This window comes from Taudactylus pleione, unplaced genomic scaffold, assembly GCF_031769625.1.
Source record: "Taudactylus pleione unplaced genomic scaffold, aTauple2 ptg001812l, whole genome shotgun sequence".
Classification (NCBI taxonomy): Eukaryota; Metazoa; Chordata; class Amphibia; order Anura; family Myobatrachidae; genus Taudactylus; species Taudactylus pleione.
The window spans coordinates 1-144,179 of NW_028286209.1; the positions used below are offsets into that span (position 1 = coordinate 1).

At 50.0% G+C, this 144,179-nt stretch overlaps 1 protein-coding gene across 2 annotated transcripts; it reads right to left on the reverse strand.

Moving 5' to 3' along the window:
• Positions 1–1,888: 1,888 nt before the first annotated feature.
• Positions 1,889–67,313, reverse strand: EFNA3 (ephrin A3). Of its 2 annotated transcripts, none has more exons than XM_088465041.1 (5): positions 67,088–67,313; positions 8,746–9,035; positions 7,665–7,730; positions 7,389–7,466; positions 1,889–2,320 (listed from the first exon to the last, which is right to left on the reverse strand). In XM_088465041.1, the coding sequence occupies exons 1-5, from the start codon at positions 67,180–67,182 to the stop codon at positions 2,202–2,204; spliced, it is 648 nt and encodes a 215-aa protein (XP_088321167.1). In that variant the 5' UTR covers positions 67,183–67,313; the 3' UTR covers positions 1,889–2,201. The 2 variants fall into 2 exon arrangements, with proteins under 2 accessions (XP_088321167.1, XP_088321166.1); XM_088465040.1 differs by having other exon boundaries at positions 2,228–3,608; positions 67,088–67,302.
• Positions 67,314–144,179: the final 76,866 nt, after the last annotated feature.

Here is a 144,179-nt window from a genome sequence, read left to right on the forward strand (position 1 = left end):
GGGGTCAGTGTGGAGCCATACACACAGGGGGGGGGTCAGTGTGGAGCCATACACACAGGGGGGGGGGGGGGTCAGTGTGGAGCCATACACACAGGGGGGGGGGGGGGGGGCAGTGTGGAGCCATACACACAGGGGGGGGGGGGGGGTCAGTGTGGAGCCATACACACAGGGAGGATCAGTGTGGAGCCATACACACAGGGGGGGGGGGGGGGGGGGGTCAGTGTGTGGAGCCATACACACAGGGGGGGGGGGGGGGGTCAGTGTGGAGCCATACACACCGGGGGGGGGGTCAGTGTGGAGCCATACACACAGGGGGTGGTCAGTGTGGAGCCATACACACAGGGGGGTGGTCAGTGTGGAGCCATACACACAGGGGGTGGTCAGTGTGGAGCCATACACACAGGGGGTGGTCAGTGTGGAGCCATACACACAGGGGGGTGGTCAGTGTGGAGCCATATACAGGGGGTGGTCAGTGTGGAGCCATATACAGGGTGGGTGTCAGTGTGGAGCCATATACAGGGAGGTGTCAGTGTGGAGAAGATAAGCCACTTTTGCTGCGACTCTTCTGGGAAGGCTCCTGTAGAATAGATTTTGGGACATGGCTGTGGGGGCTGTGATGGGGCAGGGGTCAGGTTCTTTTTAGAGCAAACCATAGTCTGATGGACCTCGCTGTGTATACGGGGACATTCTCACCCTGATACAGGAGGGGGGCTTTCCCCAAACTGCTGCCAGAGTTAGCAGCACACCATGATACAGCATACTGTGCCCCACCAAACAAATCACAGCCCCAGGCCATTATTCCTTCAGTACCCATACGGGCAGGAAGTGTTCTCCTGACATCCCCCAAACTGCTACCAGAGTTAGCAGCACACCATGATACAGCATACTGTGCCCACCAAACAAATCACAGCCCCAGGCCATTATTCCTTCAGTACCCATATGGGCAGGAAGTGTTCTCCTGGCATCCCCCAAACTGCTGCCAGAGTTACCAGCACACCATGATATAGCATACTGTGCCCACCAAACAAATCACAGCCCCAGGCCATTATTCCTTCAGTACCCATATGGGCAGGAAGGGTTCTCCTGGCATCCCCCCAAACTGCTGCCAGAGTTAGCAGCACACCATGATACAGCATACTGTGCCCACCAAACATATCACAGCCCCAGGCCATTATTCCTTCAGTACCCATATGGGCAGGAAGTGTTCTCCTGGTATCCCCCAAACCCACATGCACCCGTCAGACTGCCGGACGGTAATATGACGATGTCTTTGCTCCTCTCCAGACCAGGTTTTGTATAGCAGATGGTGACCTGAGGCTCAGCCATGGAAACCCAATCTATGAAGCGCCCACTGCTCTTGTGCGAATGTTGCTTCCAGGGGCAGATCATAGCACTGTGGTGAGTACTGTAACTGAAGATTGACACCACGCATTTTACACACTATGCGTTTCAGCACTCAAGTTCTGTGAGCTTGCACGGCCAAGCCCATATAGGGTCATTCTAGCAGGGCAAAAATCAGGGCAGGATTAAGGGGGGGGGTGACCCCTGGGTCCCCACACACAGGCCCGGCAACAGGAGGACATGGGGCACATGTGCCTGCTCTGCTGTAATCAGTTACTGGGACGGGGACAGGAAGCCGCTGTAACTTTATCGCACTTCTGTCATAAGAGGTGACGTATAGATCTGTCCTGGAACGTCCAGCGTCTGTATATAGGGCCTCACTCACAGTTACACGCAGGACGTGCACATTTATTCTCCATCCTGCACCCCTGAATCACACACACCCCACCCCACCCCCCCCCCCATACTAAGAATCCACGGCTGATTGTTCTGGTTTTATTAATTTTATAGATAACAGCATCTTATGAAAATCAGCCAAAGCAGCTCGTTAAAAAGATCAGTCTGATATTTATTCTCTGAAAGTGTCTGTGCATTGCATAGGTGGAGAGACTGCCTTCATAGAAGACAACAGGAACCACATAAATCTATTTACAGCTCGCTCAGAAGGGACAATGGTAGAAAGACTGTATACACACAGCAATAGATATGTATATATACACAAACACCGGCTCCAGGCTCCTACGCTCATTCCTCGCTCACCGGAGGGAACGTCTGCGCTGTGGGTGGGAGGTTTAGGCGATGAATCCAGTTCCTGAACGTTTTAGCGCAGGTCCTCATTGCCGCTGCGCTTGGTAATTGGGTCACTCCAAGCTGAGGGTGATAAATATTTCACTGAAATCATATTGTACCGGGGGGTGGGGGTCTTCCTGTTGTCCCCTGTGCAATGTGACAGCCGCAGGGATGGAAGAGGCTGAGGGACCTGTAAATCAGGATAAAATGGGTCTTTTTATAAATAAAAATAAGTAGAAAATCAGAACAGCTTCCCCGTTATTACAAGTGTAGTGTGTATTATAGACCATATCACCTCCACCCACGTGACACAAGATCGGACCCCTCTATAAACTCATTGGGTAGGTGACTGGGGCAGGGTCCGGTAACAGGGGTACGTAGCCTAGGGCAATTTATAACTAGATTGCACATCTTGGACATAGGATGTCATATTATAGTAGTGTAATGTGTGAGACACAAGCCCCTCCTCGCTGCTTCTAAGGGGTCCCAACAGAAAAGGCCATGGGGCCTGGTTATCAGCAACAGCAGAACAGGGTTATTATATAGTTGTAGGACGTGAATGTGGGATAACTTTGTCAGAGCACCTCCAATGGGTCCGGTATTCCTGGGCTCGAGCCTACACCATGATAGAAGTAGAATTTTGGAGTGAAGGTCCAGTCAAACCCCCACCTTCCACATTTGGAGAGAATGATTCATTAGCACGTGGATGGAGTCCTATCATCCGTTGCACTGGGGGGAGTGTAATAATATATTGGGTTTGTACACAATTGGCACCAGAAGAAGTGGATAAGGTTATGGTGGAGTAACAGCTGCACATTTGGTATTGAAAGGGTTTTGCTACTGTGCCAAAACGCACTTGGGCCTATTAAATCCATGAGTCTCACGGTTCTCCGAGCAAGAGAGCGCGCGGTAATGAGATGCGTAGAGGGACAATGTACCACAGGGCTGAGAAACGTGTCCAGGCAAGTGAGGAACGTCGGGAACAAATTCGGGGACAGTAAGGCCGACAAACAAGATGGTCTGTTGTCACCCCATAGAGGGCGTAGGCACTCAAGAAAAGAAAATAACAGCCCGATTATGGCGGCCACGTCTACATAAGGGCTGTAACTGAGAGGTCCATCTGCTGGGCCAAGAGGTCATCAATCCAGTATGGCTGCCACCTGGACAGTATTGTTGAAATCACTGGTGTCTCTGTAGTGTTCTGGTGCCACAGGAACGTAGAAAACATGGGCGACAAGATGTTGTCCTCCTCAGGCTGTGATGGGACCTGCTCCGCACCGAGTTCCTTCCCGTGGAGCTTGTACCTTCATTTGTAGTCCAGTTACAAGGCCTCCAGACCTTCTGGCCATCGGAAAACTAAGACGCTAAGAGTGTCATTATAAGGAGAGACACGGCCACGGTCAGATGCAAGTGTTCCCGCTTAGGGCTCGTCCCACTAATGCTCTTCTCCAACTTGGGGATCTCCGGGTTAAAGTTACCTGAAATGAAGAGAGAGATGGCGTTAGGACCTAACGTAGTAACAAGTCCGTATCACAGCGATCTCAGGGAACGTCCCTCTCAGCGGGTGGGATAAAGGAGCATTGCGTCTCGTCTGCTAATTCCATCGGATCGGGACAATTGCTGAGGTCATAGAGGTAGTAGGAGAGAATGAAATGGCTGAAACCCAACAAGTCTGACTATGCGCAGTGGGCGGGGTTAGGCAGATCGCTCTGAGCGCCATACATCAGATGCTACGCTGATTACAATACATTGCTTCAGTCTCTGATCCTATACTGCAGCGTATTACACGTGGTCCGCGGCAGCCGTTTCCTCTTGTGGTATAATATGGAGGCTATAGGGGGCTCACGGAAACACCTCCTCATCCTCATCGCTAATACTCTTTCAGGTGGTAAATCATCTCTGTAGACTACATAAGAAACCAGACAGCGTTTTATTACAACACCGGGTTAAAGTCATTTATACACAATATAGTCTTCATTCTAGCACCCTGCACCTGTCACAGTCCGTGCAGTTCCGCTAACCAGCCAGGGGTGTCGCTCTCTGCTCTGGTGCTTCTAGCACACTCAAGTTTTTAAGATACAGACCAGTGAGTTTGGCACAAATGTGATCACATGCGGATACAAAATAACAATTTACTTCATAAATAACCACAATATAATGCTGCAATAGCGCAGGAGGCTTATAAATGTGTATGTGCTGTATATCACTATACTCCCAGTCCTGGGGAAGGAGAACAATATATACAGGAGGCGCCTCCGTATAGCAGGTGCTGGAAGAGTGCGTGAGCTCCTGTATCCGTCCTGTATGCTGGACAAACGCTCACGTAGCTTTTAGGTATCAAACCCGGTGACTCCAGCAATGTACCAGGCCGTTAGTACTGTGGGATCAGCGCTAGCTCTATGCTGTGAAGCCCGGTGAGTCCAGCAATGTGCCAGGCCCGGTGACTCCAGCAATGTACCAGGCCGTTAGTACTGTGGGATCAGCGTTAGCTCGGTGCTGTGAAGCCCGGTGAGTCCAGCAATGTGCCAGGCCGTTAGCACTGTGGGCTCAGCGCTAGCTCTGTGCTGTGAAGCCCGATGAGTCCAGCAATGTACCAGGCCGTTAGCACTGTGGGCTCAGCACTAGCTCTATGCTGTGAAGCCCGGTGAGTCTAGCAATGTGCCAGGCCCGGTGACTCCAGCAATGTACCAGGCCGTTAGTACTGTGGGATCAGCGTTAGCTCGGTGCTGTGAAGCCCGGTGAGTCCAGCAATGTGCCAGGCCGTTAGCACTGTGGGATCAGCGCTAGCTCTGTGCTGTGAAGCCCGATGAATCCAGCAATGTACCAGGCCGTTAGCACTGTGGGCTCAGCACTAGCTCTATGCTGTGAAGCCCGGTGAGTCTAGCAATGTGCCAGGCCGTTAGCACTGTGGGATCAACGCTAGCTCTGTGCTGTGAAGCCCGGTGAGTCCAGCAATGTGCCTGGCCGTTAGCACTGTGGGATCAGCGCTAGCTCTATGCTGTGAAGCCCGGTGAGTCCAGCAATGTGCCAGGCCGTTTACACTGTGGGATCAGCGCTAACTCTGTGCTGTGAAGCCCGGTGTCCATTAATGTGCCAGGCCGTTAGTACTGTGGGATCAGCGCTAGCTCTGTGCCGTGAAGCCCGGTGAGTCCAGCAATGTGCCAGGCCGTTAGTACTGTGGGATCAGCGCTAGCTCTGTGCTGTGAAGCCCGGTGTCCATTAATGTGCCAGGCCGTTAGTACTGTGGGATCAGCGCTAGCTCTGTGCCGTGAAGCCCGGTGAGTCCAGCAATGTGCCAGGCCGTTAGTACTGTGGGATCAGCGCTAGCTCTGTGCTGTGAAGCCCGGTGTCCATTAATGTGCCAGGCCGTTAGTACTGTGGGATCAGCGCTAGCTCTGTGCCGTGAAGCCCGGTGAGTCCAGCAATGTACCAGGCCGTTAGCACTGTGGGATCAGCGCTAGCTCTATGCTGTGAAGCCGGTGAGCTCTGAGTGTGCCAGCATCTGTGGTGAATGTCAGCGGTGAAGTCCATGGCAGAGCTTGCTCAGAGTAGCACGTGGGGCAGAAGCACAGTGGTCGGCACGGGCTGTCTCTGTCTCCACTCTTAGCCGCAGGGACGCGCCGCCTCCAATGCAGCCGTGCACGGCAGACAGAACCCAGGTGGAAAATGGCACAAGCCAAGACGGCCCCAATGGGGCAGCGACTCCGCGTCCTCTGGGGTAAATACACAACGTGTAGCGCAGAGTGGAGTAATGTGATAACAGGCTCCTTCTGTATCCTTCAACGCGTTTCTCCTCCCTAGGAGGCTTCTCCTCATGTTGGATCTCATTTTATCCTTCTCTACTCATTATCCGAAGGAATAATCTGGTAATGTACTTATTATAGAGACCTCCATCGCTCAGTCTGTGCGTGGACGGAAGAACCTCAGCAGGGGGGGATTTTGCTTCTTAAAACTTGAGTTTGTGTTAAACATTCGCTTCTCTCCTGTTGCTGACATCAGAGGAGTGATACCTCCGAGCACTCGTCGCGGGCTCCCCTAATCTGCGCAGTACAGGGCGTATTACCCCATATCCACCAACGCAGCTTCTACTAAGTGACCAGTGTAACCGCCTAGTAGAACCCTAAACACCCCCCTCCCCACCCCCTTTCCCTGTGGCTTTACAGGACGTTCCACGTCTTACTCCCACCACTATCTCATTCCCCTTCCTGTGAGTCAGTCTATAACCTCTCCAGCATCTGCGCCAGTCATCTATAGCGCAAGGAGACCAGCTGGGACCCAACAAGATAACTGCTGTGATTGGCTGCTGCTACAGCTTAAAGCACCTGTCCTCCAAAATGGCCCCCCGCCCCCCTTTACACAGCCCCCATTCAATGATCTCCGAGAGGATGGACAGATCATTGGGTCCTCTCACCCAGACGCTGCTAGATGCACCTTACTAGAGATGTGTCCATCCACGCCAGACAGGGACTAATCCCAAAACCCACTGGTAGGGCCCAGTCAGTCTAACGTCCGGGGAGGAACGAGGAGCCCCCAAAGCTGCTCCCTCGGGTTCAGCCCCCATGAAACTCTTCCTACGCGGGCCCACGTCAGACGCGATGATACATTGGCGGAGGGACAGGATTAGTCCTTATATTAGGGTCTTAGTACACACAATAATGAAAGTCCCTTATCTGGATAATGTTGCTATAATTACTACAGCCCATTACAGATGTATGGTTAATGTTTCATACCCAATACCGCATTATTACACCTTTATCAGCGCAGAGGGTGTAGGAAAAGGCTATAGTACATACGTATAGGCGATGTGATTATTACAGAGAGGATCTTGTCATCCATACTCAATAATCACTAATGGTACCACGTGCAATCCCAGCAATACTACAGCCCTCACATTTCATTACAATGAGGGAAAATCCAGCACAATAACCAACACCCAGCAGGATCATCGGGTCTTACAGTGTTTTCACGGCTTTGTACGCGCTGGCGCTGTGGGGCCTGCAGGGGGCAGTATGGACCGTCCCATTAAACATTTCATAGAAGAAAACATTCTATAGATACCAGAGTAGCTGAATGTAACAGGTGTAACACAATAAATATCATTACACTGTAAATAACCTTTTAATGCAAAAATCTCTTCTCCAGCTACAAATAACCAAAGAAATGAATAATAATAAATATTCTATTCAGAGAGGTCTCATTTCCGGACTGACCAGAGGAGGGCGCCAGATAACCACAAACCTGCGCCTATGTGCCCTTACCTAGATCCTCAATCTTCACTTCGGGTCCTATCGTGAACTGGGGCAGCGTGGGAGACTGTTTCTCTCCTGAATGAGCCGCTGCAGAGAAGACACAAAGACCATTAATGAGAAACCCCCCATGCCGCCTCCCCACCATTTACCAGCACCAAGCATCACAATTACCCCAAAGCTGCCCCAACCGTCTCATATACGGATACTAAACACTAGTATTATTGCCCCATACACTGAAATTACCCCCGTTTACCCCCCCCCTGCCCAGCACGCGGTAATACTCACTGGTCGCACAGCAGACAAACACTTTCATCTTCAGACAGGAGCGTCGGTGGTTGTGCGTCGGTGTGGCTGAAACACAAGAGAGCTCCGTCAGGTCAGGACTCTCACTAACAAATCTCCCACAGTCTCAGACAGTCATCGGAACTACTACACCCAGCCCTCCCGATACAGTCCACACCCCAATATGGGCACAGACCAGTTACACCCAGCCCTCCCGATACAGTCCACACCCCAATATGGGCACAGACCAGTTACACCCAGCCCTCCCGATACAGTCCACACCCCAATATGGGCACAGACCAGCTACACCCAGCCCTCCCGATACAGTCCACACCCCAATATGGGCACAGACCAGCTACACCCAGCCCTCCCGATACAGTCCACAGCCCTCCTGTAATAGAGGGATGGAGGACAAGTAACATCCCAGCAGCTCAAATAACTGTAACCAGCTTTATCCTATACAAGATCAGAACATGGTCACTATCTGCTGCCTGTAATGGAGGGAGAGGAGAACAAGTGACATTCCAGCAGCTCAAATAACTGCAGCCAGCATTATCCTATATAAGATCAGAACACGGTCACTATCTGCTGCCTGTAATGGAGGGAGGGGAGAACAAGTGACATTCCAGCAGCTCAAATATCTGCAGCCAGCATTATCCTATATAAGATCAGAACACGGTCACTATCTGCTGCCTGTAATGGAGGGAGGGGAGAACAAGTGACATTCCAGCAGCTCAAATAACTGCAGCCAGCATTATCCTATATAAGATCAGAACACGGTCACTATCTGCTGCCTGTAATGGAGGGAGGGCAGGAATACTGAGCACCAGAGCAGTATGGGACTGTCAGGTATAACACTCTGTATGGAGGTCTGAGACAAGCTTTGTACATCCTAACTGGTCGCAGTAACATAGGACTCATGTAATCAAATGATGCAGAATGTAGCCCCAACTACAGTTTGGACACTAGGGGGAGCTGTTGTGCAGAATGGCAGCATTTAAATGGGTTGTTTTCTCCTCATATTTAATGTATATTTAACGTAAATGAAAAACTGTACATAACTATCCTCGGCCTACGTACTTACATATATAGTAGTATTCATGTCCAGCGTGGAACTCGTATCCCAGGGAGAAGGCGCTGTAGCGCTGGAACTTCTCGGAAAATTTGATGGGGCTGTGAGGGGAGTGCGGCCGGTTACATTCCCAGCGCTTGAAGCCCTGGCTGATATTGCAGGTCCTGTACCCTTCGTAATTCACCATGTATAGAATGTATTGCTCCATCCTGTGCTCCGCTATCGTCTCGTTGTAATGAGGACAGTAGATGTCTAGGTAATCGTTTACATTCACCTGAACCGTGTAACCATCACGCCGCAAGCTGAAAGACAAAGAGAAGTGAGGCATCAACAGGGGGAACATGGCAGGCGCTGGCCGGGAGAATGGCGGGAAATATAACACTTCATATATAATACCATTTACTATATTAACTATTCACAACACAAGCGGAGCCTGGGCTTCTGTGGAGTCTCTGATATAGAGCTTCTGATTGGCTATGCTTGGTCACATGTGTCAGTCAATACACTGCACGCACGGCTGAGCTGTAATTTGGGTTTTTTCTCTAATCTCTGCACTCGAGGCTGAGAATTAATTAGGAAATATCGAGCTGGCCAAAAGCACTTAGTAATGTTCACGTTTTCCCAGTAACACAGACCCATACTGTGCCAGGATATCCAGGGGATCAAACAACCAAAGGTAACAGAGCACATTTACATGAAGCAGAGACCTGTGAGGGTTATATAGTGCTGGGCACATGAAGAAGAGACCTGTGAGGGTTATATAGTGCTGGGCACATGAAGAAGAGACCTGTGAGGGTTATATAGTGCTGGGTACATGAAGAAGAGACCTGTGAGGGTTATATAGTGCTGGGCACATGAAGAAGAGACCTGTGAGGGTTATATAGTGCTGGGCACATGAAGAAGAGACCTGTGAGGGTTATATAGCGCTGGACACATGAAGAAGAGACCTGTGAGGGTTATATAGTGCTGGGTACATGAAGAAGAGAACTGTGAGGGTTATATAGTGCTGGGTACATGAAGAAGAGACCTGTGAGGGTTATATAGCACTGGACACATGAAGAAGAGACCTGTGAGGGTTATATAGCGCTGGGCACATGAAGAAGAGACCTGTGAGGGTTATATAGCGCTGGACACATGAAGAAGAGACCTGTGAGGGTTATATAGCGCTGGGCACATGAAGAAGAGATCTGTGAGGGTTATATAGCGCTGGGCACATGAAGAAGAGACCTGTGAGGGTTATATAGTGCAGGGCACATGAAGCAGAGACCTGTGAGGGTTATATAGTGCTGGGTACATGAAGAAGAGATCTGTGAGGGTTATATAGTGCTGGGCACATGAAGAAGAGATCTGTGAGGGTTATATAGTGCTGGGTACATGAAGAAGAGACCTGTGAGGGTTATATAGTGCTGGGCACATGAAGAAGAGATCTGTGAGGGTTATATAGCGCTGGGGACATGAAGAGGAGATCTGTGAGTGTTATATAGTGCTGGGCACATGAAGAAGAGACCTGTTAGGGTTACATCATGCTGGACACATGAAGGAGAGACCTGTGAGGGTTATATAGCGCTGGACACTTGAAGAAGAGAACTGTGAGGGTTATATAGCGCTGGGTACATGAAGAAGAGACCTGTGAGGGTTATATAGCGCTGGACACATGAAGAAGAGACCTGTGAGGGTTATATAGTGCTGGACACATGAAGAAGAGACCTGTGAGGGTTATATAGCGCTGGACACATGAAGAAGAGACCTGTGAGGGTTATATAGCGCTGGACACATGAAGAAGAGACCTGTGAGTTTGTACAGAGTACAGGCTGTCTGATCCTGCCCTAATAATGCCCACACAGGAGGGCAGGAGTACGCCATGCCTGTGTTCATGTAGGACAATGTCCTTTATCCCTTGTATTGAACCCTTAGCCTAGCTGGATATGTGATAATGAATGGTCAGCGTTACTATGTAGTGTTCTGTCCTTGTGAAGGACACAGCACATACGTGACAGCATGAAGAAGGAGATCTGGGTACATGAAGAAGAGATCTGTGAGGGTTATATAGTGCTGGGCACATGAAGAAGAGATCTGTGAGGGTTATATAGTGCTGGGTACATGAAGAAGAGACCTGTGAGGGTTATATAGTGCTGGACACATGAAGAAGAGATCTGTGAGGGTTATATAGTGCTGGACACATGAAGAAGAGACCTGTGAGGGTTATATAGTGCTGGGCACATGAAGAAGAGACCTGTGAGGGTTATATAGTGCTGGACACATGAAGAAGAGACCTGTGAGGGTTATATAGCGCTGGGCACATGAAGAGACCTGTGAGGGTTATATAGCGCTGGACACATGAAGAAGAGACCTGTGAGGGTTATATAGTGCTGGACACATGAAGAAGAGACCTGTGAGGGTTATATAGTGCTGGACACATGAAGAAGAGACCTGTGAGGGTTATATAGTGCTGGACACATGAAGAAGAGACCTGTGAGGGTTATATAGCGCTGGACACATGAAGAAAAGACCTGTGAGGGTTATATAGCGCTGGACACATGAAGAAGAGACCTGTGAGGGTTATATAGTGCTGGACACATGAAGAAGAGACCTGTGAGGGTTATATAGCGCTGGGCACATGAAGAAGAGACCTGTGAGGGTTATATAGCGCTGGACACATGAAGAAGAGACCTGTGAGGGTTATATAGTGCTGGGTACATGAAGAAGAGACCTGTGAGGGTTATATAGTGCTGGGTACATGAAGAAAAGACCTGTGAGGGTTATATAGCGCTGGACACATGAAGAAGAGACCTGTGAGGGTTATATAGTGCTGGACACATGAAGAAGAGACCTGTGAGGGTTATATAGCGCTGGGCACATGAAGAAGAGACCTGTGAGGGTTATATAGCGCTGGACACATGAAGAAGAGACCTGTGAGGGTTATATAGTGCTGGGTACATGAAGAAGAGACCTGTGAGGGTTATATAGTGCTGGGTACATGAAGAAGAGACCTGTGAGGGTTATATAGCGCTGGGCACATGAAGAAGAGACCTGTGAGGGTTATATAGCGCTGGACACATGAAGAGGAGACCTGTGAGGGTTATATAGTGCTGGGTACATGAAGAAGAGATCTGTGAGGGTTATATAGTGCTGGGCACATGAAGAAGAGATCTGTGAGGGTTATATAGCGCTGGGTACATAAAGAAGAGACCTGTGAGGGTTATATAGCGCTGGACACATGAAGAAGAGACCTGTGAGGGTTATATAGCGCTGGGCACATGAAGAAGAGACCTGTGAGTTTGTACAGAGTACAGGCTGTCTGATCCTGCCCTAATAATGCCCACACAGGAGGGCAGGAGTACGCCATGCCTGTGTTCATGTAGGACAATGTCCTTTATCCCTTGTATTGAACCCTTAGCCTAGCTGGATATGTGATAATGAATGGTCAGCGTTACTATGTAGTGTTCTGTCCTTGTGAAGGACACAGCACATACGTGACAGCATATGGAAAGCAGGAGGCAGAGATCTGTAATGACTTACTGGCTATTACTCTTCCCTGCAGGCATTACAGACACAGGGCCAGACCCCGCTACAGGCACAGATGTAACACTTGTCAGAGGTCACTATAGCTCCCAGCACTGCCAGACTTTCATGCCAGGTCTGCCCTCCCCTGCCTGCCCGTCACAGCATCCAGCAGTGATGTAGGGGGCACAGGGCCAGGAGGTTGGGGTGACGCTGAGCAGGCCTATAATATATATGGATCTCTGTCTCTGCAGCCCGAGGAAGGGGGATAATGGGAGAAACCATGAAGGTTTAAAAAGAAAACGATTTGGCGCTAGTTTAGAAGGCAACGTCTTGGTGAGATCAAATATAGGTCGTTCTGCGCATCCAAAAAGTTTCGTAAGGCACTCATCTGCCAAGTGACACCTCCTTAAATACGCAACCTCAAACCTCGATGTCAGAGTATCATATCCTGCCTACATAAAGCCTCGTTACTGAATCTGCAGCATAACCGCGTCTCGCCCACATAAGGCCGCGTCCGGACGGAGAATCTCAACAGCAGCATTTTACCCTTGTATGCAACGTCACTGCGGCGCAGTAATCCGTGCAAGTACCGGTATGATCGGAAATGGCGGCAGATCTAGGCGTGGGACATCACAGAATGACCGCCATGTTTATGTAGCACGTGTAAGAGCACGGCCCCTGATCATACAAGGAAAGCTGGGATAACGCAGCGATTGGAGCCCTTGTGAATGGAGACAGCGGCTCTGGCCATACCGACACGCTGCAGAGAGACACACGAGGCAGGTAATACAGAAACAGTGTGTCAGGATTAATGCCAGTCTGCCTGGAGGAATCTCTTTAGCTGGCGAGGGACATTATAGGAACGCAGCTGTCAGAGGCGCCCTGCTCCCAGCCATCGGCTATTTATAGCAAGTGGGTCCCATTTACACTAATTAAGAGGCATCTCTGCACCCCGTGTACAGCACACAAGCAGACAGCTCCTGAGTCACTAGTACGGATCAGGCTGCACGCTCAGACGCGTCACCTTCATACGCTGATCAGTGCTCCTGTCACCAGCTATCACATCCTCTACAGGAGCAGCAGAGTAACCAGCCTATCCTGGAGACTGGGGCACAGCGTACCCTATGTACTCACTATACTCCCCTCCCCCCGTACCACCATCCATACACCCCCCCCTATGTCCTGTACCACTATCCATACATCCCCCCTATGTCCTGTACCACCATCCATACACCCCCCCTAATGTCCTGTACCACCATCCATACACCCCCCCTAATGTCCTGTACCACCATCCATACATCCCCCCCTATGTCCTGTACCACCATCCATACATCCCCCCTATGTCCTGTACCAGCATCCATACATCCCCCCTATGTCCTGTACCAGCATCCATACATCCCCCGTTATGTCCTGTACCACCATCCATACATCCCCCCCGTTATGTCCTGTACCACCATCCATACACCCCCCCCCCATTATGTCCTGTACCACCATCCATACACCCCCCCCCCCCGTTATGTCCTGTACCACCATCCATACACCCCCCCCTTATGTCCTGTACCACCATCCATACATCCCCCCTATGTCCTGTACCAGCATCCATACATCCCCCCTATGTCCTGTACCAGCATCCATACATCCCCCGTTATGTCCTGTACCACCATCCATACATCCCCCCCGTTATGTCCTGTACCACCATCCATACACCCCCCCCCGTTATGTCCTGTACCACCATCCATACACCCCCCCCCCCCGTTATGTCCTGTACCACCATCCATACACCCCCCCTTATGTCCTGTACCACCATCCATACACCCCCCCTTATGTCCTGTACCACCATCCATACACCCCCCCTATGTCCTGTACCACCATCCATACACCCCCACCTTATGTCCTGTACCACCATCCATACACCCACCCGTTATGTCCTGTACCGCCATCCATACACCCCCCCCTTATATCCTGTACCGCCAGCCATACACCCCCCCTATGTCCTGTACCACCATCCATACATCCCCCCCATGTCCTGTACCGCCATCCATACACCCCCCCCCCCATTATGTCCTGTAGTACCGTCCATACACCCCCCCGTTATGTTCTGTACCACCATCCATACACACCCCCCCCCCCATTATGTCCTGTAGTACCGTCCAGAGTGCGCTTACCTGCGTTAATGGAAAAATGGCTACGACAACCATGGTAATTTTACCAACAAAAAGCTTGCAGAAAATTCAATATGCCCCTAAATACTTCCTCATCCACCCTTATCTCAGCGTATTACTCACTAATACTACTGCCTGATACTTCCTCATCCATCCTTATCTCAGCGTATTACTCACTAATACTACTGCCTGATACTTCCTCGTTCATCCTGATCTAGGTGTATTACTCACTAATACTACTGCCTGATACTTCCTCATCCATCCTTATCTCAGCGTATTACTCACTAATACTACTGCCTGATACTTCCTCATCCACCCTTATCTCAGCGTATTACTCACTAATACTACTGCCTGATACTTCCTCATCCATCCTTATCTAGGTGTATTACTCACTAATACTACTGCCTGATACTTCCTCATCCACCCTTATCTCAGCGTATTACTCACTAATACTACTGCCTGATACTTCCTCATCCATCCTTATCTCAGCGTATTACTCACTAATACTACTGCCTGATACTTCCTCATCCATCCTTATCTAGGTGTATTACTCACTAATACTACTGCCTGATACTTCCTCATTCATCCTTATCTCAGCGTATTACTCACTAATACTACTGCCTGATACTTCCTCATCCATCCTTATCAGAATATTACTCACTAATACTACTGCCTGATACTTCCTCATCCACCCTTATCTCAGCGTATTACTCACTAATACTACTGCCTGATACTTCCTCATTCATCCTTATCTCAGCGTATTACTCACTAATACTACTGCCTGATACTTCCTCATTCATCCTTATCTCAGCGTATTACTCACTAATACTACTGCCTGATACTTCCTCATTCATCCTTATCTCAGCGTATTACTCACTAATACTACTGCCTGATACTTCCTTATCTCAGTGTATTACTCACTAATACTACTGCCTGATACTTCCTCATCCATCCTTATCTTAGTGTATTACTCACTAATACTACTGCCTGATACTTCCTCGTCCACCCTTATCTCAGTGTATTACTCACTAATACTACTGCCTGATACTTCCTCATCCATCCTTATCTCAGTGTATTACTCACTAATACTACTGCCTGATACTTCCTCATCCATCCTTATCAGAATATTACTCACTAATACTACTGCCTGATACTTCCTCATCCACCCTTATCTCAGCGTATTACTCACTAATACTACTGCCTGATACTTCCTCATCCATCCTGATCTCAGCGTATTACTCACTAATACTACTGCCTGATACTTCCTCATCCACCCTTATCTCAGCGTATTACTCACTAATACTACTGCCTGATACTTCCTCATCCATCCTTATCTCAGCGTATTACTCACTAATACTACTGCCTGATACTTCCTCATTCATCCTTATCTCAGCGTATTACTCACTAATACTACTGCCTGATACTTCCTCATTCATCCTTATCTAGGTGTATTAATCACTAATACTACTGCCTGATACTTCCTTATCTCAGTGTATTACTCACTAATACTACTGCCTGATACTTCCTCATCCATCCTTATCTCAGCGTATTACTCACTAATACTACTGCCTGATACTTCCTCATCCATCCTTATCTCAGTGTATTACTCACTAATACTACTGCCTGATACTTCCTCATCCATCCTTATCTAGGTGTATTATTCACTAATACTACTGCCTGATACTTCCTTATCCACCCTTATCTCAGTGTATTACTCACTAATACTACTGCCTGATACTTCCTCGTCCATCCTTATCTCAGTGTATTACTCACTAATACTACTGCCTGATACTTCCTCGTCCATCCTTATCTCAGCGTATTACTCACTAATACTACTGCCTGATACTTCCTCATTCATCCTTATCTCAGCGTATTACTCACTAATACTACTGCCTGATACTTCCTCATTCATCCTTCTCAGCGTATTACTCACTAATACTACTGCCTGATACTTCCTCGTTCATCCTTCTCAGCGTATTACTCACTAATACTACTGCCTGATACTTCCTCATCCATCCTTATCTCAGTGTATTACTCACTAATACTACTGCCTGATACTTCCTCGTCCACCCTTATCTCAGTGTATTACTCACTAATACTACTGCCTGATACTTCCTCATCCATCCTTATCTCAGTGTATTACTCACTAATACTACTGCCTGATACTTCCTCATCCACCCTTATCTCAGCGTATTACTCACTAATACTACTGCCTGATACTTCCTCATCCATCCTTATCTAGGTGTATTACTCACTAATACTACTGCCTGATACTTTCTCATCCATCCTTATCTCAGCGTATTACTCACTAATACTACTGCCTGTTACTTCCTCATCCATCCTTATCTAGGTGTATTACTCACTAATACTACTGCCTGATACTTCCTCATCCATCCTTATCTCAGCGTATTACTCACTAATACTACTGCCTGATACTTCCTTATCCACCCTTATCTCAGTGTATTACTCACTAATACTACTGCCTGATACTTCCTCGTCCATCCTTATCTCAGTGTATTACTCACTAATACTACTGCCTGATACTTCCTCGTCCATCCTTATCTCAGTGTATTACTCACTAATACTACTGCCTGATACTTCCTCGTCCATCCTTATCTCAGCGTATTACTCACTAATACTACTGCCTGATACTTCCTCATTCATCCTTATCTCAGCGTATTACTCACTAATACTACTGCCTGATACTTCCTCATTCATCCTTCTCAGCGTATTACTCACTAATACTACTGCCTGATACTTCCTCGTTCATCCTTATCTCAGCGTATTACTCACTAATTCTACTGCCTGATACTTCCTCATCCATCCTTATCTCAGTGTATTACTCACTAATACTACTGCCTGATACTTCCTCATCCATCCTTATCTAGGTGTATTATTCACTAATACTACTGCCTGATACTTCCTTATCCACCCTTATCTCAGTGTATTACTCACTAATACTACTGCCTGATACTTCCTCGTCCATCCTTATCTCAGTGTATTACTCACTAATACTACTGCCTGATACTTCCTCGTCCATCCTTATCTCAGCGTATTATCCTCATCCATCCTTATCTCAGTGTATTACTCACTAATACTACTGCCTGATACTTCCTCGTCCACCCTTATCTCAGTGTATTACTCACTAATACTACTGCCTGATACTTCCTCATCCATCCTTATCTCAGTGTATTACTCACTAATACTACTGCCTGATACTTCCTTATCTCAGTGTATTACTCACTAATACTACTGCCTGATACTTCCTCATCCATCCTTATCTCAGCGTATTACTCACTAATACTACTGCCTGATACTTCCTCATCCATCCTTATCTAGGTGTATTACTCACTAATACTACTGCCTGATACATCCTCCTCAACCACCACTCTGCCCATGACCTCCAGCCCTAGTCCTCTGCAGCCCCATATCCGCCAGGAACATTCCCTTTCCTAGAAAGCAATGGGCAGAAGCAGAGTGTAGCAGAGTAAGTTATTACAAGAGAGGGGAGTAGTAGATACCTGGGGTGGCCTCCCTGCAGTGTTGGGTAAGGGGCTACATGCGGCTGGGGAGGGGAGGGGGGAGAATAGGACTGAACGCGGGAGCGCTGTTATCATCTGGAGTCGGATCAGATTCTACAGTCAGAGAAAACCACTTGTCCCCAAACCCAGCATCTGTCCTACATCAGGAGCCAAGAGAGCGGAGAACAGACGGTCTGCTCAGCTCCCGGCAGCAGCCATCACCGTGACGACAGCGAGCAGCACAAGGAGCACGGCACGAGCTGCGGGCCCTGGGCTATCGGCGTGACATATCTGGGACAGGCTGAGAAAACGCACTACTTATCCTGCACATGGGGGGGCAGGAGCGGGGCCAGACGAGCCGCCCCACAGAAACCTCACCAGCAGCATAGGGCAACCGAGGCGCGATTGTACGACCAGTTTCACCCGGAACACGCACGGCGACACAAGCGCGCTCTGTGTAATCCAGGGAGAAGCCGGCACAGGTCACGCTGGGAGACATCTTAGCTCTGAGCCAGTAACATCTCTCCGCATGTAGCATTAAACATGCATGTCCTCATTACAGACACAAGACACGCTGGCCACAAAGGCTTACAATCTAAACCAGGAGCTTAACGGTCATAGAGGTGGTAACCAGAATGGCCACACACTGGGGTCTCACACTATAACCAGGCCATGCATACTACACCCCCCCCCCCCTTTTGATTTGTCAGAGAGGTTCTGTCTTCCTTCCCAGAGACCAAATCCACGGAGACCGCTCATCGTCGCACTGGCCCCAGCCCCGTCTGCATCTCATCAGCCTCCTCCCAGAGACGCCGGATTTTCAATGGGGCTAATTTGAGGCGTCAGGCGCACACAGCTGTGCGAGGCAGGCTGGAGAGGACACAGAGGGGTCTAATCAGCAGCTATAGAACAGGACGGGTATAATGGATGAGTGGGGGGCACTAAGATATAACGCAGAATAGAAGGACGGAGGGAGGGAGAGAAACGTATCCCACGTTAATGTTCTATACACACGGCTGCAGCGAGGATTTATAGCGCACTTTATTACATAGGAGACCCCCCATTTTATATGGCTGGTAAAAAACAGAATGCTAATTAGGGCACCCCAGGCGGGTGGCATGGGGGTGATATAAAGGGGCGCCACTACACACAGACACACACAATGCCGCACATCTCCTGCGCTCCAGCAAGCACCGTCTCCAGCCCATAAATAATTGAGCGCGCATTAGACGGACTATACATCAGCCAGGCAGCTGTGAGCCTGAATGACGCGCTGAGGAATCGTTCAGGACGGGAGCGTCAGCTGAAGTGGTCCCAACACTGCTGACCCCCTGACGTCTGCGAGGCAGAGCGCGGTGCCCCCCCTCCTGCTGCGGCCCACGTGTCTCCTGGAAACAGCGAGCACTTGCCCAGATAACTCCACATATAGACCATGGGCGCAGCAGGCAGAGGGCATCATCGTACACAGGAAGCCTCTGACCTCACCAACGCCGGGTCACAGTACCCATATCAGCTCAGTAAGAACACATTCCTTATGCTACAGAACAATCCCAGTCACGTGAAGCATCCAAGTACCTAGAAGGTTTGTGTCGTTTCCATAAACTTCTATATAGTCCACAAGAGATGGACACTGATGACCTTGTAAGTCCGTCCTCTGGATATTGGGGAGACCAGGCTGAAGGAAACACTCAGAAGGTCGCACCAACATGGGCCGCGATTATGGATGACAGATTTGCAGCCTTGCCCTGGGCACAGTGTGCCAAGACAGCGTCCGTGCTGGCATGCATCCCATCTTCCCTCCGAGCAGTGACGTATCGCCATGCGCAGGTCACGCGCCACCAGCGAGTCCTCAGCAGGGTACACACTAATGGCTCCATCGTGTAGAACAGCGTGTAACCGGCTCCTGCAGATGAGGGGAATCCATTTTACAGAAAATAACTATTGTCCAACTGTCAGAGGCTATGGATCGGTGCGTCACGTGGCTGCTGGAGGCCAGGGGCTGTGATCAGCATCACAATCAGGGCTCTGGCTCAGCAGGGACCACCCAGGGCAGACCCTCCGCAGCCTATGCACCATGTAGGCCGCTGTTCCAGGGAGGAAGTGGAGATCAGATCAGCTGGTCCTGCAATCTACCCCCTGACTCAGTGAAAGGCGGCATTTATAGCAGGACGCTCGCAGGTCTTCTGGGGCCCGATATACAAAGCGTCAACATGAAAATCACACAGGTCCATGTAAGGGTTAACACGCCGAGGCGAACAGGCACAGCGCAAAATGTTGTGTAGAAGGGAAATCCAGGAGGCAGGGGGAAGGGAAGGGAGAGGCAGGATGGCAGGGGGGAGGGAAGGGAGAGGCAGGGGGGGGGGAAGGGAAGGGGGAGGGAAGGGAGAGGCAGGGGGGGGGGAAGGGAAGGGGGGGAGGGAGAGGCAGGATGGCAGGGGGGATGGAAGGGAGAGGCAGGGGGAGGGGAAGGGAGAGGCAGGATGGCAGGGGGGAGGGAAGGGAGAGGCAGGGGGGGGAAGGGAAGGGAGAGGCAGGGGGGGGAAGGGAAGGGAGAGGCAGGGGGGGGAAGGGAAGGGAGAGGCAGGGGGGGGAAGGGAAGGGAGAGGCAGGGGGGGGAAGGGAAGGGAGAGGCAGGGGGGGGAAGGGAAGGGAGAGGCAGGGGGGGGGAAGGGAAGGGAGAGGCAGGGGGGGGGGAAGGGAAGGGAGAGGCAGGGGGGGGGGGAGGGAAGGGAGAGGCAGGGGGGGGAAGGGAAGGGAGAGGCAGGGGGGGGGAAGGGAAGGGAGAGGCAGGGGGGGGAAGGGAAGGGAGAGGCAGGGGGGGGAAGGGAAGGGAGAGGCAGGGGGGGGAAGGGAAGGGAGAGGCAGGGGGGGGGGGGAAGGGAAGGGAGAGGCAGGGGGGGGGAAGGGAGAGGCAGGGGGGGGGAAGGGAGAGGCAGGGGGGGGAAGGGAAGGGAGAGGCAGGGGGGGGAAGGGAAGGGAGAGGCAGGGGGGGGAAGGGAAGGGAGAGGCAGGGGGGGGAAGGGAAGGGAGAGGCAGGGGGGGGGAAGGGAGAGGCAGGATGGCAGGGGGGAGGGGAAGGGAGAGGCAGGGGGGAGGGAAGGGAGAGGCAGGGGGGAGGGAAGGGAGAGCCGTGAGGCAGTGGGGGAAGGGAAGGGAGAGGCAGGGGGGGAAGGGAAGGGAGAGGCAGGGGGGGAAGGGAAGGGAGAGGCAGGGGGGGAAGGGAAGGGAGAGGCAGGGGGGGAAGGGAAGGGAGAGGCAGGGGGGGAAGGGAAGGGAGAGGCAGGGGGGGAAGGGAAGGGAGAGGCAGGGGGGGAAGGGAAGGGAGAGGCAGGGGGGGAAGGGAAGGGAGAGGCAGGGGGGGAAGGGAAGGGAGAGGCAGGGGGGGAAGGGAAGGGAGAGGCAGGGGGGGAAGGGAAGGGAGAGGCAGGGGGGGAAGGGAAGGGAGAGGCAGGGGGGGAAGGGAAGGGAGAGGGGGAAGGGAAGGGAGAGGGGGAAGGGAAGGGAGAGGGGGAAGGGAGAGGCAGGGGGGGAAGGGAGAGGCAGGGGGGGAAGGGAGAGGCAGGGGGGGGGGAGGGAGAGGCAGGGGGGGGGAAGGGAGAGGCAGGGGGGGGGAAGGGAGAGGCAGGGGGGGGGAAGGGAGAGGCAGGGGGGGGAAGGGAGAGGCAGGGGGGGGGAAGGGAGAGGCAGGGGGGGAAGGGAGAGGCAGGGGGGGGGGAAGGGAGAGGCAGGATGGCAGGGGGGATGGAAGGGAGAGGCGTGAGGCAGGGGGGATGGAAGGGAGAGGCGTGAGGCAGGGGGGAGGGAAGGGAGAGGCGTGAGGCAGGGGGGAGGGAAGGGAGAGGCGTGAGGCAGGGGGGAGGGAAGGGAGAGGCAGGGGGGAGGGGGAAGGGAGAGGCAGGGGGGAGGGGGAAGGGAGAGGCAGGGGGGAGGGGGAAGGGAGAGGCAGGGGGGAGGGGGAAGGGAGAGGCAGGGGGGAGGGGGAAGGGAGAGGCAGGGGGGAGGGGGAAGGGAGAGGCAGGGGGGAGGGGGAAGGGAGAGGCAGGGGGGAGGGGGAAGGGAGAGGCAGGGGGGAGGGGGAAGGGAGAGGCAGGGGGGAGGGGGAAGGGAGAGGCAGGGGGGAGGGGGAAGGGAGAGGCAGGGGGGAGGGGGAAGGGAGAGGCAGGGGGGAGGGGGAAGGGAGAGGCAGGGGGGAGGGAGAGGCAGGGCGGCAGGATAGGGCTGCAGTCAGCAATGGGAGCAGCACAAGGGGAGAAGAACAACATACATGAATGAGGGAAGAACAATGTACTGTATTAGACCATAAAACACTAAGATGTAGGTTTGGCAATTGTTCCGGCGCACAGATCTTATACACCAGTAAGATAAAGGAACATGATGGCTTTATTCTAATTACTTACAGTAGGCCCTGAGGAAAGACCCGTAAAGATGGCGATTGCGAGCGCAGACCGCCGTAATCAGTCACCACATGAATAAAAGCCTGTACGAGGATCAGAGGCTTACATTATAATCTTATATACATAAAGTAATGTCGCTGAAATGAGCACATAGGAAGGCAAAACTGGCGACCGTGACCTTAAAATCTCATCCCTACCACTGCCGGACCCACAGTGACCCTAAAATCTCATTCCTACCACCGCCTGACCCACCGTGACCCTAAAATCTCATTCCTACCACCGCCGGACCCACCGTGACCCTAAAATCTCATTCCTACCACCGCCGGACCCACCGTGACCCTAAAATCTCATTCCTACCACCTTCGGGACCCACAGTGACCCTAAAATCTCATTCCTACCACCTCCAGAACCACCGTGACCCCGAAGTCTCATTCCTACCACCGCTGGACCCACAGTGACAGGGGCACATAGTAATGAGTTTGGTTCCTGCTGCTGTATATTTACATCATCCTATATAACCTTCAATGGGCCTCACGCTTTGCGGTGGAGCCACCAGGGACTGGGGGAAGAAACTGTTCACGGAACGGAGCAGATTCTGCACTTGTAAAGGTTGTTTAGTGTATTATTAAATGGCACCTGACTTTAGGCTGCCCAGGAGCCCCAATACGCCACGCCGAGGCCCTCCTGCCATCATTTCCATATATGATATTAATAACCTGCACGGGATACAAGATCGCCCATGTCAGTAACAGAGGACGGGAGATTCCCTCCCAAGGTGTCAGGGAAACTCTGCTCCCACCCCAACATAAACCATGGCAAATGGCGATCAGGACACGTTTCTGCCGACACTTCTAGAAGTGGGTACGCCTCAATTAATAAGCAATTAGGACAAGACGTGAGAGAAGAATCCATCATCTCCGGAGCAGAAGGTGTAGAGCGCTGGAGGAGGAGTCACCTGGGAAATTCTCCTGCTTAGACGCGCGGCGTAACCTTGCTCAGCACCTTACAGCTCGGCAGCCCTGACAGACATTGTACCAGCCAGATGTGCGCATTTATTTAAGCAAAATGGTCTCCAGAGGAAGAGAGTAGAGAAGTGCAGATTATGCCAATCCCATCAGAGGTCAGCGAGCTCACAGATAATTATATTCAGTTATTCAGCAGCAGCCAGCTCCCCGCATAGCTTCCGTACCATGGCCTAGATCAGGAGAACGGGACCTTCCCGGCAGCCAGCTCCCCGCATAGCATCCGTACCATGGCCTAGATCAGGAGAACGGGACCTTCCCAGCAGCCAGCTCCCCGCATAGCTTCCGTACCATGGCCTAGTTTAGGAGAACGGGACCTTCCCGGCAGCCACAGCCAGCTCCCCGCATAGCTTCCGTACCATGGCCTAGATCAGGAGAACGGGACCTTCCCGGCAGCCAGCTCCCCGCATAGCTTCCGTACCATGGCCTAGATCAGGAGAACGGGACCTTCCCGGCAGCCACAGCCAGCTCCCCGCATAGCTTCCGTACCATGGCCTAGATCAGGAGAACGGGACCTTCCCGGCAGCCACAGCCAGCTCCCCGCATAGCTTCCGTACCATGGCCTAGATCAGGAGAACGGGACCTTCCCAGCAGCCAGCTCCCCGCATAGCTTCCGTACCATGGCCTAGATTAGGAGAATGGGACCTTCCCGGCAGCCACAGCCAGCTCCCCGCATAGCTTCCGTACCATGGCCTAGATCAGGAGAACGGGACCTTCCCGGCAGCCAGCTCCCCGCATAGCTTCCGTACCATGGCCTAGATCAGGAGAACGGGACCTTCCCGGCAGCCACAGCCAGCTCCCCGCATAGCTTCCGTACCATGGCCTAGATCAGGAGAACGGGACCTTCCCGGCAGCCACAGCCAGCTCCCCGCATAGCTTCCGTACCATGGCCTAGATCAGGAGAACGGGACCTTCCCGGCAGCAGCAGCCAGCTCCCAGCATAGCTTCCGTACCATGGCCTAGATCAGGAGAACGGGACCTTCCCGGCAGCAGCAGCCAGCTCCCCGCATAGCTTCCGTACCATGGCCTAGATCAGGAGAACGAAACCTTCCCGGCAGCTGCAGCCAGCTCCCCGCATAGCTTCCGTACCATGGCCTAGATCAGGAGAATGGGACCTTCCCGGCAGCTGCAGCCAGCTCCCCCCATAGCTTCCGTACCATGGCCTAGATCAGGAGAACAAGACCTTCCAGGCAGCCGCAGCCAGCTCCCCCGCATAGCTTCCGTACCATGGCCTAGATCAGGAGAACGGGACCTTCCTGGCAGCTGCAGCCAGCTCCCCGCATAGCTTCCGTACCATGGCCTAGATCAGGAGAATAAAAAACCTTCACGGCAGCTGCAGCCAGCTCCCCGCATAGCTCCCGTACCATGGCCTAGATCAGGAGAACGAAACCTTCCTGGCAGCCGCAGCCAGCTCCCCACATAGCTCCCGTACCATGGCCTAGATCAGAAGAACGGGACCTTCCAGGCAGCCACAGCCAGCTCCCCGCATAGCTTCCGTACCATGGCCTAGATCAGGAGAACGAAACCTTCCCGGCAGCCACAGCCAGCTCCCCGCATAGCTTCAGTTTCATGGCCCAGATCAGGAGAACGGGACCTTCCCGGCAGCCAGCTCCCCGCATAGCTTCCGTACCATGGCCTAGATCAGGAGAACAAAACCTTCCCGGCAGCCACAGCCAGCTCCCCGCATAGCTCCCGTACCATGGCCTAGATCAGGAGAACGGGACCTTCCAGGCAGCCACAGCCAGCTCCCAGCATAGCTTCCGTACCATGGCCTAGATCAGGAGAATGGGACCTTCCCGGCAGCCGCAACCAGCTCCCCGCATAGCTCCTGTACCATGGCCTAGATCAGGAGAACGGGACCTTCCCGGCAACTGCAGCCAGCTCACCGCATAGCTTCCGTACCATGGCCTAGATCAGGAGAAAGGGACCTTCCCGGCAGCTGCAGCCAGCTCCCCGCATAGGTTCCGTACCATGGCCTAGATCAGGAGAACGGGACCTTCCCGGCAGCCACAGCCAGCTCCCCGCATAGCTTCCGTACCATGGCCTAGATCAGGAGAAAGGGACCTTCCCGGCAGCCGCAGCCAGCTCCCCGAATAGCTTCCGTACCATGGCCTAGATCAGGAGAAAGGGACCTTCCCGGCAGCCGCAGCCAGCTCCCCGAATAGCTTCCGTACCATGGCCTAGATCAGGAGAACGAAACCTTCCCGGCAGCCGCAGCCAGCGCCCCGCATAGCTCCCGTACCATGGCCTAGATCAGGAGAACAAAACCTTCCAGGCAGCCACAGCCAGCTCCCCGCATAGCTTCCGTTTCATGGCCTAGATCAGGAGAACAAAACCTTCCAGGCAGCCACAGCCAGCTCCCCGCATAGCTTCCGTTTCATGGCCTAGATTAGGAGATCGGGACTTTCCCGGCAGCCGCAGCCAGCTCCCCGCATAGCTCCCATACCAGGGCCTAGATCAGGAGAACGGGACCTTCCCGGCAGCCAGCTCCCCGCATAGCTTCCGTACCATGGCCTAGATCAGGAGAACAAAACCTTCCCGGCAGCCGCAGCCAGCTGCCCGCATAGCTCCCGTACCATGGCCTAGATCAGGAGAACGGGACCTTCCCGGCAGATGCAGGCACCGTGCACAACGTCCCCAATTCCAATGATAAATTAGCTGGCCGCCAAGCATAAGCAGAGACTGGATCTCAGTGATTAATGGGGGAGATGCTGGCTCGCAGATCAGACATATCCCCCAAGGGATGGCGCTTATTCCCTACTTCCCAATTACACCATCAGTATTCAGCGCAGAGGTGCCGGGGTCATCGGAGGAACCTCCCGTAATTCAATCAATCACAATTCCCAGCAACTCCAGGGCTGTATCAGGAAGACTTCGGTTTGGTTCTCCCCCATTTCCAGCACTTAAACCTAATGAAACAGTTTGTCCCCGTCATGTAGTAGGAACAGCACTCCTGTAGGAAACCGATAACGAGTGTTTTACCTAAGCCCCAGCGCCCGGTACTGGGTGTCCCAATATCACACGGCCGGCTCCCAGCGAGCCTTCCAAACACGCCATCCCCAGGTAGCTGGGAGTCTGGGCTAGCCAATCAGTGCTGGGGAAACAAGCTGTGACCATGTAATCTCTCGGCCAGGGACCACAGGTAGTGCCAGCACCACGGATAGAGAATCCGGAAACAACCACACATTGCAGGCCTGAAAGACAAGAGACAGCCTCCGTATTCTGTGTTTACCATTTCAGCAGTAACACAAGGAAACATCTTCTTAATATTGCTCTGGGTCCCCGGGGGGAGAAACATGCCGCAGGGGAGACGCCTTGTGTCAGGACTCTGCTGTCACCGGGGATTCGGTGCCCTCTGAACAACAAGAGCTGCGCTTGGGAGATGCCAGGAGCAGATGTGACCAGTCTCCGGGGGGAGGGGGGTGTTAGACACAGAAGTCCTGGAGCAGGTAAACACGGAACCGGTGTGAGCTGGGATGGCACGGGCACCCGAGGCCGGTACACCGGGGACAGAATCCTTCACAGCCTGGTCATTGTATAGAAACCTGCAATGCTTTGTCCAGGCAACAGATACAGCGCACACACTGGCACCTGCACCATAACCCGCACGCGGTGCACGCCATCTTCAGCGCTCATTATTACCATGACACGTATTGCATGGAGGACGACGGCTCCTCTGTATATCACAGCTGAGCGATGCTGTTTAGCCCTCTCCCCATCACTTTATCCCCCCACGCCGGAGTTACCTCGGCAGAAATCCGCAGGACTGATCGGATCCCGTTACGCGCCGTGACTCTGGTCTTGTGGCGAATTAGCCGGAGCGAAGTCTCCTGGTTTTCCAGATGCTAATGAGCCTCCGAGTACGGAGCGTACAGAAAGAGGATTTCTCGCCCTGTTAAATTAAATCCCTTTTTATTTTCTTAATGCCGTAAAGGGCGGCCTTCCGGGAGTGCCCGTCATTGATTAAGAGCTGCAATCCCTTGGTATGCACTCAGCAGACAATCCCAGGCCTCCTAATCGGGCGCGAGGCTGAATAGCAGCCTCTGATCACTGCTGCAGCCTGTGACCCTGCGGTCCTGCTCAATTAATTATTAACCTGTCTTTCAAGCCTGCTCGGAGAGGCTCCAACGCTTCTGTTTGACTCTTGAATTAAAAGACAGTTCAATGTTTTGCTAAATAAAGGAGTGTATATTGCACAGATAGAGTCTGAGCCGAGGCTCGGAGAGGGGGCCAGCTGCTGTGCCGGGCTGTTCCTGGGGGCTAGCGAGGGGCTCATGTGTCAGTGCCGCTTCCCCGGATCACTCTGTGTACAATACTTTACATTTAGCTGTAAGATAATACAGCGCAGGTTGTGGTCTCTTTTATTGGATAATTACCGCAGCGACTCGCACAGGGGGTTTAATCCTGTCGCTCTTTGGAATCTGACCCAATTACATGTCAAACAACTCAGGCAGACTTGTCAGGAGATATCGCCCCGCCACCGCAAAGGACGTCTACACGATCGCTATCTACAAGCTCCGTGGCGGCCAGACTGTAGCGGGGGGGAGAGAGAAGTGGCTGCGGATAGCGGATGTGGGTTATCTGGGGGGCTGGATGAGACGCAAACTGCGCAAATAACTTGTGTAGGGGTCACAGCGTCAGAACCGAGCTAGAGGCCGATCACAGACCCATAGCCCCCTGCCGGTCACCAGCGTTCCCGATCACAGACCCATAGCCCCCTGCCGGTCACCAGCGTTCCCGATCACAGACCCAGAGCCCCCTGCCAGTCACCAGCGTTCCAGATCACAGACCCAGAGCCCCCTGCCGGTCACCAGCGTTCCAGATCACAGTCCCAGAGCCCCCTGCCGGTCACCAGCGATCCCGATCACAGACCCAGAGCCCCCTGCCGGTCACCAGCGTTCCCGATCACAGACCCAGAGCCCCCTGCCGGTCACCAGCGTTCCCGATCACAGACCAAGAGCCCCCAGCCGGTCACCAGCGTTCCAGATCCCAGACCCCCCTGCCAGTCACCAGCGTTCCAGATCACAGACCCAGAGCCCCCTGCCGGTCACCAGCGTTCCAGATCACAGTCCCAGAGCCCCCTGCCGGTCACCAGCGTTCCAGATCCCAGACCCCCCTGCCAGTCACCAGCGTTCCAGATCACAGACCCAGAGCCCCCTGCCGGTCACCAGCGTTCCAGATCACAGTCCCAGAGCCCCCTGCCGGTCACCAGCGATCCCGATCACAGACCCAGAGCCCCCTGCCGGTCACCAGCGTTCCCGATCACAGACCCAGAGCCCCCTGCCGGTCACCAGCGTTCCCGATCACAGACCCAGAGCCCCCTGCCGGTCACCAGCGTTCCAGATCCCAGACCCCCCTGCCAGTCACCAGCGTTCCAGATCACAGACCCAGAGCCCCCTGCCGGTCACCAGCGTTCCAGATCACAGTCCCAGAGCCCCCTGCCGGTCACCAGCGTTCCCGATCACAGACCCAGAGCCCCCTGCCGGTCACCAGCGTTCCCGATCACAGACCCAGAGCCCCCTGCCGGTCACCAGCGTTCCCGATCACAGAATCTAGTCTACGTTACAGATAGAGATAGCCATGTAACCATTGTGTGAGGAACTGCCCGGGCGCACACAGAACCTAGCGTACGTACGGCCAATGGGAAGAGAACCGTTTGTCACATGACGGCGTAACCAGAACAGAAACGTCAAAGAAAAGGTCTCATTATACATCAATTACATAAACTGTGCAGCATAAAAACTGCTTTATAATTAGAGACTGGCACAGTATGGGGGTAAGACAGAGCAAATCATTATCTGCAATGTTATGTATGCGCATTTCACCTTTGTAAAAGCCAGAAATTAGCCCGGGGAGCTTACTATCCCCCTTCAGGACACTATCATCAGGGCAGCATCGGTGATACCTGTTTGTATTTAAATTGTTATTATGGGGTAACATGCAGCGATGCGCAGTGTACGCCCCCCCATATCTGGGCACAGGGCACCTGCACACCGGGCATGGGTACCTGTGTGACCACCTCATCCACCCAGATGCTTTGGATCCTTTTAAGCAAATTCCAGACCTGTAGGAAAGTCCTGCATCAGTCACTGCGCTCCTGTCAGTCACAGCCGGATCCGGCTGAGCGAGATTTCCGATTGGATGAACAAATAAGAAGCAGCAGAGGGGACCGGGCGGGATGGGCCATTGTAATGTGCAGTCACCATGTATAGCGTTCCACCGGGCCACCTTCTAAACATGTCACTCTCCTGGCAAACCGAGCAGAGAGCCGGCTGGCAGAGAACGGGTAAGACATCTCCACACGGCTGAGCATGGAAATCAGAACCTGCCAACTGTAAGCAGCCAGCAGCCCCGAGCTCTTCTCCAACCCACCAATATCCATCGCTGCACGCTTCCATATTACACCGCAATCACTGTACAGGGTCTGTGCACAATGTAACCAGCAGCCCCGAGCTCTTCTCCAACCCACCAATATCCATCGCTGCACGCTTCCATATTACACCGCAATCACTGTACAGGGTCTGTGCACAATGTAACCAGCAGCCCCGAGCTCTTCTCCAACCCACCAATATCCATCGCTGCACGCTTCCATATTACACCGCAATCACTGTACAGGGTCTGTGCACAATGTAACCAGCAGCCCCGGGCTCTTCTCCAACCCACCAATATCCATCGCTGCACGCTTCCATATTACACCGCAATCACTGTACAGGGTCTGTGCACAATGTAACCAGCAGCCCCGGGCTCTTCTCCAACCCACCAATATCCATCGCTGCATGCTTCCATATTACACCGCAATCACTGTACAGGGTCTGTGCACAATGTAACCAGCAGCCCCGGGCTCTTCTCCAACCCACCAATATCCATCGCTGCACGCTTCCATATTACACCGCAATCACTGTACAGGGTCTGTGCACAATGTAACCAGCAGCCCCGAGCTCTTCTCCAACCCACCAATATCCATCGCTGCACGCTTCCATATTACACCGCAATCACTGTACAGGGTCTGTGCACAATGTAACCAGCAGCCCCGAGCTCTTCTCCAACCCACCAATATCCATCGCTGCACGCTTCCATATTACACCGCAATCACTGTACAGGGTCTGTGCACAATGTAACCAGCAGCCCCGAGCTCTTCTCCAACCCACCAATATCCATCGCTGCACGCTTCCATATTACACCGCAATCACTGTACAGGGTCTGTGCACAATGTAACCAGCAGCCCCGGGCTCTTCTCCAACCCACCAATATCCATCGCTGCACGCTTCCAAATTACACCGCAATCACTGTACAGGGTCTGTGCACAATGTAACCAGCAGCCCCGAGCTCTTCTCCATCCCACCAATATCCATCGCTGCACGCTTCCATATTACACCGCAATCACTGTACAGGGTCTGTGCACAATGTAACCAACAGCCCCGAGCTCTTCTCCAACCCACCTGAGGGGGCAGCGTCACCACCAATATCCATCGCTGCACGCTTCCATATTACACCGCAATCACTGTACAGGGTCTGCACAATGTAACCAGCAGCCCCGTGCTCTTCTCCAACCCACCTGACGGAGCCGCGTCACCACCAATATCCATAGCTGCACGCTTCCATATTACACTGCAACCACTGTACAGGGTCTGAGCACAATGTAACCAGCAGCCCCGTGCTCTTCTCCAACCCACCTGACGGAGCCGCGTCACCACCAATATCCATAGCTGCACGCTTCCATATTACACTGCAACCACTGTACAGGGTCTGAGCACAATGTAACCAGCAGCCCCGGGCTCTTCTCCAACCTACCAATATCCATCGCTGCACGCTTCCATATTACACCGCAATCACTGTACAGGGTCTGTGCACAATGTAGCCAGCAGCCCCGGGCTCTTCTCCAACGCACCAGTATCCATCGCTGCATGCTTCCATATTACACCACAATCACTGTACAGGGTCTGCACAATGTAACCAGCAGCCCCGGGCTCTTCTCCAACCCACCTGAGGGGGCAGCGTCACCACCAATATCCATCGCTGCACGCTTCCATATTACACAACAATCACTGTACAGGGTCTGTGCACAATGTAACCAGCAGCCCCGAGCTCTTCTCCAACCCACCTGAGGGGGCAGCATCACCACCAATATCCATCACTGCACGCTTCCATATTACACCGCAATCACTGTACAGGGTCTGCACAATGTAACCAGCAGCCCCGTGCTCTTCTCCAACCCACCTGACGGGGCCGCGTCACCACCAATATCCATCGCTGCACGCTTCCATATTACACTGCAACCACTGGGCTCTTCTCCAACCCACCTGAGGGGGCAGCGTCACCACCAATATCAATCGCTGCACGCTTCCATATTACACCGCAATCACTGTACAGGGTCTGTGCACAATGTAACCAGCAGCCCCGGGGCTCTTCTCCAACCCACCTGAGGGGGCAGTGTCACCACCAATATCCATCGCTGCACGCTTCCATATTACACCGCAATCACTGTACAGGGTCTGTGCACAATGTAACCAGCAGCCCCGGGCTCTTCTCCAACCCACCTGAGGGGGCAGCGTCACCACCAATATCCATCGCTGCACGCTTCCATATTACACCGCAATCACTGTACAGGGTCTGTGCACAATGTAACCAGCAGCCCCGGGCTCTTCTCCAACCCACCTGAGGAGGCAGCGTCACCACCAATATCCATCGCTGCACGCTTCCATATTACACCGCAATCACTGTACAGGGTCTGTGCACAATGTAACCAACAGCCCCGGGCTCTTCTCCAACCCACCTGAGGGGGCAGCATCACCACCAATATCCATCGCTGCACGCTTCCATATTACACCGCAATCACTGTACAGGGTCTGTGCACAATGTAACCAGCAGCCCCGGGCTCTTCACCAGCCCCGCTGCTCCCCCCACACGCTATCCACAGCTCCCCCCACACGCTATCCACTGCCCCGCTGCTCAACCCACACGCTATCCACAGTCCCGCTGCTCCCCCCCCACGCTATCCACAGTCCCGCTGCTCCCCCCAACGCTATCCACAGCCCCGCTGCTCCCCACATCTAAGACATCCCCGCTGCTCCCCACACCCAATACATCCCCGCTGCTCCCCACACCCAATACATCCCCGCTGCTCCCCGCACCTAATACATCTCCGCTGCTCCCTACACCTAATACATTACCGCCAGCCTCTGTCCCACCCATGTCCTCTGGCACTAGCCTGTGCCCTGCTCTCACATTATACACAAGCCCGTGTCACCTTCTGTAAAGGTGATAAATGCCGGGTACAGAATGCGGTGCCAGCCTGCAATATAGTGCATAAATGTGACACCTCCACCATCACACTGCCTGGGAGCCAGGACATGTCCATCATCATCAGCCATATACGTGGCCCCTGGACACAGAGGACACGTGGCTCAGTAAGGAAGGGAACGTCCGTCATGTACACATCCCCTGGACACAGAGGACACGTGGCTCAGTAAGGAAGGGAACGTCCGTCATGTACACATCCCCTGGACACAGAGGACATGTGGCTCAGTAAGGAAGGGAACGTCAGTCATGTACACATCCCCTGGACACACAGGACACGTGGCTCAGTAAGGAAGGGAACGTCCGTCATGTACACATCCCCTGGACACAGAGGACACGTGGCTCAGTAAGGAAGGGAACATCAGTCATGCACACCTCCTCTAGAAGTCTGTATCCTACTCACAAGGTCGTCAAGACTCCTGTAATATCCATGCAAATTACCTTGGAGTCATTTAGATTTAACAGCCTAGGACGAGAAGAGCTGGTGCCTTAATTGCAGTGTATGAAGTGCTGATGGTATACTACAGCAACCTGTGCGGCCTCACAGCAACCACACTGGGCAGCAAGCAGAGTGCCAGCATCAGCCCGGGCACCAGACATCAATGTGACCCACGTCCTAACACTCATCTCACATACATAAAGGGAGAGCACGTATGTGTGTGTGGCATGAGGCCCAATATACCTCTGTCCCTGGAGGGCAAGTAACATACATGCCAGACCATAAGGGTCTGCAGTAACATTACAATACGGATATCAGCCAGCACTGCACAGACACTGACTCTCCCCTACCATCACCCTATTACACAGACACTGACTCTCCCCTACCATCACCCTATTACACAGACACTGACTCTCCCCTACCATCACCCTATTACACAGACACTGACTCTCCCCTACCATCACCCTATTACACAGACACTGACTCTCCCCTACCATCACCCTATTACACAGACACTGACGCTCCCCTACCGCCACCCTATTACACAGACACTGACGCTCCCCTACCGTCACCCTATTACACAGACACTGACTCTCCCCTACCGTCACCCTATTACACAGACACTGACTCTCCCCTACCGTCACCCTATTACACAGACACTGACTCTCCCCTACCGTCACCCTATTACACAGACACTGACTCTCCCCTACCATCACCCTATTACACAACAACTGACTCTCCCCTACCATCACCCTATTACACAGACACTGACTCTCCCCTACCATCACCCTATTACACAGACACTGACTCTCCCCATCACCCTATTACACAGACACTGACGCTCCCCTACCGTCACCCTATTACACAGACACTGACTCTCCCCATCACCCTATTACACAGACACTGACTCTCCCCTACCATCACCCTATTACACAGACACTGACTCTCCCCTACCATCACCCTATTACACAGACACTGACTCTCCCCTACCATCACCCTATTACACAGACACTGACTCTCCCCTACCATCACCCTATTACACAGACACTGACTCTCCCCATCACCCTATTACACAGACACTGACGCTCCCCTACCGTCACCCTATTACACAGACACTGACTCTCCCCATCACCCTACTACACAGACACGGACTCTCCCCTACCATCACCCTATTACAGAGACACTGACTCTCCCCTACCATCACCCTATTACACAGACACTGACTCTCCCCTACCATCACCCTATTACACAGACACTGACGCTCCCCATCACCCTATTACACAGACACTGACTCTCCCCTACCGTCACCCTATTACACAGACACTGATTCTCCCCTACAGTCACCCTATTACACAGATACTGACGCTCCCCATCACACTATTACACAGGCACTGACGCTCCCCTACCATCACCCTATTACACAGACACTGATTCTCCCCTACCGTCACCCTATTACACAGACACTGACTCTCCCCTACCATCACCCTGTTACACAGACACTGACTCTCCCCTACCGTCACCCTATTACACAGACACTGACTCTCCCCTACCGTCACCCTATTACACAGACACCGACTCTCCCCTACCGTCACCCTATTACACAGACACCGACTCTCCCCTACCGTCACCCTATTACACAGACACTGACTCTCCCCTACCATCACCCTGTTACACAGACACTGACGCTCCCCATCACCCTATTACACAGACATTGACGCTCCCCTACCATCACCCTATTACACAGACACTGACTCTCCCCATCACCCTATTACACAGACACTAACGCACCCCTACCATCACCCTACACAGACACTGACGCTCCCCATCACCCTATTACAGACACTGACTCTCCCCTACCATCACCCTATTACACAGACACTGACGCTCCCCTACCATCACCCTATTACACAGACACTGACTCTCCCCTACCGTCACCCTATTACACAGACACTGACTCTCCCCTACCATCACCCTATTACACAGACACTGACTCTCCCCTACCATCACCCTACACAGACACTGACGCTCCCCATCACCCTATTACAGACACTGACTCTCCCCTACCGTCACCCTATTACACAGACACTGATTCTCCCCTACAGTCACCCTATTACACAGATACTGACGCTCCCCATCACACTATTACACAGGCACTGACGCTCCCCTACCATCACCCTATTACACAGACACTGATTCTCCCCTACCGTCACCCTATTACACAGACACCGACTCTCCCCTACCGTCACCCTATTACACAGACACCGACTCTCCCCTACCGTCACCCTATTACACAGACACTGACTCTCCCCTACCATCACCCTATTACACAGACACTGACTCTCCCCTACCATCACCCTGTTACACAGACACTGACGCTCCCCATCACCCTATTACACAGACACTGACGCTCCCCTACCATCACCCTATTACACAGACACTGACTCTCCCCTACCGTCACCCTATTACACAGACACTAACGCACCCCTACCATCACCCTACACAGACACTGACGCTCCCCATCACCCTATTACAGACACTGACTCTCACCTACCATCACCCTATTACACAGACACTGACTCTCCCCTACCATCACCCTACACAGACACTGACGCTCCCCATCACCCTATTACAGACACTGACTCTCCCCTACCATCACCCTATTACACAGACACTGACGCTCCCCTACAATCACCCTATTACACAGACACTGACGCTCCCCTACCATCACCCTATTACACAGACACTGACTCTCCCCTACCGTCACCCTATTACACAGACACTGACTCTCCCCATCACCCTATTACACAGACACTGACTCTCCCCATCACCCTATTACACAGACACTGACTCTCCCCTACCGTCACCCTATTACACAGACACTGACTCTCCCCTACCATCACCCTATTACACAGACACTGACTCTCCCCTACCGTCACCCTATTACACAGACACTGACGCTCCCCTACCATCACCCTATTACACAGACACTGACTCTCCCCATCACCCTATTACACAGACACTGACTCTCCCCTACCGTCACCCTATTACACAGACACTGACGCACCCCTACCATCACCCTATTACACAGACACTGACTGTCCCCTACCATCACCCTATTACACAGACACTGACGCTCCCCATCACCCTATTACACAGACACTGACTCTCCCCTACCGTCACCCTATTACACAGACACTGACTCTCCCCTACCGTCACCCTATTACACAGACACTGACGCTCCCCTACCGTCACCCTATTACACAGACACCGACTCTCCCCATCACCCTATTACACAGACACTGACTCTCCCCATCACCCTATTACACAGACACTGACGCTCCCCATCACCCTATTACACAGACACTGACGCTCCCCATCACCCTATTACAGAGAGGCTAGACAGGGACACATTACACAGACGTGCCCAACAAGACACTGCTAATTAACCCCTTCAATCACCATGACTAATGAGATGAAGCTGACTAATGATTAATTAACAAGCAGGCTGCATGTAGCATGGAGCAGCTTATCCCAGGAGAGGAGACAGAAGATGATACAACAGACAACACGCGCGCAGAACCCGCTCGCCTGGGCCCCACGCCACAGGACACCCGCAGGACGGACACCCCAGGGATACGCACTGTATGACTATAGTTAGGATCCATAAGAGGGAAGTTGTGTAGGGTCCAGTATTGTATAAAAAGTTCATTCAGAACCTTCCCCCCTACATGTACAGTTTACAGGCCACCCGTCAGTCCCGCGCACAGGACCCCCCCTAGCCAGTCCCGCACACAGGGCACCCGCCCCCCCCCCCAGCCAGTCCCGCACACAGGGCACCCGCCCCCCCCCAGCCAGTCCCGCACACAGGGCACCCGCCCCACCCCTAGCCAGTCCCGCGCACAGGGCACCCGCCCCACCCCTAGCCAGTCCCACACACAGGGCACCCGCCCCCCACTAGCCAGTCCCACACACAGGGCACCCGCCCCCCCCCTAGCCAGTCCCACACACAGGGCACCCGCCCCCCCTAGCCAGTCCCACACACAGGGCACCCGCCCCCACCAGTCCCGTGCACAGGATCCCCCCCACCTAGCCAGTCCCACACACAGGGCACCCGCCCCCAGCCAGTCCCACACACAGGGCACCTGCCCCACCCCTAGCCAGTCCTGCGCACAGGGCACCCGCCCCCTAGCCAGTCCCACACACCGGGCACCCGCCCCCCTAGCCAGTCCGACTCACCGGGCACCCGCCCCCACTAGCCAGTCCCACACACAGGGCACCCGCCCCCACCAGTCCCATGCACAAGATCCCCCCCACCTAGCCAGTCCCACAAACAGAGCACCCTCCCCCGCCAGTCCTGCCACAAACACTATATAACCATCACCATGCTGTGCGGCGTATAGAGTGGAATCGTTCCAGGTCAGGCACTAAACGCACAGGTCAGCGTGAGGCCTCTTAATCAGCAAATGACCGTCATTAGCGCCAACGCACCTTGCGCACGACTTGAAACTGGAGAAGTATCGCAAAGGACTGGAGGACCGGCCTCTTGTGTTACGTATGACGGTTTCCTGTAGGGGAGCAGCTTAGAAGCAGAGAGCCGAACAACAAATAGATAAATCGTAGCCCAGTAATGACAACGGCACAATCGGACGCCAGCGCTCTGTAAATCACCTTCATGAGGTCATTTAGAAGCTGGCAGAGATTTGCTAATTCAGAGTTATTTGGAGGGAGTTGGGGAATGAGGCCAGATAAAGAGATTTCATTATTATTGGGGAGAAGCATCTGTCACATATCCTGGGGAGAGAGACTGTAAGCTCTGCAGGCTAGGACATCGCTTGCACCATTAATGATGACCACAGACAAACGCGATTACACGACAAACTACAGTAGAAGGGCCGGGCCAGACACAATACTAATATCACACCAATATTATCCCGGCTGCTCATCCACTGGCCAGAACCAGGACCAAGCGCCATTGTACAGGGATAGGCGGAAATCTGGGTTAAAATATTCCATTTCTGGTCTCGGATAATGAATTATTCATTGGGGGACTCGTTTCTGCATTATTCACATACATCAAAGCCGCAAAGTCAAGGTATCAGGAGTCTGCGACCTTTCAAGTACACGGCTTTGATGTGTCGCACAATGCCAGAATTCAAATAAAAATAACATTTGCCCCAAAGACTTGGAATATATGGATTTAGGAAGCTAAAGGTAAAAGTAAAATAGGAAGATACTAATTCTGCAAGAATATCCATTGCGGCAGACGTGAGGGATGTGGCGGGGGGGTGGCGAGAGACGGAGCGCGCTGCACAAGGCCGGTCATACGGAAGTGTAGCGTTGACACTGTTATAATGGGATATAAATGAGGTAGAATAGCTGGACACAGAGGGGGTCTCATGACATGTGCGGACACAATCTACACAACACACACGCCTACGGTACACAAGGTGCGCGACTAGCACAGGATCCATATACAACTCTTCTACAGAGGTGACTGTACGCCGCCGTCTGCACCGTCCTCAGAGAGGTCTCGCTAATAAAGCCTAATCCTCGCAAAGTACAATATTTATGGTAATAAGATGGAGAATTACCGTCATTAAGCCCCATATCAGCGGCTTCCTCAAAACAGTGTAAATAAGGATATTGAGTGGAATTATCCGCTTAGAGAGAGGGACAGGTAATACACAGCAACGCAGGCACCTGGGGAATGGGCAGAGATAGCAGCACTGTAACAAAGGGTCTCCTAACGCCAGCCGTAAGGGTCTCCTAACGCCTCACAACAGGCTGACCCGCGCCGGCGGGCCTCACAACAGGCTGACCCGCGCCGGCGGGCCTCACAACAGGCTGACCCGCGCCGGCGGGCCTCACAACAGGCTGACCCGCGCCGGCGGGCCTCACAACAGGCTGACCCGCGCCTACCAGATTGTAACACGCTTGTAGCAGTTACTGCATTCATATTGTGTGATACTCTCTATATACACTGTGCACCCAGCAGACATACCCCTGGCAGTCACCAGACATACCGTGACACACCGGATGTATATGGCTGAAATATATCACAGCGCCACCTACAGGCTGATAAAAGAAAGGCTGCCTTTGAGGAAACTGCGTACTGCTGGGAAACGCGTCAAGCGATCCCCCCCCCCCCACCCCTGTGACGTCAGCCTAGTACTCACCACGTGCGGCAGCATTGATTCACCTTATCGCTTTGCACTGGTATCCGGGCACCGAGTGTTACACTTTGGAGAAGACACCAACCTGGCGTCCGGCTTACACTCAATTTACTTGGATCCACCTTCCCTCGGACGCTCCTCACCTGTCATCCAGGGTCACTCCAGAGGAGATAGCCTGGACCTGGTCATGAGAGAGATTCCTGACAGGCCACCTGGTAACAAGGTACTTTACCCAGATGTGCTACACCACGGACGGACCAGCCAGTTCCAATCCCTCATTACCAATATCATTATGACTGTAACGAGATGTTCATTAATGATTTGGGAGTTGTAATTACCGGTGTGTCAGTGCAAACGGATACATACATTTCATTTACCACATTCAGTGCCTCGGATTATACCTGGGTATAGCAACAAGTGGTTATATACTCTACAGTATCCATCATATGAGACGCCATGATACATTGTATACACCGATACTCATTGTCTCTTATTGTGGTTACATTTACACATTGCTACTTTGTATCACTTCCTAGGATCTGATCCTTACTGGCTCATTTTCTGACCTCACATTTATTATTGTATATTCATTTTATTATATATTGTTTAATTGTAATCATCATTAAATAGGTTATTATATCATTCTATCCTGCCAGTAGTACTGCGCTTCTTTCTCTCTCCCCATTGGGCTGATAACAGATACTGCGCTCTGGTTACCCAGGGATATGAAGGGGTTATGGAACCTGTGGATTGTATAGAGAAATGTACTATGTTAATGTGCGACTCATCCAAGCGAATACAACGTAGTGCGGCCTGTACTACACCGTGAGCTCCCAATAATATACAATCACAGGGTGATAACACCAGGAGTAATAGGAGGGGGATAGTGTGCCATTATACCAATAGATTGTAAGCTCTTAGGGACAAGGCCCCCTGTTGCATCCATAGAGCTTACTTGGTTTACGGCCTCCCATTGCACCAGCTAATGTTGAGCCCGTGGGGTAAGATTGCTGGTTGGATCTATATTGTGCCCAGTTCCCGGGTGGCATCCCGCCACCATATGAGGACACTGCAGGGCGCAATGTACAGCACTGGTGTGTAAGCTTCCATGCGCAGAGACTGTGGTGGGCACTGAGTGACGCAGCCTTCACCTTACTGCTCACAGGGGGGGGGGGGGCTCACAGTATCCAGGGTAAGCAGCACAGGCGCAGAGCCAGGTACAGCCTGGTCATCGTTACCCGCGAGTGGCACAGTATCTGTCAGGTTGCCGTGCGCTGGTGCTGTTGGGTAATCTCTCCGTACTCCAGAACGTAACCCCCTAAAGATCTGAGAGAAGTAGAAAGCGAATCCCGGAGGCAGCGAGCAGAGCGGACGCACGTGTTCCTGGTCCATTAGACCCATATCCATCAGTCTGCGCCCCCTCCCTCCAGGCTGTCAGAATGGGTTAAAGCTACAGAGCCAGCATCTCCATCTGAGTCCTAAATTAGCAACAAGCTCTCCGCGCCTCACACAAAGCTCTGGCTGATCGGCGTACCAGTTACATTTACCGCATGGCCGGCTCCAGCGGACGCTACTCCCAGCCGCCATGTATTTATACGCAGCTTCCTATAGGTGGGAGTGGGACCTCATCATATCACAGAGCCTAAGGTCTCCCCCCCGAGCGCTCTACATGCTCCCACACATACATTATGTATGTCCTCCGTCCCGGCTGGTTGGCGCCTGGATTATGGCGTCAGTCTCCGAGGCCTGTGTATGAGCCAAGCGTAAATGGGAGGAATTGCGTTTCCATCCTGCGCACTTCAGCTCCACCCTGCTCCCGGTTATCTGCGAAAACACATTGTGTGGAAATGTAAAACGTAGCCTCATTTATTGGGGGACATGGGGCACGCTCCTTGGAGTGCACTCTTCCAAATAGCAGGAAGCCCCCCGAAACCGCGCCCTTGCCAAACCCTTTATGTCCCACATAATTCAGTCCCGTAAAACAAAATCTAAATATTGCATGTTAGTGGGAGAACCCTAATCGGCATTTCTACAATACGCCCCTAAGCCTCCCCTGCCACCGGCTGGTGTACACTACCCGCATAGAGGCAGCTTTGCTCACAAATCCATGCGCTTTCCTGGTACGGAGGATACAATCCCAGAGAAGTGGGCACGTGATGTCACATGACAGCGGCAGGTTGGCGCTTAGCGTAAATGACTCCCCTGTAGGAGCTCAGTAAGAAGAAGGCGCCTGTACGGCAGCGTACACGGCGCGGAGGGAACGTTATAACCATACACACTGCACCCAATTGAAACGTCACAAACTCCAACACAAAGTGATGCTTAAAGACCTCTACAGCCAGACGACAAGAGGGGTCTCCAGACTGGGAGCGGCCACAGATAGAAAACATACGTGTCAGACAGACGTTACGCCCACCGAACATTCACGCCTGCGCCACCAGCGGCGCAAAATCAGCGTTTACATGCGGCTGCAAAACAGCCATTTCTAAGATCAGAAACACAAATACATCACTACTAGCGGATTTATTACTTATTAACCCTTGTATAGCGCCAGCAGGCCCCTTTACTCTATACAGTAATAAGAGACAGCCCGGAAGGTACGAGGGCCCTGCTCACAGGCTCACACTATATCTCATCCTTCCCGGAAACACAGGCGCAGGGTATTAATCTTTCCCAACATGGAGAAAGCAGAGCGTCCCCCCCAAAGCACACCCCGTAACCAGACAGGATGTGTTCCCACACTGCGAATACGCCCCATCTGGGCGCAAATACAGGATCACAATGCCAGGACTGTGGTGTCTAATGCCCTGTCTCAGAGCTGGTGTGCATCCATATTGTAGGGCTGGCAGGGAGTCAGAGGACGGGACTGAGCAGGAAGGACAGAGAGAAGACTTCATATCTTCTGCATGGCTGGTTATGTAGGACAGGTTCTGCCATGTCACACCTCAGCAACTATAACTGCAGAGCCTGCTCCTTACACAGCCAAAACCAGCCCTATAGACTGAACGGCCTGCGGAAGAGCCACTAACAGCCCCGCTAATAACCCAGCAGCCATACTGCCCAACAAGGAACCCTCAACATCCAACAAATGTCATTTACTTCTGGGCCTCAGACATTAGTGATCTCCACCCTCTCTACGGAGCCATCCAGTCCACATTAGACCTGAAGTCTAGCAGCAAAGAGGTTACACTAATAACTATACAGAATCACTAATCCCCACATCTAATGAGATGGTTTCTTCTGTCACAGGACACGTACACACAAGGCGTAATCTCTGGTAGGGCCACACTGCTTCCTATAGAACAGTCTGCGGAGCAATCACTTTAGACATAAAACATGTATCTACCCTACAAGACAGAGCTGCCCCCGATCCACCAACTGTCACTCCCTACATTACAGCACTAGGCAGAGTCCCCGATATCCTCCAACAAGACAGAGGTGCCCCCGATCCACCAGCTGTCACTGCCCACATTGCAGCACTAGGCAGAGCCCCCGATATCCTCCAACAAGACAGAGGTGCCCCCGATCCACCAGCTGTCACTCCCCACAGTGCAGCACTAGGCAGAGCCCCCGATATCCTCCGCCAACAAGACAGAGGTGCCCCCGATCCACCAGCTGTCACTCCCCACAGTGCAGCACTAGGCAGAGTCCCCGATATCCTCCGCCAACAAGACACAGGTGCCCCGACCCACCAGCTGTCACTACCCACATTACAGCACTAGGCAGGGCCCCCGATATCCTCCACCAACAAGACAGAGGTACCCCCGATCCACCAGCTGTCACTACCCACATTACAGCACTAGCAGAGCCCCCAATATCCTCCACCAACAAGACACAGGTGCCCCCGATCCACCAGCTGTCACTACCCACATTACAGCACTAGGCAGGGCCCCCGATATCCTCCGCCAATAAGACAGAGGTGCCCCCGATCCACCAGCTGTCACTCCCTACATTACAGCACTAGGCAGAGCCCCCAATATCCTCCACCAACAAAACAGAGGTGCCCCCGATACACCAGCTGTCACTACCCACATTACAGCACTAGGCAGAGTCCCCGATATCCTCCGCCAACAAGACAGAGGTGCCCCCGATCCACCAGCTGTCACTACCCACATTACAGCACTAGGCAGGACAGGAATACAGGACCATAGCTGTAAGTGTATCCCTAATTCAGCAACCAGAGCACGGACACCCCTCCCTACATATACCCGGGGACGCCAGTCCTCAGTACTCGGCTATTGCTTCACCCCCTGGAGAAACCGTCCTGACCATTATTACTATTCCGTATTTATGTATTACCATCATACTATGCTGCGCTTGGCAGAGAACAGTCGATCACTGGCTGTCCCGGGGAGCTCACACTCTGATTACACGCGGGGCAGCTCCATCAGAGGACAGATAATCTACCATTAGGTTCTCTCTCATTACTCTGTGTTACCTGGATGGAGAAAGTTGTTGCGCTCACGTTATTGACACTTTCCTGGCCGGGTGTAATCTCTGTAAGAGGCGACCATTGGGGATCTGCTAACGAGATCAATGCTATTCTAAATTGGGCTTTAATTAAACAATCAATCTACGTACGTTTACTCAATTAGTCGCCCCGACGATACTCTAACGTCACAAAAACACTTACTGCTTCCTAAAGAGCAACCTGCGGCGCGGCCAGACCTGAGCGTCAGATACGGTACCAGCTGAACCCCAGACCCCCCCTCACAATGGAAAGTACAGGGTCTCCATGTCCAAGTTCCAATTATTCCCCAGGAGACACAGTCCCTCTCTGGCTGCATTATGGGTAAATATATAAGGAATAACCCATGGTTGTAAGTGTAGGGGAATCCTATTCATCATTAAATATATGCCGATAATTTGCTGATAAACCAGTTTCCAGGGGGGGGGGGCGTAGGGGCTTCTCTGGGGGATGCTAGATTTACGAACTTCTGGAACGTGGGCGCCGCAGCTAACGCCATCTGCAGACAGCAGTTGCACACTAACTTATGGGCTACACATCGCAAAATTAGTTGGCAGAGAGTTCACCAGAACCCACGCCGGCGACGGCAGCTGCACATGGCAGGGACGGGCACCTTTTGGAGCCTCTGTCTCCGCGGGTGGCAGATGATGCATTCCAGCGAACATTAATAAATGGGACCCTAGATCACAGGACTAGAACCAAAGAATAAGGCCCCTTAGACTGACCCCCAAACACCTGGATGCTGATATTATTGTGCCGCTATGTTGGGGATATATTAGTGGTATAACCGGTGGTAAGGCATCATGCCCATCCCGGTGTACTTAACAGACCAGATTAAATGGTCCCAATAGATAAAACACACTGCGTGTATGGCTACATCTGCACCAATAAAAGCAGTAACAATGAGTGCGTCAGCTTAAATACAATATAAAATACACTGAAAAGCCAGAAGTCATGGGATAGAGGCCTCGTATCACGTAGGACCCTGTCTAGCCCGGCAACGTGCAGCAACTGGACGTGGCACAGGTTCCACAAGTGGAAGGAAGACCTCTGGGGAGATGGTGGCCCATGCAGTCTGTATAGCTTCCCTCAGCTCCCTGATATTTGTAGGTGCAGGACCTTGGGTGTGACTGGACCTCTCCACCACGTCCCATAAATGCTGGATTGGGGGGTCGTGTTGGGTGAATGTGGTGGCCAATCATGGGAACTCTCCACAACGCTCCTCCAACCAATTCTGGACAACTTATGACCGATGGCACGGTGCATTAACCTTCTGGAATATTCCATCGTTGTGGGAGTACAGGAAGTCCACAAAGGGCTGCAACTGGTCACTATAGCCGTTACCGGTCAATGACACATTCAGACAGACCACCGAATCTAACCTGCACGGTGCCTTGACGACAACCGTGACTCATTGGACGACGCCACATGTTGCCAGTTCCCTCAGGGTCCAATTAGCGATGTCACAAGCCCAGGTGAGGTGCTGTGCCCGGTGTGGTAGTGGTAACAGGAGCACTGTGGTGGGTCTTCTGCTCCTATATCCCATGGAAGATAGAGAACACTGCACTGACCGGCTGTATATACGTCTGGTGCCTCCTGCATTGTATGTGGATGTGATATGAGCCGATGTCTAGTACCACGGACAGTTCTGGCCAGACGCCGCTGGTCACCATCAATAAGCACCTGTGGTCGGTCACTGCGCTGTCCATGGTGGGTGGTAATGCCTTCCATGGTATTCCCGGTACACACGTGACGCCGTACATCGAGGTATGTGGAATGTCCGCACAACTTTGGAAACGGAATGTCCCATCCATCGGGCACCCGCTCTCATGCCCCGTTCCATCTCCGATAAGTCACATTGCCTTACCATGTGCAACCCAGCCGGTGATCATGTCCGATTACTACTGATTCAGGTCTGGGCATTTCCAAGATGTCACAGTACGGCAATGCCACCTACATTACCTTTACATACTGCTATACCATGACATTTGGCACTTCAATGTCCCATAGCTGTAACCTGTATAGGCCCAGAGTAACAGCGTTACACCCACCATAACACAAGCATCAGCACTGTATAGTATCTAGTGACCATTACATGGAACAAGTCTATAGATCAGGACTGACCTGACGTACGGGACCTCTCACCCTCGGGTCACGCAATACAAAGCACAAATAACCAGCCGTGCAGTACTCAGACTAATACAGCCAGAAGGTGACATACAGGGGAGAACGTCACAGAACACATCATAAATATGGACGAAAATTAGACACTAAACATCTGCTGAAGATCATATTCCAGAGGCCTGAACTCACATGAGCCACGGTCAGAGATCCCACGTAATGGGGGACACGGAGCAGATAGGGTCCCTGGTCTTACAAGTGTTCTGCGCAGAAGCCACAGATGATCTATTACTACAGATAATAAACTCAGTCATAGGCTTTATCTTCACACAACAGTTGTAACTAGCAGCCAACTCCCAATAAATCACCGGGGTGCGGAGCAGGACGCCTAAGCGCCATTATATCCTGAACACAGGCCTTCCAGGAGTCTACCAAACACCAGAAACGAACGCCGCAGACATCGGCCCATGGCGCAGCCAGTGGTTGTACCGATGTTGTCTATACACTGTATTGGTCACCGGAGAACGGGCCGATGAGGACGCAGGACCAAGACACGGTCACAGCTCAATGGCGCCATTTTACCTTAGGCGTCCTACCTAGATGGTGGCAGAAGCTCAGGAGCAGATTGGACGGAGGTCGCTGAGGTTACACATTAGCACAGGCAGGAGACAGGATGGCGATTGTACGAGGGAAGGAGAGGTCAGCGAGGCTGGATAGAGACTAGAGGCCGGGAAGAGGCCCAAGCGAGTGAAAAGATCCAGATCTGAGAACAGTCTGATAACGGAGAATCTGCCAAACGCGTTCCAGCCATTTCCAGCTCACCAGAGTCTCTCTCGCCCCAGCAGTCATCTACTCTCTCATTATTACATTTTCTGCTTATAGTATTTTTGTCCTTACGGTAAGAATTATATTTTATGTTTTTATGCCGTATGGTTGAAGTATCTTCACCTTTGAATAAATAGTAAATTTTTTCTATATACCGAATTGTGTCTTCTTAAATAGGGAGGACCATCCATAATTGGGAACGGCCTGGCACTCTACATTAGTCATAGACCTCTGTAATGAGATAACGGGACTTTATTCTATTACAGCGACGGACATCGGGATTATAAATGAATGTCCGAGGCGAATAACACCTTTACCAAGGGCATGTACTATCCTGAAGGTTTTATTCTGTCCTATTCCCCATATGCGACGCTGTGTAACCCTTCCCGAGTATCCTGAAGGACACCTACCAGGTGGGGTGCACTCTGCAATCACCGCCGGCTAGCGGTGCGATATTACCCAGCGCTCCATCCCTCTATCGTCTATAAACTTACTGGCTGAGATCCAGACGTTGGACCTGCATACGCCCAACCTCCGTGTGACTGTTTCCATTAGCGCAAGTTATTTCACTCTCATGCCAATTCAGCCCAGCATTTAGGTAGGGGAGAGGGAAGCATGGCAGGAAGGGACGGGTACAGGGGGAGACGGAAGCATGGCAGGAAGGGACGGGTACAGGGGGAGACGGAAGCATGGCAGGAAGGGACGGGTACAGGGGGAGACGGAAGCATGGCAGGAAGGGACGGGTACAGGGGGAGACGGAAGCATGGCAGGAAGGGACGGGTACAGGGGGAGACGGAAGCATGGCAGGAAGGGACGGGTACAGGGGGAGACGGAAGCATGGCAGGAAGGGACGAGTACAGGGGGAGACGGAAGCATGGCAGGAAGGGACGAGTACAGGGGGAGACGGAAGCATGGCAGGAAGGGACGAGTACAGGCGGAGACGGAAGCATGGCAGGAAGGGACGGGTACAGGGGGAGACGGAAGCATGGCAGGAAGGGACGAGTACAGGGGGAGACGGAAGCATGGCAGGAAGGGACGGGTACAGGGGGAGACTGAAGCATGGCAGGAAGGGACGAGTACAGGGGGAGACTGAAGCATGGCAGGAAGGGACGGGTACAGGGGGAGACGGAAGCATTGCAGATGCTCCTGGATGAATAATTAGCAGTTACTATGTGATACTGTAGTAATCGAGTAACAGGAGTACTAGATACCTGGTGTAATTATCTCCCATCACTTATTATGTACATCCCTTTTCCCAGCCACACATGAAGCAAGCCATAGGGATCAATAGGTTCCTACGGACATGATTTTTCCATGGAATACTGGCATAGCATCGGGCTCACAGTGGTCATATAGGAGAGGGCATATCTGCCCACTGCCATATGGCATAATATACAGAGACCACCAGTGATGGGACAGGGGAAGGCCTGGGTATAGAAGAGGGTATATACAGAGACCACCAGTGATGGGACAGGGGGAAGGCCTGGGTATAGGAGAGGGTATATACAGAGACCACCAGTGATGGGACGGGGGAAGGCCTGGGTATAGGAGAGGGTATATACAGAGATCACCAGTGATGGGACAGGGGAAGGCCTGGGTATAGGAGAGGGTATATACAGAGAACACCAGTGATGGGACGGGGGAAGGCCTGGGTATAGGAGAGGGTATATACAGAGACCACCAGTGATGGGACAGGGGAAGGCCTGGGTATAGGAGAGGGTATATACAGAGAACACCAGTGATGGGACAGGGGAAGGCCTGGGTATAGGAGAGGGTATATACAGAGATCACCAGTGATGGGACAGGGGAAGGCCTGGGTATAGGAGAGGGTATATACAGAGACCACCAGTGATGGGACGGGGGAAGGCCTGGGTATAGGAGAGGGTATATACAGAGACCACCAGTGATGGGATGGGGGAAGGCCTGGGTATAGGAGAGGGTATATACAGAGACCACCAGTGATGGGATGGGGGAAGGCCTGGGTATAGGAGAGGGTATATACAGAGATCACCAGTGATGGGACAGGGGAAGGCCTGGGTATAGGAGAGGGTATATACAGAGAACACCAGTGATGGGACAGGGGAAAGCCTGGGTATAGGAGAGGGTATATACAGAGATCACCAGTGATGGGACAGGGGAAGGCCTGGGTATAGGAGAGGGTATATACAGAGATCACCAGTGATGGGACAGGGGAAGGCCTGGGTATAGGAGAGGGTATATACAGAGACCACCAGTGATGGGACGGGGGAAGGCCTGGGTATAGGAGAGGGTATATACAGAGATCACCAGTGATGGGACAGGGGAAGGCCTGGGTATAGGAGAGGGTATATACAGAGACCACCAGTGATGGGATGGGGGAAGGCCTGGGTATAGGAGAGGGTATACACAGAGATCACCAGTGATGGGACAGGGGAAGGCCTGGGTATAGGAGAGGGTATATACAGAGACCACCAGTGATGGGACGGGGGAAGGCCTGGGTATAGGAGAGGGTATATACAGAGAACACCAGTGATGGGGCAGGGGAAGGCCTGGGTATAGGAGAGGGTATATACAGAGACCACCAGTGATGGGATGGGGGAAGGCCTGGGTATAGGAGAGGGTATACACAGAGATCACCAGTGATGGGACAGGGGAAGGCCTGGGTATAGGAGAGGGTATATACAGAGACCACCAGTGATGGGACGGGGGAAGGCCTGGGTATAGGAGAGGGTATATACAGAGAACACCAGTGATGGGGCAGGGGAAGGCCTGGGTATAGGAGAGGGTATATACAGAGACCACCAGTGATGGGATGGGGGAAGGCCTGGGTATAGGAGAGGGTATACACAGAGATCACCAGTGATGGGGCAGGGCCTGGGTCAGGGAGGGAACAGGGCGGCCGGTAGATAGAATGGTGCCAAGGACAGTGTAACGATAACCACAATGCAATCACACAGATGCCGCCCTCCCCCCAGAACGAGCCCCCTTCTCCCCAGATGAGATTGCAGACACGCCCCTGGCGCAGAGATCTGGGACATGACCACAGCTGTGTCACACTGAGACTACTTGCTATGACAATTCCCGGCCCGATCTGCGCTGACATACGCCTCCATTTACCCGCCCGGAAGAAATGGGAGGAAAGCGGAATATTAGCAGCAGAGTTTTTTCTTATTATTACAATTTTTTTTATTCTATTTCCAGCCAACGCGTCGTAAGACCGGAGGAGACCGGAGACTCGTCACATCGGGGAAATAATAGGACAGGTTACGTTACAGAAACTTTATGCTGCTTTTCCAGCTTCCCAGAAGCCCCAGAGGGCGCCACGACGCTACCACACGCAGTAAATGAAGGAATGAGAGTAGCGCTTGGCTAACGCGACCTATAAGAACGCACACGTTAGGGATGGTCACATTAGGAGTCACTCCGTATTTACGTGTGTGACCTGTGATAAAAGCACCAGAAGTTGTAGTAACACTTACACCAAACCGCAACCAAACGGCACATTTGCCGAAAACACAGCTTGTGCGGCGCTGGACGATATAATTAGGTCGGTGCCTCGGAGACCTCGGCAAGTTCTCAGCAGCGGGAATCTGTCCTAGTTTATACAGATTACAGACTGAGCGGCCGTCCTTGGCTCCCCTGCAGACGCTGGACACTCCGGACGGGCAGCGGGCGGTGACACGGACGCCATCAATCACTCATCCAGCCCAGTCGTTCATATTCCAAATAGCAGACTGCTGTGCGCTGATAGCCCTGGCAACCCTCGTACCAGGCGCAATGCCGCATGACCCAAGGAAGCCGGGAAGGAGCGACCGACCCCCAATCCCAAAATACTGGGCAGAAAAGGACTACAAAATGGGACTATATCAGGCACGCGTGGCCCCCTGGCCGGTTCACAGATATTTTGTAGAAGAATAGACATTTCCATTATGGTCCAGTTACAGGTATTGGTCACTGAGCGAACGCTACAGCACAAATCCAAGTGCCCAAAGGACTGGCGATGGGGGGTGACATTTGGAGTTACCCATTACCCATCTTCCCCCCCTACTCACCCACTGAGAAAACTTTTGGTTATGTTTGGATCAGGCTCGCTTTTCCGGTGTATCACAGGTGGCGAGCGCTATACACCTGCAGCGTACACGTAACCATCTCACTGCCGCAGAGCTGCAGGCAGGGGGTAGAAGGGTGCCCGTCACAGCTGTGCAGAGCACGTTCCCAGCGTTATACAGCCACAAAACGCTATTAGATAAAGCGCTTCCCCTCCTGTACGGAGAATGCCAGGAATTCCTGGGCCGGGAACGGATCACTTTCAAAGGCCTCTTCTTCCCCAAGAGTTCCTCATGTGTCGCCATTATCAGAGAAATAACATAAGAGCCGATCTGCTCATGGAGCCGGCGGAGAGAGGACAATAAGGCTTGTGACAGACATTCACACCGCTGACTGATCACTCCACCAGGGGAGAAGGGTCTCCACCGCCCCCCGCAGCCTTTCACGCTGAAAATATCCCATTTAAGCAAGCGAAGCGCGTTCCTTCAAGAGCGTCTCTTCATCTTCCCTTTGCCCTGTGACAGGCGGAGGATTAACGTCCCCGGATTTCACGCCGAAAGTTCACAGGCTGGAACAAATTATAGAATTATCACAACCTTCCAAAAGGGTCAGAGACCCCCCCCCCCCCCTTCCTATCCCCCATCCCCACATTCACACTGCACAAGGGCAGGACACTATTCCACTTATTACCGCAGCGCTGTGTATACCGTATACAGGAGGAGGCACCATATCTGACCATATACATATATACACCAGTATAGCCCAGCAGTGCTGTGTATACCGTATACAGGAGGAGGCACCATATCTGACCATATACATATATACACCAGTATAGCCCAGCAGCGCTGTGTATACCGTATACAGGAGGAGGCATCATATCTGACCATATACATATATACACCAGTATAGCCCAGCAGTGCTGTGTATACCGTATACAGGAGGAGGCACCATATCTGACCATATACATATATACACCAGTATAGCCCAGCAGTGCTGTGTATACCGTATACAGGAGGAGGCACCATATCTGACCATATACATATATACACCAGTATAGCCCAGCAGTGCTGTGTATACCGTATACAGGAGGAGGCACCATATCTGACCATATACATATATACACCAGTATAGCCCAGCAGTGCTGTGTATACCGTATACAGGAGGAGGCACCATATCTGACCATATACATATATACACCAGTATAGCCCAGCAGTGCTGTGTATACCATATACAGGAGGAGGCACCATATCTGACCATATACATATATACACCAGTATAGCCCAGCAGTGCTGTGTATACCGTATACAGAAGGAGGCACCATATCTGACCAGTATACATATATACACCAGTATAGCCCAGCAGTGCTGTGTATACCGTATACAGGAGGAGGCACCATATCTGACCATATACATATATACACCAGTATAGCCCAGCAGCGCTGTGTATACCGTATACAGGAGGAGGCATCATATCTGACCATATACATATATACACCAGTATAGCCCAGCAGTGCTGTGTATACCGTATACAGGAGGAGGCACCATATCTGACCATATACATATATACACCAGTATAGCCCAGCAGTGCTGTGTATACCGTATACAGGAGGAGGCACCATATCTGACCATATACATATATACACCAGTATAGCCCAGCAGTGCTGTGTATACCGTATACAGGAGGAGGCACCATATCTGACCATATACATATATACACCAGTATAGCCCAGCAGTGCTGTGTATACCGTATACAGGAGGAGGCACCATATCTGACCATATACATATATACACCAGTATAGCCCAGCAGTGCTGTGTATACCATATACAGGAGGAGGCACCATATCTGACCATATACATATATACACCAGTATAGCCCAGCAGTGCTGTGTATACCGTATACAGAAGGAGGCACCATATCTGACCAGTATACATATATACACCAGTATAGCCCAGCAGTGCTGTGTATACCGTATACAGGAGGAGGCACCATATCTGACCATATACATATATACACCAGTATAGCCCAGCAGTGCTGTGTATACCGTATACAGGAGGAGGCATCATATCTGACCATATACATCAGTATAGCCCAGCAGTGCTGTGTATACCATATACAGGAGGAGGCACCATATCTGACCATATACATATATACACCAGTATAGCCCAGCAGTGCTGTGTATACCGTATACAGAAGGAGGCACCATATCTGACCAGTATACATATATACACCAGTATAGCCCAGCAGTGCTGTGTATACCGTATACAGGAGGAGGCACCATATCTGACCATATACATATATACACCAGTATAGCCCAGCAGTGCTGTGTATACCGTATACAGGAGGAGGCACCATATCTGACCATATACATATATACACCAGTATAGCCCAGCAGTGCTGTGTATACCGTATACAGGAGGAGGCACCATATCTGACCATATACATATATACACCAGTATAGCCCAGCAGTGCTGTGTATACCGTATACAGGAGGAGGCATCATATCTGACCATATACATATATACACCAGTATAGCCCAGCAGTGCTGTGTATACCGTATACAGAAGGAGGCACCATATCTGACCATATACATATATACACCAGTATAGCCCAGCAGTGCTGTGTATACCGTATACAGGAGGAGGCATCATATCTGACCATATACATATATACACCAGTATAGCCCAGCAGTGCTGTGTATACCGTATACAGGAGGAGGCACCATATCTGACCATATACATATATACACCAGTATAGCCCAGCAGTGCTGTGTATACCGTATACAGGAGGAGGCATCATATCTGACCATATACATATATACACCAGTATAGCCCAGCAGTGCTGTGTATACCGTATACAGGAGGAGGCATCATATCTGACCATATACATATATACACCAGTATAGCCCAGCAGTGCTGTGTATACCGTATACAGGAGGAGGCACCATATCTGACCATATACATATATACACCAGTATAGCCCAGCAGTGCTGTGTATACCGTATACAGGAGGAGGCACCATATCTGACCATATACATATATACACCAGTATAGCCCAGCAGTGCTGTGTATACCGTATACAGGAGGAGGCACCATATCTGACCATATACATATATACACCAGTATAGCCCAGCAGTGCTGTGTATACCATATACAGGAGGAGGCACCATATCTGACCATATACATATATACACCAGTATAGCCCAGCAGTGCTGTGTATACCGTATACAGAAGGAGGCACCATATCTGACCAGTATAGCCAGCCTCGCACCTCTGCAGGAATAACACTTCTCTCCCAGCACAAAGCTGAGCGGTGGGAGCAGGAGAAGAGCTCTATAAAGCAGCAGCCATGTACAAGGTGTGTGGTTGGGGGCACGAGGTGCTGTCCCAGGCCTCATCTTACACTGTACAGATGATATTCCGGAGGTAACAGACAACACATTGGAAAGAGAACATCTGGCGTCTGGCACAACATGGTCACTGGTGTAACGTGCTGCGCACAGCAGAACCCATATAGTGTCTTGTCCTGCTCCCTATGGCGGTCAGTATAGCAGAGAACCCGCAGGCAGGCGCTGGCACCAGCTGTGATCAGGGTGCAGTTTGGCACCGTCAGGCGACAAACCCACCATCAGATAGAGGACAGACAGGAAAGTGCCCAGCGTAGCACAGCCAGCGATAACACGACGTGTAATGATAATCTTCTATACCCTGAATACTATTTAGGGAGATCATATCACATATAAACCAGTCTGCAAAAAATACAACAATAATATATATATATCCATCCGTGTGTGAAAATATATATTATATATACACACACACATACGATTCTTAAGAATGTACAATGTGTATATGTAGCACAGTAAGAGCTCTCACTGTGGTATATAAGATGTGTGTGTATATATTTTTTATAGACATGAGAGAGAACCTGATCATAACACATTCAGTGCCTCCTTCTCATGTGGCTATACAGCCTCATCCCCATTCAGTGCCTCCTTCTCATGTGGCTATACGGCCTCCATCCCATTCAGTGCCTCCTTCTCATGTGGCTATATGGCCTCCTTCCCATTCAGTGCCTCCTCGTGTGGCTATACGGCCTCCTCCCCATTCAGTGCCTCCTTTTCATGTGGCTATACGGCCTCCATTCCATTCAGCGCCTCCTCGTGTGGCTATACGGCCTCCTCCCCATTCAGTGCATCCTCGTGTGGCTATACAGCCTCCATCCTCACTACAGGGTCCCTTTATCTCTATGCAACCTCATGTAAGCTACGGCAGCCCTGACATGGAGATCACTTCTAGCCGCCATGACGCAGAGATGATGGCGCAGTACCAGTACGGCTGCGGAGCTTCATCACGTGACGGGTAAGGCCAGCAGGACGCACGTGTATTATTTACAGCTCCATTATAGAAATCCAACCTTCAGGAAATTATCAAAGTATAAGGATGCAAACAACTCTTTACAGGACACTTGGGGAGACCCAAATCTCACCCCATATTCTCCGGAGGAGTGACTGACTAGGCGAGCAGGACCGGCCCTCATTTGGGGGGGGGGGGGAGGGAAACGGACACGAAAGCCCCAGGCCATCATTAACAGCTCACTAAGCTCAATGAGTTTATAGAAAGTCAGCTCCCACCTCATTCTCCCCACGTATCTGCAAGTATATCACTTCACCCCCCAGATCCTCATCACATGCAGAGGCTCCAACCTCCCATCCATTGAGGCGCAGGATCCTGTATTAATGTGCCCCATGCAGAGACATTTAGTGAGGGGCACACAGCAGAGCAGGGTACGGTTCCCACCCTTCAGGTCTCTGTATGTGAATCAGGGTGAGCACAGCCCCCCCCCCCCCCCCCTCACAAAGCATGGGCTAGGACAATGGTCAGCTTAGCGTCCCAGTCACCAGGACCGGGGATAAAGGAATATATTAACTCCTCGCAGACGGGTAGCCAAGGCACTGAGCGCATTCAGCGCAAGTCTCAGAACCGCATACCGGAACCATGTCACCCTCTGTATGAAGCATCTAATCACTCGCACACTGGAAACCAATACAGTGCGCCATGGAAGCATTACTGCGGCACGCCATCTACACACATTATAGAAGGGTTACCCAGGTAATTAGGCTGCTCCAGCCCCCCCTACCCGTAGATATCGTAGGCATCAACACAAGATAATTGCTCAGCCGCAGTGTGAAAATAGTCACCGGCCTCCCTAAACCAAACCAAGTCCCCCCTAACATGGCAGTATCAGATACCGGTTGAAGGGAGACCTGAAGACCACCACCACCAGGGCCTGCTCCATGCTGGTATTCAGCCAGGACTGTACACAATCAGGGCCCAGGGACACGTACCCAGCAAGGCTCGTTTTCTTCATAGTTCTGCAGAGCTGTAGACAGGACGCCAGCAGAACGGGTCTGCCACAAATAACGTAACGCATGGATCCAGAGCCCAGAAATCTGAACGGCTAAAATATATGCCCCGTCTGTCTCCCGCCTCATCATCATCATCGTCGTCGTATACAGGTCAATTTCCTGTGTATGGAATAGGAGAACCAAATCCCTTATGTCCCTATAAATGCAAAGGAACCACAGTGGTTACACAGCAATGGCGGACACGTTACTCCACCCAACCAAACACCCGTAGGGAGCATCCGCACCAGCTGCACCTCAGGGTCTGCTGGCCAAACCAGGGGGGCCCTGCACCCCTCGAGCACCCAGGGGAGACTCACCCAATGTAACATTAAACAGCAAAGCTTAAAGATCTTCCACACAAAGGCGACAAATTATTCTACAATTATCGCTTTTAGAACAAACGTACATATGGTTCAACGACCCGGAAAACTGGTCACAAAAGAGGCTCATGCAGAGGTGGACACACGTGCGCATTACAGCGCACGGTGGCGTTTGTGTCAGGCGTACAAGTGTGTGTGCGCCACAATAGCGTAGACGGGCAGCTTTGCACTCGTGAATGGTAAAGTCACACAATAATATAATGAAGTATGTTCTATACAGAATGGGGTCTCAAACGTTAGTACTAAATGTAAAAGACGCATTAAGTACAAACATCTGTTTCCCCCTTTATAAAATCAATTGGAAAAGAGAAAACAAACCAGACACTTGCTGCAATAATCCCTATAGTCCATTAAGTGACCGTATATTTCTAAACACTTTATCAATACACAATCAGGCAGCTGGAAGCAGCAACACGATGCTGGCTCTACGCCGCACTATCGCCTACCAGTGCCGCAGCGTTCCGGCAGGTGCAAGGGACATGCCGCATAAAAGGCATACCCTGCAGCCATGTCAGATTGCGTAGTAATGGCGTGAGTGCGCCCTTGCTGCACTCAAACTCTGCATTAACGCCAGCCCTCCCGTGTGGCCGCCATCTTCTCCATCAGTGCGACAATTTGTGCGCCTGGCTCCAGGTCCTGGACTGCGGAGCCGGATAACGGAACACACTGCTCAGATATTGGCAGAAAAGAAAGTACTTCCTATGTGATCTGTGTAATATATACTATATATTTACTTCCACTATGGAGATATTTCATGGAGACTCATCTGGTTCCAGGACAAAGACCGTAACGAGCAGCGCGGCAAGCGAGCTCGTTACACACACACATCTATAGGGAATATTCCACGTATTGCCAGAGCCGGGGTCCTCATGTATTAGGAAATTAGACATATTATATATATTTATATACATGGTTAGTCCTTGGTCCGTGGCTCAGCAGCGCAGAGTGTAGGTATGGGAGGCAGCGCTGCACGCACACATGTTATTGTATGGCTGAGTGCTCTCCCTCGTGGCTCAGCAGCGCAGAGTGTAGGTATGGGAGGCAGCGCTGCACGCACACATGTTATTGTATGGCTGAGTGCTCTCCCTCGTGGCTCAGCAGCGCAGAGTGTAGGTATGGGAGGCAGCGCTGCACGCACACGTTATTGTATGGCTGAGTGCTCTCCCTCGTGGCTCAGCAGCGCAGAGTGTAGGTATGGGAGGCAGCGCTGCACGCACACATGTTATTGTATGGCTGAGTGCTGTCCCTCGTGGCTCAGCAGCGCAGAGTGTAGGTATGGGAGGCAGCGCTGCACGCACACATGTTACTGTATGGCTGAGTGCTCTCCCTCGTGGCTCAGCAGCGCAGAGTGTAGGTATGGGAGGCAGCGCTGCACGCACACATGTTACTGTATGGCTGAGTGCTCTCCCTCGTGGCTCAGCAGCGCAGAGTGTAGGTATGGGAGACAGCGCTGCACGCACACATGTTACTGTATGGCTGAGTGCTCTCCCTCGTGGCTTCAGGTGACACTTCACTGTTTAACTGAGTCTCTTATCTGCTGCTTCACCCGTCTCTAGTGACACAATTATATACAACAGCCGCAGAACTAGATCACAGCCAGCGAGATGGATGGGGAAGGGGGAACGGGAGCAGCTGCTGCTGGGAAAACACAGGGCGGACGCTCACTTTGGAGAGATGCGCAAAGCTTGTGTTTATCTAGAATACAGCGTGCGATGGAGAGAGCAGAGCGCACACTCACTTGTGTTTATTTAGATGGTGCCCGGCGACTTTCAGTAGCGCGCACTCGATTGTGAGGCCAGGGAGGCTTATATCGAGGATCCAGTCTCTAATGGAAACAGTGTGTGCGCGTGCAAATCCAGTGTTTCTCTAGCATACAGCGTGCGATGGAGAGAGCAGAGCGCACACTCACTTGTGTTTCTCTAGCATACAGCGTGCGATGGAGAGAGCAGAGCGCACACTCACTTGTGTTTCTCTAGCATACAGCGTGCGATGGAGAGAGCAGAGCGCACACTCACTTGTGTAGAGTAATACATGTAGCACCAGCAAGGCGGCTAGTGGTACAATCACGCGGGGGATATATCACACTTTTGGTTATTCTGAAATAGTGTTACACTAATATACAAGAGAGCCAGTGAATCACAAGCAATACACCTATAATAGTGAGTGACTGCGTCACACCGGCACAATGTATAGATGCGGTAAGCATCAGGAATGAGAACAACTAGTAAAGGGTATCACTCTGTCCTCTAAAACCCAGACACCCCCAGAGACAGCTTAGGGGACTAATATGTCATAATTCAGAAGTCTCTGATTTACAAACCCCGATGCGTTATGGTGGTGACCTGGCATACACAGCCGGCACTCCCTGGTATCGCCTTTACTGGCCACGTCAGAGATCCGGATGTCACCAAAGTGCAGCTTTATGTACAGAAAAGGAGAATCTACACAAGAAAATGAAGGTGTGGGAATCTCCTGAGCGCCGGCGTAAGGCACAGACGTGGCAGCAGCCTCGGAGACGGTGTACAGCCTCCCCAGCCTGGCAGACAGCATCTTCTCCCAGACACGGGCGAGCCGTCGGGCCGGAGTGTTGAGAGAGATGCAGCAAGAATGCCCATCGCCCCCCGGGGAGGTCAGTCTGTCTCACACAAAACAATCAAGACGGGACAAAGGACAGAGGATAGAGAGGCCATAACTCCCCGAGAGGCTGCTCTCTAATTACTTTCTAGCAGAGAGCTGATAAGATCGCCTCTCCTACACAATTGCCCTCACTCCTCAGCATGTAATTACAGGGCCCTGCGATAGCATCAATGCCTGGCCAGGGTGGGACATTTTATTAGTAATGACCCCCCAGGTGACAGAGGTGACCCAGGCAGGGCTGATCTCTCCATCATACAGACTTAACCCTTTCACAGCTTAAACCGGTCATGGCAAGGGCCTGGCGCGTCCCTATAAAATGCCGCCAGTCAGTCCCGTGTCGCATAAATAAGAAACGCTATGTTGGTTTGCGACTGGAGACGTGTTTCTGTGCAATTAAGAATTCGAACAGCGAATTAAATAAAATGTACAAATTTCGTCACTGAAAAACCACAACCAAAAGGACGCTCGTTCACCCGCAGAGGAAACGCACAGCGCACCTGGCTAAGTAACCGTTGCCAAAAGCACGCAATACATTACATGGCAACACCGCGGCATGGGGTTCTTCTGGCTCAGACATCCCTCTGGGGGACACCTGCAGACAGGACCCACGCAGGCTACTAACCGCCAATCACACCGCAATCCCACAGGGAGGAGGACAGTTACCGGATATTCCCGTATTACCCGCGTGTGCTGGCCACCGTCACAGGCAGCCATGTCAGCTCCATCCTGTGGGATTTCCGGCTGTAATAAAACCTTACATTGGTAGACGTGACTGGCTGAGATTCTATCGTCTCATTACTACTCAGCATACGAAGCAGAAATATACTGGGGGTACCACATTACATCAGCGGGACACAGGCGCCGAGGAGGTGGTCGCAGGGACGTCTGATAATGGCTAGCAAGACGCGGCACGCAGCTTCAGGAACCTTCCAATCCTCTAACAACCGTAAGAAGCGTCGCACCCATATCTGAGCCGCAGAACACTCACGTTGGCCTATTCTCACGTGACTGGTGACAATAACCTGTACTTGGACGCAGAGGAACGTATATAAAGTTATATCAAATACTCAATCGTTACTATAAAAAGCAGCAAATAATTGGAATGGTTACAAGACATGCGACTTACATAAAGCACCATATAAAGTCATATATACTTACGTGCTGCCGTCACCAAGGGCGTCTGTGTCGCCCGCCTTACGGTTCCCAAACGCCATGTACGGAAAGGAGGTCTCCGCCGAGCACCCTCTAGCAATCAGGTTTGCGTTATAGGCTGTGCACTCATTTATATCGTTTCGCAGAGCATCTCCCTCCCCCAACTTCTTTGTTCAGCGTAGAGGTTTATTACCCAGATTGTGCCACCAAGACAGAGCGAGTTACAACCTGCGTCAGCCACCAGTAGTGCCCCCCCCCCTTCCCGTGGCCATGCTGGGGAGAACGGCAGAGTATCTGGGCTGCTTCCCACGGCTGGATCTTTAGAAGAAATTATTTCCCAGACGTGGGAGACGTATATGGATTCTCCCGCAGGAGACGTCTATGGAGGGAAGATTAACCCCTTCACTGCGCGCAATGACAAAACTACCCTGGAAAACGAGTTTAGTGGCGGCTGTTACGTCTCTGTAGCCATGCGCAGTATAATACACTGAGAGCCGGACTACAGATCATAGATAAATTAAAAAAAAAAAAAACATTGATTTTGGTGTGAAAATAAAGTTGTTAATATTACAGACATTTGCTACAGTTTGTTATTCATAAAACAAAAATACTATTATCAAAATGACACCAAACGTATCGTGCATTTAATACATCTTGTCTACATTAATTACTTATCTCAGTCCACCCGGTAGCTCCTGCCAGTGTGCAGCAGAGGGCCGCCCACGTCGCTGCCATTCAGTTAAATTACAACTATTGATTGGACATACCAATCGGGTCGCCTTCCAAACTCAGAGCAAGGGGGGGGGGGGGGGGGGTATACTCTACATCACGTGGCCCACATTCCCCATCTCTGCATTCATATATCATAGCTGTACCGTTCACCTTACAGCTGCGCCACATCCATGCATTATATATAACGGTCTCTGGATATTCGCCCCACGTTCAGGGAGCAGGAACTCTGTAGGATGAGCCGTCCGCAGGGGCCGGCATGTGGGAACAAGATTGGCACATGGGTCCCCTCTGCTCCCTGTTACTAGCTGGCACATGGGTCCCCTCTGCTCCCTGTTACTAGCTGGCACATGGGTCCCCTCTGCTCCCTGTTACTAGCTGGCACATGGGTCCCCTCTGCTCCCTGTTACTAGCTGGCACATGGGTCCCCTCTGCTCCCTGTTACTAGCTGGCACATGGGTCCCCTCTGCTCCCTGTTACTAGCTGGCACATGGGTCCCCTCTGCTCCCTGTTACTAGCTGGCACATGGGTCCCCTCTGCTCCCTGTTACTAGCTGGCACATGGGTCCCCTCTGCTCCCTGTTACTAGCTGGCACATGGGTCCCCTCTGCTCCCTGTTACTAGCTGGCACATGGGTCCTCTCTGCTCCCTGTTACTAGCTGGCACATGGGTCCCCTCTGCTCCCTGTTACTAGCTGGCACATGGGTCCCCTCTGCTCCCTGTTACTAGCTGGCACATGGGTCCCCTCTGCTCAGTGTTACTAGCTGGCACATCGGTCCCCTCTGCTCAGTGTTACTAGCTGGCACATCGGTCCCCTCTGCTCAGTGTTACTAGCTGGCACATCGGTCCCCTCTGCTCCGTGTTACTAGCTGGCACATGGGTCCCCTCTGCTCCGTGTTACTAGCAACGCTTCTGCAATACTCACTTAGAAACCCAATTGAATTTTACAAGGCCTGCGGTGACGATGCCAGCACTGTAAGGGGGCAAAGCACGGGCAGAGGTCTAGAGAGCGTAACTGGCACAAGACCGCACACACCATGGAAGTCATACACAAGCTATGGACGTCCACCTGAAACAAGGTGCAATTGTTAGTTAAAGGAATGAAAACGGTAGAACTTCAACCAGTGCTTTAAACACAAAAGGTAATGGCCCAGCAAAGGGCGCGTGTAACTCCCCAATTACACCTTCACCTCTGCCCCAGGACCATCAAGCAGGAGGAACAGCTGGCTCCCTGGCAGGACATGTCTCCCGAGTGTAGGACTGGTTACACCGTGCAAACATCCGGACTGACTCCATAGGCGCCCAACGCTGCCCTCGTACCCACATAACAAGGATTTATCATTGGCGCAGAATTCACTCGTGTTGTAGCATTATAAAGCAACTTCTAAATGTGTAAATCAGAAAGTAGTAATGGTGCACAGAGTAACCAGCAGATAAGCTTATAGCCGAGTAGTCACTGCACTCGCCCTAACCACCGCACACGGCGTGCGTAAAACTGCGCCAGCAGGATACAACCTGCAGAAAAACAGAACATATCACTGATTTCCCGATAGCGAAATACAGGTCCGACTAGAACGGCACAGGTTACATTTCCCAATACCTTCAGGCTCCTCTTCCTTCCAACAACTTCTGTCGTCACCAGGAAAACCACAAACTCTCCTCCATATAACCGGTTTATTGGAATTTATATCAGAGCCATCAGTGTGACCGGGAGCAGCAAAAGCCCGCTCTCGCCATGTCCCTCGCCATGTCCTCCATGACAGCCCCATCAGTGTGACTGGTAACAGCAAGTGCCCGGACTCGCCGTGTCCTCCATGACAGCCCATCAGTGTGACCGGTAACAGCAAGAGCCCGGACTTGCCGTGTCCTCCATGACAGCCCCATCAGTGTGACCGGTAACAGCAAGAGCCCGGACTCGCCATGTCCTCCATGACAGCCCCATCAGTGTGACTGGGAGCAGCAAGAGCCCGGACTCGCCGTGTCCTCCATGACAGCCACATCAGTGTGACTGGGAGCAGCAAGAGCCCGGACTCGCCATGTCCTCCATGACAACCCCATCAGTGTGACCAGTAACAGCAAGAGCCCGGACTCGCCGTGTCCTCCATGACAGCCCCATCAGTGTGACCGGGAACAGCAAGAGCCCGGACTCGCCATGCCCTCCATGACAGCCCCATCAGTGTGACCAGTAACAGCAAGAGCCCGGACTCGCCGTGTCCTCCATGACAGCCCCATCAGTGTGACCGGGAACAGCAAGAGCCCGGACTTGCCATGTCCTCCATGACAGCCCCACCAGTGTGACTGGGAGCAGCAAGAGCCCGGACTCGCCGTGTCCTCCATGACAGCCCCACCAGTGTGACTGGGAGCAGCAAGAGCCCGGACTCGCCATGTCCTCCATGACAGCCCCATCAGTGTGACCGGGAACAGCAAGAGCCCGGACTCGCCGTGTCCTCCATGACAGCCCGTAAAGCACATAGTGTAACCCAAAACAACAGTACAAATACGTTTCCGTGTGATTAGGAGTCACCTGTGGTGATAACAACAATATAGATAGTAAAACAGCAGTAAGTCTACACCGGTCCAGGACACGTAGCGTATCATTGTACCTCACACCTGATAACGACGAAGGGGAACATGCGTGTGTCATACAGACATCCATCGCTTGTCTCCAGGCAGCCTGGGCCTCTAAAGATGCTAAAGTCCTGATTATTACCCAGAAAGTGAGGATGATGGACTGCAGCGTCACAGGTACAGATGTTCCGCGGGCTCCGTGCTCACGCTCTGCAGCTGCCCAACATTAAATTCTGATATCAAATTAATAACCAAAGCAATTGCTCTGCCCGGGCCTGGCGGGGATGTGATTTATCTGCATACCCGGCCGTTCTGCATGACAGAGGTGGAGAGGCAGAGATTAATGTGACAAGTGCGGTGCGTGTGTGTGTGCTAACCTCACACTGCCCAGCACATACACACACACACTGCCCAGCACACACACACACTGCCCAGCACATACACACACACTGCCCAGCACACACACACACACACTGCCCAGCACACACACACACTGCCCAGCACACACACACACTGCCCAGCACATACACACACACACACAGCCCAGCACATACACACACACACACACTGCCCAGCACACACACACACTGCCCAGCACATAAACACACACACACACTGCCCAGCACACACACACTGCCCAGCACATACACACACACCCATGCCGCACACACACACACACACACTGCCCAGCACACACACACTGCCCAGCACACACACACACTGCCCAGCACACACACACACACCCATGCCGCGCACATACACACACTGCCCAGCACATACACACACACCCATGCCGCACACACACACACACAGCCCAGCACATACACACACACCCTGCCCAGCACATACACACACACCCTGCCCAGCACACACACACACTGCCCAGCACACACACACACTGCCCAGCACACACACACACTGCCCAGCACACACACACACTGCCCAGCACACACACACACTGCCCAGCACACACACACACTGCCCAGCACACACACACACACACTGCCCAGCACACGCTCTACCCTCTCTAGCAATCGCTGACGGAGCACTACAATCATGGAGCACCTCCAATGTATATATAGATTTATTCACATGCAAGGGCCACATTTACATACGACCGTAATCGCACTCAGCGCGGAGGATCTGCGCAATGAGATGCATGATACATACACCGATATACCAGGACCTGAGTGCACCCAGGGAAGACATTGCACCCTCACTAGGCTATGACCCGACACACACAGCAGATAGCAGTGCACACTGACGTGTGACGATTTCCACAGGTGTGAAAATCAGCATGTCACTAAATACACCATTATCGGGATTCTTCGCACGTTAGTACAAATAAGTGTGTGAGCAGACACACACCATGTAGTCAAACGAGCTACAATCAGCGCACTAGTGCAAATGTGTGTGTAAGCAAGCACACTAGCAATATGTAATCACGGTCACACAGAGCTGCCACAACTGTGCGTCTGTGATAGAAGACCGCAGAGCATTATATACACATGTCCTGTATAATCACTAATACCCCCCACACTGCAGTATTCATGGGGATAACCATCCCCCCCCCCCCCGCTCCAGATTTACCCCACAGGTACCCCTATGCAGGGCATACCTTACCACATGGTTAGGCACAAATTGTTACATCAAAAGACTGAGGTACTAATTAAATCACCTGTGCCCAAGTATGGTTATCCTTAAAACCTGGACTGTTAGGGTTCCTTGAGGAACGAGTCTGAGAACATCTGCTTTTACCCAAAACACAAGTCTATGAAAGAGTCCTGGATATGTCCTTGTCCTATAAGCCCCACACACACTTCCAGCCGTGCCCACAGCAGCCAGTAACCAATATATTCCTCTGCAATATCCCACACACTACCCTGCCAGGGCAGCCCCCCACTACACACAGCCCCCTGCCAGGGCAGCCCCCCACTACACACAGCCCCCTGCCAGGGCAGCCCCCCACTACACACAGCCCCCTGCCAGGGCAGCCCCCCACTACACGCAGCCCCCCCACTACACGCAGCCCCCTGGTAGAACATTGCCAAGGAAGTACAGCACCCCCTACTATATGCAGCACCCCCAGTACATGCAGCCCCCTGCCAGTGCAGCACCCCAGGTACATGCAGCTCCCCCAGTACATGCAGCCCCTTGCCAGTGCAGCACTCCCTACTATACACAGCACCCCCAGTACATGCAGCCCCCTCTACTATACGCAGCACCCCCAGTACATGCAGCCCCCACTATTTGAAGCCCCCTAGTAGAGCATTCCCAAAGAAGTGCAGACCCCCCCCCCCCCTACAGAGCATTCCCCCTGGCAGATCAGCCCCCCCTACAAGCAGAACATTACCCCTGGCAGAGCAGCCCCCCCACTACAAGCAGAGCATTCCTCCTGGCAGAGCAGCCCCCCATTATAGCAGAGTATCCAACCACTACTAACATAGCATTACCACTGGCAGAGCAGCCCCCCACTACTAACATAGCATTACCACTGGCAGAGCAGCCCCCCACTACTAACATAGCATTACCACTGGCAGAGCAGCCCCCACTACTAACATAGCATTACCCCTGACAGAGCAGCCCCCCACTACTAACATAGCATTACCACTGGCAGAGCAGCCCCCACTACTAACATAGCATTACCCCTGACAGAGCAGCCCCCACTACTAACATAGCATTACCCCTGACAGAGCAGCCCCCACTACTAACATAGCATTACCCCTGACAGAGCAGCCCCCCATTACAAGCAGAGCATTACCCTGACAGAGCAGCCCCCCATTATAGCAGAGTATCCAACCACTACTAACATAGCATTACCCCTGACAGAGCAGCCCCCACTACTAACATAGCATTACCCCTGACAGAGCAGCCCCCCACTACTAACATAGCATTACCCCTGACAGAGCAGCCCCCCACTACTAACATAGCATTACCACTGGCAGAGCAGCCCCCACTACTAACATAGCATTACCCCTGACAGAGCAGCCCCCCACTACTAACATAGCATTACCCCTGACAGAGCAGCCCCCACTACTAACATAGCATTACCCCTGACAGAGCAGCCCCCCATTACAAGCAGAGCATTCCCCCTGGCAGATCAGCCCCCCCTACAAGCAGAACATTACCCCTGGCAGAGCAGCCCCCCCACTACAAGCAGAGCATTCCTCCTGACAGAGCAGCCCCCCATTATAGCAGAGTATCCAACCACTACTAACATAGCATTACCACTGGCAGAGCAGCCCCCCACTACTAACATAGCATTACCACTGGCAGAGCAGCCCCCCACTACTAACATAGCATTACCACTGGCAGAGCAGCCCCCACTACAAGCAGAGCATTTCCCCCCATTATAGCAGAGAATCCAACCACTACAAGCAGAGCATTCCCCGCTGCAGAGCAGCCCCCCACTACAAGCAGAGCATTCCCCCTGGCATATCCTCCCCCCACTACAAGCAGAGCATTCCCCCTGGCATATCCTCCCCCCACTACAAGCAGAGCATTCCCCCTGGCAGAGCCTCCCCCGGACTCACTGGTAGTTGGAGCTGTTCCAGTGCACGGCATGCCGGTTGGCTGCGGTCCCGGGCAGCAGGGAGAGGAGAGGAAGGAGCAGACATATCGCAGCCATCCTAGTACTGCACCGAGCAGCGCACTGCCACCAACTGCACGGGAGCGCGCTGCTCGCACCCCACAGCCACGCCCACACACCGCGAGCACCGCCCCCCGTCCCGAGCCAGCCTCAACAGCGCGCCCGAGCCTGACTGACAGCAGCTGGGCGGGAGCGAGCACCGGGGACCGTCCGCAGCCGTCCTAAGCCTTCCCGCCATTTCCTCATCCCCCCCCCGTGTATTATACACTCACCTCACTACATCCCCCCCCGTGTATTATACACTCACCTCACACTACATCCCCCCCCGTGTATTATACACTCACCTCACTACATCCCCCCCCGTGTATTATACACTCACCTCACTACATCCCCCCCGTGTATTATACACTCACCTCACTACATCCCCCCCCGTGTATTATACACTCACCTCACACTACATCCCCCCGTGTATTATACACTCACCTCACATTACATCCCCCCCGTGTATTATACACTCACCTCACTACATCCCCCCCGTGTATTATACACTCACCTCACTACATCCCCCCCCGTGTATTATACACTCACCTCACTACATCCCCCCCGTGTATTATACACTCACCTCACATTACATCCCCCCCGTGTATTATACACTCACCTCACATTACATCCCCCCCGTGTATTATACACTCACCTCACATTACATCCCCCCCGTGTATTATACACTCACCTCACATTACATCCCCCCCCGTGTATTATACACTCACCTCACATTACATCCCCCCCGTGTATTATACACTCACCTCACTACATCCCCCCCGTGTATTATACACTCACCTCACTACATCCCCCCCGTGTATTATACACTCACCTCACATTACATCCCCCCCCGTGTATTATACACTCACCTCACATTACATCCCCCCCCGTGTATTATACACTCACCTCACATTACATCCCCCCCGTGTATTATACACTCACCTCACTACATCCCCCCCGTGTATTATACACTCACCTCACTACATCCCCCCCCGTGTATTATACACTCACCTCACTACATCCCCCCCCGTGTATTATACACTCACCTCACTACATCCCCCCCCGTGTATTATACACTCACCTCACATTACATCCCCCCCGTGTATTATACACTCACCTCACTACATCCCCCCCCGTGTATTATACACTCACCTCACATTACATCCCCCCCGTGTATTATACACTCACCTCACTACATCCCCCCCGTGTATTATACACTCACCTCACATTACATCCCCCCCGTGTATTATACACTCACCTCACTACATCCCCCCCCGTGTATTATACACTCACCTCACTACATCCCCCCCGTGTATTATACACTCACCTCACATTACATCCCCCCCCGTGTATTATACACTCACCTCACATTACATCCCCCCCCGTGTATTATACACTCACCTCACATTACATCCCCCCCCGTGTATTATACACTCACCTCACATTACATCCCCCCCCGTGTATTATACACTCACCTCACATTACATCCCCCCCCGTGTATTATACACTCACCTCACATTACATCCCCCCCGTGTATTATACACTCACCTCACTACATCCCCCCCGTGTATTATACACTCACCTCACATTACATCCCCCCCGTGTATTATACACTCACCTCACTACATCCCCCCCGTGTATTATACACTCACCTCACTACATCCCCCCCGTGTATTATACACTCACCTCACTACATCCCCCCCGTGTATTATACACTCACCTCACTACATCCCCCCCGTGTATTATACACTCACCTCACTACATCCCCCCCCGTGTATTATACACTCACCTCACATTACATCCCCCCCGTGTATTATACACTCACCTCACACTACATCCCCCCCGTGTATTATACACTCACCTCACACTACATCCCCCCCGTGTATTATACACTCACCTCACTACATCCCCCCCCGTGTATTATACACTCACCTCACATTACATCCCCCCCCGTGTATTATACACTCACCTCACATTACATCCCCCCCCGTGTATTATACACTCACCTCACTACATCCCCCCCGTGTATTATACACTCACCTCACATTACATCCCCCCCGTGTATTATACACTCACCTCACATTACATCCCCCCCCGTGTATTATACACTCACCTCACATTACATCCCCCCCCGTGTATTATACACTCACCTCACATTACATCCCCCCCCGTGTATTATACACTCACCTCACATTACATCCCCCCCGTGTATTATACACTCACCTCACTACATCCCCCCCGTGTATTATACACTCACCTCACATTACATCCCCCCCGTGTATTATACACTCACCTCACTACATCCCCCCCGTGTATTATACACTCACCTCACTACATCCCCCCCGTGTATTATACACTCACCTCACTACATCCCCCCCGTGTATTATACACTCACCTCACTACATCCCCCCCGTGTATTATACACTCACCTCACTACATCCCCCCCCGTGTATTATACACTCACCTCACATTACATCCCCCCCGTGTATTATACACTCACCTCACACTACATCCCCCCCGTGTATTATACACTCACCTCACACTACATCCCCCCCGTGTATTATACACTCACCTCACTACATCCCCCCCCGTGTATTATACACTCACCTCACTACATCCCCCCCGTGTATTATACACTCACCTCACTACATCCCCCCCCGTGTATTATACACTCACCTCACTACATCCCCCCCGTGTATTATACACTTACCTCACTACATCCCCCCCGTGTATTATACACTTACCTCACTACATTCCCCCCGTGTATTATACACTTACCTCACATTACATCCCCCCCCGTGTATTATACACTTACCTCACTACATTCCCCCCGTGTATTATACACTTACCTCACTACATCCCCCCCGTGTATTATACACTTACCTCACTACATCCCCCCGTGTGTACACTCACCTCACACTACATCCCCCCCGTGTATTATACACTTACCTCACATTACATTCCCCCGTGTATACACGACTCACCTCACACTGCATCCCCCCCGTGTATACACTCACCTCACATTACATCCCCCCGTGTATTATACACTTACCTCACTACATCCCCCTCCCCCCCGTGTATACACTTACCTCACACTACATCCCCCCGTGTATACACTTACCTCACATTACATCCCCCCCGTGTATTATACACTTGCCTCACACTACATCCCCCCGTGTATTATGCACTTACCTCATATTACATCCCCCCCATGTATACACTTACCTCACACTGCATCCCCCCGTGTATACACTCACCTCACATTACATCCCCCCGTGTATTATACACTTACCTCACTACATCCCCCCGTGTGTACACTCACCTCACACTACATCCCCCCGTGTATACACTTACCTCACATTACATCCCCCCGTGTATTATACACTTACCTCACACTACATCCCCTCCGTGTATACACTCACCTCACATTACATCCCCCCGTGTATTATACACTTACCTCACACTACATCCCCCCCGTGTATTATACACTTACCTCACTACATTCCCCTCCCCCCGTGTATACACCTAACTCACACTGCATCCCCCCGTGTATACACTCACATTACATCCCCCCGTGTATTATACATTTGCCTCACACTACATCCCCCCGTGTATTATACTCTTACCTCACATTGCATACCCCCCCGTGTATACACTCACCTCACATTACATCCCCCCGTGTATTATACACTTACCTCACACTACATCCCCTCCGTGTATACACTCACCTCACATTACATCCCCCCGTGTATTATACACTTACCTCACACTACATCCCCCCCGTGTATACACTTACCTCACTACATTCCCCTCCCCCCCGTGTATACACTTACCTCACACTGCATCCCCCCGTGTATACACTCACATTACATCCCCCCGTGTATTATACATTTGCCTCACACTACATCCCCCCGTGTATTATACTCTTACCTCACATTGCATACCCCCCCGTGTATACACTCACCTCACATTACATCCCCCCGTGTATTATACACTTACCTCACACTACATCCCCCACGTGTGTACACTTACCTCACACTACATCCCTCGTGTGTACACTTACCTCAACTTGTATCCCCCCTGTGTACTCACCTCACACTACATCCCCCCGTGTGTACACTTACCTCACACTGCATCCCCCCGTGTGTACGCTCACCTCACCCTACATCCCCCCGTGTGTACACTCACCTCACCCTACATCCCCCTGTGTTCACATACCTCACCTTACATCCCCCCGTGTCTACACTTACCTCACCTTACATCCCCCCGTGTGCGCTCCCCTCACTAAATACACTTACCTCACCCTAAAGTTCCCCGTGTACATATACCTTACACTATATACCTTACACTACATTCCCCTCGTGTGTGCACTTACCTCACACTACATCCCACCTTGTACACTCACCCTTCATCCTTGTACACTCAAACTTTCCCATGTACACTTACCTCACCTGTCCTCCGTAAACTCATCCTACATCCCCATACACTAACCTCGCCATACATTCCCCATACACTCACCTCCCTCATACACGCCTACTACATCCCTTGTGTGTACACGCCTCACATGTTTCCCATACACTGACTACATCCTTTGTACACTCATCCACCCCACCACATATCACATCTCCCTGAATACACACTATACTCACCTCACAAATACCATGTGTGTACACTGACCCCACACATCCCAAGTGTACACTCACACCTCCCACTGCCCCTACATCCCACGCACACTCACCTCACACCTCCCTCATGTGTACACTCACCCTACATCCCATATGCACTCAACTCACATTTCTCCTACACTCACTCTTCACTTCCACTTACTCTACCTCCACATACAGTCATCCTACATCCCCCTTACACTCACCTCACTCTACAGGGTACACTTACTTCACTCGTCCCCTGCGCATTCACTTCACGTCCCCCATACATTTATCTCACACTTTTACTTACCCTACATACCTTGTATACTCACCTAACACATCCCCCTTACACTCACCTGCATGCCCCGCACACTTGCCTCTCACTTTATCCCAGTACACTTACTTCACTCTACCCCAATTACCTGTCTCACACGTTTCCCGCACACTCGCTTCACATGTCCCACATATACATCTCCCATACACTAACCTCTCCTGTGCCACGTACACTCACCTCACCCCTCCCCTGTACACTCGCCTCACATGTCCCCCATACACTTACCTCATCCCTCCACCGTAAAACTCATACTACATACCCCTTGTGTACACTCACCTCACACATCCCATGTGTGTACACTCACACATCCCCTGTACATTGACCATACATCCCGCGTACACTCATAGCTCACCCTACACCCCCAATACACTCACCTGTCCCACATATACTCACCACACCGTACATCCTCACCTTACACCACCTACCTACACTCATTTTACACCCCCCATAAAGTCACACCTCCCTTCTACACACTCACCTCACCCATCCCCCATACACTTGCCTCACATGTCCCCCTTACACTCACCCTATGTCCCCCATACATTCACCTCACATGTCCACCATACATTCACCTTACACATCCCCCATAACGCACGTCAGGGGGCTGCTTGCATCATGACATCATTGGATGGATCTGATCACATGGTACCCCTTACCCTACAGCTGCAGCTTCGTCCAGTTTGAGTTCCTAAATGGGACCTGGACAGGTTGGTTTATTCAGCTAGGTGGCATATCTCGGTCAGTTTATTCAGTGCATGGGCAGATAACGATGGGATTATTCAGTGCATGGGCAGATAACGATGGGATTATTCAGTGCCTGGGCAGATAACGATGGGATTATTCAGTGCCTGGGCAGATAACGATGGGATTATTCAGTGCATGGGCAGATAACGATGGGATTATTCAGTGCATGGGCAGATAACGATGGGATTATTCAGTGCATGGGCAGATAACGATGGGATTATTCAGTGCATGGGCAGATAACGATGGGATTATTCAGTGCATGGGCAGATAACGATGGGATTATTCAGTGTTGGATGGGCCATAGCCATTATTTTCATTGTTGGAACAGAAATCAGTTGTGTTATTCAGAGAGAGCAAATAACAATTTTCTATACAGCTAAAGGTCAGTTAGTTTATTTAGCAAGGAAGCATATAGTGTTTAGTTTATTCAGCAAGTGGTAAGATATTGGATGGGTAATTAAGCAAGAGAAAGATATTGGTTTAGTCAGCGAGGGGAAAAAAAACCATTTTTATTTAACAAAGTGTCAGCTGTGAAGCTTGTCCCCAGTAATAGTGCTTTATGCAGCGAGGGGACAGAAATAGTTTCAGAATGGAGCAAACCAAGAATTTTATATATTTTTTTCAATGTAATTAGAAATTTTACAGTGTCAGGAATGTGATGTTCACTACTACCGAATAGTGACATTCCAGTGTCAGGAATGTGATGTTCACTACTACCGACTGGTGACATTCCAGTGTCAGGAATGATATTCACTGCTACCGACTGGTGACATTCCAGTGTCAGGAATGATATTCACTGCTACCGACTGGTGACAATCCAGTGTCAGGAATGATGTTCACTACTACCGAATAGTGACATTCCAGTGTCAGGAATGTGATGTTCACTACTACCGACTGGTGACAATCCAGTGTCAGGAATGTGATGTTCACTACTACCGACTGGTGACAATCCAGTGTCAGGAATGTGATGTTCACTACTACCGAATAGTGACAATCCAGTGTCAGGAATGATGTTCACTGCTACCGACTGGTGACAATCCAGTGTCAGGAATGATGTTCACTACTACCGAATGGTGACAATCCAGTGTCAGGAATGATATTCACTGCTACCGACTGGTGACAATCCAGTGTCAGGAATGATGTTCACTGCTACCGACTGGTGACATTCCAGTGTCAGGAATGATGTTCACTGCTACCGACTGGTGACATTCCAGTGTCAGGAATGATATTCACTGCTACCGACTGGTGACAATCCAGTGTCAGGAATGATGTTCACTGCTACCGACTGGTGACATTCCAGTGTCAGGAATGTGATGTTCACTACTATCGAATAGTGACATTCCAGTGTCAGGAATGATGTTCACTGCTACCGACTGGTGACAATCCAGTGTCAGGAATGATATTCACTACTACCGAATAGTGACATTCCAGTGTCAGGAATGTGATGTTCACTACTACCGACTGGTGACAATCCAGTGTCAGGAATGTGATGTTCACTACTACCGACTGGTGACAATCCAGTGTCAGGAATGATGTTCACTACTACCGAATAGTGACAATCCAGTGTCAGGAATGATGTTCACTGCTACCGACTGGTGACAATCCAGTGTCAGGAATGATGTTCACTACTACCGAATAGTGACAATCCAGTGTCAGGAATGATGTTCACTGCTACCGACTGGTGACAATCCAGTGTCAGGAATGATGTTCACTGCTACCGACTGGTGACATTCCAGTGTCAGGAATGATATTCACTGCTACCGACTGGTGACATTCCAGTGTCAGGAATGATATTCACTGCTACCGACTGGTGACAATCCAGTGTCAGGAATGATATTCACTGCTACCGACTGGTGACATTCCAGTGTCAGGAATGATGTTCACTGCTACCGACTGGTGACATTCCAGTGTCAGGAATGATATTCACTGCTACCGACTGGTGACAATCCAGTGTCAGGAATGATATTCACTGCTACCGACTGGTGACAATCCAGTGTCAGGAATGATATTCACTGCTACCGACTGGTGACAATCCAGTGTCAGGAATGATATTCACTGCTACCGAATAGTGACAATCCAGTGTCAGGAATGATATTCACTGCTACCGACTGGTGACAATCCAATGTCAGGAATGATGTTCACTGCTACCGAATAGTGACATTCCAGTGTCAGGAATGATGTTCACTGCTACCGACTGGTGACAATCCAGTGTCAGGAATGATGTTCACTGCTACCGACTGGTGACAATCCAGTGTCAGGAATGATGTTCACTGCTACCGACTGGTGACAATCCAGTGTCAGGAATGATATTCACTGCTACCGACTGGTGACAATCCAGTGTCAGGAATGATGTTCACTGCTACCGACTGGTGACAATCCAGTGTCAGGAATGATGTTCACTGCTACCGAATAGTGACAATCCAGTGTCAGGAATGATGTTCACTGCTACCGACTGGTGACAATCCAGTGTCAGGAATGATATTCACTGCTACCGACTGGTGACAATCCAGTGTCAGGAATGATATTCACTGCTACCGAATAGTGACAATCCAGTGTCAGGAATGATATTCACTGCTACTGACTGGTGACAATCCAATGTCAGGAATGATATTCACTGCTACCGACTGGTGACAATCCAGTGTCAGGAATGATATTCACTGCTACCGACTGGTGACAATCCAGTGTCAGGAATGATATTCACTGCTACCGACTGGTGACAATCCAGTGTCAGGAATGATGTTCACTGCTACCGACTGGTGACAATCCAGTGTCAGGAATGATATTCACTGCTACCGACTGGTGACAATCCAATGTCAGGAATGATATTCACTGCTACCGACTGGTGACAATCCAATGTCAGGAATGATGTTCACTGCTACCGACTGGTGACAATCCAGTGTCAGGAATGATGTTCACTGCTACCGACTGGTGACAATCCAGTGTCAGGAATGATATTCACGGCTACCGACTGGTGACAATCCAGTGTCAGGAATGATGTTCACTGCTACCGACTGGTGACAATCCAGTGTCAGGAATGATATTCACTGCTACCGACTGGTGACAATCCAATGTCAGGAATGATGTTCACTGCTACCGACTGGTGATGATCCAATGTATGAATACCTAATGATCTATACACCCTAAATGTCGCTATTTAGCGTTATAAGTCGCACAATAAATAATTGCTCTCCAAACTTTGATTGTGGTTCCAAAGCACAAAAAGATATTATTCACCAAAAAGCATATAGTTACATGCTGTGATCTAAACACAATTAGCGCAAACAAATTATACAATCACTAGGTACAGTCGAATACATACGCATGCGCTCCGGATCCAGATTTCCGGCATCAAAGACGAAGCCTCTGTCAATAGATAGAAAATGATGACTAACTATCAGCTTCAGAGAGCCTGCTTATGTACTCTTACAGAGATAGGCAATACAATAGATCAAGTTGGCATAATCCCATTGGTTCTTCTTCCTGGTTCTTCTGTCACGATGCAGTTCATAGGTCAGTTTGTATTGTAATAGTTCAGCCCCCAACAACTCTTTGTGTCCGTTTTCCCGCCGAAGAACAAGTCTAAACTGGCTAATAAACACTACATTACAGAGTACATTTCATTGCCTATCTCTCTATGATCCATAATTCACAGCCGATGGAACCGGAAGTCTGCAAATAAACAGTGGTTCAGAATAGCACCAAACATGGTCTGCTTATCATGTACTAAACCTTAGATCTTAAATACAGTCAATTCATAACATAATTAATAATGAATATAACCTTGAATATTAACCTTAATGCTAGGGAGCCTTTCTATGTAATTGTGCAATGTGTAAGTGTAGGGATATTAAGAAAAGACGCTAATTAGCGTTGTGCGTCTATGTGTTTGTGGAGTACACCGTGGTACGTGTTTTGCAGGATTGTTCATATATGTTTTAGCAAATGTATGTATTTATAAAATGAGGACTTTTAATAGTATTCTATTGCGTAGGAGTCGCACGACGCAAAATAATAACATCGCCGTATGTACTGATATTGTATGAGATTCGCTAAAATGGCGTTGGATGGCCATTCGGAAAATGGCGTCATGCAGATTTGAATTTTAACAGATTCTGTCTCAGCCAATCATCCGGCTTCAACAAATGTCAGGAATGATGTTCACTGCTACCGACTGGTGACAATCCAATGTCAGGAATGATATTCACTGCTACCGAATGGTGATGATCCGATTGCGGGAATGATGTTCACTGCTACTGAATGGTGAGGAATCGATGGCGGGAATGATGTTCACTGCTACCGAATGGTGACGATCCGATTGCGGGAATGATGTTCACTGCTACCGACTAGTGACGATCCGATGGCGGGAATGATGTTCACTGCTACCAACTAGTGACGATCCAGTGTCAAGAATGTGATGTTCACGGTTACAGACTAGTGACAATCCTATAGCGGGAATGTGATGTTCATTGCTACGACTAGTGACGATCTGGTGGTGATGAGATTGTGTTCTTTTTTTTTTTTCACCACTAGTGCAGGCACTTATATTGTTCGATGGGGCTATCACTGTTAGGGGGAAATTCAATTGTTTTCTCGCTCCCTAAAGTAATGGACACCCATTCCTTATTGCGCATGTTGCAGCCAAATGCCCCGGGTTTAGTTGCATAAAGAGACTAAACCCGTGTAAAGTAATGGACATTTGGGCCCCCAAAAGTCCAACCATTTGTGGATTTTTGCTTGCCATCTCAGGAGGGTGCGAGCAGAAATAACGGGAGCCTGAGGCACTCATGTCCATTAGCATAAACAATTGAATAGCTCCTGATTACTTTAGACTGGAGCCCAAAAACAATTGAATTAATCCCTTACAGCCTCTCAGAGTTTTGTACAAAGTGGCAGCCCCCTGCCCTGCTTCCTAGCCTAGTGGCTGTACCAATGTGTTATTACACTGACAGTGGGTCTCGCGTGGAGTCATCGGTGGACAGCATGGATTGCATAGTGGTTAGAATTCTTCACAGCACTGAGGTCATGAGTTCAGTTCTCAGTCATGATCCTATCTGTGTGAAAATTTGTATGTTCTCCCAGTGTTTGCCTAGGTTTCCTCCAAGTCTTTTAGTTTCCACTGACATGGCAAAAACAATACTTGTCTGTTACTTAGCTTCTGAAAACAAATAACTCTAGTTTATAGGAGTGTACAAGTGATAAGGAATATATTATTATTATTATTACATTTTATCTATAGGGCACCACATGCGTTCTGCAGCGCTGTACAGAGAGCAAAACAATAAGACATTACAGGGTAAAACAATACAGTACAAATAGCACTACAAATCTCAGCACAGCCACTGATGCAATTGAAATGTACAGCGTCAACTGAGACCTGTACTTGTAGCGTGGGTGCATATGACGGGTCTAGTTCATCTGTTAAAAACATGATTGGGGTCCATAGGCAGAGAGCGGATGTGTCAGAGAAGTAAGTGATGGGAAGGGCCCTGCTCATGGAGCTTACAGTCTAAAGGGAAGGGGGAGAATATAGAGTGTAAGCTCCACTGGGCAGGGACTGATATGAGTAAACTATTCTGTAAACCACTGCGGAATAAGTGTGCGCTATAAAAATAACATTAATAAATGAAAAGCACAGTTTGCTGTGGACAGGCGGATCACGAGCAATAACCAGTGAGGTACTGTGAAGGTCATCTGAAGACCTCAGACACCGAGGGAGTCTCTGGCTGAGTCGACTGACTTCGGGCATGTTTGTTTTTACTTTTTACCAACGTGTTTTGTTTGGAATGCATCATAAGAAAATGCTTGTAAACGTGTATTCAGTGCGGAAACCTATTGGTTGGATCACAAACCTCTTCCCTTCTACCCAGCAATGTTTTAGTATAATGATACTGACATAGGGTGCCTAAATGCAAATATGTACAAATGTATATTCCTTGGGTCCTTGTATGGTTTATCACCCACAGTGTAACATACGTAGTGTGTCCAAAATGGCTACCTCACCTGGTACACTCGTGGATGGGATGAAAAATACATGGACCTGACTTATGTTGGGACCCTACTCCTAGCATCAGGATTTTGCAACCACCCATTTTGTGTCATCTCTTCTTGGCGTAACCTATTCCACCCAGGGTAATCCTACGTAGTGTGCCCAAGACGGTTGCCTCATTTGGTACCTTTGTGGGTGCAATATATAACCCATGGAAGTTATTTCCCAAAATGTCTGCACCAACCCTGCAATATGCTTATTGTGCTCTCTAGGTTTCGGTTGATTTTAATTATCTCGGTGCGGCTTTCTATTTTTTTTGCAACACCAAATCCTTGTACAATGTACCATGTTTTCTGATGTCTGTAAAGCGACTTTGAGTCCTATGGGAGAAAAGCGCTATATAAATAAAATGATTGTTATTATTAGTGGGTAGAATTAGGAGGCTCCGGCATTCTTTGACAGGTTCCCTTCCTATTGGTACAGTGTAGGGTCAGTTTGCCCTGTATATCCCACCTGCAGAAGGGCAGTGGCTACTTATAGTGCCTTCGTTACTGCTGTAGGTGATTTGCAAGATGTCACAGTGGTCCACACTGCTTTACAGCGGGGGAAATTACATAAAATGGGAACGGACAAGAAATGCTTAAAACAAAATATAGAAAAGAAGGATTTTTGCTATCCCCCCAAAAGGAGCACCACCTGCACTATCGTTCAGTAATTGTGGAAGTATAATATAGTTAGGTCCATATATATTTGGGCACTGACACAATTTTTTTTTTTTTATAAGCGGTTTATTAAAACATCAAGTTACATAATGTAATGCAAACTCAGCTTCAATTTGGGGGTATTCACATCCAAATTGGAGGAAGGATTAGGAATTACAGCTGTTTAATATGTAGCCCCCTCTTTTTCAAGGTATCAAATTTAATTGGACAAATGACTATGAAACTTTCATGGACAGGTTGGGCTGTTCCTTTGTTATTTCTATCAATTCAGAAGGGAAATGCTCTGGAGTTTGCATTTGGAAAACTACAACATGTGGACAAAGGAGCTTCCAATGCAAGTGATACCGGCCATCCTTAGGCTGCAGAAAGAAGAAAAATCCAGAGACATCAGGAACCTTAGAAGAGGCCAAATCCACAGTTTGGTACATTCTGAAAGAACGCACTGGAGAGGTCGGCAAACACAAAAAGGCTAGGGCGTCCTCTGAAGACCACAGTGGTGGATGACCGCAGGATCCTTTCCATGGTAAAGAAAAAACCCCTTCACAACATCCAGCCAAGTGAAGAGCACTCCCCAGGAGGTCAGCATATCATTATCCAAGTCTAACATAAAGAGAAACCTTAACAAGAGCAAATACAGAGGGTTCACCACAAGGTGCAAACCATTCATAAGCCTCAAAAATAAAAAGGCCATATTAGACTTTGCCAAAAGAAATCTTAATAAGCCAGCTCAATTCTGGGACAGCATTCTAGAAATGGATGGATTTGCAGAGCCGCACACAAGCCACTGTGCAAATCCGTCCGTCTCCGATGCAAATACAGAAGGAGGTGTCGGATAGCGCTGTGCTGCATATGGAATCCTAACACTGCGACCGACTTCGCAGACTGGGATCACCATTACGACTGATCGTCACGATGGTTGCTCCTTTGGTCAGGCTACAGGAGCAGACCCTGGCCTCGTTCCTCCCAGAAAACGGCGACATGCCCCAGTTTCCGGGAACGGTAACCAGACACACCCCGTCCAAAATCCGCAGCAGATCCACCCAAATTCAGCTTCACAGTACAGATGGACAATGACCCAAAACATACTGTGAAAGTAGCCCAGGAGTTTTTTGAGGCAAATAAGTGGAATATCCTGCAATGGCCAAGTCAGTCACCTGTTTTCAACCCGATGGAGCAAACATTTCACTTGCTGAAGTCAAATCTAATGGCAGAGAGAGCCACAAACAACCAAGAACTGAAGACAGCTGCAGTAGCGGCCTGGCAAAGCATTACACAGGAGGAGACCCGGCATTTGGTGGGCCAGATTGAGGGTCACATGGGCCTGGAGCTTAAATGATCAAGGGCCTATTATGAGAAGCCAAGGAGGTGTAACCATTACTGTGTGGGTGTGGCCAGTGCCATGTGGGTGTGTACACACCCTACACTATCAGCCCCAATGTCTCCCCAAATATGTAAAAGAAAAAAAAGAAAAGCTTCATTTTGTGAGGGAACTAGAATTTTTTTTTACTACTTATGATTTATGGCTGACTTTGTGGACAGCAGATGGACAGTCAACATCATTGGACAGCAGATGGACAGTCAACATCATTGGACAGCAGATGGACAGTCAACATCATTGGACAGCAGATGGACAGTCAACATCATTGGACAGCAGATGGACAGTCAACATCATTGGACAGCAGATGGACAGTCAACATCATTGGACAGCAGATGGACAGTCAACATCATTGGACAGCAGATGGACAGTCAACATCATTGGACAGCAGATGGACAGTCAACATCATTGGACAGCAGATGGACAGTCAACATCATTGGACAGCAGATGGACAGTCAACATCATTGGACAGCAGATGGACAGTCAACATCATTGGACAGCAGATGGACAGTCAACATCATTGGACAGCAGATGGACAGTCAACATCATTGGACAGCAGATGGACAGTCAACATCATTGGACAGCAGATGGACAGTCAACATCATTGGACAGCAGATGGACAGTCAACATCATTGGACAGCAGATGGACAGTCAACATCATTGGACAGCAGATGGACAGTCAACATCATTGGACAGCAGATGGACAGTCAACATCATTGGACAGCAGATGGACAGTCAACATCATTGGACAGCAGATGGACAGTCAACATCATTGGACAGCAGATGGACAGTCAACATCATTGGACAGCAGATGGACAGTCAACATCATTGGACAGCAGATGGACAGTCAACATCATTGGACAGCAGATGGACAGTCAACATCATTGGACAGCAGATGGACAGTCAACATCATTGGACAGCAGATGGACAGTCAACATCATTGGACAGCAGATGGACAGTCAACATCATTGGACAGCAGATGGACAGTCAACATCATTGGACAGCAGATGGACAGTCAACATCATTGGACAGCAGATGGACAGTCAACATCATTGGACAGCAGATGGACAGTCAACATCATTGGACAGCAGATGGACAGTCAACATCATTGGACAGCAGATGGACAGTCAACATCATTGGACAGCAGATGGACAGTCAACATCATTGGACAGCAGATGGACAGTCAACATCATGCTGTCATGATGAAGGCCCTATTTTTATGTGAAGGCCTGGAGCTGTAAACTCCATCCGCCCCATTGTTAATCTGGCCCTGTGTCCATGGGTTCCAGACTTCAGGCAGTCATTGCTGCAAAGGATTCTCAACAAAGACCTCAACATGAACATTTTATTTATGATTAAGTTAATTTGTCCAATTACATTTGAACCCCTGAAAATAGGGGGCTGTGTATAAAAATGGTTGCAATACTTAAATGTTACATATATTTTTGTTCAACCCCTCGAATTAAAGCTGAAAGTCTGCACTTCAAATGCATCTCCATTGTTTAATTTCAAATTGTCTCAGGGTCCAAATCAATATGGATCTAACTGTAGATCTAAAGAGTTAAAGAAACATCTTAAAGTCCCTGCTCTTTTCATGCAAGTCTTCTTATGTGTTCCTGTGGCCTACAGCAAAGAGCTAATAGCCTAATCCAACCCCTGGCTGTCCTAATTCAATGTGCTACACACGTGCCCCAGAAGTTCTAATCCATAGTAAGTGGACAAGGGGATGAAGCCGGAGGAAGCAGGAAAGCCGTGCTGCCGCGGATACATGCACCAGCCAGAAGCAAGTGGCTCCAGGTGCTGCTGTAGGACCTGATGGCGGCAGCGACTCTTCTCTCACAACTGGGGACACCGCGCTAATGGGCAGCTGACACAGCTGGTGCGGTGGCTGTTTTGTCCAAGTGGCACCTGTAGGATTGGTCAGCAATGGCAGGTTACTGAAGATAAGCAAAGCAATCTTAACGCCTCGACAGTGGCAAAGTAAGCCTGTTCTGTCCCCTTTGTTGTCTAGATAGAACACAGAGCACGTTTAAATGGGATGGTAAACCCTGGCAGGAGACTAGAGAAGGCTTGAAATGCACATTGCAGAAATAAAGCGTAGAGTCTGAGTGGAGCGTGCATCTTTCAGGAGAAAACACGATTAAAACCGCGGCTATTTATATGCTGATGAGAATCACTCTCATGCTGAGCTGGAATATTGTACATTACAGGTGACTCGGAGAGTTGTTTTGTTTTTTTTTCTCCTGACTCATAATGGGACGGAAAGGTCAGGAGCCAGATGCAATCCTGCAAATTACACATCCAGTGTGTGAGCAATGGCCCCAAATCCGGGAGAGCTGCATAATGCGCGGTGTGCACACACACACACTATAATAACAATATCACAGTCTTGGGGAAGAATGGTGTATAATGCAAGATCTGTTCATGGCCAGAGTACTGTGTTCCATTATGATGATAATCTCTACACTGAATAATAAAATATGACACAAAATAGGTTTTCGTAACGAAGACTTAGCAAATACCAAGCGACGCAGGAGAGCAGCCTGGAAATCGCCAGCATTTGGGGACTAACGCCTTTTTTCTTATATCCATCCCGGTTTCAGGTGCTTGAGGGGCATACACATAAGATGATTTCTATGAACAATAATGATATCGTTCAACGATATATCGTTCTGTGTGTATGCAGTGAACGATCAATGATGCGCGCTCCCGCTGGACGATACCCACATCTTTGGTCGTCTGTACATGCAGGCTAACCTGGACGATATCGTCAAGGATTGCCTGTGCAGAGATGTGGCAGGATGACTTCACTGAAAGATCTATCAGTGTGTACAGCCAATATTGTTTGTCGTGCACTACAGAAAGTTCAAGGAAAATCTTTCACCAATATTGTTCATACAGCACATCGTCCCTTGTGTATGTACCTAAGACTTGGAGCTTTCAATCAGTCAATTCAAAGTGACCTGAGCCGCCTGTAATGTAAGTGTGACACTATTCGCTGGCTTTGTAGAGCAGCTGATGGATGTAAATGGGGTAACAAGAACATGCACATCAGACTATCTGAATTATACAACAAATTGTGGTGGATTATGAAGAGGATGAAAAAAAATGTCAGAAAATACCTTTGTGCCAAATAACTCATTGACAGTTGCAGAACATTTGATCTGGGACACCAGCATCAAATACTACTAACATTATCCTGCATTTAATATAAATTCCTACTAAAGGTTTATTATAATAGACCTCCGGCTGTTTAAGGTCATTGAGTTGGCCAACACGTGGGTGGGTGAAATAAATAGGCATGGTAGCTACCAATCCTGGTCATCAACCAAATCAGAGATGCTTACTCTGGAAAATCCGCAGCACTGGGGCAGAGATCCACGATGCAATAATCAGGCCCAATTAAGGCACAGTGTGTACACAGCACCCATGAGCAATTATCGTGCACATTCTGTAGTGTGCTCAGGATCAGTCCCACATAGAGCCTGGTTCTGCAGTGGAGGCAGAATGGGGTATTCTCGCAGATTCCTGATTATCGGTAATATGCGCATGTGCTGAATGGGTCCTGTGAGTTCGTATGTGCCTGCCCGATTGACAGGCGGAGACAGCCTGCGTTCCTGGAAACGGCAGCGTGTCGTCCCCTTTTTCCAGGATGGACAAGGCCAGGGTCTGCCGCCATGGATACACACTCAGCTGGCCAGTCCTGACAACATCGTGACCAATGGTCACATTGATGATCCCAGACTACGACCTCGGCGCAGCTCTGCGTTTGCAGATGCTGACAGGAGTCGTCTCTTCACTTCAGACGCCTCCTCCGATATTTGAGTTTTAGCAGGATGGTATGGCAAACGCGCTTGGGTTCGGCTCTGCAATTCCCTCTACTGCTGAATCGGCCCATAGTCGCCTTTTATGAGCTTTAGGAAGTATTACGGTTCAGATGGGAACAGACAATTCAGCAGTGTGTACACTGGGAATCCGATGTTATCAAGATGACTTGAATTGTGCATATAAACTTTCAGGTGTGCGCCGCACTTAAGATTCACCGTCCAATGTCTGCAGCGATCATTTTCATAATGAATAAAATCCTAACAAAGTCCTGTGACGCGTTTATCAGCTGCCATCGTACATTTGTGATGGTGCCATTAGGAAGGCCGCACGCACGCGGACCCCATAGATGTAAGATGGAGGTGCTGCTGACCTGCAGATGGAGTGATTAACTGCACAACAATTGCTCCTTCTGCTCGGCTCTGCGATGCCTTCTGAGGAATGGGATCTGTCTATATTTGTGTCACAGAAGGGATGCCTCTGATACCGATCTGTGACACCTGATGTGTGAGACGGAGATAAGCGTGGGGTATTATGGTACCGCCGGGGTTAAATGATGACCCACCTGCCCAGAAGAAGACGGATTATTTTCCCGTCACACCACAGCAGAGAGAAGCAGCTGTGATAACAGCAGAAGGAGCTGGACAGAGTGATTGATATCAGGCCCTGTGTTATTGGAGACTCAGGGTGCACCCAATGTGGCACTAGGCCCAGGGGTTGCCCCTTATGGTTATAGGGTCCCTGCAAACCACACTCCTGCAAATATGCTTTTATAGATAAATGCAGTTTACATAGTTTTCTCATTTTTGTGTCTCACGTTGGTGAGTTTTAAAGTCTTAACACCGAGCTCAGGTGCTGACTCAGATTGACACAATGTCCATGTTGGACGCAGTGAAGCGTTTTTTTGTCACTGCGCTCACGTGACGATTGATTAGCGACTGCGGCCGCAGAGAGGATTTATTTGCAAAGTGAGTGATAGGCAGTCAGCATTCAGGGGAGGTAACGGGGGGGTTACAGAAGCGCAGGCGTGTCGGACCGTTTTTTGGCCGTTTGCAGCTGGATAGGCCCTGGCACCTTGGGGAGGCGCTGAGTTTGAGACCGCATGGGCATACTCAGAAGTCTGATTGTTTCCGATGTTCCCGCTTTTATACGTAAGCGTTGGACCCTGGAGGTGGGCGTCTCAGTGCACTAGACGGTGGTTGAGTCGGCATATTTTTGCAAGTCTTTTGCGTACGCAGTCGCGCCGGGGTTTGCATCCATCTGTGCACCAGGCCTTTAAGACGTTACAGAAGCATACAGTATGTAACTGGTGTTAATGTGCAAATTTGTATTCATTTCATAATAGGAAGTATTGAAACCATGTTAATTAAAATGAAAGCACTTTTTTATGCATTAACGATTCTGCCTCTATTATAAACATGTTGCATTTCCTCCATTTCCAGGCGGGGACGTCACACAGATAACTACACCAGATAACTGAGAGGCCGCGGGCGTGCAGACACTGTCCCCAGTCTTGTCATTGCCTTCCGTGCCCTCTTATCAATAACTGGCAACTAGCTGATCAGAACGCAGGTAAGCGCACAAAACCGTTCCTTGTAACGTTATTCATTCCCATTTAAAATGCACAACAATAATGCACGCAATTGGACTAAGATGCATCTATGCCCAGTGTGACCAGGTCTCTGTGTGTTTGCTGCCCCTGGGTACAGACGTTAGTCCCTGCTGACAGCAGGAGAGATGCCCACTGGTACATTGCTGATGTGCGCTCATTCATGCAGTAAGCGAGCGTTATTACATGGTGTTATGGCCAAACTGACGCATTATAATCATCGTGAATCATGCAACAACTATAGATCATTCCTATATGTAATGGGTTTAATGCTCCTCCAGCGCCGGCCGGATCTCTGTACAGTGTGTGTGTAGTCGCGCTCATAGAGAGGAGGATCCTGGATGGTAGATTGTAATAGTGTGTATGGTTGTGTGTTCATCCTGACTTTCCATCGTCCATGAAATTGTGAGAACAATGGCATCTAGGTATGATGGTGACAGCGTGTGCGCAGCTGTACATACAGATGTCATACAGCGGGTATGGTAAGACGCAGCTAATGGGCGTGGAGTCCTGTATAAAGGTAATATACTGTATATGGCAGCAGCCCCCAGTGATCTCACCAGCAGTGACTGTACGATAGGGCACAAAACCGCCCCGTCACATAGATTGTTTCCTGGGACGCAGGCCGTGGTGTTATAGCAGAAATAACAGGCCTTGTTACACGGTGTCCCCTGTCTGAGTGCTGCCTCTGTGGCCGCACTGATGGAGAGTAACGTAGGCCTCACGTCGGAACTGTGAGGGAATCAGGATGTGCCCCAGATTTATGGCCTGTAGTGGAGAGCATTTAAAGTAATAAGATAAGAGTGCAGTCTGCCGGCTCCTAATGGTCTCTTAATGGGCTGACGTTAGGCGGGGCCCTGAGAGAGAGAGGGGTCTTCACTGCACAGAGTCCCTATAAACCAGTGCTTGCAATCAATGAGGCACTCTGCTTCCTCCATTATTTCTGCCATCTTTCTCCTATTTTCCTGATACTCTTCTCATTTCTCCCAAATGTGCTTAGTGGGTCACAAAACACCGCAAACAACTTATTCCAGCGCCAGAGGAACACAACACAGAGGGTGTACCTTACAGTTCCTCCGCTTATAGCTACTTACCGGGTAGTTATTTATCATGCGGAGACCAGGGTCCTACCACTGGACATGGGGTTTTTCCCTATTTAATATGCCTCCAATAGCTAATGCCAGGCTGCCTCCAACTAAGCATGGTGACAGCGTTGGTAGCTGTCCTCTGATCATAACACTCACACTAAGCAGCAGGGAGTCAGCAACCAAGTGTTCTGCAACTCCTTACACAGTACATACACTAATAACTGACAAGGAACCAGTGACTTATAGTACAATACAGGACAAGGACACGGTGTATATACATTGCTGCATTACTGATCATAACACTCACACTAAGCAGCCAGGAGTCAGCAACCAAGTGTTCTGCAGCTCCTTACACAGTATATACACTAATAACTGACAAGGAACCAGTGACTTATAGTACAATACAGGACAAGGACATGGTGTATATACATTGCTGCATTACTGATCATAACACTCACACTAAGCAGCAGGGAGTCAGCAACCAAGTGTTCTGCAGCTGCTTACACAGTATATACACTAATAACTGACAAGGAACCAGTGACTTATAGTACAATACAGGACAAGGACATGGTGTATATACATTGCTGCATTACTGATCATAACACTCACACTAAGCAGCAGGGAGTCAGCAACCAAGTGTTCTGCAGCTCCTTACACAGTATATACACTAATAACTGACAAGGAACCAGTGACTTATAGTACAATACAGGACAAGGACACGGTGTATATACATTGCTGCATTACTGACCATAACACTCACACTAAGCAGCAGGGAGTCAGCAGCCAAGTGTTCTGCAGCTGCTTACACAGTATATACACTAATAACTGACAAGGAACCAGTGACTTATAGTACAATACAGGACAAGGACACGGTGTATATACATTGCTGCATTACTGATCATAACACTCACACTAAGCAGCAGGGAGTCAGCAACCAAGGGTCAGGTGCCCTTGTGGGGAGTACGGCAGTGATTCCCAACCTCGGTCCTCAGGGCACACTACCAGTCCTGGTTGTAGTGATATCTATGATTGTGCACAGATGGTTTAATCAATATAACTGAGGTACTAATTAAGGGCCTCATTCAGACCCACTCGCGAGCGGCTGTCCGCTCGCAAGTGGGTCGATGGTGTGCACTGCGCATGCGCACGACGGAGGGAGCTCCGTCGTGCGCATGCGCGAGACGCGACGAGCGAAGGACTTTCCTTCGCTCGTTGTGTCTGATCAAAGGGGGCGTGCTGTCGATGTTGATTGACAGCACGCCCCCTTTGGTGGGCGTGCCGGGGGCGTGCCAGCCAGACGGAGGCGTTCCCAAGGGAACGCCTACCGTCAGAAGCGGGCCCCACTGACATCACTAGTGATGTCAGTGGGAGTGATTTTGGCTCTGATAGAGCCAAAATCACTCCTGGCCTTGCGGTTGAGAAACTCAACCGCAGGCTTCTGGTCGCACTGGCGATGGTCGCGATGGTCATGACCATCGCGACCATCATCCTGCACGCTCGTATAGGCTGTGGGTGGTGACCCACAGCTATACGAGCGTCCAGGAGGACGCTCCATATTTATGGAGGTGGGCCCTGATTCAGAGCGAGCGCTCTGCTCAGAGCGTCCGGCTCTGAATCAGGGCCTAAGTCACTTGTGCTCAAGTATGGCTATCCCTAAAACCTGGACTGTTAGTGTGCCTTGAGGACCGTGGTTGGGAATCACTGGAGTAAGGAGAAGCACATTAGGGGGAAGGGCCCTGCTCGTGACAGCTTACAATCTAAAGTAATTAATTAAATAAACACTTGTTCCCTGTTTTATTTACGTGAAATTATTAATTTTTTTATTGATATTTTAACTTTATATATTTTTACCAGATTCTGGCTATTTAGCGGCACATACCGGGCAGTGTGTAGTGTGGCACCAGCATGCCATGATCCCTCGACGCTGTGGGCAGGTAAGAAGATGTTATTCCCTATAGTGTATACCCTAATATGATTATATGCAAAGCCGACTGCACCTACTGTGGGTACTATGATTTATATATGTATTTATGTCAAACTGAGAAGTTATACTGGATAGTAGCCTTCGATGGGGAAGCAGTCGGGAAGCCGACGGACGGAATTCAGACCGCCGGCTTCCCGACTATCTACTACCGGCAAGGGTTAAATGATATGTATCGAGATACCGACACCTATCATTTTACCTACGCCGGGAGCCTGACGCCGGGCTCGGACAGCCGCGCGGGGGGAGGGTTAGGTTAGGGGCTCCCAGGGGGGACTTAGGTTTAGGCAGCGGGGAAGGGAGAGTTAGGATTAGGCACTCCCGGGGGTGGGTTAGGCACCCTCTCGGGAGACTTAGGTTTAGGCAGCGGGAGAGGGGAGGTTAGGCACTTGTGGGGGGAGGTTAGGGTTAGGCACCCCTAAGGGAAGGTTAGGGGGGGTTAGGTTAGTTTATACTTACCTTTAGCGCAGTCGGGATCTTCACCTCTGCCGGGCTTCCGCTATCGGGATTTGATATCATACTGATCCCCTTCAATGTTATAATATACACTGGATTTCACCGTTTGGCTGGCATAATTTCACTGCTGTATCACATATACATGTTATATTAGAGGGACCAGTCAGACATTGTATGCTTACACTGTATCATATATGTATATTATTACTGCATCACATATACATGTTATATTAGAGGGACCAGTCAGACATACATTGTATGCTTACACTGTATCACATATGTATATTATTGCTGTATCACATATACATGTTATATTAGAGGGACCAGTCAGACATTGTATGCTTACACTGTTATATCACATATGTATATTATTGCTGTATCATATATACATGTTATATTAGAGGGACCAGTCAGACATTGTATGCTTACACTGTTATATCACATATGTATATTATTGCTGTATCATATATACATGTTATATTAGAGGGACCAGTCAGACATACATTGTATGCTTACACTGTATCACATATGTATATTATTGCTGTATCTCATACATGTTATATTAGAGGGACCAGTCAGACATTGTATGCTTACACTGTATCACATATGTATATTATTGCTGTATCTCATACATGTTATATTAGAGGGACCAGTCAGACATTGTATGCTTACACTGTATCATATATGTATATTATTACTGCATCACATATACATGTTATATTAGAGGGACCAGTCAGACATTGTATGCTTACACTGTTATATCACATATGTATATTATTGCTGTATCACATATACATGTTATATTAGAGGGACCAGTCAGACATACATTGTATGCTTACACTGTATCACATATGTATATTATTGCTGTATCACATATACATGTTATATTAGAGGGACCAGTCAGACATACATTGTATGCTTACACTGTATCACATATGTATATTATTGCTGTATCACATATACATGTTATATTAGAGGGACCAGTCAGACATTGTATGCTTACACTGTTATATCACATATGTATATTATTGCTGTATCATATATACATGTTATATTAGAGGGACCAGTCAGACATTGTATGCTTACACTGTTATATCACATATGTATATTATTGCTGTATCATATATACATGTTATATTAGAGGGACCAGTCAGACATACATTGTATGCTTACACTGTATCACATATGTATATTATTGCTGTATCTCATACATGTTATATTAGAGGGACCAGTCAGACATTGTATGCTTACACTGTATCACATATGTATATTATTGCTGTATCTCATACATGTTATATTAGAGGGACCAGTCAGACATTGTATGCTTACACTGTATCATATATGTATATTATTACTGCATCACATATACATGTTATATTAGAGGGACCAGTCAGACATTGTATGCTTACACTGTTATATCACATATGTATATTATTGCTGTATCACATATACATGTTATATTAGAGGGACCAGTCAGACATACATTGTATGCTTACACTGTATCACATATGTATATTATTGCTGTATCACATATACATGTTATATTAGAGGGACCAGTCAGACATACATTGTATGCTTACACTGTATAACATATGTATATTATTACTGTATCCCATATACATGTTATATTAGAGGGACCAGTCAGACATTGTATGCTTACACTGTTATATCACATATGTATATTATTGCTGTATCACATATACATGTTATATTAGAGGGACCAGTCAGACATTGTATGCTTACACTGTTATATCACATATGTATATTATTGCTGTATCATATATACATGTTATATTAGAGGGACCAGTCAGACATACATTGTATGCTTACACTGTATCACATATGTATATTATTGCTGTATCTCATACATGTTATATTAGAGGGACCAGTCAGACATTGTATGCTTACACTGTATCACATATGTATATTATTGCTGTATCTCATACATGTTATATTAGAGGGACCAGTCAGACATTGTATGCTTACACTGTATCATATATGTATATTATTACTGCATCACATATACATGTTATATTAGAGGGACCAGTCAGACATTGTATGCTTACACTGTTATATCACATATGTATATTATTGCTGTATCATATATACATGTTATATTAGAGGGACCAGTCAGACATTGTATGCTTACACTGTATCACATATGTATATTATTGCTGTATCACATATACATGTTATATTAGAGGGACCAGTCAGACATACATTGTATGCTTACACTGTTATATCACATATGTATATTATTGCTGTATCATATATACATGTTATATTAGAGGGACCAGTCAGACATTGTATGCTTACACTGTATCACATATGTATATTATTGCTGTATCACATATACATGTTATATTAGAGGGACCAGTCAGACATACATTGTATGCTTACACTGTATCACATATGTATATTATTGCTGTATCACATATACATGTTATATTAGAGGGACCAGTCAGACATACATTGTATGCTTACACTGTATCACATATGTATATTATTGCTGTATCACATATACATGTTATATTAGAGGGACCAGTCAGACATACATTGTATGCTTACACTGTTATATCACATATGTATATTATTGCTGTATCATATATACATGTTATATTAGAGGGACCAGTCAGACATTGTATGCTTACACTGTATCACATATGTATATATGCTTACACTGTTGTATCTGCCTCCATTATAGTAATAATAGAATGATGTTAAATAAGTTGAAGCCTTGACAAAGATTCTGGATGAATGAAAACGTTGGCGTTATATTTGGCGTGCATATATCTAATAAGGTTATATAAAATCTGGAGAGTGCCTTAGCTCCTATATAAGGAGGGTGACAAAGGTATATGTACGGGCACTAATACCCCTTTTACACCAAAGTCCCGGGTCTGACCCGCGATTTGGAACGCATTTCCAACCCGGGACAGACCCCCTTTTACACTGCGGTACCCGGTTTGGCACCGTTCACACTAGAGCTGGGTCAGCACTGACCTGGCTCTCCGGCGCAGGTGAGCAGCACTTCTTGCCCTCCCTCCCACTCTGCGACCCCCTTACCTTATTCTGAAGCGGTCCGGAGGCACGGTGGGCGGGTGGGTGTGCTGCTCCGTTCTGGTCGGCCTGGCAGTGGACGCTTGAAGATCACCGTGACCTGGGTCGCGCCGTTTACACTGCAGAGTGACACGGGAATGACCCGTGCTCAACCCTGCAAGCCAACCGGGTCGGATCCCCAGGTCACTGGACCCGGGTCGATCCATTTACACCGGCAAAAATTCCAGGTTGATGCGTGTTCATGTGCATCAACCCAGGATTTTTAAATCAGTGTAAAAGGGGTATAATATATTCTCCCTATAGAGCACCCCAGCAAGACGGCTACAGTATATCAAGAGATGGGAGTGCTGGAAATTATATAATTTTAATAATTTGCCCACTGTAAGCCCAGGTCTTAGCGGCATGTGTGACCAGGACAGAACTGCGACGCAGTAAGAGTCCTACTTTAGAATGTAAGCTCTTACGAGCAGGGCCCTCTACCCTCTTGTGCTTCTCCCTACTTTACTTTCATCTACTCCTTAACCCCCACTAGGGCACCTAACACTTGGCTGCTTCCGCTCTGCTGCTTATCTGGGTGTTATGTCCACCAATGTAGCTATGTATATTATCCATGTCCTGCTCCTGTATTGTATTGTACTGTTAGTCACTTATTTGGTTATGTACTGTGTAAGGCGCTGCGGAACACTTGTGGCACCATATAAATAATCGATAATAATAATAATACTACTGCTGACCCTACAAAGTGATAAATTGTTGTGATAGAAACCTGTCGCTGTGATAACTGGTGATAGAAGATAAATAGAGCACATAAGCGAGTTATTGTATGTCACTATCTCATATCCTCAGTAACATCTTACCCCTGTCAGATGACGATTGGGACGATGGGCCGTGTATGGCCAGTGCTGCCAGCGCCCAGCTGGAGAGTCAGCATTTGCCGTGTATGGCCGCCTTAGATTACACGGTTTTCTTATTTACAGATCTACGGGTTATTGTTGTGACATAAATATGTTCTCGGAACTGCAGAGAAACTACTTTCATGCATACACATCTGACAGCAGGCAGCACAAAGGGAAGATGTTCCCTAATTATCCTGGAAACAATGTAACATGTTTGGAATAATGACATTATTAATGCTCCCGGATTAGCTTTCACAAACTGTGCCATAAACTGGGCACGTCCTGTGCTGTATTGTACATATAATTGGTTCCCATAGAGACGTCCATTCTGTATACCGGCCTGGGCACATTGCCCGTATCACCAATATCTACACCAATAGCCGAATTGTAGCTGTAACGATCTGTAACGTGTAATGCCGCACATCCACATGCCGACTAGGGGAAGACATACAATTATGACATGGTAATCGTACCATCGTTCCCCATCCCCTGCAGTGCCTACACTGAATGATCAGTCGTTCAGTGCAGACACCCTCCATCATCCCCGAACATGGCCAATCTGTCGTTAACGTCAGAGTGACCGGCATGTTCAGGCGATGATTGGTCGGAAACGACCAGCAGGAGCGCACATCTCTGGTCGTTTCCGACATTATACTGCCCGATTCATGCACGATTAATGAGCGATTGCACGATTACAATGTTGTAATCGTGCAGTCGCTCATTAATATCGCCCAGTGGATGTGCCCCTTCAGAGTTATGCATTACACCAGAGTAACATGGGGCCCTAATGACTCTTTTACAAAGGCTAAAAATAATGATAACATTTAAACTTGTGAACAAAAAAATGGCGTCTGCCTTTATCTTATTCCACAATTCTCATGCCGCAGTAATTGTAATTTCAGCGGAATCACATGCGTCCGGATCGCTGCTGTAAATTCTGACCGGTGACTTTCTTGCCCGAGTTTTGTTGTTCACCAAACGCAGTTGCCACAAATTGTGCCCGAAGCCCCCCTCCCACCACCACCTGCTGATATCAGTTCCCCGCAGTAAGTTACAGCCGTCCTGGAATATACATGAGACTTGGAGCTGAAAATGTGGGTGAATTAGCAGGAGACAGTGTGGGAATTATCTGCTGTCAGATCCCATTCACAAATATACCCCGGCTTTTGTGCAGGAGCCTGTTCTCCAGACGTCTCATGATGGAGTAATAACATACAGTTACTCTTTCAGTTCAGCCTCCTAATGCGTTTTTTGAGCGTAATTGCAAATCTCCGGGGTCTTCCACTGTATCCCCCCCCCCAGCATCAGTCACCAGATACGTGCAATGTCGCATAGTGGATGAGTGACAGAGCACATTTGTTTGGGGATGTCTCCCCAATGGACTGACAGAGCAAATAAAGGAAGAGACCTTTTGTTTTATGGCGGTGTGTAAAACCCATTAATTCACAGCTCCTGTTTGTCCTGAAATAAATTAAGTGCACCTTCCCCCGAGATGGGCCGTAAAACCGGTGCCACCCCCCAAATACCTAGGGATAATTAAAGGACAAAACGCGCAGGTGACTCCACTTCCAGCCCACGCTCTGACTCCTGTTTCCCTTTTACTGATTGCTTTATTATTTTATTGTATTTTTCTTTTTTTAACGACCACTATGTACAGTATTCCCACTTTTCTCAGCACTTTAACATGCAGCGCGCACGGAAAACAAAGATTATTATCTGTAACCGTCTCATCGTAATCTCAGATAATGTTTTCGGGATCCTTTGAGCAACTTGCTCGTAAACTGCTATTTACCAAAAGGCAGTCACGTCACTTATTGTTAGGGATTAGCAGTGTTATTAATGGGAGTGGGACAAAAGCCCCCGAAAGTAAATAGTCTCAAAACAAGTAACACGGCAGGACGAGAAAAATCACCTTTTCATCGTAATTAAAGCATTTAGATTCAGTATGACAAAGCTCTAAGACGAAAACAAAAAGTATAAATGAATGAATAAAAAGTGCCCTTTTAAAACCTAATTCTGGCCGCAGACGTGTATTTGCCTCATTACATTACTATGCACTCACATGAATGTAGCACTGAGAGCCGCGCGTTACAGTCCGATCCTTAGTTCTAATCAGAATGTGAGTGGCGAGAAGTGGCTGCTGACCCCGCGTTGGTCTGACAGAGATGAAAGGGATTTCCTGCGCCATGTACGACACTTGTGGGGTCATCAGACTTTAATCGTGCGATTACAATAGACACACTGCAATCCGATTCAGTCCCATCCATGTGAATGAAATATTTTCCACCAAAGACAATCGGAGTAGTTTGGGCCACTTACGTTTGGTCACTCGCTTGTATGACGATTCAGTGATGGGACTGTGGTGCGTGTCACAAGGGAATGTCACTTTCAGCACAAATGTCCTTATAAGGAGTGAAGAAAGCTCTCTCCAGATTTAAGCAACAATCTGAACATAGGGAGAATTTAGAATTTTAACGTCTTTTAGATTGTAAGCTCTAAAGAGCAAAGAGTCCACTCCATCCTTTCCAACCAGCTTGTTTCGCTGATAACGGCCATTTTCTATTGCACAATGATAATAATAATAGTAATACTTTTATTTTACATATGACTTTAATAACACCCAAAAAACATTCTTTGTTAGGGAACCTCGATAGGAAAGCGAATCAGATTAGGGAGACTTTTCCTAGGTCATTTTGTTATGTTAGATTTATCTTTAATATCATATATATAATATTTATTTGGCTTACGGGGAGTGATGGCGATCAGCATACTGAAATCACAGGACAATGCCATGCATTTATCTCTTGATAATTAGATTAATGGGAAAAAAAAATTCAAAAAATGTGGAAGTGGCAGCGGCTGGCACTATCTGTCACTCACCGGGTTTTGTGCTAAGCGGGACTTGTTTCAGGTGCTGGTAGAGAGGGTTTATCTTTGAATTTACAGAATGCGAAGTGTTCAGAAGCCAGAGGTCAAGCATGACATTACTATGTGACCCTATAGCCAAAGGACACAAGGCGGAGGGGGTGCAGCCTTCAGGTTAATGACCTATTAAACCCACTCCTTCCTAAAAGCAAAACACTACAGGATGGAGCATTTATCCCTGAGCTCATCCAGATTTACTGCTTGTGTTGTGATGAAAAAACACTTGTCCGAAAGAGAAATTCAGCAGAAGACTCAGGTTATCAATATCGCCTAACCAGAAGTGACGATTACAGTCTTACGGGCCTGAGCGTAAAATAACAATGGTTTCCATAACAAAACTCTGCCGCAGGTTTGTGGCCTACAAAATAATTGGCAATAAGCTCATGAAATCCCACTTGTGACCCTGAAAGCAAATTGCTTAGAGCCCCTACGAAAGGCAGCCATATTAGGAGAGAAAGAGCACTCGGTGACACCCTTATCGAATCGGGAGACATAGAGCGGGTTGCGAATTAATCCCATCGGAGACGCCGGCAGGATGATGCCACAGAGTTTGGCTTATTGAATTTCCTAATGATGGCCCTGTGGCGGGGACGGATTTTCTTCTGGATAACAAGCCTGACATGGAGAGGGAGCTGTCAGGGAACAGAATTCTCGCAGGGATCTGTTTGATGAGATCCCTAATGAAGCTTGTCCAGACTCGGGGGGTCACTACGCTTTAAATAAATTCAGGATTACAGAACAGAGTCTCCTTTGTGTCAGATTCCCTGGTAGTCAGTCATTTCACCAACAAGAGAACATGAGACTAACAAGCGTCCTGCTGCAGGAACCACTCACCTCCCCTGTGTCTGATGCACAGAGCCATCGTGTACACCCATCCCAGGTACCGCGGCATTCCAAAACCGCTTTCCCTGAATGGCGCATCAAAGCATTGCTACACACAGCACTGTAACTGTCCCGCTGTATTAGATGGATGATACACAGGGAAAGCTTTAGCATTGTTATTCCACCTTTTATAAGTAAGCCCCAGTTCCATCTGCTGTAGGAAAGATGTTTAGCTGGTGGCTTTGCTCCAGACAGCTCACGGATCTATGCCCTGCCCCCTGTGACATCACAGCTACCTGTTACTTAGCGAAAATGCCAACAATTACAAATGTCTGCAGGTAGATGATCCAGGTCAGCTAATTATTTCATTCTCAGCCTCCGGGATAGTTATCGCCCGTCAAAGGTAGTTTACTAACGGCCAACTACGTGTCCCTAATAAAAATATGTTGGAGTCATAAATTTGAGGGCTGCGATTATTTTCCGTCCTTATGGCGATGGACTTATTTTTAAATAAACTATCCCATCTATATACTAAAATGAACTGTTACATCATTGGGCATCAGAAGAGTCACATTTTTGAAAGACCCCTCCTAATATCTGGCGCTACGCATGCGCATGGTGTCAGTCACCGGATCCGGACGGAGGCTGCTGGAAAAGGATCGTAAGCTCTTTATCCTGCGAGAATGCCTCCGTAGACATAGGGCGGTAAACGCTATCTGAGGACGGCTTAAGCAACAAGACCAAAGCTATGCTTTTGGGGGCTGGTTTATCAAATAAGATTTGTGGGCGTTTTCGCTTATGTTTTTGCAAATATTATATATCCCCGGAATGTAAGTAATGGGGTCAGCAGAAGATATGGACAATGGTGCTAGCATTGTACGCTATAGGCCACTGTGCTGCAGTGCCGCTCTTGTATAACTTACCCTTACTGCGTCCAGTACGAATATATGGCTCAGCGCTGGGTCTGTGCTCACTACCCACTTATCCGGCCACAAAGATGCACCGGGGGTCTGCAGAATTCATGCCGGTATGTACCAAGTTTCTGCGCAGCACAGTGCCTCTTTCCAATATGAGCTGCCATAATTGTTTCTGGTCCCAGATATACCCATGAGAAGTGTGTCCGATTCCGCTCAGCGCTGAAACGCCTGCGCCATGCTATCTACTGTACCATGTGCTGGATCTGGAAGTTATGGCTGGATAGAGAACTTCCACCATGTACAAATAAACATCCGGCCCCTGCCCGGGCACCGGTTCCTGACCAAGGACAAGCTGGGAAGTCAGGCCACAGCTGCATGGCATTATCCCGCCATCACATCCCACTTTGGTGACAGCTTTATCACACACAATAAAAGTCAGCGCTGGAAACCGAGTCGGCTGAGAGCCGCGTATCCTTCTCCCAGATGGGACAGTTCAGCTCACATATGCTGCAGGTGTCGTGCTCGTTAAATTGGGACGTATTCTTATCAAGCGTCCCCCCGTGGAATGGCTGCTGTCTCCAGCTTGCGCTATCATTTCTCCTTGTCTCGTTTCATACCGATATCTGAAGTGCGCGCAGAAGAGATTTGCATGTTTTAGTGTGAGCGAATATTAGAGAAACCATCAGCCTTTCCGCTTCCATATATTGTTGAACATTCCTATTTTATTTTCCCTTTAGTTTTCCAATTTATTTAAAGAGGGCTTTAATTTCATGAAATAATACAGCGAGAGCCCTTGAGGAAGTGGGGAAGAGCATTCTGTTATTTTCTCCATCCACTTCTGTTAGACAAAAGAAAGAGATGAGACCTACGGCACCGATTCTCTATTCTTACAGTGGAAACATCACATACTTTAACAAGAATTAATCTTTCATCACAATATTTTGGAATACTGGTGGCCCAGAGTGAGGAGAAGACCTCTCGGGGTGCAGACCTTCCTACCGTCCCCCTCTAGAAGCTGTGAGAAGTTCTGTCATTGTTGGCAGATTCCAAGATTGTGCACAAATTTAATTAGAGAGGACAATTAAGAGCAGACGGTGGAGCTCTGCAGCCCTTGTTAATTTACAAGCAGAGGCAATGTTGGTTGGAAATGAGTCCATGAGGTGCCAGGTACAGCAGGAACATAAGCACACCGAGAAGCCAAACTCACCAGAAAGCAATCATACAGTGAGGATGTCACTCTCCCTCCAAACACCGATGACTAGTCATGCTTAACAGCAATATGTTATACTCACTGGAGATGTGTCACATGCCATGTAGATTATATACTCGCTGGAGACAAGTTAGACACATTGGAGACAAGTAATACTCCCTGGAGACTGACACTCACTAGAGACATGTCATACTGGAACCAGTTACAACAAGTTATACTCACTAGAGACAAGTCATACTCACTGGTGACCACTATACGCACTGGAGACAGGTCACTCACTAGAGACTACTATATTCACTGGAGACAGGTCGCTCACTGGAGACTACTATACTCACTGGAGACAGGTCACTCACTGGAGACTACTATACTCACTGGAGATAGGTCACTCACTGGAGACTACTATACTCACTGGAGATAATTCACTCACTGGAGACTAGTATACTCACTGGAGACTACTATACTCACTGGAGACTACTATACTCACTGGAGACTACTATACTCACTGGAGACTACTATACTCACTGGAGACAGGTCACTTAATGGTGCCTACTATACTCACTGGAGACGGGTCTCTCACTGGAGACTACTGTACTCACTGGAGATAGGTCACTCACTGGAGACTACTATACTCACTGGAGATAGGTCACTCACTGGAGACTACTATACTCACTGGAGACTACTATACTCACTGGAGACTACTATACTCACTGGAGACAGGTCACTCACTGGAGACTACTATACTCACTGGAGACTACTATACTCACTGGAGATAGGTCACTCACTGGAGACTACTATACTCACTGGAGACAGGTCGCTCACTGGAGACTACTATACTCACTGGAGACAGGTCACTCACTGGAGACTACTATACTCACTGGAGATGGGTCACTCACTGGAGACTACTATACTCACTGGAGACGGGTCACTCACTGGAGACTACTATACTCACTGGAGATGGGTCAGTCACTGGAGACTACTATACTCACTGGAGATGGGTCAGTCACTGGAGACTACTATACTCACTGGAGATAGGTCACTCACTGGAGACTACTATACTCACTGGAGATAATTCACACACTGGAGACTAGTATACTCACTGGAAACAGGTCACTCACTGGAGACTACTATACTCACTGGAGAGAAGTCACTCATTGGAGACAGGTCACTTAATGGTGCCTACTATACTCACTGGAGATGGGTCACTCACTGGAGACTACTGTACTCACTGGAGATAGGTCACTCACTGGAGACTACTATACTCACTGGAGATAGGTCACTCACTGGAGACTACTATACTCACTGGAGACTACTATACTCACTGGAGACAGGTCACTCACTGGAGACTACTATACTCACTGGAGACTACTATACTCACTGGAGATAGGTCACTCACTGGAGACTACTATACTCACTGGAGACTACTGTACTCACTGGAGACAGGTCACTCACTGGAGACTACTATACTCACTGGAGACTACTATACTCACTGGAGACTGGTCACTCACTGGAGACTACTATACTCACTGGAGACTACTGTACTCACTGGAGACAGGTCACTCACTGGAGACTACTATACTCACTGGAGACTACTATACTCACTGGAGACTACTATACTCACTGGAGACAGGTCACTCACTGGAGACTACTATACTCACTGGAGACTACTATACTCACTGGAGATAGGTCACTCACTGGAGACTACTGTACTCACTGGAGATAGGTCACTCACTGGAGACTACTATACTCACTGGAGATAGGTCACTCACTGGAGACTACTATACTCACTGGAGATAGGTCACTCACTGGAGACTACTATACTCACTGGAGATAGGTCACTCACTGGAGACTACTATACTCACTGGAGATAGGTCACTCACTGGAGACTACTATACTCACTGGAGACAGGTCACTCACTGGAGACTACTATACTCACTGGAGACAGGTCACTCACTGGAGACTACTATACTCACTGGAGATAGGTCACTCACTGGAGACTACTATACTCACTGGAGACAGGTCACTCACTGGAGACTACTATACTCACTGGAGACTACTATACTCACTGGAGATAGGTCACTCACTGGAGACTACTATACTCACTGGAGATAATTCACTCACTGGAGACTACTATACTCACTGGAGACTACTATACTCACTGGAGACTACTGTACTCACTGGAGACAGGTCATTCACTGGAGACTACTATACTCACTGGAGACTACTGTACTCACTGGAGACAGGTCACTCACTGGAGACTACTATACTCACTGGAGATAGGTCACTCACTGGAGACTACTATACTCACTGGAGACAGGTCACTCACTGGAGACTACTATACTCACTGGAGACTACTATACTCACTGGAGACTACTGTACTCACTGGAGACAGGTCACTCACTGGAGACTACTATACTCACTGGAGACTACTATACTCACTGGAGACTACTGTACTCACTGGAGACAGGTCATTCACTGGAGACTACTATACTCACTGGAGACTACTGTACTCACTGGAGACAGGTCACTCACTGGAGACTACTATACTCACTGGAGACTACTATACTCACTGGAGATAGGTCACTCACTGGAGACTACTATACTCACTGGAGACAGGTCACTCACTGGAGACTACTATACTCACTGGAGACTACTATACTCACTGGAGATAGGTCACTCACTGGAGACTACTATACTCACTGGAGATAATTCACTCACTGGAGACTACTATACTCACTGGAGACTACTATACTCACTGGAGACTACTGTACTCACTGGAGACAGGTCACTCACTGGAGACTACTATACTCACTGGAGACTACTATACTCACTGGAGACAGGTCACTCACTGGAGACTACTATACTCACTGGAGACTACTATACTCACTGGAGATAGGTCACTCACTGGAGACTACTATACTCACTGGAGACAGGTCACTCACTGGAGACTACTATACTCACTGGAGACTACTATACTCACTGGAGACTACTGTACTCACTGGAGACAGGTCATTCACTGGAGACTACTATACTCACTGGAGACTACTGTACTCACTGGAGACAGGTCACTCACTGGAGACTACTATACTCACTGGAGACTACTATACTCACTGGAGACAGGTCACTCACTGGAGACTGCTATACTCACTGGAGACTACTATACTCACTGGAGACAGGTCACTCACTGGAGACTGCTATACTCACTGGAGAACTGGAGACAGGTCACTCACTGGAGACTACTATACTCACTGGAGACTGCTATACTGACTGGAGACAGGTAACTCATTGGTGCCTACTATACTCACTGGATCATAAATCACTTACTGAAGACTGCTACACTCACCGGAGTCAGGTCACTCATTTGCGCTTACTATCTTGTGAAGTGCGGGAAGATGAGCGCTATTAGTCTGTGTGATGAGTAGTCTTCTGATCCTGCAAGCACGCTATTGGCCTGAGGGCAGGTGAGTGCTATTGGCCTGTGTAATTGCTTGTTTTGTAACTTTGCATGCACGCTATTGGCCTGTGTGATCGGTTGTCTTGTGACCTTGTAAGCACGCTATTGGCTTCTGTGTGATGAGTAGTCTTCTGATCCTGCAAGCACGCTATTGGCCTGAGGGCAGGTGAGTGCTATTGGCCTGTGTAATCGCTTGTCTTGTGACTTTGCATGCACGCTATTGGCCTGTGTGATCGGTTGTCTTGTGACCTTGTAAGCACGCTATTGGCCTGTGTGATCGGTTGTCTTGTGACCTTGTAAGCACGCTATTGGCCTGTGTGATCGGTTGTCTTGTGACCTTGTAAGCACGCTATTGGCCTGTGTGATCGGTTGTCTTGTGACCTTGTAAGCACGCTATTGGCCTGTGGGAAGATGAGCACTATTAGCCTGGTTGATGAGTCTTCTTCTGACTCTGCAAGCACGCTATTTGCATGTGTGTTCGCTATTGGCCTGCGGGAAGATGAGCACTATTAGACTGTCTTCTGACCCTGCAAGCATGCTATTGGCCTGTGTGATTGGTTGTCTTGTGACATTGCAAGCACGCTATTGGCTTCTGTGATCTAACCCTAATGCTAATGTCAACCGTTCTTGTAAAATTGCTACAAATTCCCCCTCAGAGAAATAGAGAGGCTTTTTCCAGTCACAGTGGAATCACAGTGATTAGAGTGGCAGTGATGTGATTAGAGTGGCAGGTGATTTCCCTGCAATTCCTCCTGTGACAGCCTCACACATACATCTTCCCTGTAACATTTTATCTTTAATTAAATGAGTTTATGGCATCTTTTTGTCATACTGGCGGCACTTTGAGTGTCTCTTGACCGTCACATCTGTGTAATTAGAGTGCTCAGTGCTCATTCTCTCCGATAGCAAAGGTCAGCCTTACAACTCCTGGATAAGTAATTAGGAAGCACGGTGTCGGCGTAGTTGTGGGCTGTTCCGCTCAGAATTAGGCTCCTGGGGTTCTGCGTTCTGAAAAATAAATAAACGCTTCAGCTTGTCAGGTGTGCCATTTGCTTGCCTCTGCCTGCGGGTTGCTCTGCCGTACATAAAAAGGATGCACCTTCCTATCGGCACAAGTCATGTCGGCATTTGGTTATCTCTGTCTGCGGGATGAATCGCCGTACATAAAAAGGAAGCACCTTCCTATCGGCACAAGTCATGTCGGCATTTGCTTGTCTCTGCCTGCGGGTTGCTCTGCCGTACATAAAAAGTATGCACCTTCCTATCGGCACAAGTCATGTCAGCATTTGCTTTCCTCTGCCTGCGGAATGCTCTGCCGTACATAAAAAGGAAGCACCTTCCTATGGGCACACGTCATGTCGGCATTTGCTTATCTCTGTCTGCGGGATGAATCGCCGTACATAAAAAGGAAGCACCTTCCTATCGGCACAAGTCATGTCGGTATTTGCTTGTCTCTGTCTGCGGGATGCTCTGCCGTACATAAAAAGGATGCACCTTCCTATCGGCACACGTCATGTCGGCATTTGCTTGTCTCTGTCTGCGGGATGCTCTGCCGTACATAAAAAGGAAGCACCTTCCTATCGGCACAAGTCATGTCGGCATTTGCTTGTCTCTGTCTGTGGGATGCTCTGCCGTACATAAAAAGGATGCACCTTCCTATCGGCACACGTCATGTCGGTATTTGCTTATCTCTGTCTGCGGGATGAATCGCCGTACATAAAAAGGATGCACCTTCCTATCGGCACAAGTCATGTCAGCATTTGCTTGTCTCTGCCTGTGGGTTGCTCTGCCGTCCATAAAAAGGATGCACTTTCCTATCGGCACAAGTCATGTCGGCATTTGCTTGTCTCTGTCTGCGGGATGCTCTGCCGTACATAAAAAGGATGCACCTTCCTATCGGCACAAGTCATGTCGGCATTTGCTCATCTGTGGTAGAGAATATAGAGGGGAAATCACAGGTGTGATTATGTAGCGCCAATGAGTAAGTGTGACTGTATGCTGCACTTTCGGTACCTCCGGACCCCCCATATTTTTGCCAGCGGCCCCATAGTGCTGTGAGTAAAAACGTGCGAGTCCAGCACAAATGCAAGCCGTGAAGTTGCGAGTTTCAATGTCGTTTCTGGCGTTGACATTCCATTGCACCGGCAACTCGTCCCCCTTACGTGCGAGTATGAGTTCATTGAATCCCCCCCATAGATTGTAAGCTCCGCTGAGTCATGGACTGATATGAGTGACCCAATATGCGCTGCGCTATATAAACAACGGTTAATAAATGACTATGATACATCAGTGTAAGTGACAAGGAGGGTGGCGGAGGTAAAACGGTGTCTGCTTCAGGTGATCGGCTGTAATAAGGACTCCTCACTGCGAGCGCACAGGTGCCTCATACACCAGGCCATTAATGATCCATGTGACAGCAAGCTCGCTTTCTTACCTACAGATAAACCAGGACCATCTCTGCTGGACTGTGTGACACCGGGAGACAATAAATGTCTGCACGAGGAGCTGAATATAGTGTCCTGCTATACCTCATGCCTCCCAGCCTGACATTACTTTATATCTCTATTATTTCCATTCAGTTACAGCGTTCCATCCTCGGGGCTCAGCGCTCTTATGGGTAAATGCGATATGTAGAGCGGGCACGGTAAGAATGGATGCAGCTTGGGCGTAACTCTCCAATAAGGAATAATTGCGGATGGATGACGACATCTTGCTGTAATCGGCAGCGGAATCTGCAGATCCACTGGTATCCCACACGGCTCCTCCAGGCCTGAAGTTCAAAAGCTTTTAAATGCGTCATAAATTATGGAAGAAACGTTAAAACCATCAGAAAGTGCGTTAGCCGAGCGAGCGCTTTCTTTTTTATTGCAAATCCAATACAGCCTGTTAAGGGGGAAAAAATGTTTCTTATTAACCCCCTGTGCATGTCATCGGCGAACAGGAGCGTGAATGAGGCCGATGCCACAGCTTTCCCCGAATACGGCTGGGCGCGGGCCATGCTTAATAGTAACATATTATAGATGGCGGTGACTTAGAAGTGACAGCCGCTATTGTCATTGCTGGAATTACAACACACGGCGCCCGCAGTCTCGGGGCATTCGTAGGTATTTCATGTCAGGCATGAACGCTGTGCAAATAGTGATGTGCTTGTCGGGTGCTATAAGCGATTGCACATCACTATCACTAATGACACACCGGGAGGACACAAACAAACTCTCTGACTCGTCTATAGGCTCTGGTGGACTATTAAGAAAGCAATAGAGGAACTATAGAGGGACATCATGGTAGAGCAGGTCAAGAAGAATGTTTTCTCCTGCCCATTACGCCGGAGCATCAGGGACACATTCCTCAGACGTCGCTCCTAAAGGACGATGAGGGAAACAGGAGGACGAGGCCGCGTGGAGGCTCCTTGTGTGTGATAATGGAGTAGTTCCTCTAGCCAGAAGTCCCAGGAGTCAGGATGAATTACACAAGGCACAGGTCAGCGCTCCTCGCTCATGAATTGGAATACAATACTGCAGTGCCATGTATTACACAACCAGCCGGAGTTTAGTTACTGATGGGCCCGGCCGCTGAGTATCAGGGGGACTAGGCTTTTGGGGTTCTAGATCTGCGTTTAGGATCAGAGGTTTCTTTAACGACCTTTGACAGCGGTTTCCCTGTTTCAGTGATAATATAAAAACAGGTGAAATAAGTCTGACATATAAGGCGAGATGTAATAGGGTGTGAGTTTTGAGCTATCGCTATGGCAACACACCCATCCAGATGTTTTGCTATTGTGAGCATGGAACTCGGGCAATGTAATAGTGTCAGTGTTCACTCGCACACTATTACTGTGTGAAAAATTGTAAAAATACAGACCTGCTTCAGGATAGCGAGTCTAGCCTGCGCAGGCCTGAGTAACACAGAAAGATGCACAAATCCGTCACATCCGAAGAGCCTGTCCTGGTTCTTAAAATACAGGGGGAAAAATGTGCATGGGTCCCTTGTATTTGAAGAACCAGCACTGGGCTATGCTGAGCCTGTCCTGGTTCTTAAAATACAGGGGGAAAAATTTCCATGGGTCCCTTGTATTTTAAGAACCAGCACTGGGCTATGCTGAGCCTGTCCTGGTTCTTAAAATACAGGGGGAAAAATTTCCATGGGTCCCCTGTATTTTAAGAACCAGCACTGGGCTATGCTGAGCCTGTCCTGGTTCTTAAAATACAGGGGGAAAAATTTCCATGGGTCCCCTGTATTTTAAGAACCAGCACTGGGCTATGCTGAGCCTGTCCTGGTTATTAAAATACAGGGGGAAAAATTTCCATGGGTCCCCTGTATTTTAAGAACCAGCACTGCGCTATGCTGAGCCTGTCCTGGTTCTTAAAATACAAATTACCTCTATGTATTTTTTACCCTGTATTTAAAATACAGGCAGTCCTGGCTGGTTCTTAAAATGCACATCTTGTTTTTTATGTTTACAATTTTTTTTTCAAGACAGAAGCCTGCACGGATCTCACTGATCTTACTAATCTGTGAAGGCTTCTGTATAACTCGGACCTTATAATGCTAGTCCCATTAAAAAGTCATAGGAGAAAACTCACCAGTACTCGCATTTTGTAATAGCCTTGAACTCCCAAGTTCCCCGGCTATTACATTTAAAGGTCAGAGTTTGTCTCATTCCAAAAACTCCCACCCTATTACATCTCGCCCTTAGTACGTGGCTATAATGTTCTGTCTGATGAAGTAGCCAGTGGCGAAACGGCAGGACTGGCAGCCACTATGTGTCCCAGATGTGAGGGCGGCCATATTAAGCCGATTCGCTCCCTTCCGGTGCCCGCGCAGCTCCTGCTGTGCTCTCAGCGAAACGTGGATGGGCAGAGAGGGAGGCCAGAGCGCCATCATCGGGCCTCACCACAAATGATGCTATGATCGCCGCTCTGTTACCGCCCATGGAAAGTGTGGTTCCTCGACGGGCAGAACAATCATAACTCAGTAGCGAACTCCGTCCGCAGGATCGCGTGTGACCCAGAATCAGGCCCTGTGCACACATATCAAAACTAGAGAACGTGGGCCTGATTCAGAGCCGCGACCATTCCCGACAATCACGTAGTTCAGCGATTGTAACTGCGCAGATGCGAAAAGTTCTGCAAACCCCTAGGACGCAAGTGTACACACGGAGGCGCTGTTGTGATGGGGTCAGGCGGTATCAGTAGTGGAAAAGTGATGGTCGTTCCTGGGAGGTGGCGACTAGCGCACGCCAAATTGTCTGCTCAGTGTGCGTGTTGTGAGTGTCGCGGGTGCGTCAGTGCAGGCGGCTGCGTACTCAGACGCACAGGTATAGGAGTCCCTGGTCAGACTGAGACACTGCACCTGCCACAGGTCTGGTGCAATGGTGCGACCGATGATGGCGTATAAGGGCGCACCAATCGTTAATACAGCGTGCACGGATGCTAATAGCGGATGTCTCAGACCTTGCACATCCAGTCGCACGCTGTACACAAGGGAAGGAGTTCGTAGCGACATTTGCATAAACTTACAGACGGGTGACCGCCAGTAGGTGCTGGTGCGTGCCACTCAGAATCCGGCCCACAGTGCAAATGTATGTGAGAACCGGGATAATTGGCACCATTATAGCTAGAAGTCCTCTGTGTCATTATCGGGACCATAAGGCCTTACCCGACCCCGTAGTGTCACTGTAAGAGACCATCAGAGGCCCCGCTCCTCCCTCATAGTGACACGCCTGAGAGACTGTCAGAGGTCCCGCTCCTCCCTCATGGTGACATGCCTGAGAGACTGTCAGAGGTCCCGCTTCCTCATGGTGACATGCCTGAGAGACTGTCAGAGGCCCCGCTCCTGCCTCATAGTGACACGCCTGAGAGACTGTCAGAGGTCCCGCTCCTCCCTCATGGTGACATGCCTGAGAGACTGTCAGAGGTCCCGCTTCCTCATGGTGACATGCCTGAGAGACTGTCAGAGGCCCCGCTCCTGCCTCATGGTGACACGCCTGAGAGACTGTCAGAGGCCCCGCTCCTGCCTCATAGTGACACGCCTGAGAGACTGTCAGAGGCCCCGCTCCTGCCTCATAGTGACATGCCTGAGAGACTGTCAGAGGCCCCGCTCCTGCCTCATAGTGACACGCCTGAGAGACTGTCAGAGGTCCCGCTCCTGCCTCATGGTGACACGCCTGAGAGACTGTCAGAGGCCCCGCTCCTGCCTCATAGTGACACGCCTGAGAGACTGTCAGAGGCCCCGCTCCTGCCTCATGGTGACACGCCAGAGAGACTGTCAGAGGCCCCGCTCCTGCCTCATGGTGACACGCCAGAGAGACTGTCAGAGGTCCCGCTCCTGCCTCATACTGACACGCCTGAGAGACTGTCAGAGGCCCCGCTCCTGCCTCATAGTGACACGCCTGAGAGACTGTCAGAGGCCCCGCTCCTGCCTCATAGTGACACGCCTGAGAGACTGTCAGAGGCCCCGCTCCTGCCTCATAGTGACACGCCTGAGAGACTGTCAGAGGATGTCTTACATACGGAGAATAACAGTGACGGAGGGCGCTAGCAAACCTCGCTTGGATGGGGCTGGAGATGGAACGAGTACATACAATCAGACAAAACCGAGCATTACTATAGGCGGAGGACATGGGCGAGAAGTACAAGGCGGGCATGGGGTCCAGACTATAACATGGGCAGATTGGAAGGAAGGAGATGGCCATAGCTGGAGGGGGCGACGAGCGAGATGGAGAGAGATAAGTAGCAATCAGCGGAGCGAGAAAGTGAGAGGAAGGTGTGAATTAATTATTCATTAAACAAATAAACATGCAGAAGAATCAGAGAGGGGAAGGAAGGCCTGTAACCAAGAAAAGAATCACTAAATGAGGCTATAAAATATTGAGACGCTGACATCTCTGGGAGTGTCGGCACATCCAGTCAGAGCCCGCCAGGATGCACAGGAACGTCACAGAGTCTCCACATGGAATAGGACAAGGACCAACCAGAGGCTGCCTGAGCAGGATAACTGCCTTGTGGGCTGATTGACCAAGACAGCTCGTACCTGGAGTCATGAGGGATCTGTGACTGGCCACTAATCCCACCACAACCCGTCTCCTCCGCACATACCAGCATCATATCTGAGGCCACTAATCCCACCACAACCCGTCTCCTCCGCACATACCAGCATCATATCTGAGGCCACTAATCCCACCACAACCCGGCTCCCCCGCACATACCAGCATCATATCTGAGGCCACTAATGCCACCACAACCCGGCTCCCCCGCACATACCAGCATCATATCTGAGGCCACTAATCCCACCACAACCCGTCTCCTCCGCACATACCAGCATCATATCTGAGGCCACTAATCCCACCACAACCCGGCTCCCCCGCACATACCAGCATCATATCTGAGGCCACTAATGCCACCACAACCCGGCTCCCCCGCACATACCAGCATCATATCTGAGGCCACTAATCCCACCACAACCCGTCTCCTCCGCACATACCAGCATCATATCTGAGGCCACTAATCCCACCACAACCCGGCTCCACCGCACATACCAGCATCATATCTGAGGCCACTAATCCCACCACAACCCCTCTCCTCCGCACATACCAGCATCATATCTGAGGCCACTAATCCCACCACAACCCGGCTCCCCCGCACATACCAGCATCATATCAGAGGCCACTAATCCCACCACAACCCGTCTCCCCCGCACATACCAGCATCATATCTGAGGCCACTAATGCACCACAACCCGGCTCCCCCGCACATACCAGCATCATATCTGAGGCCACTAATCCCACCACAACCCGGCTCCTCCGCACATACCAGCATCATATCTGAGGCCACTAATCCCACCACAACCCGTCTCCTCCGTACATACCAGCAACATATCTGAGGCCACTAATCCCACCACAACCCGTCTCCTCCGCACATACCAGCATCATATCTGAGGCCACTAATCCCACCACAACCCGTCTCCTCCGCATATACCAGCATCATATCTGAGGCCACTAATCCCACCACAACCCGGCTCCACCGCACATACCAGCATCATATCTGAGGCCACTAATCCCACCACAACCCGTCTCCTCCGCACATACCAGCATCATATCTGAGGCCACTAATCCCACCACAACCCAGCTCCCCCGCACATACCAGCATCATATCTGAGGCCACTAATGCCACCACAACCCGGCTCCCCCACACATACCAGCATCATATCTGAGGCCACTAATCCCACCACAACCCGTCTCCTCCGCACATACCAGCATCATATCTGAGGCCACTAATCCCACCACAACCCGGCTCCCCCGCACATACCAGCATCATATCTGAGGCCACTAATGCCACCACAACCCGGCTCCCCCGCACATACCAGAATCATATCTGAGGCCACTAATCCCACTCTCCTTATGTCCCTATTTATCCCCAGCATCTCCTGGCCTCCCCTATCTCTTCCCCATGAGGCCATGGCTCTCTCTCAGGTGCACTATATTATGTCCCTATTTATCCCCAGCATCACCTGGCCTCCCCTATCTCTTCCCTGGCCCTTTCCCATGAGGCCATGGCCCTCTCTCAGGTGCACTATATTATGTCCCTATTTATCCCCAGCATCACCTGGCCTCCCCTATCTCTTCCCTGGCCCTTTCCCATGAGGCCATGGCCCTCTCTCAGGTGCACTATATTATGTCCCTATTTATCCCCAGCAACTCCTGGCCTCTACTATCTCTTCCCCATCAGGTGCACTATATTATGTCCCTATTTATCCCCAGCATCTCCTGGCCTCCCCTATCTCTTCCCCATCAGGTGCACTATATTATGTCCCTATTTATCCCCAGCATCTCCTGGCCTCCCCTATCTCTTCCCTGGCCCTTCCCCATGAGGCCATGGCCCTTTTCACTATCTTATTTCCCTATTTAAAAAAATGGTGGGGTGGCGCCAATGCTCTCTGTGGCACAGGGCACCAAAAAATCTAGTTACGGCTCTGGTGATATGTACACCGTACAAGTGGGAATAATGTTCAGAAACCAACTCGTATTACACTCGTATCCAGTTTTGGTGTGTGTGATGACCGGGCCGTTCCTGTCCTGCTCCCCTCAGGGTGACATGGCATCACTCAGGTCATCTACACCAGCGGCGAATCATGAAGGACTTTTATTAAACAAATACAAGTTTCCCTAATCACAGCCCAAAGTGCTCTTGTGTTCCCCAAGTACTTCTCAGGTATTAATGATAATCAGATGTTAATGTCATAAGTAAAAGGTCTCCTGTTTCTTTCCCAGGCTGATTAGTAATAATGGTGATTTGGCACGCCTGTCACTCGCAGCGTTAATCACCAGCCTGTCTGTTTCCCCGTTGGTGTATTTGTCTTCCTGTCTTTAAGGCTGAATAATGTCGCTGTACGGTCTGTCAGCCTAAGTCAGCTTTGCCTGGGCTGAGATCTGCTCCAGCCTCGTACAGACTGGCGACCCACTCAGACTGCGGGCAGCCGTGCCAGGTCTGCACAGCGCCTACTTTGTTCTGCCAGTATTAATTGCTCGGATAACAGGGTCATTTATTACGGAGCAGAACAAACTCTGCAGGGCCCAAGGGAACGGGGGAGGGGAAGGGAGCACCGAGATACTACAACATCTTTACCATGGGGCACAGGGAACAAAATAAAGGGATTTCTCTCCGATTAGGAACATTTACAAAAAAAAAACACCTCACACGCCGGTTCTGGCAAAAACGGCAACATCTGTTCCATCTACAGCTGGCACCGAGCAGATCGCACAGCTGAGACACGTACCCCCCAACGCCCCCTTTGTGTCACGCACCAGAACGTACTGTGCAATGCTCCACAGAACACGCCAGGCGACAAACAGCTATTTTATGCTACCGAGAGCCCAGATCTGAGGTGTTTTCTGCAAAGTGTTGTGATCAGGAAAAGCAACGTTTTTTTTCCTGAAGCTGTGGCCACTAGGAGGCGCTGTCCTGCAGACAATTCATATGGTGACGGGTTCTAAGCCTGATTCACTATGGATGGCAGTATAGCGTAAGCACGCAGCTCAGTGCGATTGTATGCTAATCCATAGCGATCACACACACAGTGAGCACTACATAAGGACGCCCACTTTACTGTACACCTACATCCGTAATGATTAGCAAGATTGCGAAAACATCGGTACCATCGAGTACCATCGGACCCATACGCACAGTTCAGACCTTACCTTCAGCGTACAGCGTGAGGCCTCAGGGTGCGTATGGTATTACGCCCGTGCATTCGCCCGACCACCCCCCGTCACCACCCACAAATGGCACTTCCTGTCACTCACTCTGCGATGGGTCTGCGTATCCTCTCTCAGTTCCCATTGCAATGACTGGTTCGCGCATATGCACTGCGACACTTACGCATGCTCAGAACGCACCAATCGGCCGATGGCGTGCGTATAAGCAACTGCGTTCCTTGCTGACTCAGGCCCTGTGTCCAGATGTTAGGTAGGAAAGTGACTATAATTATAGTGATGGCTACAAGACACTATGGGTCTGATTCGGAGGTGGGCGCTGCAGCGTCCGCTCGTGTGTCTGTTGCCAGAGTCGCGGCTAGTATCAGCCCTATCCCTGGTGTAGTAGCCTGCGTCAGACTGTGCTAGGACTGAGATGCGTCACTGTGTGCTGTAACACCGCTGGGGGTAAGGGGCACGCCACCATCGGACGCACCATTGCCCTATGGCAGGTGTAGTGCCTCCGCCTGACCACATCACTGACACGCCCACCATACTCTGCTTCAGGCCACCGCCCAGTCCCCGCCCACCACTCTGCCGCCCCATCTCTGGTCCCATCCCCCGATAGCGATAGAATTGTTGAGCGTACGCTCTGTGCAGCGCAATCGCTGTGGGGGGGTTTCAGGACTTTTCCAGCATACGCAGCTGCAAATAATCGCTCAATAAGAGTCACCTCAGGGTTTGTGACATGGCCGATGGTCTCGCAGGCGATCCAATGCTGCGTCTTAGGACTCTGCATTGGGATCTGCGATGAGACGGCTCCTGCTGCATTAGCATATGAGCTGTAGCGTGTTGCACAGCCCCTTCCCTGCGCTGTACCGTACAGCTCTGTATCAGGCCCATAGTGCTGGATAGTATGTCTCATTACGTGTACACACACAGTACATGTATGTAATGAGACTCCTCTGAGAGTAGGTCCAGATTTGGGACTAGTATGTTTGTGTAACCTCGGAGTGACAGGTCGGCCCCCATCCATCACAGTTATCAGCCCCGTCCTGCACACCTGCAGCGGCCCCCAGCTGTCCCCCCAGCCCCTTGGCATACCGGCAGTAAAGCTGTAACTAATCAGATCCCATTAGGGGAGAGACTGAGACAGGGGATAAGAGCTGACTGATCATACAATGCTGGGATTACAGGAGAGCGCAGGGTGATCTCTCTCCCAGACTCTGCCCTCTGTAATACACACGGGTGCCAGCTGTTACACGTCGCCTTTCCTCCAGGGGTACAGCAGAGGCACTGGGCCTAATACAGAGGTAAACGCTAATGAACGCATGAATCCGAAAAACAGAGCCGCAATAATATGCAAATGTTAGTCTCAGCCCTCCCCCTGTGTACTAGTGTGCGACGGGCAGCGCCAGCCCTGAGACGCCCACTTTCAGTATTCTGCGCTCCTACAACGGCCAGGAGGCTCCCGAATCTCTGGTACGACGCCCAGCTGCCCGGAATAGCATTCAAGTCTCCCAGATAAAGTGGGCGATCCAGGCGGCCGATGACATGATTGCACCAATTGCGTCCTTGTAGCCCCACGTTACATCGCCGATAATATTGTGCATATGAGGACGCAGTCACGTTCGCTGACATGCCGGTGACACTCCCATAGCGCCTTTGACACAGCCTTTTTTTGTGCTCACTTCGGGCCGCCTCCTAGACACCGCCCAGGATCGATTCCATGGTCTCTGCGTACACTCAGGGGTTTCCAGGACTTTTTGCATTTGCGCAGTAGCAAATAATCGCTGAACTGCGCAAGCATCGACCCTGCGTCCACCTCCACTCCGGGGTAAAGTTAGCAAAGTGCAAATGCCCATCTTCGCAGGCAATGTGGTATTTTATTCCTTCCTCCTAGAGGCTGCCAGCGACGATCGTTCCAACTGTAAGTGGGCTTTCAGTACCACTGCGCAAGTGCGAGACGGCGAGCGTGAGCTCATGTTTGCGCACACTGGGGGAGGCGGTAAGTTAGCCTTTGCTGCTCCGGCCCAACACTACTGGTGCAGCCGAGCACCGTACAGCGGCCCCGGCAAGCACTTGTTTCGTTATTAGTTGTGCTCCTCTTCCAACACCTTCTAACCAACCCTTTCATTACACAGAGCTTTATCTCCTCCTGCGCTGCTCAGTGTAGCTGCACCCGCCCGCCGCCTAACTCTTCTTCCCCCATGACTGGCGTGTGCCTGTTCTAAGCCGAGGGACAGGGGAACCACGTCTGACCATAAAGCAGATTATTAGGACATAACTTCCTCCTGTAGTGTGTGAGAAGCTGGGAGAAAGGAGAATGACTGTCAGAGCACAACCAGTCATTGTACGCTCTGCAGTCATTGTACGCTCTGCAGTCATTGTACCCTCTGCAGCACTCCAGGCAACACATTGGAACAAGCCCATAGAGAATGCTGTCATAAGGCCAACATGAGCAGACGAAGGCCAGCATCTCTAGCCCGTGCAGAACAGCTTGTGCCTTCCCCATATACCCTCCCATGCCAGCTGCGGCTCTTCTTCCAGCCTCCGACACAGCCAAGCTGGTTCCCCTCTCGCTCCCGCCCCAAAAGATGAAATGACAAACGGCTGATAAGATGGGAGGTTCAGTCCCATCTACATCTGGGAACCCGCCACCTTCTCCAAGTTCAACGGCCCAGTTGGGGTAATAACTAGCCTGAGGCCGCGAGAGGTGGTGACCTGGGGGCAGCCCCCAGACAGGTGGCGATGGTGGTGGCAGTGAGCGTTAAAGCCTGGCTGTGAGTGCTCGTTGCTGGGCTGTACGAGTCCCAATATCTGCACAGTAATCTGGCGCGGTGTCTGCGCTCCTCCTGCACAGACTTCGCCTCCATTTGTTCTTATCTGTACTCAGCAACCCTGGAGATAAAGGAGGAGAATATCCACGCGAGGCGATGAGGCCGGAAATGATACAGAAACCAGAGGCCACGCTGGGCTACGTGTTGGCGCTGGCTTGTGACCCTTCCCGGAAAACAAACATGGCTCCCAGGATCTGTAACACGTCTCCCCGGGAAGCCTAGATAATATCCCTTACACACAGCCTTTCTGCGATGGCTAATACAGATGGGCGTAGTGTTGGTGCGCAACCACCCGCACATTCATGAAAAGGGCGACTTTAAGGTGTTTATAACGAGAATGACGGGAATTATTAGGGAAATTCTGATCATTTACTATTCATGAGCATCACACCACATGCCCGCACCGGTCAGTGGTATGGCGGCCATGCCCTTTCCATATCCTCGTGGTATGAAAAAGCGTAACTATATCGGACCATAATCGTTATTACGGAGAGAGGAGATAGCCTCCTAAGACAAACGTTCCGCCATGTAAACTAACCAGCTCTATGTATCTGATACGTACTATCACACACACATAACGGGTGCAATGTGGGGACTGAACATACATTCAGGAGAATATATCACTATAAGGGGGTACAATATAAAAGTAAATTATATGGCAATTTTACACCAAATCCTATGAAAATGACTTTATTTAGGATGTAAGGGAATAGTCTACATTTCATATTCATTTCTTCCTATTCACGCAGGATCATTTCCTATTATTTGAAGGCAGAGTAAAGATTCACACTGAAAACATACTTATAATAATTTGCTAAATTACATGAATTTGATAAAAGTGGCTTTTTACTTTGGTATTAATGAGAACGAGATGTGTGTCATTTAGTTAACATAAGAGGAAATGGAAAATAATGGCTATAAAACAATTTAGAAGATGTGGAACAAAAGTGATAAATCCTAAAATGAAGTTAAGAGAAAATTTAATTTCCCCCGTCTCAGTGATGTCACTGGTTCCTAGTGACTGGACAGGCTGCATTCTCAGTGATGTCACTGGCTTCTAGTGACTGGACAGGCTGCATTCTCAGTGATGTCACTGGCTTCTAGTGACTGGACAGGCTGCATTCTCAGTGATGTCACTGGCTCCTAGTGACTGGATAGGCTGCACTCTCAGTGATGTCACTGGTTCCTAGTGACTGGATAGGCTGCACTCTCAGTGATGTCACTGGTTCCTAGTGACTGCATAGGCTGCACTCTCAGTGATGTCACTGGTTCCTAGTGACTGCATAGGCTTCAATCTCAGTGATGTCACTGGCTCCTAGTGACTGCATAGGCTCCACTCTCAGTGATGTCACTGGCTCCTAGTGACTGGACAGGCTGCACTCTCAGTGATGTCACTGGTTCCTACTGACTGGACAGGCTGCATTCTCAGTGATGTCACTGGTTCCTACCGACTGGACAGGCTGCACTCTCAGTGATGTCACTGGTTCCTACTGACTGGACAGGCTGCACTCTCAGTGATGTCACTGGTTCCTACTGACTGGACAGGCTGCATTCTCAGTGATGTCACTGGTTCCTACTGACTGGACAGGCTGCATTCTCAGTGATGTCACTGGTTCCTAGTGACTGGATAGGCTGCACTCTCAGTGATGTCACTGGCTCATAGTTGGATGCATGTTCATAAATGGCTGCCTCCACTCTATTTAGGTAACAGGTGAACACCTTCTCACTGTTGTCAAATTCCTGGTAAACTCTTCATTTTGAGGGAGTTTTTCGAGGTTCCTGGGATAGTGGCCAAATCTTCTGGATGACGCCCACTTCTCTCATGGACAACGGGCATGATAATGCAAATGGCCAAGAATCGTGGCAAAATGCGCGTGGGCGGGACAGATTTGGCTTTCAGCACACGTTCCACTTCCACTAGGACCGCCGTCTGTAGGGATCTCCGTAGAACGCCCAGCAAGGGTTGGCCAGTGTGGTTCATCGGGCAGAGATGAAGGTCTAAGACGCCTTCTGGAATTCCTGTGTGGATGTGACCGATTCATTGATACCCTAATGGAAGCCAGGTGATGGGGACCTGAGTCAGGACTTCATATAAGAATAAACATTTTTGCGGGAATTTACGGAGACCGGTAATATTGTCTCCTCCTGACATACTGTGAAGGCGTAATTGTGTTTCTCGCCAGAGTCACGGAGCGCAGAAGTTTCGGAATGATGACCGGGAAATTGCTGAGAGAAATGAGATGATCGCAGTCTGTCAGGACACATAGGAGCCAGATAAAGCAGCTGTACGGAATGGCCCACAATGGGCTCTACCCCGCTGGCTCTGTAAGGCTGGACGCAGGAGATGGGACCATACCGGGATCTGCAAATGGAAATGACACCAAAATAAAAGCTGAAGCCCCAGTGCTGTATGCGCAGCCGGCCAGGAGAAGAAGAGGATTACTCCCAGTGCTGCTTGGGGAGGGAGATTAATGTTCTCTTCTGCCCAACTAAACATCTCTTACATAAAGTGATTTTTCTTTGCTGATAGCGAATAAATGTGCCAGCCACCAACACGATGTGGAATTTGTATGGAGGAGTTATAGGGACTATGACATGGAGCGCAGCGATCAATGTCACGGGTAATTGGCGCAGTTCTCAATGGGTCTTTAACCTGCGCGTCCCCAGCTGTGGCTGCTGCTCTGTGTAACCTACCTGGGCAGTGACATCAGTGTCATAGCACATACAATATGGCCGCAGTCATGTACAGTGATTGTAGCAAAGGGTGCATACTAATATCAACTAATACAGCAACCAGCGGCAACAGATGATGAGAATTCATATAGATAGGAGAGGTGATACTGTACAGCTGTCTATACATACTGAGAATTACACCCAGCATATAGACAGGAGAGGTGATACTGTACAGCTGCCTGTACATACTGAGAATTACACCCAGCATATAGAAAGGAGAGGTGACACTGTACAGCTGCCTATACATACTGAGAATTATACCCAGCATATAGACAGGAGAGGTGATACTGTACAGCTGCCTATACATACTGAGAATTACAGCCAGCATATAGACAGGAGAGGTGATACTGTACAGCTGTCTATATGCTGGGTGTAATTCTCAGTATGTATAGACAGGAGAGGTGATACTGTACAGCTGTCTATACATACTTAGAATTACACCCAGCATATAGACAGGAGAGGTGATACTGTGCAGCCTGCCTATACATACTGAGAATTATACCCAGCATATAGAAAGGAGAGGTGACACTGTGCAGCCTGCCTATACATACTGAGAATTACACCCAGCATATAGAAAGGAGAGGTGACACTGTGCAGCTGTCTATACATACTGAGAATTACACCCAGCATATAGACAGGAAAGGTGATACTGTACATCTGTCTATACATACTGAAAATTACACCCAGCATATAGACAGGAGAGTTGACACTGTACAGCTGCCTATACATACTGAGAATTACACCCAGCATATAGACAGGAGAGGTGATACTGTGCAGCTGTCTATACATACTTAGAATTACACCCAGCATATAGACAGGAGAGGTGATACTGTACAGCTGCCTATACATACTGAGAATTACACCCAGCATATAGACAGGAGAGGTGATACTGTGCAGCTGTCTATACATACTTAGAATTACACCCAGCATATAGACAGGAGAGGTGATACTGTACAGCTGCCTATACATACTGAGAATTATACCCAGCATATAGACAGGAGAGGTGATTAAAAATAATTTCAAATATTTTATCTAAGTAAAAGCTACAGTAATGCTTTATTCAATTATTGTTACCTTTTTCTCTGAGATATTAATATACTTTGTGTGAGTTAGCGATTACAGAGGTATTGAGGCCGTACATGCACCTCTACAGTACAGCTACACAGGCGTTTGTGTGGGGAGCAGAACCGTCACTGGCGTTAATTCTGTAGCTACCAATAAGACCGCCGCTGTGCGATACGGCTGCACACAGAAAATACCTGTCATGGGGTTACATGCACACAGAGAATACCTGTCATGGGGTTACATGCACACAGAGAATACCTGTCATGGGGTTACATGCACACAGAGAATACCTGTCATGGGGTTGCATGCACGCAGAGAATACATGTGTCATGGGGTTACATGCACACAGAGAATACATGTGTCATGGGGATACATGCATGCAGAGAATACCTGTCATGGGGTTACATGCATGCAGAGAATACCTGTCATGGGGTTACATGCATGCAGAGAATACCTGTCATGGGGATACATGATATACAGAGAATACCTGTCATGGGGTTACATGCATGCAGAGAATACCTGTCATGGGGATACATGATATACAGAGAATACCTGTCATGGGGTTACATGATATACAGAGAATACCTGTCATGGGGTTACATGATATACAGAGAATACCTGTCATGGGGTTACATGATATACATGCACAGTTTGTACTTTTCATAAAGCATACTGTAAATTGGATTTTAGAAAATTGTTCCAGTACATCTTTTTTTATCAGCCCCAGGGTCCACGTGAGCCCCCCACATAAAGCAGCCCCTCAGTGTCCTGTGTGGCAGCTGAGATAAGTGTCAGGAAATTAGTACTGACATCTCCATAATGCCGGGCGCTCATTGTGAGAGGTCCTGTTGAAGAGGGCACTTAGCTGTAGAGGGTCTCACAAGAGAGCCGCTGTATGAGAGCTGATTGTACTGTGTCATTACATCCCTCATTAGCCACAGCCCACGTCTGTCTTCAAAGGCCACGCACATGGGAAGATTACACGTGCCGCTGTCTATGCACCTGATATCATAATACACATGCTTTATATACCTGAGGACTTACTACATGTGCTCCTCTCTATGTACCCAACATACTACATGTGTTCCTTTCTACGTACCTGGGGACATACTACATACTGTATGTTATTAGGTACATAGAGAGAATCACATGTAGTATGTACCTCTCTGTATACCTGTTACATATTACAGGCGCTGCTGTCTATAGGTCTGGGGACATACTACATATGTACCTCTCTGTATACCTGTTACATATTACAGGCGCTGCTGTCTATAGGTCTGGGGACATACTACATATGTTCCTCTCTGTATACCTGGTTACATATTACAGGCGCTGCTGTCTATAGACCTGGGGACATGCTACATATGTACCTCTCTGTATACCTGGTTACATATTACAGGCGCTGCTGTCTATAGGTCTGGGGACATGCTACATATGTTCCTCTCTGTATACCTGGTTACATATTACAGGCGCTGCTGTCTATAGACCTGGGGACATACTACATATGTACCTCTCTGTATACCTGGTTACATATTACAGGCGCTGCTGTCTATAGACCTGGGGACATGCTACATATGTACCTCTCTGTATACCTGGTTACATATTACAGGCGCTGCTGTCTATAGGTCTGGGGACATGCTACATATGTTCCTCTCTGTATACCTGGTTACATATTACAGGCGCTGCTGTCTATAGACCTGGGGACATGCTACATATGTACCTCTCTGTATACCTGGTTACATATTACAGGCGCTGCTGTCTATAGACCTGGGGACATACTACATATGTACCTCTCTGTATACCTGGTTACATATTACAGGCGCTGCTGTCTATAGACCTGGGGACATGCTATAAGAAGACTGTGCATAGCAGCGTGTTACTGCCTATGTACACACACAGTGTGACACGTTTCTGTAGACAGCGCTGTACTATAAATCCCAGAACATGGAGACATCATGGCCAGGAGCTAAGGCTACTAATGAGATTCTTCCCTCATCTTCATTATAATATGCAAATCAGGATTTGGTTGTGCGGAATCTTCAATAGATGGATTCTGTATATTCTCTAATCCTACATAATACACAGATTATTACAATGAAATCACAGAGAAATCTCTGAAAGCTGATTACAATAAGTGACTATAAACTGCTCAGAGGCCGGGCCAATAAAGCACTGCGCCAAGTAACCGGATCATCGCTGTATGTAATAGCTGCCGCCATACTGCGGATTTGTGTCAGATGGCAGAACTGCCCAGAAATACCAGAATCCTCCACATAGTAATCGATGGCTCTGCAATCGATGGTTGATGGGTTTAAACCATCAACAAGAAACAATCATTGGCTGGGCAACTGATGGTTAGTTCTGCACATGTGCAAAAATCAGCCATCGGGCGATGTTACTTCAATATCAGGCACCACCATCAATGGTGTGGCATCATTGACCCTCCATCGATGGAAAAAACACTTGCCAACATCTACGCATGCTGGCCGCAGCAATCAAGTCTACAAATTAATGAAGCCCACATATACTCCTCACTACCAGCTATAGGCTCCAGAACAAGGAGGAAGCTCGCCACCCCCAACATTGGAGAGAGGTGCTAGTCAGAGGCAGAACCCATGGATTCCTTCCTGAGTCTGACTTAAGGATGGACATTAGTTTACAAAACATCGATGGTGGTCAACCGATGTTAACTAGTTTTGCCAGTAGTTCTCTGCCATCGATGGATGAGAGGGAGTCAGTGATTTTTTTTTTCTTCTTTGTCAGGACGGAGCTTAGCTCCGCCTTTCATTTTTGATCGGCCGGTGGCCCATCGTGCCACCAGCAGCGGTGGCCATCGAGTTTATGTAAACTATTGATGGTTCACCATAGATGGTTTTATGCCATCTATGTTAATCATTGATGTTAACCATTGATTGACATCCCAGCGATGGCCATCCCTAGTCTGACACTGAAGTTCTCTAAACCTGCACTGCAAATGCTCAAGTGGTTCCTTCAGTCCCTGAGACCCTTATCTGCAGGGTGGTATACTTATGCAATGATGAGGGAGGGGTGTATTTGTTTTCTTGGGGAGGTTTTAATACTGTCTGTGCTGGGGTGGTGTATTAATGTGAGTGTGTGTGTGGGGGTATTAATGTATGTATGTGTAGGTATTTTTGTGTGTGTGGGGAATTATTCATATCTGTTTTATGTGGGTTACTGATGGACTCTGTATTATATGGTGATCACTGCAATCCTCCCTGTATTATATGGTGGTCACTGTGACTCTCTCTGCATTATTTGGTGGTCAATGCAATGCTCTCTGTATTATATGGTGGTCACTGCGATGCTCCCTGTATTATATGGCGGTCACTGTGATGCTCTCTGTATTATATTGCCCTGATTGCGATGTTCTCTGTACAGGGCCAGCTCGAGGCACATTCGAACAGTGCGGTCGAACAGGGGTGCCATCCCATAGAGGAAGCACCCCTTACAACCATTCCTGATTTCACCCGGACAGTCAAATTTTTCGGGCGCTGCCCTGCTGTTCCACCCGCAGGCCGAAGTATCCCGCAGCGTGGTCGTGAGGTGTTATACAGTATGTAGGTCACTGCGACGATTAAAAGGAATGACCGGCACTGTGTGCTGCACAGTGATGTGACAATGATTGGGGATAGAGGTGATGCAGCACACTATATCAGTGCCAGGCTCAGTGTGACAGTATATGTGTGGGGGTCTGATACTGTACCCACACCTGGTGCCCGGCAGCTCAGCTCCCCCCATGCTGCTGCCTGTATGGTGTATATATAGTGATGTGACAATGATTGGGGATAGAGGCGATGCAGCACACTATATCAGTGCCAGGCTCAGTGTGACAGTACATGTGTGGGGGTCTGATACTGTACCCACACCTGGTGCCCGGCAGCTCAGCTCCCCCCATGCTGCTGCCTGTATGGTGTATATAGTGATGTGACAATGATTGGGGATAGAGGCGATGCAGCACACTATATCAGTGCCAGGCTCAGTGTGACAGTACATGTGTGGGGGTCTGATACTGTACCCACACCTGGTGCCCGGCAGCTCAGCTCCCCCCCATGCTGCTGCCTGTATGGTGTATATACAGTGATGTGACACTGATTGGGGGATAGAGGTGATGCAGCACACTGTATCAGTGCCAGGCTCAGTGTGACAGTACATGTGTGGGGGTCTGTTACTGCACCCCACAGGATCCTTCACTCCCAGCAGTCACTCACAGGATCCTCCTCTCCTAGCAGTCACTCACAGGATTCACCTCTCCTAGCAGTCACTCACAGGATCCTCCTCTCCTAGCAGTCACTCACAGGATCCTTCACTCCCAGCAGTCACTCACAGGATCCTCCTCTCCTAGCAGTCACTCACAGGATCCTTCACTCCCAGCAGTCACTCACAGGATCCTCCTGTCTCCGATCTTGTGACCAGGAATCTTGTACTACCAAGAATTTTCCCCTGTAAGCACCTTGGTAAAGAGCGTTGTGCTGTCTGCCCGAATCCCCTGCCAAGGGCATTTTCTTGGGTAGGGCAAATCTGAAATCCAGAAGTCTCCAGTCGTACCTCCAGCAAGAGAGATTATTGACAATTGTAAAGCATGTCTGGGGGAAATGGGAGAAGTTCCCATGACAGGGGAGGCAGAGGCATTTTGGAGTTGGAGAAGCAGATTTTGGAGGAGGGTCCCGTGGAGGATTGCAGTGTTACTGGCTATAACTGAGGTGACAGGAGAAGAGATGACTCCAACCTGGAGTCAAGCGATGTTAGGACACAGTACTGGGGTTATGGCTGACATCAGATGGGAAGACCTAGGACAGGGGCAAGAGGAGTGCCTGGTATTTGGACTGGCCCGCTGCCACATTGGGACCTGTACAGTCTGGAGCTAGTGCTTCATTAACTGGTACCAGAACCTAAAGAATTGGTACTGGGGGGGGGGGGCTTCTGAGGAGGTCGGAGAACCAGCCCGATGGGACGGTTAGAGCTCTGAGCCTTGGCCGACGGACATGGAACAGTCCCTAACCCAGCGGGCACAGTGACATCTGTCACCGCTCTTTGCTCTGGGACAGGAAGGGTTAATATAAAACATTAGGCCCCAATGTCAGCCACTTGTACGCAAGACAAACAGGCGATTGCATCTTTTCAATTTCCTCATCAAGTAGACAATCTCTGCCTCCTGAGGTGGAGACGTAGCCAGCGACCTTGTCTGTGACACACCGACGAGCTGATAACAGCCGCCATACTTATGTTTAACATGTCAATGAAAGTTCCCCTGGCAGGGCGCTCAGTGAGACAGTACATGGGTGTAACGCAGCGCGGGCCGTCCTTCTCACGCACACTATAAGTGATTGCACGGGGGGCTTATCTACAGTGTCAGCACCCACTTCATGGGCAAGCCACTGGCATTGGTAAAACGCGGGCGATGTACAAGAGTCGTATTAGGGGATCCCAATCCACGCAGCCAAGATGGCCACAACTGCATAAACTTTGGCGCTGCAGTGCCATTAAGGGGAAATGATGGGCGCTGTGCGCCTAATATGGATGGAATATGTAATGATGCTGCTGGCTGTGGCACCTGGGCAGTGTCTGGTAACTGCAGCAGCATCGGAGCCAGCGCTACCACCCCACAATGTAATTCCAATGTTAGCAAATCTCTAAATGTATTTTAATAGGTAAATGTAATTTTTTTGTACCGCTGCCCTGGAATGGGCACATTTCTGCCTATAGCCTATTCTGATTTGGGGGGATCTTGGCCGGATCTATCTGTGCGTGATATGGGCATTTCCATACATGAACTGGGCGGCAGGGCGTAACTGGTGGTGTGGCACAGGGCTCCGGACCCTGGGGGTAGCACTGTCATTGCCGCATAGCCCCTGCATATGGATTATATGGTGCTTGGTATAGCAGCCTGCAGCCAGTATCACTGCTAAGGACGCTCCAGGTAGTGCCGTACCTCCCAGAGCTTGCAGCCCTGCTCCCTCAGTGTCACATCATGCGTCACGTGTTCAGGGGGCACCTTGCTCCGGCACTGCTGGGCAGTAACAATGTGATTGCACAGAACTGTTCTGTACTGTGGGAGGGTCCTGGGCGTGTAGCGAGAGATCCGTGCTAATGAGTGGTGCATACGGGGCAGGGAGGCCGGTATCACCCAGAATAGGGCTGGTGCACGTGCCCATACTAATGATGGCAGAGCAGCTTCCTGGGAATGGAGCATCCTGGATCCTGGCATTAGCCCTATGGAAACTGACATTAGCAGTAAGTCAGGTTACCGCAGTAATATGCAGACACAGCCGTGGCTTGTGCCCCCCTGCACACATGGATGAAGGGGCCGCTGCGGCCTGTACATGCCAGCCTGACCATTGTATCATGGCGACTTCTGACACATCCTGTACTGTGGGCCTGATTCAGAGATGGCCCCCATCTGTACGCAGCGCCTGTGCGATAATATGCAAATGTCACAGTCGCCGGGATTTGCAGTGAGACGCCCACCGGCAGCTTCGCAAATCCAAGCGTCTGCATACAGAGACTCAGCATCGGTAACAGGTCAGTCCATTATCAGAGTTCTGAGTAACCCTATGTAACTTCATCAAACAAATGGGCATGATATGTGGGAAGTGGGTGTGATTGGGTGGGAAGTGGGTGTGATATGTGGGAAGTGGGTGTGATTGGGTGGGAAGTGGGCGTGATATGTGGGAAGTGGGTGTGATTGGGTGGGAAGTGGGCATGATTGGGTGGGAAGTTGGTGTGTTTTGGTTGGAAGTGGACGTGGTTGGCCAGGAAGTGGGTGTGTTTGGCCAGGAAATGGGCATCATTGGGTGGGAAATTTGTGTGTTTGGGCATAATCAAGGCAGAGTTTGGGCAGATTACGGGTGAGGCATATTTTGACCAGATTTTGCGTTGAGTAATGATGGGAGATTTGGGATAGAAATATATAGAAATAGGTGATGTACCTGGGTAGACCTTAGATATTTACTGTTTCCATTTCCTTCTCACTACTGCAGTAACACATTAATCCTTCACCTCTATGCATCACTGCTATAATATATAGTAATACATCACATTACCCTCCCTCACCTGTGTACTAACACATTCCACTCCCTCACCTCTGTAGTAACACATTATCCTTCCGTCGCCTGTGTTGTAACACATTCAACATTCACCTTCCTCACCTGTGTAGAAATACAATCCTTCTCTCATACCTGTAGTAACACATTAACCTTTTCTCACACCTGTAGTAACTTATTCATCTCCCTCACTTTTGGAGTAACACATTCCCCTCCCTTACTTCTGTAGTAAAACATTACCCCCTCTCACTCCTGTAGTAACACATTCCCCTCCCTCGCCCGTGTTGTAACACATCTGACATTCCCCTCCCATATCTGTGTAGTAGCAGATTCCCAGATATGTCACACTGCTAGTGATCAGGTACATTACACTGCTAGTGATCAGGTACATTACACTGCTAGTGATCAGGTGCATTACACTGCTAGTGATCAGGTGCATTACACTGCTAGTGATCAGGTACATTACACTGCTAGTGATCAGGTACATTACACTGCTAGTGATCAGGTGCATTACACTGCTAGTGATCAGGTGCATTACACTGCTAGTGATCAGGTGCATTACACTGCTAGTGATCAGGTGCATTACACTGCTAGTGATCAGGTGCATTACACTGCTAGTGATCAGGTGCATTACACTGCTAGTGATCAGGTGCATTACACTGCTAGTGATCAGATATGTTACACAGCTAGTGATCAGGTACATTACACTGCTAGTGATCAGGTGCATTACACTGCTAGTGATCAGGTACATTACAGTGCTAGTGATCAGATGCATTACACTGCTAGTGATCAGGTACATTACACTGCTAGTGATCAGATATGTTACACTGCTAGTGATCAGGTACATTACACTGCTAGTGATCAGGTACATTACACTGCTAGTGATCAGATATGTTACACTGCTAGTGATCAGGTACATTACACTGCTAGTGATCAGGTACATTACACTGCTAGTGATCAGGTACATTACACTGCTAGTGATCAGGTACATTACACTGCTAGTGATCAGGTACATTACACTGCTAGTGATCAGGTGCATTACACAGCTAGTGATCAGGTACATTACACAGCTAGTGATCAGGTACATTACACTGCTAGTGATCAGGTACATTACACTGCTAGTGATCAGGTACATTACACTGCTAGTGATCAGGTGCATTACACTGCTAGTGATCAGGTGCATTACACAGCTAGTGATCAGATATGTTACACAGCTAGTGATCAGGTACATTACACTGCTAGTGATCAGATGCATTACACTGCTAGTGATCAGGTACATTACACTGCTAGTGATCAGGTACATTACACTGCTAGTGATCAGGTGCATTACACTGCTAGTGATCAGGTGCATTACACTGCTAGTGATCAGATGCATTACACTGCTAGTGATCAGATGCATTACACTGCTAGTGATCAGGTACATTACACTGCTAGTGATCAGGTACATTACACTGCTAGTGATCAGGTACATTACACTGCTAGTGATCAGGTGCATTACACTGCTAGTGATCAGGTGCATTACACAGCTAGTGATCAGATATGTTACACAGCTAGTGATCAGGTGCATTACACTGCTAGTGATCAGGTGCATTACACTGCTAGTGATCAGGTGCATTACACTGCTAGTGATCAGGTGCATTACACAGCTAGTGATCAGGTGCATTACACAGCTAGTGATCAGGTGCATTACACTGCTAGTGATCAGGTGCATTACACTGCTAGTGATCAGGTGCATTACACTGCTAGTGATCAGGTGCATTACACTGCTAGTGATCAGATGCATTACACTGCTAGTGATCAGGTGCATTACACTGCTAGTGATCAGATGCATTACACTACTAGTGCTATTTGGCAGCTGTCATTGAAGGAAATCTCACAGCCAGTCTTTGGGAGATTAATACCGGACATATATTGTCTAACACTTTAATAGCTGGCGGATAGCATGGAGCAGAGAGAGTGTAATTAGTGCAGCCAGGCTCCCTCCTGCAGTACAAGTAGTGGCTTCTCCTGTTCCAGTCACTGCAGTGGTGTGGAAGGATCAACTGTCAGATGGCATTATCCTCAAAGTCAGACTCTGGGCAATCCATGCATAATGCCCACCTTAAAGTGCCCGCAGCAGGCTCACATCACCCACTGTGAAGAGCCTGTACAGGCTCATATCACTCAACTACTAGTGCCCATAACTGGCTGATATCACCCACCTTATAGATCCCGCCTCAGGCTCATATTGCCCACCTTACAGTGCCCGCCTCAGGCTCATATTACCCACCTTACAGAGCCCGCCTCAGGCTCATATCGCCCGCCTTACAGAGCCCGCCCCCGGGGGACTCGTCTCATGTTCCGGGGGACTCGTCTCATGTTCTGGAGTTCCAGGTGCTGTTGTACAGAGAGAGACACGGGAGACACTGGTGTTATACGGAGAGAGACACGGGAGACACTGGTGTTATACAGTCAGGTGCATACATTTTGGGACATTGACAGAATTTTCAGATTTTGGCCTCTATTCACCACCACAATGGTTTTGAAGTGAAAAACAAGATGTGCTTTAACTGCAGACTTTCACGTTTAATTTGAGGGTAATTACATCCAAGTCAGGTGAACGGTGTAGGAATTACAACGGTTTCTATATGTGCTCCCACTTTTTAAGGGGCCAAAAGTAATGGGACTATCAACTCAAAAGCTATTTCATGGACAGGTGTGGGCTATTCCCTCGTTATTTAATTATCAATTAAGCAGGTAAAAGGTCTGGAGTTGATTCTAGGTGTGACATTTGCATTTGGAATCAATTGCTGTCGACTCTCAATATGAGATCCAAAGAGCTGTCACTATCAGTGAAGCAAGCCATCATTAGGCTGAAAAATCAAAACAAACCCATCATAGAGATAGCAAAAACATTAGGTGTGGCCAAATCGACTGTTTGGAACATTCTTAAAAAGAAAGAACGCACCGGAGAACTCAGCAACACCAAAAGACCCGGAAGACCACGAAAAACAACTGTGGTCGATGACAGAAGAATAATTTCCCTGGTGAAGAAAAACCCCTTCAAACCAGTTGGCCAAATCAAGAACACTCTCCAGGAGGTAGGTGTATATGTGTCATAGTCAACAATCAAGAGAAGACTTCACAAGAGTGAATATAGAGGGTTCACCACAAGATGTAAACCATTGGTGAGCCACAAAAACAGGAAGACCAGATTAGAGTTTGCCAAACAACATCTAAAAAAGCCATTACAGTTCTGGAACAATATCCTATGGACAGGTGAGACAAAAATCAACTTGTACCAGAGTGATGGGAAGAGAAGAGTATGGAGAAGGAAAGGAACTGCTCATGATCCAAAACATACCACCTCATCAGTGAAGTATGGTGGTGGTAGTGTCATGGTGTGGGCATGTATGGCTGCCAATGGAACTGGTTCCCTTGTATTTATTGATGATGTGACTGCTGACAAAAGCAGCAGAATGAATTCTGAAGTGTTTGGGACAATATTATATGCTCATATTCAGTCAAATGCTTCAGAACTCATTGGACGGCGCTTCACAGTGCAGATGGACAATGACCCGAAGCATACTGCAAAAGCAACCAAAGAGTTTTTTAAGGCTAAAAAGTGGAATGTTATGCAATGGCCAAGTCAATCCCCTGACCTGAATCCGATTGAGCATGCATTTCACTTGATGAAGACAAAACTGAAGGGAAAATGCCCCAAGAACAAGCAGGAACTGAAGACATTTGCAGTAGAGGCCTGGCAGAGCATCACCAGGGATGAAACCCAGCGTCTGGTGATGTCTATGCGTTCCAGACTTCAGGCTGTAATTGCCTGCAAAGGATTTGCAACAAAGTATTAAAAAGTGAAAGTTAGATTTAGGATTGTTTAGTTTGTCCCATTACTTTTGGCCCCTTAAAAAGTGGGAGTCACATATAGAAACCGTTGTAATTCCTACACCGTTCACCTGATTTGGATGCAATTACCCTCAAATTAAATCTAAAAGTCTGCAGGTAAAGCACATCTTGTTTGTTTCATTTCAAAGCCATTGTGGTGGTGACTAGAGGCCAAAATATGACAATTCTGTCAATGTCCCAATATTTATGCACCTGACTGTACGAAGAGAGACTGGTGTTATACGGAGAGAGACACGGGAGACACTGGTGTTATACAAAGAAAGACACGGGAGACACTGGTGTTATACGGAGAGACACACAGGAGAGACTGGTGTTAAATGGAGAGACACACATCAGAGACTGGTGGTAAACGGAGAGACACACAGGAGAGACTGGTGTTAAACGGAGAGACACACAGGAGAGACTGGTGTTATACAGAGAGACATGGGAGACGCCCATTAGCGGCTTCACAAATGCAAGTGACTGTGATAAACGGAGTTCTGAGTAATTCTATGGTCACGCAGAATGCCAGCCGGAGCTTAGATGTCGGAGCCATTTTTACTGCTTACAGGATGGCAGTCTGCAATGTACCTCCAAATCAGCTGTGACACGCCTGCATTATTACTGCCTCTGCCCCGTTACTTCCCTCATATGTTCCCTGTCTGCCAATCACACTGCCGCCAAATCCTCACCGCCACCGGTAAATTAAACTTGGAACATGTACAGTGTGACTGAGACACATGTGCAGATCACCGATAATTACATAAATATCGGCAATGCATCCATCTCTGAACCAGCCCACAGAGAGACGCGTACAGGAAAGGGTTAGTAGATGGCTCCCTCCTGGGCCCAGCCCACAGAGAGACGCGTACAGGAAAGGGTTAGTAGATGGCTCCCTCCTGGGCCCAGCCCACAGAGAGACGCGTTCAGGAAAGGGTTAGTAGATGGCTCCCTCCTGGGCCCAGCCCACAGAGAGACGCGTACAGGAAAGGGTTAGTAGATGGCTCCCTCCTGGGCCCAGCCCACAGAGAGACGCGTACAGGAAAGGGTTAGTAGATGGCTCCCTCCTGGGCCCAGCCCACAGAGAGACGCGTACAGGAAAGGGTTAGTAGATGGCTCCCTCCTGGGCCCAGCCCACAGAGAGACGCGTACAGGAAAGGGTTAGTAGATGGCTCCCTCCTGGGCCCAGCCCACAGAGAGACGCGTACAGGAAAGGGTTAGTAGATGGCTCCCTCCTGAGCCCAGCCCACAGAGAGACGCGTACAGGAAAGGGTTAGTAGATGGCTCCCTCCTGGGCCCAGCCTGGCTCTTTAGCAGACAGCGCTGTGTGGAGAGAGTGATGGAAATAACCTTTTGAGGAGTGGAAATGGATTAGAGCGAGTGACAGATATAAGTTCTGCGGGACACAGACAGGTACAGTAAAGGGCATGAGACGGTCTCTCCAGTCACCTCCATATATATGTCACCGGATGAGATATCGCCTCCTCTACTGCACAAAGAGTATAAATCTGGTGCAGACTCCAGGTTTGGCCCCCGCAGTGCTCCATCTCCTGCTGTCACACAGGAACAGAGACATCATACTGGGGCATTGACACCCCACACACCCACTAACCACCCCACACACCCACTGACCACAGTATCACCTAACACATCCTCTGACCACAGTATCACCTAACACACCCACTGACCACAGTATCACCTAACTCACCCACTGACCACCCCACACACCCACTGACCACAGTATCACCTAACACACCCACTGACCACCCCACACACCCACTGACAACAGTATCACCTAACACACCCACTGACCACCCCACACACCCACTGACCACAGTATCACCTAACACACCCACTGACCACAGTATCACCTAACTCACCCACTGACCACCCCACACACCCACTGACAACAGTATCACCTAACTCACCCACTGACCACCCCACACACCCACTGACAACAGTATCACCTAACACACCCACTGACCACAGTATCACCTAACACACCCACTGACCACCCCACACACCCACTGACCACAGTATCACCTAACACACCCACTGACCACAGTATCACCTAACTCACCCACTGACCACCCCACACACCCACTGACCACAGTATCACCTAACTCACCCACTGACCACCCCACACACCCACTGACAACAGTATCACCTAACACACCCACTGACCACAGTATCACCTAACACACCCACTGACCACCCCACACACCCACTGACCACAGTATCACCTAACACATCCTCTGACCACAGTATCACCTAACTCACCCACTGACCACCCCACACACCCACTGACCACAGTATCACCTAACACACCCACTGACCACCCCACACACCCACTGACAACAGTATCACCTAACACACCCACTGACCACAGTATCACCTAACACACCCACTGACCACCCCACACACCCACTGACCACAGTATCACCTAACACACCCACTGACCACAGTATCACCTAACTCACCCACTGACCACCCCACACACCCACTGACAACAGTATCACCTAACTCACCCACTGACCACCCCACACACCCACTGACAACAGTATCACCTAACACACCCACTGACCACAGTATCACCTAACACACCCACTGACCACCCCACACACCCACTGACCACAGTATCACCTAACACACCCACTGACCACAGTATCACCTAACTCACCCACTGACCACCCCACACACCCACTGACCACAGTATCACCTAACTCACCCACTGACCACCCCACACACCCACTGACCACAGTATCACCTAACACACCCACTGACCACAGTATCACCTAACTCACCCACTGACCACCCCACACACCCACTGACCACAGTATCACCTAACTCACCCACTGACCACCCCACACACCCACTGACAACAGTATCACCTAACACACCCACTGACCACAGTATCACCTAACACACCCACTGACCACCCCACACACCCACTGACCACAGTATCACCTAACACACCCACTGACCACCCCACACACCCACTGACCACAGTATCACCTAACACACCCACTGACCACCCCACACACCCACTGACCACAGTATCACCTAACACATCCTCTGACCACCCCACACACCCACTGACCACAGTATCACCTAACTCACCCACTGACCACCCCACACACCCACTGACCACAGTATCACCTAACACATCCTCTGACCACAGTATCACCTAACTCACCCACTGACCACCCCACACACCCACTGACAACAGTATCACCTAACACACCCTCTGTCCACCCCACACCATTTTGACACTTTTGCGGCCCCTGCCTCGCAGTTTGGCCGTGCGGTTCAGCAGGGTTCTCAGCGCTCTCCCGCATGGGATGGAAGCTCTGGGACGTCCCCATTGTACTGAGGCCCTGATTCAGAGCCGGACGCTCTGACAGAGCACTCGCTCTGAATCAGGGCCGTCCTGTTTTTTTTGAGCGGCCTCCTGGCCGCTCGCATAGCTGTGGGTGACCACCCACAGCTATAGCGAGCGGCCAAAAAGATGGTCAAGACCATCGCGACCATCGGGCTTGCGACAAGACCCTTGTGGTAGGGTCTCGTCTGCTGCAAGCCCTGGAGTGCTTTCGGCTCTATCAGAGCCGAGAGCACTCCCACTGACATCACTTGTGATGTCAGTGGGGCCGGCCCCAGACGGTAGGCGTTCCCATGGCCACGCCCACCAAAGGGGGCGTGCTGTCACTCACCATCGACAGCATGCCCCCTTTGTAGCGAGACCCGGAGCGACGGCTTGGCCGTCGCTTTCCGGGTCTCGCGCATGCGCACGACGGAGCCGGCACCCTCGTGTGCATGCGCACTGGGCCAACATCGACCCCCTTGCGAGCGCTCAGCGCTCGCGAGCGTGTCTGAATCAGGCCCTGAACCTCCAGTGTCCCCTAGTCCTTTCTCCGATTCCAAAGGGGATACTGGACGCCCACCCGGCGCTGTTCTACCTGCATTGTCTGTTTGTTTTTCCAGGTTGGACTGTTCATTTCTTCATGGTCGGCCTGGTTTTTCTTATGTTTTTGTATATTCATGTATGTTCTAACTTCTCTTTTCCTTTACTCTTCTATTTCCAGCTCTCCTCGGGCACAGTTTACGAAGACTGACCTGTAGGGAGGTATAGAGGGGGAGGAGCTAGCTACCATTCTAAATTCTTAAAGTACCCCATTGTACTGAGCCTCCAGTGTCCCTTGTGGAATCGAAGAAAGGGATGTAACAGTAAGTACCAAAATCCTGTTATTAGAGTAGGCACAGTGCTGCTCTGGTTTGAACCCAGAGGGGGTGGGGTGGCGATTGGCTCGGGGGAAAGGTAGGTGGACCTTTTTAGGGGGCTCCTTGCTGTGCGGTTCTAGACCGGCATGTTTTTTGTGCTAGATCTTTGGTCTACAGTCTTAGGAGCCGATATGTGGGTGGTGGCAGTCACTGAGGGCGTGGATATAATGAGGTGGAGTCCCGCACGGTGCAACTTACCTACCGGTAGGGTGCCTAGGGTATGGTGTTGCGATTGGGGTATGAGGGGTTGATGAGAGAAGTCTTATTCTGGCTTGGAAGATGCCGGTGCCGTGAAGTCGATGTTGCTGTAAGATAAGGGTGGCTGCTTGCGGTGCCTTGCTTTGTGTGGACAGTTTCTGCTGGATGCCGTGTGTCAGACAGGCTGGTCGTTAGAGCGTGTGCAGCTCGGTGTGGCGGTCCAGAAGGGGATGCTGTGCGCTAGTGGTGCTCTCGGCTATCTGGACCGGTGGTATTTCACAGTCGCCCGTGCAGAGGCGACGGATGAGAGGCAGCCTTGAGGCGTGCTGCGGGAGTGCGTAGCACTGCGCGATGGTGATTTGGTGTTGCCGGTGGGGCTGGGCGGCGGGAGAGCACCGTGGTTCCAGGGGTGGTAGCCGTTCACTGGGGGTGCTGGCGGCTACCTGTACCGTTCAGTCTCCTGTGCAGCAGGTGTGTCAGCGGCGGAGGGGGGCTGATGCTCGACGTGGTGTGGCTGCTGGAGCGTATGCACATGGGGGGAGGGGGGGTGACTCCGGTCACTGATCAAGCCGGTGCCTTGGCAAGAGTTGCGAAGTTGTGGTATGACTCCAACGCATTTCGGCTTGTGGCCTTCTTCAAGGAGGTTACTGAAGTGCTGTGTAAGCCTGTGTTTTATGCTGGATCAGCTAATGGGCATGTGGTGTGGAACGGCCAATAGGGAGTCCTGCTGCTGTGCTGATGCGTATGTGGGATGGGTGTGTGTGGGGATGTGTGGTGAGGAGGCCGGATGGAGGTGTGAGGATGACATGTGGAAGGTCGGCCAATCAAGGGATGGGGATAAGTGTTGTGAACAGTGACTATGGCTAGTGTGGAGATTTGGAATGGAATGGGCAGCGATGCGATGATGAGGTGGGTGTACAGTAGGTGCGTTGTGTTAGGGGTGGACAAAAGTAGGCAATGTACCGGGGCTGGAGTGATGGTGTCTTGTGATCGTAGCGGAGTGTGGGTGGGCAGTGAAGGGTTTGCATACATCTGTAGGGGGGGATGGATGTGAGTGTGGGGACGATCAGTGAGTACAGTGAGTATGGGTTGTGGTGGGTAGGTGTCATATGACCGTGGCGGAGTGTGGCTGGGCAGTGGGGGTCTGCGTACATCTGCTGGGGAGGAGTGATGTGTGGTGTGTAGAGTGGATGTGAACGGGCGGGTGGTGGTAACGGGGGGGTTGTGGTTGGTGTTGATGGGATGTTGTGTGTGCCGAGGTGTGTAGGTATGGAGCCTGGGTTTGGATTAGTGGTGTCGTGGGTGAGTCAGTGGGAGAGGATGTGAGGTATGTGTCGGTGTGGTGGAGAGTGTGTGCTGAGGGAGGGGGGGTGTTGGTGTGGGTGATGTGTCAGTGTGGCGGGAAGATGTGTGGGAGGGGTAGTCGATGTTGGGGGTGGGGTAGGGGGGTCTGAGGGTGTGGAACTGATGGTGGTGTGAGGTGATGAGATATTGTCCAGGTGATGGTGGTGGGGGGTAGGGGTGTGGGGGCTGTTGTGGGGGCCAGCGGGTGTAGGACCAGTGGGTTTGGGGTGGTGGGATATGTTCGGATGGTCGGGGGTTGGGGGGGGTTGTGGCCGCCTAAAGGGGGGGTGTGCGGCCAGATGAGGTGTGGGGTTGGAAGGTGGGGGTCAAGGGGGGGTGTATGGTCGGTATGGGGGCTCACGGGTGTGTGGACTGCTGGATGGGGACATAATGGGCGGGTGGTTACTTGGCGATGACTGACTTTATTTCCTTGTCTATATTCAGGCCCTTGGGGGTAAAGGTCTGCAGTATGACTATCCATTTTAGTTGTTCCTTGTTTAGGATCTTTGTGTGATCTCCCCCTCTCCAATTCTTTTTCATGTGTCTGATCCCTATGAAGCTAAAACCTGTTGTTTTGCTCTGGTGAGGTTCGAGAAAATGTTCCGGGATGCTGTGGTTGTCTGACTTGTTGGTGATGTTTCTCAGGTGCTCCTTGATTCTAGTTTGTAGTGGTCTGGTTGTCCTACCTACATACTGTTTGTTGCAAGGGCACTTTATGAGGTAAATGACGTTTTTTGTGTGGCAGGATATGTGTTCCTTAATTTTGTAGGTGGTTCCTGTCTGTGTTGATCTGAAAGTTGTGGTTGGTTTGGTGCTCCTATAGTGTAGGGTCCTGCAGTTGGAGCATGTTCTGCAATGGAAAAAATTCCCCCCTGATGGCGCTATTGTCTATTGTGGTTTGTATGAGTCTTGGTGGGGGGATATAGTTCTGGACTAGTTTGTTGTGAATTTTTGGTGCTTTCCTGTATATGATTTTGGCTTTTGCTGGTAGTATGTCTGCGAGTTGTTCGTCCTTCTGCAATAGATGCCAATGTTTGTTAATGATCCTTCTGATGCTGTTTGCGTAGGTATTGTATTGTGTGATGGAGGATACATGGTCCTGTGTAGGTCTGGTTTTGGACTTTTTGTATTCAAGTAGTGGTGATCTTTCTCCTCCCCTATTTTGGTCATAGTTTCTTGTAGTGTGTCAGTGTTGTATGCCTTGGTATGCACCAAACATTTCAGATCGACACAGACAGGAACCACCTACAAAATTAAGGAACACATATCCTGCCACACCAGAAACGTCATTTACCTCATAAAGTGCCCTTGCAACAAACAGTATGTAGGTAGGACAACCAGACCACTACAAACTAGAATCAAGGAGCACCTGAGAAACATCACCAACAAGCCAGACAACCACAGCATCCCGGTACATTTTCTCGAACAACACCAGAGCAACAAAGCAGGTTTTAGCTTCCAGGGATCAGACACATGAAAAAGAATTGGAGAGGGGGAGATCACACACAAAGATCTTAAACAAGGAAGAACTAAAATGGATAGTCATACTGCAGACCTTTATCCCCAAGGGCCTGAATATAGACAACGAAATAAAGTCAGTCATCGTCAAGAAACCACCCACCCATTGTGTCCCCATCCAGCAGTCCACACCCCAGTGAGCCCCCATACCGACCATACACACCCCCTTGATCCCCACCTTCCAACCCCACACCTCATCCTGCCGCACCTCCCCCTTTAGGCGGCCACAACCCCCCCAACCCCCGACCACCCGAACATATCCCACCACACCAAACCCACTGGTCCTGCACCCACTGGCCCCCACAACACCACCCACACCCCTATCCCCCACCACCATCACCTGGACAATATCTCATCACCATCAGTTCCACACCCTCATACCCCCCAACCCCCCAACATCGACTACCCCTCCCACACATCTCCCCACCACACTGACACATCACCCACACCATCACCCCCCCCCCTCCCTCAGCACACACTCTCCACCACACTGACACATACCTCACATCCTCTCACCCACGACACCACTAATCCAAGCCCAGGCTCCATACCTACACACCTCAGCACACACGACATCCCCCACAACACAAACCACAACCCCCCCATTACCACCACCTGCCTGTCCACATCCACTCTACACACCACACATCACTCCTCCCCAGCAGATGTACGCAGACCCTCCACTGTCCAACCACACTCCGCCACGGTCATATGACACCTACCCACCACAACCCATACTCACTGACCGTCCCCACACTCACATCCATCCCCCCCTACAGATGTATGCAAACCCTTCACTGCCCACCCACACTCCGCTACGATCACAAGACACCATCACTCCAGCCCCGGTACATTGCCTACTTTTGTCCACCCCTAACACATCGCACCTACTGTACACCCCCCTCATCATCGCATCGCTGCCCATTCCATTCCAAATTTCCACACTAGCCATAGTCACTGTTCACAACACTTAATCCCCATCCCTTGATTGGCCGACTTTCCACATATCATCCTCACACATCCATCCGGCCTTCTCACCACACATCCCCACACACACCCATCCCACATACGCATCAGCACAGCAGCAGGACTCCCCATTGGCCGTCCCACACCACATGCCCATTAGCTGATCCAGCATAAAACACAAGCTTATACAGCACTTCAGTAACCTCCTTGAAGAAGGCCACGAGCCGAAACACGTTGGAGTCATACCACAACTTCGCACCCTTTCTCAAGGCACCGGCTTGATCAGCCACCACCTCCGCCTCAGTGACCGGAGTCACCTCCCCCCGCGTGCAGACACGTACTCCATCAGCCACACCTGCTGCACAGGAACGGCTACCCCCCCCCCCCCCCGGGACCACAGTGCTCTCCCGCCACCCAGTCCCACCGGCAACACCAAACCACCATCGCCACGGGCGACTGGAGTTGCCCCCTCGCACGGTGCTATCCACTCCCGCAGCACGCCTCAAGGCTGCCTCCCATCCGTCGCCTCTGCACAGGCGACTCTGAAACACCACCGGTCCAGATAGCTGACAGCACCACTAGCGCACGGCATCCCCTTCTGGACCGCCACACCGAGCTGCACATGCTCCAACGACCAGCCTGTCTGACACACAGCGTCCAGCAGAGACTGTCCACACAAAGCAAGGCACCGCAAGCAGCCACCCTTATCTTACAGCAACATCGACTTCACGGCACCGGCATCTTCCAAGCCAGAATAAGACTTCTCTCATCAACCCCTCATACCCCAATCGCAACACCATACCCTAGGCACCCTACCGGTAGGTAAGTTGCACCGTGCGGGACGCCACCTCATCATATCCACGCCCTCAGTGACTGCCACCACCCACCTATCGGCTCCTAAGACTGTAGACCAAAGGTCCAGCAGGGAAGACGTACCGGTTTAGAACCGCACGGCTTGGGGGGTCCTCCTACCTTCCCCCCGAGCCAGTCACCACCCGCCACCCCACCCCCCCTGGGTCCAAACCAGAGCAGCACTGTGCCTACTCTGATAATGAGGTAAGGGGGCAAGCTGATTATCAGTCTCTCATTCACACACAGGCACTACAGGGCACATACACACAATCTCCCCACCCGCATACCTAGAGAGCGCACCTAACCCACCCTTCTTACAGTTTGCTATCCAGGTAGGAACAGGTACCCCTAACTTAGGTGCAGCACTCTCCCTTCCCCTCCTCTACAACGCTACATATACCCACAGAAACACCCATTCCGCCCTAATCATCCCCCCAGTCACCCACCCCTCCCCCCGGACTCACATCGTTGACCTACCCCCCCTCCTTCCCACTCTCCACCCACGCCCGCCCCTTTCACATCCCCATCTACCACCACCCCCCACCCCACTCTATCCTTCTCCACCAGCCTACCCCCAGGACCCCCACCCCACCAGTTATTTACACACTATATGAGCGCGGTTCAAAACCACTTTATGGCTCTCCTCACGGCCCATTCCGTGCTCTGGCACCTCATAGGCCAGACTTTCATATACCTGAACAGAAACATTAATAAAAATAAAAAATAAATTAGCAGTGAAACTGAAAGTTGAAGTGGAGGTCGCCCAACGCATCTGCCTCGCTGGGCCCGCAAAGCGTTACAGGCCCGCAGGGGTAAGGGTGAATGTATCGCTCAGATGCACCGGCAATAACCAGCGATGAACTGGCATCATTATCGCTGCGGGGTCTATCTAACCGCCCCTCTCCCCACAGCCGTCCGTCGCTGCTTCTCCTCATGAACGAGAGCAAATAGTGTCTTATTAATCACTTTATCTATAAATACAAAACAGCATCCTGTTTATTTGGGACTGGAACCAAGTAATCTGAACCATGAGATGCTGGAGATGGAGATCGGCTCTGAAAGGGGTGGGGGGTTGTTTTTGAATTATGCTGAACAACGTTGGCCGACTGGAAAACAAAAATCTCAGTCCCTGGTGCTGCTGCCAGGAGCCGCCCACGGACTAGTGACCAGGTTCTGATTCACATGCAAATGCAGAAATTGCTGAATGTAGATGGGAATCTTTAGAGAAGTGATCATTGATTACATCTGCTTGTTACAAGGCTACTACACCCAGCCACATAGAAGCAGTGACCCATATCAGCCACACTGAGCAATGGCCGACACTACCTGCATACTCCAGCACCTCAGCACAAGTGCAATGAAGGCTAAACCAGGCCGCTGGGAGTAGCAGAGCAGTATTTGTGCATTAGGAACCAATTCCAGCTGATGGCATTAGTAGGTGGCCACTGAGTAAGAGAAGAGTCTTGTGGGCGTGTAGCCAGAGTTGCGGCCTATCCAGCTTCTGAAGTGCTTCTTGGTGTAGCTTTATTGGTTATAAATGACTAATTGTCTCCATCAGCCTCCTCTCGTGATTGCCATAACTATGGAGGGAATGGGTATGTAATGGTGGCTATTGGGATGCCTCCTGTCAGAATATCCACAGCGGCATCCCGATGGTTGGTATCCCGACAGGGGTCAGTAAGCATACTTATCCTAACCCCTCTACGTTCCCTAAACCTAACACCCCCCCCCCCCCCCCGGCGGCTAATGCTAATGGAGCCCTGGACTCACCTCGTTCGGGCTGGCGTTGTCAGAACTCTAGGGGAACTGGCCTCCTGTGATGGACTAGGCACTGCTGGCTGGGACACTGAGGAGGCTTCAGATAGCTCTTCCTCATAGAAGAATACAATGATGGCAAAACTTGACGATAAAGAATACAAGGCTTTATTGCGGAACACATAACTGATTGAGATGATCAGTCGTAGAAGCAAAACTAAAGTCCAGAACGTAGAGATGGCTGATGCCAAAATGTCCAGATCAAGAGAATGGCTTTTGCACGCCAATCCTGAGAGACTACGATCAGAAGGTGGTACTGTAAATGGAGTAGAATGACTGGTACCAAAGCACGAACTCAGCAACAAGCAGAACACTAGTCAGATGACACTGAATAATCCTCAGATAGGAGAAGGAATCCCGGGTCATAAATACTGGGGTATACCCAGCTAGACGAGATGGAGATCATTGGTCAAAGATACTGTAGAGAATGCAGATAGACTCTGCAGTGATACTGACTTGAAATGGTTGCGTGAACTTAAGTACACTAAGATGCGTCGTAACTCCTGGTGCATTACACCGAGATGCGTCGTATAATCAAAGAGCAATGCGTAGAAAATCCAAATGCACTGAAGTAACAGGAGCCAAATACTAAGGCATGAAGAGACATTGCACATGCACTGAATGAGCGCCCATGAAGAGTTTATACATGCAGTGCCTGTTGCTGATTAGCGACTGACTCCCAGCTGACCAGAGAACCTGATCTTACTGGAGGATCCTGAATCATGTGACTAAAGCAAGATGGCCACGCCCATGAACCGGAGACCTTGCTGGTAGTATTGGAGGATGATGCCACACTACATGAGGAACGCCAGTCAGCGCAGGAGAGGAGAGACCTGCACCCAGCGCCTGGAGCTTTGCGTCTGGACCTGGTGTTTGCGTTCCTGACAGGCGTCCTTCGGCGTTCCGGCATTGGAATTAAGATAGGCCCGGTATTTCGACGCCTATCTTAAGTCCCTTGTCGGGATTCCCCTGTCGGTATTGATAACTACATCCCCTATGGAGGGAACGCGGCCTTTGCCCCGTCTGCCCATTGCCCCATTATATCAATAATTACTAAGCTGGCATTGGTTATTCTATCTTTAAATCCTTGGCCTCTAATTGGAGGATTTAGAAGTCCTTAGCTGTGCCGCTGACCCCTCTACCCATGTGTGCCGCTGACCCCCCTACCCATGTGTGCCGCTGACCAGTCTATCCATGTGTGCCACTGACCCCTCTACCCATGTGTGCCTCTGACCCCCCCTACCCATGTGTCTATGATCCCCTACCCTCTAACCTTGTGTGTATGACCCCCCCCCTACCCCCTCCTCATGTGTGCCTATGATCCCCCCTACCCATGTGTGCCGCTGACCCCTCTACCCATGTGTGCCTCTGACCCCTCTACCCATGTGTGCCTCTGACCCCCCTACCCATGTGTGTCTCTGATCCCCTACCCTCTAACCTTGTGTGCATGACCCCCCTACCCCTCCTCATGTGTTCCTATGATCCCCCCTACCCATGTGTGCCTCTAATCCCCCCTGCCCATGTGTCTCTGATCCCCCCTACCCATGTGTGCCTCTGATTCCCCCTACCCATGTGTGCCTCTAATCCCCCCTACCCATGTGTGTCTCTGATCTCCTCCCCATCTCACACTGTGCCTTTGCCTCGTACCCATGCCTGGTGGCTGAAGATCAATAGTAACGCGGGTGAACAGAGACGAGACAGTGTTTGATGCGCATAACAGAACATAAAGATGTCAGGTAAGCACAATTTCCTTCTTTCTATAAGTTTTGGGGGGCCCTTCATATTGTATTTCATGTGGATTATATTTTTTTCACTGCATTTTATGTGGCTCTGGCTTTTTCACTGCATTTTACGTGGATCTGGCTTTTTCACTGCATTTTACATGGCTCTGGCTTTTTCACTGCATTTTACGTGGCTCTGGCTTTCTCACTGCATTTTATGTGGATCTGGCTTTCTCACTGCATTTTATGTGGATCTGGCTTTCTCACTGCATTTTATGTGGATCTGGCTTTCTCACTGCATTTTATGTGGATCTGGCTTTCTCACTGCATTTTATGTGGATCTGGCCTTTTCACTGCATTTTATGTGGCTCTGGCTTTCTCACTGTATTTTATGTGGCTCTGGCTTTCTCACTGTATTTTATGTGGCTCTGGCTTTCTCACTGCATTTTATGTGGCTCTGGCTTTTTCACTGTACTTTATTTTATGTGGCTCTG

What these genes read in the sequence shown, in the direction of transcription:
- EFNA3 (XM_088465040.1), bottom strand. Translation starts at nt 67,182, where the DNA reads ATGGCTGCGATATGTCTGCTCCTTCCTCTCCTCTCCCTGCTGCCCGGG. An exon ending in GTTTGTCTGCTGTGCGACCA is followed by an intron (nt 7,467 to 7,664) that starts GTGAGTATTACC and finishes TCTTCTCTGCAG; the next exon opens with CGGCTCATTCAGGAGAGAAA. An exon ending in AGTGAAGATTGAGGATCTAG is followed by an intron (nt 3,609 to 7,388) that starts GTAAGGGCACAT and finishes TCTTCATTTCAG; the next exon opens with GTAACTTTAACCCGGAGATC.